Source organism: Scyliorhinus torazame, chromosome 25 (genome assembly GCF_047496885.1).
Source record: "Scyliorhinus torazame isolate Kashiwa2021f chromosome 25, sScyTor2.1, whole genome shotgun sequence".
Lineage (NCBI taxonomy): Eukaryota > Metazoa > Chordata > Chondrichthyes > Carcharhiniformes > Scyliorhinidae > Scyliorhinus > Scyliorhinus torazame.
The window spans coordinates 41,850,698-41,983,141 of NC_092731.1; the positions used below are offsets into that span (position 1 = coordinate 41,850,698).

Consider the following 132,444-nt stretch of genomic DNA (forward strand, 5'->3'; position numbering starts at 1 on the left):
ACTGTTTTGACTGAAAAAGAACGAGCAGGTTGTTTTGCAGACCGGTGGAGTCCAGCATTTGGGGTAATTGAACATTTTCGGTTTTCTTGCATATACAGTGTGTTAAAATGTTGCCATATGTTATCTTCAAGATTCAAACAAATGGAATGTCTAACTTCTTTGAAAAAAGAGAAGTTTTTCTATTCATTGTTTGATTGTTTTCCCTGTGGGATTTCACCCGAGAGAGCCATGGCCAAGTATAAGTTTTGGGTGAAGCAGGTTGAGGGGATATTGGGCCCGGACCTCAGCTGTAATTCCAACCTTTGTTTAAGGTCATACATCCTGTTATCTCTCGATTTCTATTATAGATCTCTGCGCCCACTTTTATAATGCAAACAACTTTTGTGAATTTGTTCCAGCCAGTGTCATTAATAATTACCAATTGACACGAATATCAAAACAATGTTTGAAAGTTAAATAAAACAAGATGCTGTAAATCCTCAGCAGATCAGGCAGCATCTGAGGGGGGGGGGGAGACAGTCAACATTTCAGGTTGATGACCATTTACCAGAACTGGGAAAGGTTAGAGATGTAATAGGTTTGAAGCAAGTACAGAGGCAGGGAGAGGCGAGGGAGAAAAGAACAAATGGGTATCTCTGAAAGGGAGGAGTGCAGGAGAGAGTCAATGGCAGAAGGGAGGCTTGGGCAGGTCAAATGGAGTTGGGAACACAATTAGGTGTAAATTGAGAGAGGTGGATACTCAGCGAGACCTTGGTGTCCTCGTGCATCAGTCGCTGAAAGTAAGCACGCAGGTACAGCCGGCAGTAAAGAAGGCAAATGGTGTGTTGGCCTTCCTGGCGAGAGGGTTTGAGAATAGGAATAGGGATATTTTACCACAATTGTATCGGCATTGGTGAGGTCACACCTGGAGTATTGTGGGCAGTTTTGGTGACCTTATCTGAGGAAGGATGTTCTTGCTATGGAGGGAGGACAGCGAAGGTTTACCCGGCTGATTCCCGGGATGGCGGGACTGTCAAACGAGGAGAGACTAAATTGGTTAAGATTTTACTCATTCGAGTTTAGAAGAGTGAGAGGGGATCTCAAAGAAACTTATAAAATTCTAACAGGATTAGAGAGGGTGGATTCAGAAAGAATGTTCCCGATGGTGGGGGAGTCCAGAACAGGGGGCTGTAGTTTGAGGATGAGGGGAAAATATTTTCAAACTGAGGTGAGGAGAAATGTCTTCACCCAGAGAGCGGTGAATCTGTGGAATTCACTCCCACAGAAAGTAGTCGCGGCAAAAACATTGTGTAATTTCAAGGAGGAATTCGATATCGCTCTTGGGGCTAAAGGGATCAAGGGGTGTGGGGGGGGGGGGGGCGGATCAGGGTACTGAACGTGATGATCAGCCATGATCATAATGAATGGTGGAGCAGGCTCGAAGGGCCGAATGGCCTCCTCCTGCTTCTATTTTCTCTGTCTGTTTCTAATGTGCGGCGGTTGTTGAATGTGGCGCTGACCCTGCGGCCAGGCCGGGACCGGAGATAATTGTATCATTGGTCACGGAGAAGGTGTTTGACCGGGTGGAGTGGGGGCACCTTTTCGCGGAGTTGGAGAAGTATGGGTTTGGACCTGGGTTTGTGTCGTGGGTGCGGCCCCGTTTTCTAGTATTTGCACCAACACCAGGAGCTTGAGGTCTTTTCGGTTACATCGGGTACGAGGCTAACAGGAAGATCGGGCAATACGGCCACACTCTGTGGGGTCCTTATCCTTTTTCAGAGGCAGCGAGATAGACCCTGGCTCCAACGTCTCTGAGAGGGTGTCCCGTGCCAAAGAGTCCCTAAACATGCCCAGCAACAGCGACCGAACTGATCCGAAAACTTCTTTTAAAATTCCATTGGAAACCCGTCCGGTCCCGGTGCCTTCCCTGCCTGCATGTGTTTCAACGCGATCTGACTCTCCTCCAGGCCCAGTGGTGCCTCCAGTTCCACCCACAATTCCTCCCCCACCTTGGAAAACTCCAAACCCACCCAGGAACTCTGCTATCCCTCGTACGTCCTGCGGAGGCTCTGACCTACACAGGCTCACATAAAATAAACACTCCATTCACCTTATCCGGGGCTGAGTCCAGCCTCCCCTCCAAATCCCTAACCTGAACTATCTCCCTGGCCGCATCCTGCCACGTTAATTGGTGAGCCAAGAGAGGGCTGGCCTTCTCCCCATACTCTACACGGCCCCATTCACCCGCCTCAATTACCGCAAAGCCCTGTCCGTGGACAGCAAGTCAAACTGCTTTTGCAGATTTTTCCTGCACGCCAAAAACTCCGGGGTCGTGACCCTCACTCACCTACGACCCACCCCGAGAACCTCATCCACCTGTTTCTGTAGCTCCTCCCTCGTCTCCCTGTCCACATGTGCCTTAAACAGTCTGATCTCTCCCCTGATCACCACCTTCAGCCCCTCCCACAAATTCGAGGGAGAGACCTCCTCATTATCATTATGTTCCACAGACTCCCGTATGGCCCTCGGAATCCTCACACAGAACCCCAAGTCCGACAGCACCCTACGTCTAACCTCCACCCCCCCTACGACCCTCCCGACCGACATCAAACACCAGGTCCACCCAATGTGGGGCCTGATGTGAAATAACCCCCGCCGAGTACTCAGCCTTCCTCACCCCAGCGAGAAGAGTCCGACTCAGCATAAAATAATCAGGCCCGGATACACCTTGGGCTGGATTCTCCGATTCTGAGGCTCTGTCCCCACGGCAACGTGGCAACGGCAGAAAGAATGGTGTAAAACAGCCACCGACCCTGCGTTTGGCTGGGGGCCGGCATTCCGGCAGCACAGAGCACCCGGCTCGATCTGCCGATACGGCCCGGAGAATTGCTGGGTCTGTGGCCGCGCTTACGCAGGGCGGCGGCTGCAACCGCCCCGCCGTGCTACATGGCGGAGGCCGCTCGCGGACCCGGCCCACAAAATAGTGCCCCCACTGTGGCCGGCTTGCGCGCCCCGGACCACTCCCCCCACCTGATGAAGTCCCCCCCTGCCCGCGGATCGGCCCTCCCCTGACTGTGACGCCGCTGGACTGAGTCCGCAGCCGCCACGCTGCGTTCCCGACGGATGAGGCAACATCGACCAACAGCGTCGGGAACTCGGCCGGTCGGGGCGGAGCATCGGGGGGTGGGCTTCAGGCAATGTCCTGAGGCTGTCGATAGGCCGCTTTAGGGCGGAGCATCGCGAAAGCTGCGCCGCCCCCGATTCGGTCGGGGACTTTGATTCTCCGGCTGATCGCCGAACCCGATTTTGCCGTCGGCGACGGGAGAATCCAGCCCCTTGTGTACCAAATAAAAAAATGAGAACTCCTTCTCCCCAGGGCGTGTAAACTGCCACAGATCTGCCCCCCCACCGACATTCACCCCACCCTCCATCACCTCCATAAATGCAGACAATACCTTCACCATCCCTGCCGGGTCCAAGGATTTCGGCCTGGAGCGATGCACCTTCGGGTCCAACACACAGTTTAGTTGCCCCCTAAAATCAATTGGTGGGTGTCCATATCCGGCACTGTAACCAGCAGCCGTTTCATAAACGATACATCGTCCCAATTCAGGGCGCTCACATTCACCAGAACCACCGACATCTCCTCTAATGCCCCTGCTACCATCCCGTACCGTCCACCCCGATCAGCTATAACCCTCTCCCCCGGAACCAAACTCTCTTATTAATTAAGATCACCACCTCCCGGGCCCGTCTATCAAAGCCTGAGTGAAATACCTGGCTCGCCCAGGATTTCCGGAGCCTAGAGGGGTCCCGTACCCACATGTGAGTCTTTTGGAAAAACACCACATTGGCTCCCAGACTCTTTAAATGTGCAAAAGCCCTCGTCCTATGTGGTGAGCCATGTATGGCTGTTGTATATATTTTTAAAACAGACCAAGGCAGGCCAGCAGCACGGTTCAATTCCCGTACAAGCCTCCCCGAACAGGCGCCGGAATGTGGCGACTAGGGGATTTTCACAGGAACTTCATTTGAAGCCTATAAGCCAATAAGACATAGGAGCGGAAGTAAGGCCATTCGGCCCATCGAGTCCACTCCACCATTCAATCATGGCTGATTTCTACTCCATTTACCCGCTCTCTCTCCATAGCCCTTAATTCCTCGAGAAATCAAGAATTTATCAACTTCTGTCTTAAAGACACTCAACGTCCCGGCCTCCACCGCCCTCTGTGGCAATGAATTCCACAGACCCACCACTCTCTGGCTGAAGAAATTTCTCCTCATCTCTGTTCTAAAGCGACTCCCTTTTATTCTAAGGCTGTGCCCCCGGGTCCTAGTCTCCCCTGCTAATGGAAACAACTTCCCTACATCCACCCTATCTCAGCCATTCATTATCTTGTAAGTTTCTATTAGATCTCCCCTCAACCTCCTAAACTCCAATGAGTATAATCCCAGGATCCTCAGACGTTCATCGTATGTTAGGCCTACCATTCCTGGGATCATCCGTGTGAATCTCCGCTGGACCCGCTCCAGTGCCAGTATGTCCTTCCTGAGGTGTGGGGCCCAAAATTACTCACAGTATTCTAAATGGGGCCTAACTAATGCTTTATAAAGCTTTAGAAGTACATCCCTGCTTTTATATTCCAAGCCTCTTTAGATAAATGACAACATTGCATTTGCTTTCTTAATTACAGACTCAACCTGCAAGTTTACCTTTAGAGAATCCTGGACTAGGACTCCCAAGTCCCTTTGCACTTCAGCATTATGAATTTTGTCACCGATTAGAAAATAGTCCATGCATCTATTCTATTTTCCAAAGTGCAAGACCTCGCACTTGCCCACGTTGAATTTCATCAGCCATTTCTTGGACCACTCTCCTAAACTGTCTCAATCTTTCTGCAGCCTCCCCACCTCCTCCATACTACCTGCCCCTCCACCTATCTTTGTATCATCGGCAAACTTAGCCAGAATGCCCCCAGTCCCGTCATCTAGATCGTTAATATATAAAGAGAACAGCTGTGGCCCCAACACTGAACCCTGCGGGACACCACTCGTCACCGGTTGCCATTCCGAAAAAGAACCTTTTATCCCAACTCTCTGCCTTCTGCCTGACAGCCAATCGTCAATCCATGTTAGTACCTTGCCTCGAATACCATGGGCCCTTATTTTACTCAGCAGTCTCCCGTGAGGCACCTTATCAAAGGCCTTTTGGAAGTCAAGATAGATAACATCCATTGGCTCTCCTTGGTCTAACCTATTTGTTATCTCTTCAAAGAACTCTAACAGGTTTGTCAGGCACGACCTCCCCTTACTAAATCCATGCTGACTTGTCCTAATCCGACCCTGCACTTCCAAGAATTTAGAAATCTCATCCTTAACAATGGATTCTAGAATCTTGCCAACAGCCAGGGTTAGGCTAATTGGCCTATAATTTTCCATCTTTTTCCTTGTTCCCTTCTTGGACAGGGGGGATACAACAGCGATTTTGCAATCCTCTGGGACTTTCCCTGACTCCAGTGACTTTTGAAAGATCATAACTAACGCCTCCACTATTTCTTCAGCTATCTCCTTTAGACCTCTAGGATGTAGCCCATCTGGGCCCGGAGGTTTATCAATTTTTAGACCTCTTAGTTTCTCTAGCACTTTCTCCTTTGTGATGGCTACCATATTCAACTCTGCCCCCTGACTCTCCTAAATTGTTGGGATATTACTCATGTCTTCTACTGTGAAGACTGACGCAAAGTACTTATTTAGTTCCTCAGCGATTTCCTTGTCTCCCATCACTAGATTACCAGCGTCATTTTGGAGCGGCCCAATGTCTACTTTTGCCGCCCGTTTGTTTTTAATGTATTTAAAGAAACTTTTACTGTCATTCCTAATGTTACTGGCTAACCTACCTTCATAATTGATACTCTCTTTCCTTATTTCTCTCTTTGTTATCCTCTGTTTGTTTTTGTAGCCTTCCCAATCTTCTGACTTCCCACTACTCTTTGCCACATGAAAGGCTTTCTCTTTTGCTTTGATGCATCCCCTAACTTCCTTTGTCAGCCATTGCTGCCTAATCCCCCCTCTGATAACCTTTCTTTTCTTTGGGATGAACCTCTGTACTGTGTCCTCAATTACTCCCAGAAACTCCTGCCATTGCTGTTCTACTGTCTTTCCCACTAGGCTCTGCTCCCAGTCGATTTTCGTCAGTTCCTCCCTCATGCCCCTGTAGTTATCTTTATTTAACTGTAACACTTTTACATCTGATTCTACCTTCTTTCTTTCAAATTGGAGATTGAATTCTACCATATTATGATCACTGCCTCCTAAGTGTTCCCTTACTTTAAGATCTTTAATCAAGTCTGGCTCATTACATAACACTAAGTCCAGAATGGCCTGTCCCCTCGTGGCCTCCATCACAAGCTGTTCCAAAAAGCCCTCCTGTAAACATTCAATGAATTCCCTTTCCTTGGGTCCACTGGCAGCATTAATTACCCAGTCCATCTGCATATTGAAGTCCCCCATGATCACTGTGACCTTGCCTTTCTGATATGCCCTTTCTATTTCGTGGTGCATTTTGTGCCCCTGGTCCTGACCACTGTTAGGAGGTCTGTACATAACTCCCATTATGGTTTTTTTGCCTTTGTGGTTCCTCAACTCTACCCACACAGACTCCACATCATCTGACCCTATGTCGTTTAGTTCTATTGATTTAATTTCATTCCTAATCAACAAGGCAACCCCGCCCCCTCTGCCCACCTCTCTGTCTTTTCGATAGGTTGTGAATCCCTGGATGTTTAAATGCCAGTCCTGAACCCCCTGCAACCATGTCTCTGTGATGCCTACCACATCATACCTGCCAGTCACAATCTGGGCCACAAGCTCATCTACCTTGTTCCGTACACTGCGCGCATTTAAATATAGCACCTTTAATTCTCTATTAACCGTCCCTTTTTGGTGTGGTGGACCTTGGTTTACTGAGCCTTTCCATACACTGTGTCATATTTTGTGGGATTGTGACTATCGTAACCTCTCCTGAGTTCTGTCTTTTCGTTCTTTTTTTGTATTCCTAAGCAGCTACGCTTCCCACTGATTCCTTCACCTCTTGGTTCCCTGACTTTCCCTTCCCCCCAATCTTTAGTTTAAAGTCCTATTGACCACCCTATTTACTCTTTTCGCCAGAACACTGGTCCCAGCTCGGTTCAGGTGGAGACCATCCCAACGGTCCACCCTGTCCCAAAACTGATGCCAGTGTCCCATGAAAAGGAACCCCTCATTCCCACACCACTCTTTCAGCCACGTGTTAACTTCCCTTATTCTTGCCTCCCTATGCCATTTTGCAAGTGGCTCGGGCAGTAATCCGGAGATTATGACCCTTGAGGACCTGTTTTTTAATTTGAATCCTAGCTCTTTATAATCTCGAAACAGGTCCTCTTTCCTAGACGTGCCTATGTTGTTGGTACCGACATGGACCACAACAACTGGATCGTCCCCCTCCCTCTCCAGTATCCTTTCAAGCCGGTCAGAGATGTCACGCACCCTAGCACCGGGCAGGCAACATACCATGCAGGACTCTTTATCCTGTTCACAAAGGATACTATCTATCACCCTGATAATAGAATCCCCTACAACTACAACTTGCCTATTTACTCCCTCCCCTTGAATGGCCTACTGAACCATGGTGCCTTGGTCAGCTGACTCATCCTTCCTGCAGCCCTGTTCGCCATCCACACAGGGAGCAAGTGCCTCATACCTGTTGGACAGAGTCAAGGGCTGAGGCTCCTGAGTTCCTGACTGCTGGTTCCCTTTACCTGCCTGACCTTGTCCTAACCCTGCTGTCCCTGGCCACTGGCAGGATTTAAACTACTTACTCTGACAGGTGTGACTGCCTCCTGAAACACAGTGTCCAGGTAAGTCTCCCCCTCCCGGATGTGCCTCAGTGTTTGAAGCTCAGACTCCAGCTCATCAACTCTGAGCCGGAGTTCTTCGAGCAGCCAACACTTACTGCAGATGTGGTCGCTGCAGCTCGCAATGGGATCTGCCAGCTCCCACATCAAGCAGCTCAAGCACATCACCTGACCAGCCATCACTAATTAATTAATTAGTTTAATTTAAGTTTATGGTGGGGGCAGCTTCAGCCAATCAGACACTAATCTACACTGCACTTTTAACTGAAAAACAGCACAATTAGATTAACCACTTACCTTTCCTGGTTACCTCACTGCACCAAACTACCAAATTCTCACTTTCTGTATCTCTCTCACTCAGTCTGGGTCTCCTTGACCTGCGCAATGCTTATAATATAATAATGCTAATAATAATAATATAATATGGCACTTACCTCACACCAATGGATCTTATTATTAGGTTAGAGGAGGAGGAGGGCGGGTGGGAGACACTACACATGTAGTGTCTCGGGTTTCCTCTCCACCAGAATTTATTGGTTGGGGGGAGGGGGGGGGGGGGGGGGGAGGGAACCTTCCCAGAAGTCCACGGGTCGAACTTTCGGTTCCCGCCTTATATTTTTTAAAAAATAAAACAGAAAAGAAGAACAGAAACGGGACCAGGTAAGTGTTTTTAAAGTAAAAACTTACCTCCCAGAAGTCCCTTGCGCACCGCTCCCGCCGAAATCCGTGGAACACATACAGGTCAACAACACTTGAAATAGTCCAACACTATTTTATTGAGTCATTAACAGTTTAACGTACTCTCACTGTGGGTTAACACGATACTAGCTTTAACTAAAGACATTTGCCTTGTCCTAACCAGTCGATGGACTCAGCATATGGTGAATGTCTGTGCTGCGGGCTGTGAGCTCTGTCCTACTAGGAAGCTGCAGCTCGAATGAGCGGGAACTCTGATGCCCCCTGTCTTTATAGTGTGTGTGCTCTAACTGGTGATTGGCTGCGGTTTTGTGTGTGTTGATTGGTCCCACTGTGTGTCCATCAGTGTGTGACTGCACCATGATATACTGGTGTATATTATGACATCCCCCACCCCCTCTCCCTCCCGCACCCCCACTCTCCCTCCCGCACCCGCGCTCTCCCTCCCGCACACCCGCTCTCCCTCCCGCACCCCCGCTCTCCCGCAACCCCTCTCTCTCTCTTCCCTCCCGCAACCCCGCGCTCTCTCTTCCCTCCCGCAACCCCGCGCTCTCTCTTCCCTCCCGCAACCCCACGCTCTCTCTTCCCTCCCGCAACCCCGCTCTCTCTCTTCCCTCCCGCAACCCCGCGCTCTCTCTTCCCTCCCGCAACCCCTCTCTCTCCCTTCCCTCCCGCAACCCCGCGCTCTCTCTTCCCTCCCGCAACCCCGCGCTCTCTCCCTCCCGCAACCCCGCGCTCTCTCTTCTCTCTCGCAAACCCGCGCTCTTTCACTTTTGTGAGGGCCACGAAGAATCCAGCACGGGTTTTAAGGATACTAAGCAATAACATTTATTTACAATAACATTTCTACATAACAGTAGCAGTAACTTCCCTTGCTACATACTCCTTCCTGCTGGTTCCTGAACTGACCAGCTTTATTTATACTAGGAGTTTACTAATGGTTTCTCCGCCCCCCTCATTGGGGAAGCTCATACTCCCACAGGATTGTGGGATAGTCATTAGTCCCCAGCCAATGTTAAGTAGGCAGGTTATAACATCCCTCCCCCCCAAAGTCCAAGGAATCCACTGAAGACCCTGGCGAAGGAGGGCGTCGGACTCGTTTGGCCGCAGGCCGGACACCATTTGCACGCGGCGCTGGATCAGGCGGCGTGTAACGAGACGGAGACCGGCGCTTCCGTGATGAACGGCGTAACGGTTGTACATCCACGGCCCGTGAACCCGAGGATTCCCCCTCTGATGCGTCCTGTGTCTCCATCTCGGAGTCTGAGTCTGCTGCCTCCGTCATGTCAGCGTCTCTATCTCCATTCGGATCCGTAACGACCTGTGCAGGCTTCAAGTGAGGCACCAGGGGAAGATTGTGAGGACTACCTTCCCTTGTCTCTGATCTCTGCGGCTGTTGAAATGAGCTCCGGGGGCGGGGAATCTTTTGAGGGGATGATCTTCTGGACCAAACGTGGTCTACATGTTTTCGCTGGAGACGACCCTGGGCTTGCACCTGGTAAGATATAGGGCCCGTTTGGCAAAAGATTACACCAGGAACCCATTGGGTACCACCAGCAAAATTCCGAACGAGCACTGGGTCACCGGGCGCAAACTGCCGAATCGGCCGATGCCGAGAAAATCCCTGTCCCTGCCGTTCCTGTGTGCGGCGTACTTTTGCGCCAATGTCCGGGAAAACCATACTAAGGCGGGTGCGAAGTCTCCGGCCCATTAGGAGTTCTGCGGGAGCTACCCCAGTCACTGCATGGGGGGTGGTCCTGTACGTAAACAAAAAGCGAGCCAGTCTCGTGTCCATTGACCCGGGAGACTGCTTCTTTAGGCCTCTTTTGAATGTCTGCACTGCGCGCTCTGCCAACCCATTTGAAGCTGGGTGGTAAGGGGCAGTGCGGATATGGCGGATGCTGTTCATCTTCGTGAACCTCGCAAACCCCTCACTCATGAATGGAGTGCCGTTATCCGTGACCAGCACCTCGGGGAGGCCATGCGTACGAAACGATAAACGCATCTTTTCAATTGTTGCGCAGGACGTTGTCCCCTGCATCTTATGCACCTCTAGCCATTTAGACTGGGCGTCAATTAGTAGAAGGAACATGGATCCTTGAAAAGGGCCTGCGAAATCTGCATGCAAGCGTGCCCAAGGCCGCCCTGGCCATTCCCAGTGATGTAGGGGCGCGGCCGGCGGAAGCTTCTGATGCTCCTGGCAAATGGAGCAGTTTTGGGCCACATTCTCAATGTCGGTGTCGAGGCCTGGCCACCAGACATAACTCCGGGCCAACATTTTCATTTTGGTCACGCCTGGATGCCCATTGTGCAAGTCTGTTAGTATCAGCTCCTGGCCTTTTTCCGGGACAATCACACGCGTCCCCCACAAGAGGATGCCGTCTTCCACGCTGAATTCTGACAGCTTGGAGGAAAATGCCCGCAACTCACCTGGGAGCTGTCTATGCTGCCCACCATACAGGACTATGTGCCGAACCTTTGACAGGACTGGCTCCGTCTGGGTCCACTCACGGATCTGTGATGCCGTGACAGGCAAGGTGTCCATAAAATTTAGGGTTGCAACCACCTCACCGGTCGTGGGGGTCGACATGGGGCCGGTCGATAAAGGCAATCGGCTCAGTGCGTCGGCATTTGCTATCTGCGTACCTGGTTTGTGCTCCAGAGAATACTCGTATGCAGCAAGCAACAAAGCCCAGCGCTGGATCCGTGCGGAAGCAATGGGCGGTATTGGCTTATCCTCCCTGAAAAGTCCTAGCAGAGGCTTATGATCAGTCACGATAGTGAAATGGCGGCCGTACACGTACTGGTGGAAGCGTTTCACCGCAAAAACCACTGCCAGGCCCTCCTTCTCGATCTGCGCGTACTTTTTCTCCGCTGCAGTCAATGTGCGGGAGGCGAAAGCTATCGGTCGCTCGGCCCCGTTCTCCATCTTGTGGGACAGGACGGCCCCAATACCATACGGGGATGCATCACATGTGACGAGCAAAGGCTTTCCAGGATCATAGTGGGTTAGTAACCCAGACAACGACAATTGTTGCTTTACCCGCCGGAAAGCGGTTTCTTGCAGCTGACCCCAAACCCAGGTGTGATTTTTCTTTAGCAGAAGGTGCAAAGGGGCCAGCGTAGTTGCCAGATTGGGGAGGAACTTCCCGTAATAGTTTACAAGACCGAGAAAAGAACGAAGATGCGAAGTGTCAGTCGGGGCAGGGGCATGTTGAATTGCACGCACCTTCTCTGCGACAGGGTGCAGACCTTCACGGTCCACCCGATAACCTAGGTAGACTACTTCCTTTACCTGAAATACGCACTTTGTGTGACGTAAACGGACTCCAGCCTCCGAAAGGCGTCTAAGGACAGCCTCCAGATTTTCCAAATGTTCCTGCTCCGACGTCCATGTAATCAAAACGTCATCTAAGTAGACAGCCACACGTGGTAAACCTCTCAAAATGCCCTCCATAACACGTTGAAAAATTGCGCAGGCAGAGGATACTCCAAAGGGCAACCGTGTATATTCATACAGGCCCCGGTGTGTATTAATCGTTACATATGGTCGGGAGGCAGGGTCCAGCTCCAACTGCAGGTAGGCGTGACTCATATCTAATTTTGTGAACGAGAGTCCACCTGCAAGTTTCGCGTAGAGATCCTCTATGCGAGGCATTGGATATCGGTCGAGTCGGAAAACCGTATTCACTGTAAGTTTATAATCGCCACACAAGCGAACTGTAGCATCTGGCTTCATTACAGGTACAATTGGTGCTGCCCAGTCAGCAAAACGGACGGGCCTGATAATACCCAAACTCTCCAAACGAGTGAGCTCCCCTTCTACCTTCTCGAGCAAGGCGTAAGGCACTGGGTGCGCCCGGAAATAGCGCGGTGTGGCTCCTGGTTCGACTTGGATATGGGCTATGGCCCCTTCTATTTTCCCCAAACCAGGCTGGAATACATCTGGGTATCGTCCTAGCACCTCAGTCAACCCTTCAGAAACTGTTTGGAGGATGTGCTGCCATTGCAACCGCAAATGGCGCAACCAGTCCCGACCCAACAGGCTGGGCCCATGGCCGCGCACCACGATAAGTGGGAAACGCCCCTCCTGGCGTCCATAAACAACAAGGGTCATTGTAGTTCCTGCAATGTCCAGTGGTTCCCCCGTGTAGGTGGCCAACCTGGCCTGTGAGTCGGTTAATGTAAGGGTCTGTATACCTTGCTTGATGCGGTCGAATGTCCTCTGGGCGATCACGGAGACCGCTGCGCCAGTGTCCAACTCCATCTCAAGCGGGTGGCCATTGACCCGTACTGTCACCTTAATGGGGGCCACACGGGGAGCTGCCACACAATGCAGCTGCAGGCAGTCGTCCTCCGTCTCCACGTCCTCAGGAATAGTCGCCGCAGGTTCATCCACATGGAAGGTACGGCCCCTGGGCTGGACCCAGTTACGGCCCCTGGGCTGGTCCCAGTTACGGCCTCTGGGCTGGTCACAATTTCGGTCGGAATGACGGCCGCCCCCAGGACCGCCGTCCGCGACGGGGTCAGCGCCTACAAGTCTGACACGGACTTGGCTCCTCATCCATTGGCTCTGGAGAAGGCTCCCTTCGGGGAGGAATGTCCGACGGCAACTGACGTCGGTCCGGACGTTGCCTCGCCCAAGGTACCGCAGGAGTGCGGGGGGACGTTTTCGGACGCAAGGGGTTGCGCCCCAAGGCATGCACTTCCATTCCCTGTAGCTCCTGTACTCCTCATTCTGCGCACTCTCGGGACAATACTATTTGAATGGCCTGTTGAAAAGTCAATGTTGGCTCCGCTAACAACTTTCTCTGGGTGGCCGCATTGTTAATACCGCAAACCAAACGGTCGCGTAACATTTCTGACAAGGTCTCACCATCGTCACAGTACTCCGCAATCCTGCGTAGCCTGGATAGAAAATCGGTAAGGGATTCTCCAGGGGTCCTCTCAGCGGTATTAAACCGGTAACGCTGGACTATTGTGGACGGGGTTGGGTTAAAATCTTGCCCCACTATATTCACAAGTTCATCAAACGTTTTGGTGTCCGGCGCAGCTGGGTACGTAAGGCTCCTAATCACCCCAAACGTATGCGGGCCGCAGGCGGTGAGCAATATGACCACCTGGCACTCATTTTTGGTGATATTGTTTGCCCGGAAATAGTAACGCATCCGTTGTGTGTACTGGTTCCAGCTTTCCAGCGCAGCATCAAAAACATCCAAACGTCCGTACAGAGGCATGGTGTAATAGACAACAACTTCCAACCTGTATCCAACAAAAATCCAGGGAGGTGGCTTCAGCAGTGTAGACAGCTATTCACTTTAACCCTCGTCGCCAGTTTTGTGAGGGCCACGAAGAATCCAGCATGAGTTTTAAAGATACAAAGTAATAACATTTATTTACAATAACATATACACATAACAGTAGCAGTAACTTCCCTTGCTACATACTCCTTCCTGCTGGTTCCTGAACTGGCCAGCTTTATTTGTACAGGGAGTTTACTAATGGTTTCTCCACCCCCCTGATTGGGGAAGCTCATACTCCCACAGGATTGTGGGATAGTCATTAGTCCCCAGCCAATGGTAAGTAGGCAGGTTATAACACTCACCCACCCCCACCCTCTCCCCCACCCCCACGCTCTCCCCCCACCGCCAACGCTCTCCCCCCACCCCCACTCTCTCTCCCCCACATCCACTCTCTCTCCCCTGCCCCCACTCTCTCTCCCCCGCCCCACTCTCTCTCCCCCGCTCACTCTCCCCCGCCCCCACTCTCTCTCCCCACCCCCACTCTCTCTCCCCCCACCCCCACTCTCTCTCTCCGCGCCCCCACTCTCTCTCCCCCACCCCCACTCTCTCTCCCCCCGCCCCCACTCTCTCTCCCCCGCCCCCACTCTCTCTCCCCCCGCCCCCACTCTCTCTCCCCCGCCCCCACTCTCTCTCCCCCCGCCCCCACTCTCTCTCCTCCTGCCCCCACTCTCTCTCCCCGCCCCCACTCTCTCCCCCCGCCCCCACTCTCTGCCCCACCCCCTCTCTCTGCCCCACCCCCTCTCTCTGCCCCACCCCCTCTCTCTGCCCCACCCCCTCTCTCTCTCCCCCACCCCCACTCTCTCGCTCTCTCTCTCTTGCTCTCGCTTTCTCTCTCGCTCTCTCTCCCCCACTCCCCTCTCTCTCTCTCGTTCTCTGTCGCACTCTCCTCTGTGTGTCTCTCTATCTCTCTGTCTCTCTCCCACTCCTCTCTGTCTCTTTCTTCCGCTCTCTGTCTCTCACTCGCTCCCCCCTTCCCTCTCTCTCTCTCTCTTCCCCACTCCTCTCTGTCTCTCTCTCTCTCTCTCTCTCTGCCTCTGTCTTTGGCTCTTTCTCACTCTCTCTGTCTCTTTCTCCCTCTCTCTGTCTCTTTCTCCCTCTCTCTGTCTCTCTCCCCCTCTCTCTGTCTCTCTCTCTCTCTCTCTGCCTCGCTCTCTATCCCCCACTCCTCTCTGTCTCTCTCTCCCACTCTCTCACTCTCTCTCTCTGTCTCTCTCTCTCTCTCTCTCTCTTTCTCTCTCCCTCTCTCTCTGTCTCTCTCTCTGTCTCTCTCCCTCTCTCTCTCTCTCTCTCTCTCTGTCTCTCTCTCTCTCCCTCTCTTTCTCTCTCTGTCTCTCCCTCTCTCTGTCTCTCGCTCTCTCCTCCACTCCTCTCTGTCTCTCTCTCCCTCTCTCTGTCTTCGTCTCTCTGACTCTCTCTCCCTCTCTCTGTCTCTCCCTCTCTTCCCCCCCCCCCACTCCCCGCTCTCTGACTCTCTCTCCCTCTCTCTGTCTCTCAATCTCTCCCCCCCCCACTCCCCGCTCTCCCTCTCTCTGTCCCACACTCCCCAGTGTCTCTCTCTCTCTCTCTCCCATTCCCCTGTCTCTCTCTCTCTTACTCTGTCTTTCTGTCCCTCTCTCTCCCCCCCACTCCCCTTTCCCTCTCTCTCTCTCCCCCCATTCCCCTTTCCCTCTCTCCCCCCACTCCCCTTTCTCTCTCTCTCCCCCCACTCCCCTATCTCTCTCTCTCCCCCCACTCCCCTTTCTCTCTCTCTCCCCCACTCCCCTTTCTCTCTCTCTCCTCCCACTCCCCTTTCTCTCTCTCTCCCCCACTCCCCTTTCTCTCTCTCTCTCCCCCACTCCCCTTTCTCTCTCTCCCCCACACTCCCCTTTCTCTCTCTCTCTCCCCCACTCCCCTTTCTCTCTCTCCCCCACACTCCCCTTTCTCTCTCTCTCCCCCGCACTCCCCTTTCTCTCTCTCTCCCCCCACTCCCCTTTCTCTCTCTCTCTCCCAACCGGAGACCCAACCGGGTGCCATGGAGGAGAGATAGGTGACCCGACACCCCGGCCTGAGAAGGAGGCTGCCAGCCATTCACCGTGCCTGGTCGCAGGTGGCAGAGGCCGTCAGCCCCGTGGGCAACACCATCTGGACCAGCCAGCAATGGCATAGGAAACTGTACGACCTCCTCAGGGTGGCCAGGGTGAGAAGGCAGCGCTGTGCTCCTGGTACCAACCCCCGTCCCTCCTACGCTCCCACCCGGAGGGCGGCATTACCCCCACCCTGCACCACATACCGGCAGCCATCCCGGCTGGCAGGAGCGGGGAAAGACCGGAGGGAACTGCCGGTCCTGCAGCCCCACATCGGGGCAGAGAAGTGGGCACCGGGCGCAGTCAGAAGGCCTCGGGTGTGGCCAGCGGGCCCTGGGTGTGTAGAGCGGGCCCTGGCTGTGGTCAGCGGGCCCTGGGTGTGGAGAGCGGGCCCTGGGTGTGGAGAGCGGGCCCTGGGTGTGGAGAGCGGTCCCTGGGTGTGGAGAGCGGGCCCTGGGTGTGGAGAGCGGGCCCTGGGTGTGGAGAGCGGGCCCTGGGTGTGGAGAGCGGGCCCTGGGTGTGGAGAGCGGGCCCTGGGTGTGGAGAGCGGGCCCTGGGTGTGGAGAGCGGGCCCTGGGTGTGGCCAGCAGGCCCTGGCTGTGGTCAGCTGGCCCTGTGTGTGGAGAGCGGGCCCTGGGTGTGGTCAGCGGGTGCTGGGTGTGGAGAGCGGGCCCTGGGTGTGGTCAGCGGGCCCTGGTTGTGGAGAGCGGGCCCTGGGAGTGGTCAGCGGGCACTGGGTGTGGCGAGCGGGCCCTGGGTGTGGTCAGCGGGCCCTGGCTGTGGGGAGTGGGCCCTGGGTGTGGTCAGCGGGCGCTGGGTGTGGCCAGCGGGCCCTGGGTGAGGTCAGCGGGCCCTGGGTGTGGAGAGCGGGCCCTGGGTGTGGTCAGCGGGCCCTGGGTGTGGAGAGCGGGCCCTGGGTGTGGTCAGCGGGCGCTGGGTGTGGTCAGCAGGCCCTGGGTGTGGGGAGCGGGCCCTGGGTGTGGTCAGCGGGCCCTGGGTGTGGTCAGCGGGCCCTGGGTGTGGCGAGCGGGCCCTGGGTGTGGTCAGCGGGCCCTGGGTGTGGCGAGCGGGCCCTGGGTGTGGCGAGCGGGCCCTGGGTGTGGCGAGCGGGCCCTGGGTGTGGTCAGCGGGCCCTGGCTGTGGTCAGCGGGCCCTGGCTGTGATCAGCGGGCCCTGGCTGTGGTCAGCGGGACCTGGCTGTGGTCAGTGGGCCCTGGGTGTGGTCAGCAGGCCCTGGGTGTGGTGAGCGGGCCCTGGGTGTGGTCAGCGGGCCCGGGTTGTGGTCAGCGGGCCCTGGGTGTGGTCAACGGGCCCTGGGTGTGGTAAGCGGGCCCTGGGTGTGGTGAGCGGGCCCTGGGTGTGGTGAGCGGGCCCTGGGTGTGGTAAGCGGGCCCTGGGTGTGCTAAGCGGGCCCTGGGTGTGGTGAGTGGGCCCTGGGTGTGGCGAGCGTGCCCTGGGTGTGGTGAGCGGGCCCGGGGTGTGGTCAGCGGGCCCTGGGTGTGGTCAGCGGGCCCTGGGTGTGGTCAGCGGGCCCTGGCTGTAGTGAGTGGCCCCTGGGTGTGGTCAGCAGGCCTCGGGTGTGGTGAGTGGGCCCTGGGTGAGGTCAGCAGGCCGTTGTGTGGCCAGCGGGCCCTGGGTGTGGCGAGAGAGCCCTGGGTGTTGTCAGATGGCCCTGGCTGTGGTGAGTGGGCCCTGGGTGTGTAGAGCGGGCCCTGAGTGTGGCAAGAAGGCCCTGGGTGTGGTTAGAGGGCCCGAGGAAAGGGCAGTTACCGGAGCGGACATCGGCATTGGGTTAGTAAGTGAGATCCCGCTGAGTTGAGGTTTCCAGTTACGCGTGATTCCCCCCCGCCCCAACACTCCCCATCACCTTGACCCACACACACCACCCGCACCCCACACCACCCTCACCCCCATACCACCTTCACCCTCACACCACCCTCACACCACCCTCCCCCTCCCCCCTCACCCTTACACCACCCTCACCCCCTCACCCTCACACCACCCTCACCCTCACACCACCCTCACCCTCACACCACCCTCCCCCTCCCCCCTCACCCGAACACCACCCTCACCCCCTCACCCTCACACCACCCTCACCCCCTCACCACTCTCACCCCCGCACCACCCTCACTCTCACCCCCACCCTCACCCCCTCACCCTCACCCCCACCCTCACCCCACACCACCCTCACCCCCTCACCCTCACCCCACACCACCCTCACCCCCTCACCCTCACCCCACACCACCCTCACCCCCCCACCCTCACACCACCCTCACCCCACACACCCCCTCACCACCCTCACCCCCACACCACCCTCACCCCCACACCCCCTCACCACCCTCACCCCCACACCACCCTCACCCCCACACCACCCTCACCCCCTCACCACCCTCACCCCCTCACCACCCTCACCCCCACACCACCCTCACCCCCACACCCCCTCACCACCCTCACCCCCACACCACCCTCACCCCCACACCACCCTCACCCTCACACCCACACCACAGGGTGCTGACTAGCCCCAAACCTCCGAACACAGGGTGCTGACTAGCACTAAACCTCCAAACACAGGGTGCTGACTAGCACTAAACCTCCGAACACAGGGTGCTGACTATCACCAAACCTCCGGACACAGAGTGCTGACTAGCACCAAACCTCCGAACACAGGGTGCTGACTAGCACTAAACCTCCAAACACAGGGTGCTGACTAGCACTAAACCTCCGAACACAGGGTGCTGACTAGCACCAAACCTCCGAACACAAGGTGCTGACTAGCACCAAACCTCCGAACAGAGGGTGTTGACTAGCACCAAACCTCTGAACACAGGGTGCTGACTAGCACTAAACCTCCAAACACAGGGTGCTGACTAGCACCAAACCTCCGATCACGGGGTGCAGACTAGCACCAAACCTCCGAACACAGAGTGCTGACTAGCACCAAACCTCCGAACACAAGGTGCTGACTAGCACTAAACCTCCAAACACAGGGCGCTGACTAGCACTAAACCTCCAAACACAGGGTGCTGACTAGCACCAAACCTCCGATCACGGGGTGCTGACTAGCACCAAACCTCCGAACACAGAGTGCTGACAAGCACCAAACCTCCGAACACAAGGTGCTGACTAGCACCAAACCTCCGAACAGAGGGTGTTGACTAGCACCAAACCTCTGAACACAGGGTGCTGACTAGCACTAAACCTCCGAACACAAAGTGCTGACTAGCACTAAACCTCCGAACACAGAGTGCTGACTAGCACCAAACCTCCGTACACAGGGTGCTGACTAGCACCAAACCTCCGAACACAGGGTGCTGACTATCACCAAACCTCCGGACACAGAATGCTGACTAGCACCAAACCTCCGAACACAGGGTGCTGACTAGCACCAAACCTCCGAACAGAGGGTGTTGACTAGCACTAAACCTCCGAACACAGGGTGCTGACTAGCACCAAACCTCCGAACACAGAGCGCTGACTAGCACTAAACCTCTGAACACAGGGTGCTGACTAGCACTAAACCTCCGAACACAGGGCGTTGACTAGCACTAAACCTCCGAACACAGAGCGCTGACTAGCACTAAACCTCTGAACACAGGGTGCTGACTAGCACCAAACCTCTGAACACAAGGTGCTGACTAGCACTAAACCTCCGAACACAGGGTGCTAACTAGCACCAAACCTCCGAACGCAGGGTGCTGACTAGCACCAAACCGCCGAACACAGGGCGCTGACTCGCACCAAACCTCCGAACACAGGGTGCTGACTAGCACCAAACCGCCGAACACAGGGCGCTGACTAGCACCAAACCGCCGAACACAGGGTGCTGACTAGCACCAAACCTCCGAACGCTGGGTGCTGACTAGCGCCAAACCTCCGAACACAGGGTGCTGACTAGCACCAAACCTCCGATCACGGGGTGCTGACTAGCACCAAACCTCCGATCACGGGGTGCTGACTAGCACCAAACCTCCGAACACAGAGTGCTGACTAGCACCAAACCTCCGAACACAAGGTGCTGACTAGCACCAAACCTCCGAACAGAGGGTGTTGACTAGCACCAAACCTCCGAACAGAGGGTGTTGACTAGCACCAAACCTCCGAACAGAGGGTGTTGACTAGCACCAAACCTCTGAACACAGGGTGCTGACTAGCACTAAACCTCCGAACACAGAGTGCTGACTAGCACTAAACCTCCGAACACAGGGCGTTGACTAGCACTAAACCTCCGAACACAGAGCGCTGACTAGCACTAAACCTCTGAACACAGGGTGCTGACTAGCACCAAACCTCTGAACACAAGGTGCTGACTAGCACTAAACCTCCGAACACAGGGTGCTAACTAGCACCAAACCTCCGAACGCAGGGTGTTGACTAGCACCAAACCGCCGAACACAGGGCGCTGACTCGCACCAAACCTCCGAACACAGGGTGCTGACTAGCACCAAACCGCCGAACACAGGGCGCTGACTAGCACCAAACCGCCGAACACAGGGTGCTGACTAGCACCAAACCTCCGAACGCTGGGTGCTGACTAGCGCCAAACCTCCGAACACAGGGTGCTGACTAGCACCAAACTCCGATCACGGGGTGCTGACTAGCACCAAACCTCCGATCACGGGGTGCTGACTAGCACCAAACCTCCGAACACAGAGTGCTGACTAGCACCAAACCTCCGAACACAAGGTGCTGACTAGCACCAAACCTCCGAACAGAGGGTGTTGACTAGCACCAAACCTCCGAACAGAGGGTGTTGACTAGCACCAAACCTCCGAACAGAGGGTGTTGACTAGCACCAAACCTCTGAACACAGGGTGCTGACTAGCACTAAACCTCCGAACACAGAGTGCTGACTAGCACCAAACCTCCGTACACAGGGTGCTGACTATCACCAAACCTCCGGACCCAGAATGCTGACTAGCACCAAACCTCCGAACAGAGGGTGTTGACTAGCACCAAACCTCCGAACACAGGGTGCTGACTAGCACCAAACCTCCGAACACAGAGCGCTGACTAGCACTAAACCTCTGAACACAGGGTGCTGACTAGCACCAAACCTCTGAACACAAGGTGCTGACTAGCACTAAACCTCCGAACACAGGGTGCTGACTAGCACAAAACCTCCGAACACAGGGCGTTGACTAGCACTAAACCTCCGAACACAGGGTGCTAACTAGCACCAAACCTCCGAACGCAGGGTGCTGACTAGCACTAAACCTCCGAACACAGGGTGCCAACTAGCACCAAACCGCCGAACACAGGGTGCTGACTAGCACTAAACTTCCGAATACAGGGCGCTGACTAGCACCAAACCTCCGAACACAGGGTGCTGACTAGCACCAAACCTCCGAACACAGGGTGCTGACTAGCACCAAACCTCCGAACACAGGGCGCTGACTAGCACCAAACCTCCGAACACAGGGCGCTGACTAGCACCAAACCTCCGAACACAGCGTGCTGACTAGCACCAAACCTCCGAACACAGCGTGCTGACTAGCACTAAACCTCCGGACACAGAATGCTGACTAGCACCAAACCTCCGAACAGAGGGTGTTGACTAGCACCAAACCTCCGAACACAGGGTGCTGACTAGCACCAAACCTCCGAACACAGAGCGCTGACTAGCACTAAACCTCTGTACACAGGGTGCTGACTAGCACCAAACCTCTGAACACAAGGTGCTGACTAGCACTAAACCTCCGAACACAGGGTGCTGACTAGCACAAAACCTCCGAACACAGGGCGTTGACTAGCACTAAACCTCCGAACACAGGGTGCTAACTAGCACCAAACCTCCGAACGCAGGGTGCTGACTAGCACTAAACCTCCGAACACAGGGTGCTGACTAGCACTAAACCTCCGAATACAGGGCGCTGACTAGCACCAAACCGCCGAACACAGGGTGCTGACTAGCACCAAACTACCGAACACAGGGTGCTGACTAGCACCAAACCTCCGATCACAGGGCGCTGACTAGCACCAAACCTCCGAACACAGGGCGCTGACTAGCACTAAACCTCCGAACACAGGGCGTTGACTAGCACCAAACCTCCGAACACAGGGCGCTGACTAGCACCAAACATCTGAACACAGGGTGCTGACTAGCACCAAACCTCTGAACACAGGGCGCTGACTAGCACCAAACATCTGAACACAGGGTGCTGACTAGCGCCAAACCTCCGAACACAGTGTGCTGACTAGCGCCAAACCTCCGAACACAGGGTGCTGACTAGCACCAAACCTCTGAACACAGGGTGCTGACTAGCACCAAACCTCTGAACACAGGGTGCTGACTAGCGCCAAACCTCCGAACACAGTGTGCTGACTAGCACCAAACCGCCGAACACAGGGTGCTGACTAGCACTAAACCTCCGAACACAGAGTGCTGACTAGCACCAAACCTCCGAACACAGGGTGCTGACTAGCACTAAACCTCCGAACACAGGGTACTGACTAGCGCCAAACCTCCGAACACAGAGTGCTGACTAGCACCAAACCTCCGAACGCTGGGTGCTGACTAGCACCAAACATCCGAACACAGGGTGCTGACTAGCACCAAACCTCTGAACACAGGGCGTTGACTAGCGCCAAACCGCCGAACACAGGGTGCTGACTAGCACTAAACCTCCGAACAAAGGGTGCTGACTAGCACCAAACATCCGAACACAGGGTGCTGACTAGCACCAAACCTCCGAACACAGGGTGCTGACTAGCACCAAACCTCCGAACGCTGGGTGCTGACTAGCACTAAACCTCCGAATGCTGGGTGCTGACTAGCACCAAACCTCTGAACACAGGGCGTTGACTAGCACCAAAACTCCGAACACAGGGTGCTGACTAGCACTAAACCTCCGAACACAGGGTGCTGACTAGCACTAAACCTCCGAATGCTGGGTGCTGACTAGCACCAAACCTCTGAACACAGGGCGTTGACTAGCACCAAACCTCTGAACACAGTGTGCTGACTAGCGCCAAACCGCCGAACACAGGGTGCTGACTAGCACTAAACCTCCGAACAAAGGGTGCTGACTAGCACCAAACCTCCGAACACAGGGTGCTGACTAGCACTAAACATCCGAACACAGGTTGCTGACTAGCACTAAACCTCCAAACACAGGGTGCTGACTAGCACCAAACCTCCGAACACAGGGTGCTGACTAGCACCAAACCTCCGAACACAGGGTGCTGACTAGCACTAAACATCCGAACACAGGGTGCTGACTAGCACCAAACCACCGAACACAGGGTGCTGACTAGAACTAAACCTCCGAATGCAGGGTGCTGACTAGCGCCAAACCTCCGAACACAGGGTGCTGACTAGCACTAAACCTCTGAACACAGGGCGTTGACTAGCACAAAACCTCCGAACACAGGGCGCTGACTAGCACTAAACCTCCGAACACAGGGTGCTGACTAGCACTAAACCTCCAAACACAGGGTGCTGACTAGCACCAAACCTCCAAACACAGGGTGCTGACTAGCACCAAACCTCTGAACACAAGGTGCTGACTAGCGCCAAACCTCCGAACACAGGGTGCTGACTAGCACTAAACCTGCGAACACAGGGTGCTGACTAGCGCCAAACCTCCGAACACAGTGTGCTGACTAGCGCCAAACCTCCGAACACAGGGTGCTGACTAGCACTAAACCTCCGAACACAGGGTGCTGACTAGCACCAAACCTCCGAACGCTGGGTGCTGACTAGCACCAAACATCCGAACACAGGGTGCTGACTAGCACTAAACCTCCGAACACAGGGTGCTGACTAGCACCAAACCTCTGAACACAGGGCATTGACTAGCGCCAAACCGCCGAACACAGGGTGCTGACTAGCACTAAACCTCCGAACACAGGGTGCTGACTAGCACTAAACATCCGAACACAGGGTGCTGACTAGCGCCAAACCGCCGAACACAGGGTGCTGACTAGCACTAAACCTCCGAACGCTGGGTGCTGACTAGCACTAAACCTCCGAATGCTGGGTGCTGACTGGCACCAAACCTCTGAACACAGGGCGTTGACTAGCACCAAAACTCCGAACACAGGGTGCTGACTAGCACTAAACCTCCGAACACAGGGTGCTGACTAGCACTAAACCTCCGAATGCTGGGTGCTGACTAGCACCAAACCTCTGAACACAGGGCGTTGACTAGCACCAAACCTCTGAACACAGGGTGCTGACTAGCGCCAAACCGCCGAACACAGGGTGCTGACTAGCACTAAACTTCCGAACAAAGGGTGCTGACTAGCACCAAACCTCCGAACACAGGGTGCTGACTAGCACTAAACATCCGAACACAGGTTGCTGACTAGCACTAAACCTCCAAACACAGGGTGCTGACTAGCACCAAACCTCCGAACACAGGGTGCTGACTAGCACCAAACCTCCGAACACAGGGTGCTGACTAGCACTAAACATCCGAACACAGGGTGCTGACTAGCACCAAACCACCGAACACAGGGTGCTGACTAGCACTAAACCTCCGAACGCAGGGTGCTGACTAGCGCCAAACCTCCGAACACAGGGTGCTGACTAGCACTAAACCTCTGAACACAGGGCGTTGACTAGCACAAAACCTCCGAACACAGGGCGCTGACTAGCACTAAACCTCCGAACACAGGGTGCTGACTAGCACTAAACCTCCAAACACAGGGTGCTGACTAGCACCAAACCTCCAAACACAGGGTGCTGACTAGCACCAAACCTCTGAACACAAGGTGCTGACTAGCGCCAATCCTCCGAACACAGGGTGCTGACTAGCACTAAACCTGCGAACACAGGGTGCTGACTAGCGCCAAACCTCCGAACACAGTGTGCTGACTAGCGCCAAACCTCCGAACACAGGGTGCTGACTAACACTAAACCTCCGAACACAGGGTGCTGACTAGCACCAAACCTCCGAACGCTGGGTGCTGACTAGCACCAAACATCCGAACACAGGGTGCTGACTAGCACTAAACCTCCGAACACAGGGTGCTGACTAGCACCAAACCTCTGAACACAGGGCATTGACTAGCGCCAAACCGCCGAACACAGGGTGCTGACTAGCACTAAACCTCCGAACACAGGGTGCTGACTAGCACTAAACATCCGAACACAGGGTGCTGACTAGCACTAAACCTCCGAACACAGGGCGCTGACTAGCACCAAACCTCCGAACACAGGGTGCTGACTAGCACCAAACCTCCGAACACAGGGTGCTGACTAGCACTAAACCTCCGAACACAGTGTGCCGACTAGCACCAAACATCCGAACACAGGGTGCTGACTAGCACCAATCCTCCGAACACAGGGTGCTGACTTGCGCCAAACCTCCGAACACAGGGCGCTGACTAGCACCAAACCTCCGAACACAGGGTGCTGACTAGCACCAAACATCTGAACACAGGGTGCTGACTCGCAGCAAACCTCCGAACACAGCGTGCTGACTAGCACCAAACCTCTGAACACAAGGTGCTGACTAGCACTAAACCTGCGAACACAGGGTGCTGACTAGCGCCAAACCTCCGAACACAGTGTGCTGACTAGCGCCAAACCTCCGAACACAGGGTGCTGACTAGCACCAAACCTCCGATCACGGGGTGCTGACTAGCACCAAACCTCCGAACACAGAGTGCTGACTAGCACCAAACCTCCGAACACAAGGTGCTGACTAGCACCAAACCTCCGAACAGAGGGTGTTGACTAGCACCAAACCTCCGAACAGAGGGTGTTGACTAGCACCAAACCTCCGAACAGAGGGTGTTGACTAGCACCAAACCTCTGAACACAGGGTGCTGACTAGCACTAAACCTCCGAACACAGAGTGCTGACTAGCACCAAACCTCCGAACACAGAGTGCTGACTAGCACCAAACCTCCGTACACAGGGTGCTGACTATCACCAAACCTCCGGACACAGAATGCTGACTAGCACCAAACCTCCGAACAGAGGGTGTTGACTAGCACCAAACCTCCGAACACAGGGTGCTGACTAGCACCAAACCTCCGAACACAGAGCGCTGACTAGCACTAAACCTCTGAACACAGGGTGCTGACTAGCACCAAACCTCTGAACACAAGGTGCTGACTAGCACTAAACCTCCGAACACAGGGTGCTGACTAGCACAAAACCTCCGAACACAGGGCGTTGACTAGCACTAAACCTCCGAACACAGGGTGCTAACTAGCACCAAACCTCCAAACGCAGGGTGCTGACTAGCACTAAACCTCCGAACACAGGGTGCTAACTAGCACCAAACCGCCGAACACAGGGTGCTGACTAGCACTAAACCTCCGAATACAGGGCGCTGACTAGCACCAAACCTCCGAACACAGGGTGCTGACTAGCACCAAACCTCTGAACACAGGGTGCTGACTAGCACCAAACCTCCGAACACAGGGCGCTGACTAGCACCAAACCTCCGAACACAGGGCGCTGACTAGCACCAAACCTCCGAACACAGCGTGCTGACTAGCACCAAACCTCCGAACACAGCGTGCTGACTAGCACTAAACCTCCTGACACAGAATGCTGACTAGCACCAAACCTCCGAACAGAGGGTGTTGACTAGCACCAAACCTCCGAACACAGGGTGCTGACTAGCACCAAACCTCCGAACACAGAGCGCTGACTAGCACTAAACCTCTGTACACAGGGTGCTGACTAGCACCAAACCTCTGATCACAAGGTGCTGACTAGCACTAAACCTCCGAACACAGGGTGCTGACTAGCACAAAACCTCCGAACACAGGGCGTTGACTAGCACTAAACCTCCGAACACAGGGTGCTAACTAGCACCAAACCTCCGAACGCAGGGTGCTGACTAGCACTCAACCTCCGAACACAGGGTGCTGACTAGCACTAAACCTCCGAATACAGGGCGCTGACTAGCACCAAACCGCCGAACACAGGGTGCTGACTAGCACCAAACTTCCGAACACAGGGTGCTGACTAGCACCAAACCTCCGAACACAGGGCGCTGACTAGCACCAAACCTCCGAACACAGGGCGCTGACTAGCACTAAACCTCCGAACACAGGGCGTTGACTAGCACCAAACCTCCGAACACAGGGCGCTGACTAGCACCAAACATCTGAACACAGGGTGCTGACTAGCACCAAACCTCTGAACACAGGGCGTTGACTAGCACCAAACATCTGAACACAGGGTGCTGACTAGCGCCAAACCTCCGAACACAGTGTGCTGACTAGCGCCAAACCTCCGAACACAGGGTGCTGACTAGCACAAAACCTCTGAACACAGGGTGCTGACTAGCACCAAACCTCTGAACACAGGGTGCTGACTAGCGCCAAACCTCCGAACACAGTGTGCTGACTAGCGCCAAACCTCCGAACACAGGGTGCTGACTAGCACTAAACCTCCGAACACAGAGTGCTGACTAGCACCAAACCTCCGAACACAGGGTGCTGACTAGCACTAAACCTCCGAACACAGGGTACTGACTAGCGCCAAACCTCCGAACACAGAGTGCTGACTAGCACCAAACCTCCGAACGCTGGGTGCTGACTAGCACCAAACATCCGAACACAGGGTGCTGACTAGCACCAAACCTCTGAACACAGGGCGTTGACTAGCGCCAAACCGCCGAACACAGGGTGCTGACTAGCACTAAACCTCCGAACAAAGGGTGCTGACTAGCACCAAACATCCGAACACAGGGTGCTGACTAGCACCAAACCTCCGAACACAGGGTGCTGACTAGCACCAAACCTCCGAACGCTGGGTGCTGACTAGCACTAAACCTCCGAATGCTGGGTGCTGACTAGCACCAAACCTCTGAACACAGGGCGTTGACTAGCACCAAAACTCCGAACACAGGGTGCTGACTAGCACTAAACCTCCGAACACAGGGTGCTGACTAGCACTAAACCTCCGAATGCTGGGTGCTGACTAGCACCAAACCTCTGAACACAGGGCGTTGACTAGCACCAAACCTCTGAACACAGGGTGCTGACTAGCGCCAAACCGCCGAACACAGGGTGCTGACTAGCACTAAACCTCCGAACAAAGGGTGCTGACTAGCACCAAACCTCCGAACACAGGGTGCTGACTAGCACTAAACATCCGAACACAGGTTGCTGACTAGCACTAAACCTCCAAACACAGGGTGCTGACTTGCACCAAACCTCCGAACACAGGGTGCTGACTAGCACCAAACCTCCGAACACAGGGTGCTGACTAGCACTAAACATCCGAACACAGGGTGCTGACTAGCACCAAACCACCGAACACAGGGTGCTGACTAGCACTAAACCTCCGAATGCAGGGTGCTGACTAGCGCCAAACCTCCGAACAAAGGGTGCTGACTAGCACTAAACCTCTGAACACAGGGCGTTGACTAGCACAAAACCTCCGAACACAGGGCGCTGACTAGCACTAAACCTCCGAACACAGGGTGCTGACTAGCACTAAACCTCCAAACACAGGGTGCTGACTAGCACCAAACCTCCAAACACAGGGTGCTGACTAGCACCAAACCTCTGAACACAAGGTGCTGACTAGCGCCAAACCTCCGAACACAGGGTGCTGACTAGCACTAAACCTGCGAACACAGGGTGCTGACTAGCGCCAAACCTCCGAACACAGTGTGCTGACTAGCGCCAAACCTCCGAACACAGGGTGCTGACTAGCACTAAACCTCCGAACACAGGGTGCTGACTAGCACCAAACCTCCGAACGCTGGGTGCTGACTAGCACCAAACATCCGAACACAGGGTGCTGACTAGCACTAAACCTCCGAACACAGGGTGCTGACTAGCACCAAACCTCTGAACACAGGGCATTGACTAGCGCCAAACCGCCGAACACAGGGTGCTGACTAGCACTAAACCTCCGAACACAGGGTGCTGACTAGCACTAAACATCCGAACACAGGGTGCTGACTAGCGCCAAACCGCCGAACACAGGGTGCTGACTAGCACTAAACCTCCGAACGCTGGGTGCTGACTAGCACTAAACCTCCGAATGCTGGGTGCTGACTAGCACCAAACCTCTGAACACAGGGCGTTGACTAGCACCAAAACTCCGAACACAGGGTGCTGACTAGCACTAAACCTCCGAACATAGGGTGCTGACTAGCACTAAACCTCCGAATGCTGGGTGCTGACTAGCACCAAACCTCTGAACACAGGGCGTTGACTAGCACCAAACCTCTGAACACAGGGTGCTGACTAGCGCCAAACCGCCGAACACAGGGTGCTGACTAGCACTAAACCTCCGAACAAAGGGTGCTGACTAGCACCAAACCTCCGAACACAGGGTGCTGACTAGCACTAAACATCCGAACACAGGTTGCTGACTAGCACTAAACCTCCAAACACAGGGTGCTGACTAGCACCAAACCTCCGAACACAGGGTGCTGACTAGCACCAAACCTCCGAACACAGGGTGCTGACTAGCACTAAACATCCGAACACAGGGTGCTGACTAGCACCAAACCACCGAACACAGGGTGCTGACTAGCACTAAACCTCCGAACGCAGGGTGCTGACTAGCGCCAAACCTCCGAACACAGGGTGCTGACTAGCACTAAACCTCTGAACACAGGGCGTTGACTAGCACAAAACCTCCGAACACAGGGCGCTGACTAGCACTAAACCTCCGAACACAGGGTGCTGACTAGCACTAAACCTCCAAACACAGGGTGCTGACTAGCACCAAACCTCCAAACACAGGGTGCTGACTAGCACCAAACCTCTGAACACAAGGTGCTGACTAGCGCCAATCCTCCGAACACAGGGTGCTGACTAGCACTAAACCTGCGAACACAGGGTGCTGACTAGCGCCAAACCTCCGAACACAGTGTGCTGACTAGCGCCAAACCTCCGAACACAGGGTGCTGACTAGCACTAAACCTCCGAACACAGGGTGCTGACTAGCACCAAACCTCCGAACGCTGGGTGCTGACTAGCACCAAACATCCGAACACAGGGTGCTGACTAGCACTAAACCTCCGAACACAGGGTGCTGACTAGCACCAAACCTCTGAACACAGGGCATTGACTAGCGCCAAACCGCCGAACACAGGGTGCTGACTAGCACTAAACCTCCGAACACAGGGTGCTGACTAGCACTAAACATCCGAACACAGGGTGCTGACTAGCACTAAACCTCCGAACACAGGGCGCTGACTAGCACCAAACCTCCGAACACAGGGTGCTGACTAGCACCAAACCTCCGAACACAGGGTGCTGACTAGCACTAAACCTCCGAACACAGTGTGCCGACTAGCACCAAACATCCGAACACAGGGTGCTGACTAGCACCAATCCTCCGAACACAGGGTGCTGACTTGCGCCAAACCTCCGAACACAGGGCGCTGACTAGCACCAAACCTCCGAACACAGGGTGCTGACTAGCACCAAACATCTGAACACAGGGTGCTGACTCGCAGCAAACCTCCGAACACAGCGTGCTGACTAGCACCAAACCTCTGAACACAAGGTGCTGACTAGCGCCAAACCTCCGAACACAGGGTGCTGACTAGCACTAAACCTGCGAACACAGGGTGCTGACTAGCGCCAAACCTCCGAACACAGTGTGCTGACTAGCACCAAACATCCGAACACAGGGTGCTGACTAGCACTAAACCTCCGAACACAGGGTGCTGACTAGCACCAAACCTCTGAACACAGGGCATTGACTAGCGCCAAACCGCCGAACACAGGGTGCTGACTAGCACTAAACCTCCGAACACAGGGTGCTGACTAGCACTAAACATCCGAACACAGGGTGCTGACTAGCGCCAAACCGCCGAACACAGGGTGCTGACTAGCACTAAACCTCCGAACAAAGGGTGCTGACTAGCACCAAACATCCGAACACAGGGTGCTGACTAGCACCAAACCTCCGAACACAGGGTGCTGACTAGCACCAAACCTCCGAACGCTGGGTGCTGACTAGCACTAAACCTCCGAATGCTGGGTGCTGACTAGCACCAAACCTCTGAACACAGGGCGTTGACTAGCACCAAAACTCCGAACACAGGGTGCTGACTAGCACTAAACCTCCGAACACAGGGTGCTGACTAGCACTAAACCTCCGAATGCTGGGTGCTGACTAGCACCAAACCTCTGAACACAGGGCGTTGACTAGCACCAAACCTCTGAACACAGGGTGCTGACTAGCGCCAAACCGCCGAACACAGGGTGCTGACTAGCACTAAACCTCCGAACAAAGGGTGCTGACTAGCACCAAACCTCCGAACACAGGGTGCTGACTAGCACTAAACATCCGAACACAGGTTGCTGACTAGCACTAAACCTCCAAACACAGGGTGCTGACTAGCACCAAACCTCCGAACACAGGGTGCTGACTAGCACCAAACCTCCGAACACAGGGTGCTGACTAGCACTAAACATCCGAACACAGGGTGCTGACTAGCACCAAACCACCGAACACAGGGTGCTGACTAGCACTAAACCTCCGAACGCAGGGTGCTGACTAGCGCCAAACCTCCGAACACAGGGTGCTGACTAGCACTAAACCTCTGAACACAGGGCGTTGACTAGCACAAAACCTCCGAACACAGGGCGCTGACTAGCACTAAACCTCCGAACACAGGGTGCTGACTAGCACTAAACATCCGAACACAGGGTGCTGACTAGCACTAAACCTCCGAACACAGGGCGCTGACTAGCACCAAACCTCCGAACACAGGGTGATGACTAGCACCAAACCTCCGAACACAGGGTGCTGACTAGCACTAAACATCCGAACACAGGGTGCTGACTAGCACTAAACCTCCGAACACAGTGTGCCGACTAGCACCAAACATCCGAACACAGGGTGCTGACTAGCACCAATCCTCCGAACACAGGGTGCTGACTTGCGCCAAACCTCCGAACACAGGGCGCTGACTAGCACCAAACCTCCGAACACAGGGTGCTGACTAGCACCAAACATCTGAACACAGGGTGCTGACTCGCAGCAAACCTCCGAACACAGCGTGCTGACTAGCACCAAACCTCCGAACACAGGGTGCTGACTAGCACCAAACATCTGAACACAGCGTGCTGACCAACACTAAACCAGAGGCTGCCAAACCTCATCTCAAACACACTTTATATACCCATTGGCAGTACAAGAAGAGGAATGAGGAGAAGTCTGGGAGAGCTAACTCATCCCACCACCAAACCAGAGACTAAAGAAACAGCGAGAAGCAGGGGGGGGCGGGGTCACAAGAAGGGAAAACGTTTGCGGGTGACACTAAAAGAGATGGTATTGTAGACAGTGAGGAAGGTTATCAAAAATTGCACAGGATCTTGATCAGCTGGGGAAGTGGGCCGAGAAGTGGCGAATGGAGTGCAATGCAGATAAGGGTGAGGTGTTGCATTCTGGAAAGTCAAATCAAGGTAGGACTTTCATGTTGAATGGTAGGACCGTAGGGAGTATCGTGGAACGGAGGGCCTTAGTTAGGCCTCATCTCATTTGGAATATTGTGGACAATTCTGGTCGCCACACTACCAGAAGGATGTGGATGCTGTGGAGAGGGTACAGAAGTGGTTTAGTAGGATGTTGCCTGAGATAAACTCGGCCTGTTCTCACTGCAAAGACGGAGGTTGTGAGGCCACCTGATAGAGGTCGACAAGATTGAGTGGCATGGACAGAGTGGACAGTCAGACGCTCTTTCCTCGGGTAGGAGACTCAATGGGGACATAGGTTTGAAGCGCGTGGGGGAAAGTTTAGAACAGATGTGTGAGGCAAGTTTTTTACACAGAGGGTGATAGAGGGAACGTGCTGCCTGGGGAGGGGGTGGGAGCAGGTATGAGAGCGGCATTTAAGGGACAACTAGACAATACATGAATAGGGTGGGGATGGAAGGATACGGACTCCATCAGTGCGTACGGTTTTAGTTTAGGCAGGTACCATGGTCAGCGTAGGCATGGAGGACTGAAGGGCCTGTTCCTGTGCTGCATTGTTCTTTGTTCTTCATGCATAGTTCTCTGAAGGTGGAGTCACAGGTCGATGGGGCAGTGAAGAAGGCTTTTGGCCTGCTGGCCTTCATCAGTCAGGGCATTGAGTCTCGAAGTTGGAAAGTTATGTTGCAGTTGTACAGGATGTGGGTGAGGTCGCACCGGAGTATCGTGTTCAGTTTTGGTCGCTTTGCTGTCGGAAAGATGTTATTAAACTGGAGAGAGGGCAGAAGAGATTCACAAGAATTTTGCCAGGACTCAAAGGACTGAGTTACAGGGAGAGATTGGACAGGCTGTAGGAGAATGAGGGCTGATCTTATAGAGGTGGGTAAGATCATGCGAGGCATGGAGAGGGTGGATGCACTCAGCTTTTTTCCCAGGGTTGGGAAATCGAGAACTAGAGGGCAGAGGTTTAAGTTAAGAGGGGAAAGAATTAATGGGAGCCTGAGCACAACGTTTTTACACAGGGGATGGTACGTATGCAGAATGAGCTGCCGGAGGAGGTGGTTGAGGCAGGGACACTGACAACATTAATAAGGCAGCTGGACAGATACATGGATAGGAATGTACTCGGGGACATAGGTTTAAAGTGTGTGGGGAAAAGTTTGGAACAGATGTGCGAGGCAAGTTTTTTACACAGAGGGTGATAGAGGGAACTGCTGCCTGGGGAGGGGGTGGGAGCCGGTACGAGAGCGGCATTTAAGGGACAACTAGACACTATATGAATCGGGTGGGAATGGAAGGATACGGACTCCATATACAGAGGGATATGGGCCAAATGCAGGCAAATGGGGTTGGCTTCGATGGAATGGATCAGTATGGAGCCAAGGGTCTATCTCCGTGCCTGTCTCCATTACTGCCTAAAAGGAAGGAGCTGATGAAGGAGCTCTGAGATACGGACAGGTCCCCACTCGGCCCCCGGAAGGACCCCGTAGCGTAGATGGTCAGTGAAACCGTCACCTTGCCGTCCACCAGAAGCAGGTATCCTCCCCCATATCCCCAAGGTGCCAGGTTTCCCTTCATCTGGCAGATATGCCGTACGGTCCGGTCCCGCTGCTCCGCCGGAGTCTCCAGTGGCACGCCCAGTCCGGCAGGGCCTTGAATGACAGGCGCTGCCGGTACACACAAGCCCTCATGCGGCTCCTCCTTTGCACCTTCTCCTCCTCCACCTCGTCCTCAGCCTGTTGGGCGGCCGACTCTCCATCCTCACTGGCTGCCTGCTCTTTCTCTGGGGCAGGATCCGCTGCTGCAGGCTCCTCCTCCACGAGCAGCTCCAGCTCGTACCACGGGGCACCCGCCACTGCTCGGAGGAAGGCCACCATTGCTGGTTAATTCCATATCCATTGTCTGCAGGGGGTGAAAGGCCGACATGTCAGCACGGTGTGAACCCCCTTGCTCAACCAGGTCCAACAGGCGAGACAATGCCCCGGTTGGCACTGTGGACTCTGCCTCTGCAATGTGCCCCCCCCCCGGGGCCCCGTTGGAGCCAGTCCCTGCTGCCAGGCATACAGTCACCTGGATCTACCTTTGCCAACGGTGCACTCCACAGCGCATATCCAACGCCCATTGTGGGGCCGCTGTGGGTGTTGCCCTTGGGTGGGCTGTGTTGCTCTGCAAGTGTGTGCCAGCCAGTTCGGTGTTTGATATGGTGGTGGGTGGGGGTTGGGGTGCTGGGGTGGTGGGTGGGGGATGGGGTGCTGGGTAGGGGCACAAACATAGTCGGTGTCACTCTGAAAAGTCAGGGCCCAAGGTGGGTGGTCAGTGGGGTGCGTAGCAAGGTGGCTGCGTTACAGCCGTGGCAATGGCGGTCCGTGATTGGGCACCGCCCCTGTGCCATGGGGGTCAGCCCGGCCCCACGGCCTGTCACCTCCCCGGCCCTTGCATGGCCCCCCCTACCCCAGCCAGCCCGGCCAGTGTGGGCACCGCCAGGCCGCAGTCGCACCTCTCCGTGTCCGACCTCCTCGCTCTCCCTCAGCAGTCACAGCGCCTGTTTCCCGTGTGGAGTGGACCACATTCACGCCACTGTCAAGGTGGCAGAGAATTGCGATTTGGCGTGAACCCAGCGCCCACAACGATTCTCCGGCCAATCATGTTTCCCGACCCCGGTGTTGGCTAACGGAAAATCCCACCAATAATTTCCGATCTTGGCAGCGTGATTGGCAGCAACAGACACCCCAAGATCATTGAACAGATTGACCCCCAAATACTGCCGAATGTTGGAGACACGGCCAGATGTTGGCAAGTTCATTAATCTCACATCACTTTTGAAGAGGAAGTGTTTCTTTCTCTGATTCCTCTAATGTTTACTTTAATTGTGTCTTACCAATTAAAGCTTGAAGGTTAGAGCTGGGGGGGGGGGGGGGGGGGGGTGAATTTTCCCGCTGTTCCCATCGGTGGGATTTCTGGTCCCACTGACAGTGGCCTCCCCACCGTGGGGGGGTGGGAGGGTGTGAACAAGGGGAAACCCCATTGGCTGCGATTGGACTGGGAGATCCTGCCTCTGGCCAATGGCCTTTGCCGCCACAAAACAGGCTGCGGGGTGGTGAGGAACGTCCTGCCCCGTGTTTGTCAGCTCGTCACAGTTACACAGATCACCGTGCGGACCGACAAGACCTTTATCAGGACTGAGTTATCCCCCAATCCACATCAACTCATAAACAACAACAGCTGGCAATGGGAAACTGGTCTCCATCAGCTTTCGATTTGTGGTTGCCATCTGCTCGGTCGGGATGATTAAACTGGGTGTGAATGTTGTTGTGAAACTGGGAATCTCCACGCTGTCAGAATCCGGGATTGGGAGTGACTGAGATTAGATCGAATTACACAATGCAGAACACACCATACAGGGGGCACCATCACGTCTGCACCATCTGCCTCACTGTTGGGTGAACTTTGTCCGGGTCCAATCCATTTGCCTTATAAACAGACAGAGGCTGTCACGGACTGTTCAACACTGAGGAACAAGCAATCTGAGTGAACCTGCTCCAGCTCACACGGCAACACCTCCTGAGGCTCCGGTAAGCAATCAGGTATGAATTAGATGCTGAGAAGGTTGTCACTGTTTTTAAACATTTGCACAGGTTTTTGTAACTCCGGTCCAGAGCTCATTAAGAGCTGTGCCTGTGAGGAGACTGGAGATGGATCTGGAGGATTTACTCAGCAAGTCACAAACCAAACATGGTTTAATCATTGGTGTGGGGGAGGGAAGGAGCGTGCTTGTGGATTGAACCAAGAAACATGAACATGTTGGGGTCAAAGGATAATAAGAACTAGGAGCAGGAGTAGGCCATCTGGCCCCTCGAGCCTGCTCCGCCATTCAATGAGATCATGGCTGATCTTTTGTGGACTCAGCTCCACTTTCCTGCCCGAACACCAGAACCCTTAATCCCTTTTTTCTTCAAAAAACTATCTATTGTTATCTTAAAACATTTAATGAAGGAGCCCCTACTGCTTCACTGGGCAAGGAATTCCATAGATTCATAAGCCTTTGGGTGAAGAAGTTCCTCCTAAACTCAGTCCTAAATCTACACAATGCAGAACATACCATACAGGGGGCACCATCACGTCTGCACCATCTGCCTCACTGTTGGGTGAACTTTGTCCGGGTCCAATCCATTTGCCTTATAAACAGACAGAGGCTGTCACGGACTGTTCAACACTGAGGAACAAGTATGTGGATGAAGGTAAAGCAGTGGATGTAGTGTACATGGATTTTAGTAAGGCATTTGATAAAGTTCCCCATGGTAGGCTTCTGCACAAAGTAAGGAGGCATGGGATAGTGGGAAATTTGGCCAGTTGGATAACGAACTGGCTAACCGATAGAAGTCAGAGAGTGGTGGTGGATGGCAAACATTCAGCCTGGATCCCAGTTACCAGTGGTGTACCGCAGGGATCAGTTCTGGGTCCTCTGCTGTTTGTGATTTTCATTAATGACTTGGATGAGGGGGTTGAAGGGTGGGTCAGTAAATTTGCAGACGATAAGAAGATTGGTGGAGTTGTGGATAGTAAGGAGGGCTGTTGTCGGCTGCAAAGAGACATAGATAGGATGCAGAGCTGGGCTGAGAAGTGACAGATGGAGTTTAACCCTGAAAAGTGTGAGGTTGTCCATTTTGGAAGGACAAATATGAATGCGGAATACAGGGTTAACGGTAGAGTTCTTGGCATTGTGGAGGAGCAGAGAGACCTTGGGGTCTATGTTCATACATCTTTGAAAGTTGCCACTCAAGTGGATAGAGCTGTGAAGAAGGCCTATGGTGTGCTCGCGTTCATTAACAGAGGGATTGAATTTAAGAGCCGTGAGGTGATGATGCAGCTGTACAAAACTTTGGTAAGGCCACATTTGGAGTACTGTGTACAGTTCTGGTCGCCTCATTTTAGGAAGGATGTGGAAGCTCTGGAAAAGGTGCAAAGAAGATTTACCAGGATGTTGCCTGGAATGGAGAGTAGGTCTTACGAGGAAAGGTTGAGAGTGCTAGGCCTTTTCTCATTAGAGCATAGAAGGATGAGGGGCGACTTGATAGGGGTTTATAAGATGATCAGGGGAATAGATAGAGTAGACAGTCAGAGACTTTTTCCCCAGGTGGAACACACCATTACAAGGGGACATAAATTTAAGGTGAAAGGTGGAAGATATAGGAGGGATATCAGAGGTAGGTTCTTTACCCAGAGAGTAGTGTGGGCATGGAATGCACTGCCTGTGGAAGTAGTTGAGTCGGAAACATTAGGGACCTTCAAGCAGCTGTTGGATAGGTACATGGATTATGGGAAAATGATATAGTGTAGATTTATTTGTTCTTAAGGGCAGCACGGTAGCATTGTGGATAGCACAATTGCTTCACAGATCCATGGTCCCAGGTTCGATTCCGGCTTGGGTCATTGTCTGTGCGGAGTCTGCACGTCCTCCCCGTGTCTACGTGGGTTTCCTCCGGGTGCTCCGGTTTCCTCCCACAGTCCAAAGATGTGCGGGTTAGGTGAATTGGCTAATGATAAATTGCCCTTAATGTCCAAATTGCCCTTGGTGTTGGGTGGAGGTGTTGAGTTTGGGTAGGGTGCTCTTTCCAAGAGCTGGTGCAGACTCAAAGGGCCGAATGGCCTCCTTCTGCACTGTAAATTCAATGATAATCTATGATTAATCTAGGACAAAGGTTCGGCACAACATCGTGGGCCGAAGGGCCTGTTCTGTGCTGTATTTTCTATGTTCTATGTTCTATGTACTTCCCCGTATTTGGAGGCTATGCCCCCTAGTTTTGCTTTCACCCGCCAGTGGAAACAACCTGCCCACATCTATCCTATCTATTCCCTTCATAATTTTATATGTTTCTATACGATCCCCCCTCATCCTTCTAAATTCCAATGAGTACAGTCCCAGTCTACTCAGCCTCTCCTCGTAATCCAACCCCTTCAGCTCTGGGATTAACCTAGTGAATCTCCTCTGCACACCCTCCAGTGCCAGTACGTCCTTTCTCAAGTAAGGAGACCAAAACTGAACACAATACTCCAGGTGTGGCCTCATTAACACCTTTTCCAATTGGAGCATAACCTCCCTAGTCTGAAACTCCATCCCTCTAACAATGAAGGACAAAATTCCATTCGCCTTCTTAATCACCTGTTGCACCTGTAAAACAACTTTTTGCGACTCATGCACTAGTACACCCAGGTCTCTTTGCACAGCAGCATGTTCTAATATTTTATCATTTAAATAATAATCCCTTTTGCTGTTATTGCTACAAAAATGGATAACCTCACATTGGTCAACATTGTATTCCATCTGCCAGACCCTAGCCCATTCACTTAACCTATCCAAATCCCTCTGCAGACTTCCGGTATCCTCTGCACTTTTTGCTTTACCACTTATCTTAGTGTCATCTGCAAACTTGGACACATTGCCCTTGGTCCCCAACTCCAAATCATTTATGGAAATTGTGAACAATTGTGGGCCCAACACTGATCCCTGAGGGACACCACTAGCTACTGATTGCCAACCAGAGAAACACCCATTAATCTCCCCTCTTTGCTTTCTATTCATTAACCAATCCTCTATCCATGCTACTACTTTCCCCTTAATGCCATGCATCTTTATCTTATGCAGCAATCTTTTATGTGGCACCTTGTCAAAGGTTTTCTGGAAATCCAGATATACCACATCCATTGGGTCGCCGTTATAGAACATAGAACAGTACAGCACAGAACAGGCCCTTCGGCCCTCGATGTTGTGCCGAGCATTGTCCGAATCCAAGATCAAGCTATCCCACTCCCTGTCATTCTGGTGTGCTCCATGTGCCTACCCAATAACCGCTTGAAAGTTCCTAAAGTTCCTACTTCACGGCTCTATCCACTTGAGTGGCAACCTTCAGAGATCTGTGGACATGAACCCCAAGATCTCTCTGTTCCTCCACATTGCTCAGAACCCTGCCATTGACCCTGTAATCCGCATTCAAATGTTTTCTACTTTGAATGAATCACCTCGCACTTATCAGGGTTAAATGCGATCTGCCATTTTCGGCCCAGATCTGCATCCTATCAATATCTCTTTGCAGCCTACAACAGCCCTCCACCTCATCCACTACTCCACAAATTTTGGTGTCATCAGCAAATTTACTGACCCACCCTTCAGCTCCCTCCTCCAAGTCATTGATAAAAATCACAAATGGTGAGGACCCAGCACTGATCCCCGTGGTACACCGCTGGTAACTGGTCTCCAGTCTGAAAATTTTCCATCCACCATCACCCTCTGTCTTCTATGTGATAGCCAGTTACTTATCCAATTGGCCAAATTTCCCTCTATCCCACACCTCCTTACTTTCTTCATGAGCCGACCATGGGGAACCTTATCAAACACCTTACTAAAATCCATGTATACAACATCAACTGCTCTACCTTCATCTATGTACTTAGTTACCTCCTCAAAGAATTCATCGACCGCACTGGTCATGTCCTCAAAAAATTCCACTAAATTCGCGAGGTACGACCTGCCCTTTATGAACCCATGCTGCGTCTGCCCAATGGGACAATTTCCATCCAGCTGTCTCGCTATTCCCGTGCCCGTTTCACGCCGTCGGGTTTCACAAGGCGTGAACACTTTGTCTCCATTTTGGAGAACAGCCCCCAATGTCTACTTTCCCACTCCCAGTGAGAGAGACTTCACTCACTATAGACAGATACACTCAATGTTTAGTATCCCACTCCCAGAGAGAGACTTCACTCACTATAGATAGATAAACTCAATGTTTAGTATCCCACTCCCAGAGAGAGACTTCACTCACTATAGATAGATAAACTCAATGTTTACTATCCCACTCCCAGAGAGAGACTTCACTCACTATACATAGATAAACTCAATGTTTAGTATCCCACTCCCAGAGAGAGACTTCACTCACTATAGATAGATAAACTCAATGTTTAGTATCCCACTCCCAGAGAGAGACTTCACTCACTATAGATAGATAAACTCAATGTCTACTATCCCACTCCCAGAGAGAGACTTCACTGACTATAGATAGATAAACTCAATGTTTAGTATCCCACTCCCAGAGAGAGAGACTTCACTCACTATAGAGAGATAAACTCAATGTCTACTATCCCACTCCCAGAGAGAGACTTCACTCACTATAGATAGATAAACTCAATGTCTACTGACTATGATTTAGTGGCCATTACTGAAATATGGTTGAATGATGGTCACGACTGGGTGTTAAATATCCGAGGGTATCAAACCTTTTGGAAGGACAGAGTGGATGGTGAGGTAGCTCTGTTATTTAAGGATGACATCCGGGCAACAGTAAGGGATGACATCGGTGCTATGGAGGATAAGGTTGAATCCATTTGGGTGGAAATCAGGAATAGTAAGGCGAAAAAGTCACTGATAGAAGTAAACTATAGGCCACCAAATAGTAACATTATGGTGGGGCAGGCAATAAACAAAGAAATAACTGATGCATGTAGAAATGGTACAGCAGTTATCATGGGGGATTTTAATCTACATGTTGATTGGTTTAACCAGGTCGGTCAAGGCAGCCTTGAGGAGGAGTTTATAGAATGTATCCGCGATAGTTTCCTAGAACAGTATGTAATGGAACATACGAGGAAACAAGCGGTCCTAGATCTGGTCCTGTGTAATGAGACAGGATTGATTCAGGATCTCATAGTTAGGGATCCTCTCGGAAGGAGCGATCACAATATGGTGGAATTTAAAATACAGATGGAGGATGAGAAGGTAAAATCAAGCACTAGTGTTTTGTGCTGAAACAAAGGAGATTACAATGGGATGAGAGAAGAACTAGCTAAGGTAGACTGGGAGCAAAGACTTTATGGTGAAACAGTTGAGGAACAGTGGAGAACATTCCAAGTGATTTTTCACAGTGCTCAGCAAAGGTTTATACCAACAAAAAGGAAGGACGGTAAAAAGAGGGAAAATCGACCGTGGATATCTAAGGAAATAAGGGAGAGTATCAAATTGAAGGAAAAAAACATACACAGTAGCAAAGATTAGTGGGACGTTAGAGGACTGGGAAATCTATAGGGGCAACAGAAAGCTACTAAAAAAGCTATAAAGAAGAGTAAGATAGATTATGAGAGTAAACTTGCTCAGAATATAAAAACAGATAGTAAATGTTTCTACAAATACATAAAACAAAAAAGAGCGGCTAAGGTAAATATTGGTCCTTTAGAGGATGAGAGGGGAGATTTAATAATGGGAGATGAGGAAATGGCTGAGGAACTGAACAGGCTTTTTGGGTCGTTCTTCACAGTGGAAGACACAAATAACATGCCAGTGACTGATGGAAATGAGGCTATGACAGGTGAGGACCTTGAGAGGATTGTTATCACCAAGGAGGTAGTGATGGGCAAACTAATGGGGCTAAAGGTCGACAAGTCTCCTGGACCTGATGGAGTGTATCCCAGAGTGCTAAAAGAGATGGCTAGGGAAATTGCAAATGCACGAGTGATAATTTACCAAAATTCACTAGACTCTGGGGTGGTCCCGGCAGATTGGAAAATAGCAAACGTGACACCACTGTTTAAAAAAGGAGGAAGACAGAAAGCGGGTAATAATAGGCCAGTGAGCTTAACTTCAGTAGTAGGGAAGATGCTGGAATCTATCATCAAGGAAGAAATAGCGAGGCATCTGGATGGAAATTGTCCCATTGGACAGACGCAGCATGGGTTCATAAAGGGCAGGTCGTGCCTAACTAATTTAGTGGAATTTTTTGAGGACATTAACAGTGCGGTAGATAACGGGGAGCCAATGGATGTGGTATATCTGGATTTCCAGAAAGCCTTTGACAAGGTGCCACACAAAAGGTTGTTGCATAAGATAAAGATGCATGGCATTAAGGGGAAAGTAGGAGCATGGATAGAGGAATGGTTAATTAATAGAAAGCAAAGAGTGGGGATTAATGGGTGTTTCTCTGGTTGGCAATCAGTAGCTAGTGGTGTCCCTCGGGGATCAGTGTTGGGCCCACAACTGTTCACAATTTACATCGATGATTTGGAGTTGGGGACCAAGGGCAATGTGTCCAAGTTTGCAGACGACACTAAGATGAGTGGGAAAGCAAAACGTGCAGAGGATACTGGAAGTCTGCAGAGGGATTTGGATAGGCTAAGTGAATGGGCTAGGGTCTGGCAGATGAAATACAATGTTGACAAATGTGAGGTTATCCATTTTGTTAGGAATAACAGCAAAAGGGATTATTATTTAAATGATAAAATATTAAAACATGCTGCTGTGCAGAGAGACCTGGGTGTGCTAGTGCATGAGTCGCAAAAAGTTGCTTTTCAGGTGCAACAGGTGATTAAGAAGGCAAATGGAATTTTGTCCTTCATTGCTAGAGGGATGGAGTTTAAGACTAGGGAGGTTCTGCTGAAATTGTATAAGGTGTTAGTGAGGCCACACCTGGGGTATTGTGTTCAGTTTTGGTCTCCTTACGTGAGAAAGGACGTACTGGCACTGGAGGGTGTGCAGAGGAAATTCACTAGGTTAATCCCAGAGCTAAAGGGGTTGGATTACGAGGAGAAGTTGAGTAGACTGGGACTGTATTCGTTGGAATTTAGAAGGATGAGGGGGGATCTTATAGAAACATATAAGATTATGAAGGGAATAGATAGGATAGATGCGGGCAGGTTGTTCCCACTGGCGGGTGAAAGCAGAACTAGGGGGCATAGCCTCAAAATAAGGGGAAGTAGACTTAGGACTGAGTTTAGGAGGAACTTCTTCACCCAAAGGGTTGTGAATCTATGGAATTCCTTGCCCAGTGAAGCAGTAGAGGCTCCTTCATTAAATGTTTTTAAGATAAAGATAGATAGTTTTTTGAAGAATAAAGGGATTAAGGGTTATGGTGTTCGGGCCGGAAAGTGGAGCTGAGTCCACAACAGATCAGCCATGATCTCATTGAATGGTGGAGCAGGCTCGAGGGGCCAGATGGCCTACTCCTGCTCCTAGTTCTTATATTCTTTTGTCTTATCCCACTCCCAGAGAGAAACTTCACTCACTATAGAGAGATAAACTCAATGTCTACTATCCCACTCCCTGAGAGAGACTTCACTCACTGTAGATAGATAAACTCAACGTCTACTATCCCACTCCCAGAGAGAGACTTCACTCAGTATAGATAGATAAACTCAATGTTGACTATCCCACTCCCAGAGAGAGACTTCACTGACTATAGATAGATAAACTCAATGTCTACTATCCCATTCCCAGAGAGAGACATCACTCACTATAGATAATAAACTTAATGTCTACTATCCCACTCCCAGAGAGAGACCTCACTCACTATAGATAGATAAACTCAATGTCTACTATCCCACTCCCAGAGCAAGAGACTTCATTCACTCTAGATAGAAAACTCAATGCCTACTATCCCATTCCCAGAGAGAGACCTCACTCACTATAGATAGATAAACTCAATGTCTACTATCCCACTCCCAGAGAGACTTCACTCACTATAGATAGATAAACTCAATGTCTACTATCCCACTCCCAGTGAGAGAGACTTCACTCACTATAGACAGATAAACTCAATGTTTCCTATCCCACTCCCAGAGAGAGACCTCACTCACTATAGATAGATAAACTCAATGTCTACTATCCCACTCCCAGAGCAAGAGACTTCATTCACTCTAGATAGAAAACTCAATGCCTACTATCCCATTCCCAGAGAGAGACCTCACTCACTATAGATAGATAAACTCAATGTCTACTATCCCACTCCCAGAGAGACTTCACTCACTATAGATAGATAAACTCAATGTCTACTATCCCACTCCCAGTGAGAGAGACTTCACTCACTATAGACAGATAAACTCAATGTTTCCTATCCCACTCCCAGAGAGAGACTTCACTCTCTATAGGTAAACAAACTCAACGTCTACTATCCCACTCCCAGAGAGAGACTTCACTCTCTATAGGTAAACAAACTCAATGTCCACTATCTCACTCACATTCTCTATCATTTTCCCATCTCTGTAATTTTCTCTAATGTGGATTGTCCATTTTCAATTACAGAATATCACTGAGAGAGATGAAGACGTTATTGTTGATTCTGGGCTATCTGAGTAAGTAACCTTCATTCAGGACACCGAATACAATTGTGATCATTCAGCATCATCCCCGGAAAATAGATGGAGTAGAGAGGAAGAGACTTTTTCCCCTTGGTGGAGGGATCAATGACCATGGGGCAGAGATTTCAGGTGAGGGGCAGGAGGTTCAGAGGGGATGAGAGTGAAACCTTTTCACCCAGAGTGCGGTGGGAGTTTGGACCCCGCTGCCTGAAAGGGAGGTGGAGGCAGAGACCCTCATAACATTTAAGAAGTGTTTCGATGTGCGCTTGTGATCCCCGGGCAGACACGGCTAGGGGTCAAGTGCCGGGAAATGGGATTAGAATAGTCAGCTGGTTGTTTTTGACCGGCCCAGACCTGATGGGCTGAAGGGCCCTTTCTGTGCAATGTGAATCTCTCACCCCAACAGCTCCTGATATTCGGATCAAAGATCTGATCAAAGAACTGCAGTTTTATCCGAGAAAGTGATTTTTGGAGAGGTTTTATTGAAGGGTGTGTATTTAGGAAGGAGTTCGGGAACGAGAGGAAGATGAAGTTACTGAGAGCTCTCGGGAAGACATTCCCCGGCTTGGAATGTTGGGATGAGGTTGTGGCCTCCACTGATTGGGTGGAGGGAATGGGTGTTGTGATGGGGGCGGAGGGATGGAGTTTGAGGATGAGGGACATTAATTGTGGGTGGAGGGATGGAGTTTGAGGATGAGGGACACGGATTGTGGGCAGAGGGATGGAGTTTGAGGATCAGTGACATGGATTGTGGGCGGAGGGATGGAGTTTGAGGATGAGGGACATGGATTGTGGGCGGAGGGACAGAGTTTGAGGATGAGGGACATGGATTGTGGGCGGAGGGATGGAGTTTGAGGATGTGGGACATGGATTGGGGGCGGGGGGGATGGAGTTTGAGGATGAGGGACATGGATTGGGGGCGGGGGGGATGGAGTTTGAGGATCAGGGACATGGATTGTGGGTGGAGGGATGGAGTTTGAGGATCAGGGACATGGATTGGGGGCGGGGGGGATGCAGTTTGAGGATGAGGGACATGGATTGTGGGTGGAGGGATGGTGTTTGAGAATGAGGGACATGGATTGTGGGCGGAAGGATGGAGTTTGAGGATGAGGGACATGGATTGTGGGTGGAGGGATGGAGTTTGAGGATGAGGGACATGGATTGTGGGCGCAGGGATGGAGTTTGAGGATGAGGGACATGGATTGTGGGTGGAGGGATGGAGTTTGAGGATGAGGGACATGGATTGTGGGCGGAAGGATGGAGTTTGAGGATCAGGGACATGGATTGTGGGTGGAGGGATGGAGTTTGAGGATGAGGGACATGGATTGTGGGCACAGGGATGGAGTTTGAGGATGAGGGACATGGATTGGGGACGGAGGGATGGAGTTTGTGGAAGAGGGACATGGATTGTGGGCGGAGGGATGGAGTTTGAGGATGAGGGACATGGATTGTGGGTGGAGGGATGGAGTTTGAGGATGAGGGACATGGATTGTGGGCGGAGGGATGGAGTTTGAGGATGAGGGACATGGATTGTGGGCGGGGGGATGGAGTTTGAGGATCAGGGACATGGATTGAGGCGGTGGGATGGACTTTGAAGATCAGGGACATGGATTGTGGGCGGAGGGATGGAGTTTGAGGATCAGGGACATGGATTGGGAGCGGAGTGAACATCAGAACATAAGAACTATGAGCAGGAGTAGGCCATCTGGCCCCTCGAGCCTGCTCCACCATTCAATGAGATCATGGCTGATCTTTTGTGGACTCTGCTCCACTTCCCGGCCCGAACACCATAACCCTTATTCCCTTTATTCTTCAAAAAACTATCTATCTTTCTCTTAAAAACATTTAATGAAGGAGCCGCTACTGCTTCACTGGGTAAGGAATTTCGTAGATTCACAACCCTTTGGGTGAAGAGGTTTCTCCTAAACTCAGTCCTAAATCTACTTCCCTTTATTTTGAGGCTATGCCCCCTAGTTCTGCTTTCACCCGCCAGTGGAAACAACCTGCCCGCATCTATCCTGTCTATTCCCTTCATATTTAGATATGTTTCTATAAGATCCCCCCTCATCCTTCTAAATTCCAACGAATACAGTCCCAGTCTACTCAACCTCTCCTCGTAATCCAACCCCTTCAGCTCTGGGATTAACCTAGTGGAAATCCAGATATACCACATCCATTGGCTCCCCGTTATCTACCGCACTGTTAATGTCCTCTAAAAATTCCACTAAATTAGTTAGGCGCGACCTGCCCTTTATGAACCCATGCTGCGTCTGCCCAATGGGACAATTTCCATCCAGATGCCTCGCTATTTCTTCCTTGATGATAGATTCCAGCATCTTCCCTACTACCGAAGTTAAGCTCACTGGCCTATAATTACCCGCTTTCTGCCTACCTCCTTTTTTAAACAGTGGTGTCACGTTTGCTAATTTCCAATCCGCCGGGACCACCCCAGAGTCTAGTGAATTTTGGTAAATTATCACTAGTGCATTTGCAATTTCCCTAGCCATCTCTTTTAGCACTCTGGGATGCATTCCATCAGGTCCAGGAGACTTGTCGACCTTTAGCCCTATTAGTTTGCCCATCACTACCTCCTTGGTGATAACAATCCTCTCAAGGTCCTCACCTGTCATAGTCTCATTTCCATCAGTCACTGGCATGTTATTTGTGTCTTCCACTGTGAAGACCGACCCAAAAAACCTGTTCAGTTCCTCAGCCATTTCCTCATCTCCCATTATTAAATCTCCCCTCTCATCCTCTGAAGGACCAATATTTACCTTAGCCACTCTTTTTTGTTTTATGTATTTGTAGAAACTTTTACTATCTGTTTTTATATTCTGAGCAAGTTTACTCTCATAATCTATCTTACTCTTCTTTATAGCTTTTTTAGTAGCTTTCTGTTGCCCCCTAAAGATTTCCCAGTCCTCTAGTCTCCCACTGATCTTTGCTACTTTGTATGTTTTTTCCTTCAATTTGATACTCTCCCTTATTTCCTGAGAGATCCACGGTCGATTTTCCCTCTTTTTACCGTCCTTCCTTTTTGTTGGTATAAACCTTTGCTGAGCACTGTGAAAAATCACTTGGAAGGTTCTCCACTGTTCCTCAACTGTTTCACCATAAAGTCTTTGCTCCCAGTCTACCTTAGCTAGTTCTTCTTTCATCCCATTGTAATCTCCTTTATTTAAGCACAAAACACTCGTGCTTGATTTTACCTTCTCACCCTCCATCTGTATTTTAAATTCCACCATATTGTGATCGCACCTTCCGAGAGGATCCCTAACTATGAGATCCTGAATCAATCCTGTCTCATTACACAGGACCAGATCTAGGACCGCTTGTTCCCTTGTCGGTTCCATTACATTGTGTCCTAGGAAACTATCGCGGATACATTCTATAAACTGCTCCTCAAGGTTGCCTTGACCGACCTGGTTAAACCAATCGACATGTAGATTAAAATCCCCCATGATATCTGCTGTACCATTTCTACATGCATCAGTTATTTCTTTGTTTATTGCCTGCCCCACCATAATGTTACTATTTGGTGGCCTATAGATTACTCCTATCAGTGACTTTTTCGCCTTACTATTCCTGATTTCCACCCAAATGGATTCAACCTTATCCTCCATAGCACCGATGTCATCCCTTACTGTTGCCCGGATGTCATCCTTAAATAACAGAGCTACACCACCTCCCTTACCATCCACTCTGTCCTTCCGAATAGTCTGATACCCTTGGATATTTAACTCCCAGTCGTGACCATCCTTTAACCATGTTTCAGTAATGGCCACTAAATCATAGTCATTCACGATGATTTGCGCCCTCAACTCATTTACCTTATTCCGAATACTACGAGCATTCAGGTAAAGTACACTTATGTTGGCTTTTTTACCTCTGTTCTGAATCTTAACACCTCGATCAGTAACCTCTCCTAAGTTATATTTCCTCTTAACCTTTCTCCTAATTTTCCTTGTCGTTGAACCCATATCTTCATGTAACAACCTGCTGCGTCGCTTACCATTAATGTTTTCACTTCCCGTTTTATTTCTTTTAGTATTCCTGGTCCTATTCACTGAGCTCCCCTCAGTCACTGTATCTTGTACTGTCGCCCTTTTTGATTTTTGACTCTGGCTTCTCTGCCTTACACTTTCCCCCTTACTGCCTTTTGTTTCTGTCCCTGTTTTACTACCTTCCAACTTCCTGCATCAGTTCCCATTCCCCTGCCACATTAGTTTAAACTGTGATGGAGCTGAAGGAACAGGGTGGAGTGATGGAGTTTGAGGAACAGGGACATGGATTATGGGCGGAGGAATGGAGTTTGAGGATGAGGAACATGGATTGTGGGCGGAGGGATGGAGTTAGAGGATCAGGGACATGGATTGTGGGCGGAGGGATGGAGTTTGAGGATGAGGGACATGGATTGTGGGTGGAGGGATGGAGTTTGAGGATGAGGGACATGGATTGTTGGTGGAGGGATGGAGTTTGAGGATGAGGGACATGGATTGTGGGCGGAGGGATGGAGGTTGAGGATCAGGGACATGGATTGTGGGCGGTGGGATGGAATTTGAGGATCAGGGACATGGATTGTGGGCGGAGGGATGGAGTTTGAGGATGAGGGACATGGATTGTGGGTGGAGGGATGGAGTTTGAGGATGAGGGACATGGATTGTGGGTGGAGGGATGGAGTTTGAGGATGAGGGACATGGATTGTGGGCGGAGGGATGGAGGTTGAGGATCAGGGACATGGATTGTGGGCGGTGGGATGGAATTTGAGGATCAGGGACATGGATTGTGGGCAGAGGGATGGAGTTTGAGGATGAGGGACATGGATTGGGAGCGGAGGGATGGAGTTTGAGGATCAGGGACATGGATTGTAGGGCCAGTGGAGATTGGGATATAACGGGTGGTCTGAGAGGATTTGAGTTTGAAGATGGCCGGGGGAGTTTACACAATGACCTCAGTCAGAGAGTTTGCCGGGGGGGTGCTGACAGCTTGTTTACCTGAGGGACAACGTTGAAAGAACTGCTGCTCTTTATTTGTCTCTCTTCAGGCTATCTGCTTCTGCGGGGACAAAGAGAGGGAATTATGATCTGCTCACCTGATTGGTCGGGGGGAGGGGTGGGGCTGTTCTTTAACTGGTGGCATTTGTGGGCAACACTGTGAGACATAAAGGGGTTGTGCTGCTCGGTGCCAGGGGGTTCTGAGGAACATGCTTGAAGGTGCGATGTGGGGATTTGGGGAGGGTCTGAGGTGTCAGCCAGTGGATTGGGGAGGAGGGGTTTCAGAACTGGTGCCAGGAGAGAGGTGGTCACTTACCCTTGCAGCTCGTTAGAGGCTGTTCATCTTCATTCGACATTGGATGGTGGTCCTCCTGCTCATGCTGCCCACACTGACAGCCTTTGCCACCGCCTCTCAGGCTGACCCTGCTGCTGGTCCTCCCACCCCCTCTGGGGACCAGCGTGCCCTCCTCTCATCCGCAGTGAGAGAACCCTTGTCAGGTCAGCATCGCCAGAGCGAGGAGTAGGTCTGTGCGCTGCCCTGCTTGTGTGTTGACTGGGAGTGAGTGGTGAGGGAGCGTCTAAAAATAGCGCCCCCTTGTTGGCAGCGAGACACTGCGGCGCGGGGCGGGGGAATCAGACGGCGAGACAGCCAGTGATGTTGAGATTCTCACCGTGATCTCACCAACCTGGCCGCCACGAAACGCACACCAAACTCACCCAAAAGCGGAATTTAACTTTTGTCCTCTGAATGGGCCGCCAAACTCTGGTTCTCTCCCCACAGATGCTGCCAGACCCACTGAGTTTTCCCAGCATTCTCTGTTTTTAATTCAAAATTCTCCCTAACTTTGAGTAAATGCAATGAGCCAATCTCAGCACTTCCTGCAGAAATAATCTCCCAGACTAACCACACTGTGAGAAAAACAATGTCTCCTCCTCCCCATCTTCAAATGAACATGGCTCAGTTTCAAATTGTGCTCCTTGTTCGAGTCTCCCTCACCAGTGGAAACATCCTCCTGGTGCTCACCCAATCCAACCCCCTCAGAATCTGTTGGTTTCAATGAGATCCGCTCTGACTGAGGAGAATCCGAGTGGATTTCTCAATGATGTGTTCAATCCGGAACATTAGTCAGAACAATGGGGCAGGGATTGAATACAGGGAAAGGGAGGATGTGGACTTTACTGAGTATAACATGGGGAATATCGGGAGAATCCCAGGAGAATGGAGGTCAGGATCCTGGAAAGGATTGGAGAACCTTGGGTGAGATATTCAGTGGAACAAGGATTGTGTTGTTGCAATTTTCAGGCTGACAGAATGAGTGTTTAAAAATACAAAGTGCGACGTGTCAAAGAACCCAACTCACCTCAATCTTTAGCATGGAGATCGGGAACGCCAAGTCTCACCAAACCTTGAAATATCCGCAAGGACACAGGATGTGAGCAGTTCATTCTCCGGTTTGAGGAGAAGACCAATGGTGTAAAATGTCATCAGGTGACAAACTACTGGGCGCCACAGACAGCAAGTGACCCAGGGAGAGATCAAGGAAGGGGGGCAGGGAGAAGTCCGAAGAAGAGGAACAGAAATTCAAGCTCCAAGTTGGAGAAAGGATACGGGGAAGAGACTTAAATACAATATGTTTCCGTGAGACTGATTTACTGTCAGTGTGACTAATGTCTAAGTGGGTTGTTGAGAAATCCGTGGAATCTGCTTTGGTCACACCAGTCATTTATTGAGTATGAAGGCTTGTCTGATAACATTTGCATGAATATTGATTCACAGGTACCTCTTACTTAGCATGAATGCTCGAGTGTGAGAAATATTTGGAAATTGTTTTAACTTTCTGACTTTCTATAATGGTATTGTTCCCTCTCTGGATTCAACCAGCAGTGTGGGCTATTGCCAATGATTGCAAAATACCTTAGTAGCATTTGCATTACTTGACTCTTGTACAGTAAAACTTTGGTTTTCAATGTGATTCTTTTAGTGAATTACTGGGAGTTCCAATTTATCTTTAAAAGCTAACAGCTTCCCTTTTGATGCTAACATTCTGTTGGTGGGAAACTTTGCCCTCTGTGTGATGAATGTAGAAATTGTTATATATTATATGTTATATCCTGTTTCAGTAATGTTATTAAAAACTCTGCAAATATACATACAGGCAACATGTCTATTAAGTCTGTAATTAAAGCGACGTAAAAGGTGAGGTATTCATTAATTCCAATCACTTACTTGGATACAGTTGAAGGGCTAATGGAATAATATTGTGATTCATGGAGATTCCCTGGATTGTAGATAATTTATGAGGGAGTGCATTTTTTCTTGGCTAAGCAGGTCATGGAACTGAGTGGGATAGAAGTGATGGAATGAATAGGAGGAGCCAGGTATGCCTGTAGTTTTGTAGTCTGTTGTAGGATTTTAAGTTGAACTGCAGTTTTGCCAAATGCTGTTAGGTTGAGCAGACGTTTACTGGATCTGTCCTTGAAAGCATCTCTCTCAATGTCTCCACACAGATAAGCAAGTAAACCTGCTTCATTAACTTAATTCATAAGTGGCATTTGATCTGTATTGGGTTGTTGAATTGGAGTTAGTAGCAGGTATAGATAGTAAGTTAAAGTTTTTCCTTTTGTTGAAGAACAGTTTAACAGATGGATGTAAAGTTATATCTTTGATGTTAATGTGGTGAATTCTGTGTTTTAATTCAACTTTTTTTAACATAAAAGATACCTATTGACTTAATTGAGGCATACAAGATGATCAGAGGATTGGATAGGGTGGACAGTGAGAGCCTTTTTCCTCGGATGGTGATGTCTAGCACGAGGGGACATAGCTTTAAATTGAGGGGAGATAGATACAGGACAGATGTCAGAGGTAGGTTCTTTACTCAGAGAGTAGTAAGGGTGTGGAATGCCCTGCCTGCTACAGTAGTGGACTCGCCAACACTAAGGGCATTCAAATGGTCATTGGATAGACATATGGACGATAAGGGAATAGATGGGCTTTAGAGTGGTTTCACAGCTCGGCGCAACATCGAGGGCCGAAGGGCCTGTACTGCGCTGTAATGTTCTATGTTCTATGTATTGGTCAGAGTGACCACTCCTGGGGTGAAGTGTCCTTTCCTCACAGTTTTACACGCTGAAAATTGTTTGGGTGTCTTGTCTGGTATCTCAACACCTGCGATGTCCACAGTTTGTGTTGAGCTGCAGATACAGTGTTGGGTTCTACATGCTCCATCCCCAGGGTCACAGATCCCCAGAGACGGAGCTGGGAGATGAGGAGTAAACTGGCTTGGAGAAGGAGCAGAGATTCCAGCTTCCAGTTCAGGGATTGATAGCAGACAGTGGTTGAAACTAAGGTTGTTGCAATGCAGATGAGCCAGTGTGTAATATTTCCTCATCTTTATTTTAACAATAAACATCTTACTGTCATTCAGCTGCCGTCTCCATATCTGTTGACCCGTGCGTGAATCATGAAGTTCTGGACCAGCCATGGAGGAGCGTAAAGTGTTTGAATCAAAACTGTTCCGCTGATTGGCAATGTGACAGAAATCTTGTCGCGGGATGGTACAGATTCAACAGGTAAGATCCAGGGGAAAACAAGATTAAACTCATCAGAGGAACTGCAGAGAAAGTGGGATCGTTATTCAGAGCAATGGGGCAGGGAGGGAATACTGGGAAAGGGAAGATGTGGCTTCTACAGAGTGAAACATGGGGAATAATGGGAGATTCCCAGGGAAATTGAACAGAGATAGAGGGCGGATCTTTCCCAGATGCAGTGGAGTTGTAGCGTGAGGGCCTGTACCTGCTCCCAGGGAGCAGACGACCGAGCCGTGGCACTGACCCACCAGAGGAAGCGGTGACAGCTCTGCTCAGTGCCAATAGCCTGCAGAGGAGGACAGGCACCTAGTGTCGGAAAAGGGTGAGTGACCATTTGCGTTCTGCCAGTATACGTCACTCCTCCCATCACTCGCACACTCACAGGGAGCTCACTCACTGCCAGCACCACTCCCTCTCCCACACACATCTGCATCTCAAAGAACAATACAGCACAGGAACAGGCCCTTCTGCCCTCCAAGCCTGCCTCGACCATGGTACCTGGCAAAACTAAAACCACCTGCACTTACGGAGTTCGTATCCTTCCATTGCCACCCTCTTTATATAATTGTGTAGATGCTCCTTAAATGCCGCTATCGTACCTGCTCCCACCACCTCCCCAGGCCGCGCGTTTCATATATTTACTACCCTCTGTGTAAAAAACGTACCTCGCACATCTGTTCTAAACTTTTCCCACAAACTTTAAACCCATGTCCCCTAGTACTTGACGCGCCTACCCTGGGAAAGAGCATCTGACTATCCACTCATAATCTTGCAGACCTCTATCAGGTCGCCTCTCAACCTCCATTGTTCCAGTAAAGAAAAACCGAGTTTATCTAACCTCTCCTCATAGCTAACACCCTCCACACCAGGCAACATCCTAGCAAACCACTTCTGCACCCTCTCCAAAGCATCCACATCCTTCTGGTAGTGTGGCGACCAGAATTGTACACAATATCCCAAATGAGGCCTTACTAAGGTCCTGCACAGTTGGAACATGACTTGCTAATTTTCATATTAGCAGAGCTAGCTGGAAGAAGACAAAGGGTGGTGGTTGATGGGAAATGTTCAGTCTGGAGTCCAGTTACTCGAGGTGTACCACAAGGATCTGTTTTGGGGCCACTGCTGTTTGTCATTTTTATAAATGACCTGGAGGAGGGCGTAGAAGGATGGGTGAGTAAATTTGCAGATGACACTAAAGTCGGTGGAGTTGTAGACAGTGCGGAAGGATGCTAGAAGTTACAGAGGGACATAGATAAGCTGCAGAGCTGGGCTGAGAGGTGGCAAATGGAGTTTAATGCAGAAAAGTGTGAGGTGATTCATTTTGGAAGGAATAACAGGAAGACAGAGGCTAATGGTAAGATTCTTGGTAGTGTGGATGAGCAGAGAGATCTCGGTGTCCATGCACATAGATCCCTGAAAGTTGCCACCCAGGTTGAGAGGGTTGTGAAGAAGGCGTACAGTGTGTTAGCTTTTATTGGTAGAGGGATTGCGTTTTGGAGCCATGAGGTCATGTTGCAGCTGTACAAAACTCTGGTGCGGCCGCATTTGGAGTATTGCGTACAATTCTGGTCGCCACATTATAGGAAGGATGTGGAAGCATTGGAAAGGGTGCAGAGGAGATTTACCAGAATGTTGCCTGGTATGGAGGGAAGATCTTATGAGGGAAGGCTGAGGGACTTGAGGCTGTTTTCGTTAGAGAGAAGAAGGTTAAGAGATGACTTAACTGAGACATACAAGATGATCAGAGGATTAGATAGGATGGACAATGAGAGCCTTTTTCCTCAGATGGTGATGTCTAGCACGAGGGGACATAGCTTTAAATTGAGGGGAGATAGATATGGGACAGATGTCAGAGGTAGGTTCTTTACTCAGAGAGTAGTAAGGGTGTGGAATGCCCTGCCTGCAACAGTAGTGGCCTCGCGAACACTAAGGGCATTCAAATGGTCATTGGATCGACATATGGATGATAAGGGAATAGTGTAGATGGGCTTTAGAGTGGGTTCACAGCTCGGCGCAACATCGAGGGCCGAAGGGCCTGTACTGCGCTGTAATGTTCTATGTTCTATATTCAATGTCCGGACCGATGATGGCCAGCATGCCGTAAGCCTTCTTGACCCCCCTAACCACATGTGTTGCCACTTTCAGTGATCGGTGGACATGGGCGCCCAGATCTCTCTGCCTGTCAATACAGGAGCGCACACTCCGTGGTGAGGGCCACACACTCCGTGGTGAAGGACACACACTCCGTGATGAGGGACACACACTCCGTGGTGAAGGACACACACTCCGTGGTGAAGGACACACACTCCGTGGTGAAGGACACACACTCCGTGGTGAGGGACACACACTCCGTGGTGAGGGACACACACTCCGTGGTGAGGGACACACATTCCATGGTGAGGGACACACACTCCGTGGTGAGGGACACACGTTCCATGGTGAGGGACACACACACTCCGTGGTGAGGGACACACTCAGTGGTGAAGGACACACAATCCGTGGTGAAGGACACACACTCCGTGGTGAGGGACGCACTCTCCGTGGTGAGACACACACACTCTGTGGTGAGGGACACACTCTCCGTGGTGAGGGACACACACTCCGTGGTGAGGGACACACACACTCCGTGGTGAGGGACACACACTCCGTGGTGAAGGACACACACTCCGTGGTGAGGGACACACACTCCGTGGTGAGGGACACACACTCCGTGGTGAGGGACACACATTCCATGGTGAGGGACACACACTCCGTGGTGAGGGACACACACACTCCGTGGTGAGGGACACACACTCCGTGGTGAGGGACACACATTCCATGGTGAGGGACACACATTCCATGGTGAGGGACACACACTCCGTGGTGAGGGACACACACTCCGTGGTGAGGGACACACTCTCCGTGGTGAGGGACACACTCTCCGTGGTGAGGGACACACATTCCATGGTGAGGGACACACACTCCGTGGTGAGGGACACACACTCCGTGGTGAGGGACACGCACTCTCTGTGGTGAGACACACACACTCCGTGGTGAGGGACACACGTTCCATGGTGAGGGACACAGTCCATGGTGAGGGACACACACTCCGTGGTGAGGGACACACACACTCCGTGGTGAGGGACACACATTCCACGGTGAAGGACACACACTCCGTGGTGAAGGACACACACTCCGTGGTGAAGGACACACACTCCGTGGTGAGGGACACACACTCCGTGGTGAGGGACACACATTCCATGGTGAGGGACACACACTCCGTGGTGAGGGACACACATTCCATGGTGAGGGACACACACTCCGTGGTGAGGGACACACACACTCCGTGGTGAGGGACACACACTCCGTGGTGAGGGACACACATTCCACGGTGAAGGACACACATTCCACGGTGAAGGACACACACTCCGTGGTGAAGGACACACACTCCGTGGTGAAGGACACACACTCCGTGGCGAGGGACACACACTCCGTGGTGAGGGACACACACTCCGTGGTGAGGGACACACACACTGGTGAAGGACACACACTCCGTGGTGAGGGACACACACACTGTGGTGAGGGACACTCACTCCGTGGTGAAGGACACACACTCCGTGGTGAGGGACGCACACTCTGGTGAAGGACACACACTCCGTGGTGAGGGACACTCACTCCGTGGTGAGGGACGCACACACTGTGGTGAGGGACACACACTTCGTGGTGAGGGACACACACTCCGTGGTGAAGGACACACACTCGGTGGTGAAGGACGCACACTCGGTGGTGAAGGACGCACACTCGGTGGCGAAGGACACACACTCCGTGGCGAAGGACGCACACTCGGTGGCGAAGGACACACACTCAGTGGTGAAGGACACACACTCAGTGGTGAAGGACGCACACTCCATGGTGAGGGACACACACTCCGTGGTGAGGGACACACACTCCGTGGTGAAGCATGCCGTTGTGCAGGAATGTTTTGGGATCCACGAGTGTCGATGCTCGAGGACAGCGCGGATCGTTGAGTTCATTCCAACTGCTCCCCTGTCACAAGGAGGTAGCCAGGGGCTGTCGGGCCCCCACAAGGTGGAGGATCAGCTTGTGCACAGCCCAGGCCCTTCCACCCAGGTGACTCTGGGAGTGTCCCGCCCATCCGAATTCCCTCTTGCTGTGATCCCCTTCAGCTCCAGATCCAGAGGCCGATGAGGATGGCATTGTCACACAGCAGGATCGCGAAAACAGGCTGGTGGCAGCAAGTCCTGGCCCTCTCGTGGAGGTCCCTCAAGCTCATCACAGACAACAGGGCATGGTACTAAGAACCAAGAAAAGTATAGCACAGGAACGGTCCCTTCGGCCCTCCGAGCCTTTGCTGATCCTGATGCCCTAACTTAAAAAATAAACGTTCTGCCCTTACTCGGTCCGGATCCCTCGATTTCCTCCCTATTCATGGACCCATCCAGATGCCTCTTAAATGTTGCTAATGTGCTGCTTCCCCACATCCTCTGGCAGCGCGTTCCAGCCACCCACCACTGTCTGTGTGGAAACCTTACCCCGCACATCTCCCTTAAACTTTCCCCCTCTCACCTTGAAACTGTGCCCCCTTGTAATTGACACTCCCACTCTGTCTGTGCCTCTCGTAATCTTGTAGACCTCTAACACACTCCGTGGTGTCTCCCCTCAGCGTCCGTCTTTCCAGTGAAAACAATCCCAGTTTATTCAAACTCTCCCCATAGCCAACACCCTCGAGACCAGGCAACACCCTGGTGAATCTTCTTTGCACTCTCTCCAAAGCTTCCGCTTCCTTCTTATAACGAGGTGATCAGAACTGCACGCAATACTCCAAATGCGGCCTAACCAAGGTTTCCCACAGCTGCAACATGATTTCCCCACTCCTGCACTCAATGTTCTGCCTGACGAAGGCAAGCATGTCATCTGCTTTCTCAATCACCTTGGCCACCTGTGTTGCCACTTTTATTGAACTGTGGACCGGCACGTCCAGAACCCTCTGCATGTTAATGTTCCGAAGGATTCTGCCATTTACACCAAAATGCATCACCTCGCATTTGTCTGAATTAAACTCCATCTGCCATTTCTGTGCCCAAGTCTCCGATCCACCTAAAACCTGTTGTATCCTCTGACAATCCTCGGCACTCTCAGCAACTCCACCAATCTTCACGTCATCCGCAAACTTACTAATCAGACCACCCACATTTTCATCCAGATCATTTATATGTACTACAAACAACAGCGATCCCAGCACTGATCCCTGCGGAACACCACTAGCTACAGATCTTCGTTCTAAAAAACACCCTTCCACCGCTACTCTCTGTCTCCTGTTGCCAATCCAGTTCTGTGTCCATCTCGCCAGACCACTCCAAATCCCTTGGAAGTTTATTTTTTGTATCAGTCTGCCATGTGGGGCCTTGTCAATTGTTTTACTAAAGTTCATCGAGCTGCATTCACAACCCTTCCCTCATCAATTTTCTTTTTCACCTCTTCAAAAACTCAATCAAATTCGTGAGACATGACTTTCCCCGTACAAAACCATGCTGCCTGTCACTAACTAGTTCATTTTCCTCCAAATGTGCATATATCCCGCTCCTCGGTATCATCTCCAAAAGCCTCCCCACCACTGATGTCAGGCTCTGCGGCCTATAATTTGCTGGATTATCCCTGCTTCCTTTCTTTGACAAGGGAGTAACATTGGCTTTTCTCCAGTCCTCTGGAGCCTCATCTGTGGTCAAAGAGGATGCAAAGATGTCTGTTAAGGCCCAACTATTTCTTCCCTTGCCTCCTGCAGAAATCTGGGATAGATCCCATCCAGCCCTGGGGATTTGTCTACCGAAACGCAATTTAGGAATCTCTGCATACTGTCTCCAACTCCGCTGTGGACCCTGGGGATGCAGCAAGACATATCAGCAGGGTTAGAAAGGTCAAGAACAGCGTGGACATGGGTGTTGGTTATTGTAGATAACACACACCTCTGGAAATCAACTCTCACTTACTGCACCCTCGCGATGGCTCCTTGTAATCCCTGTCGTCCTGTAATGCCAGCCAGACTGACTGGGTTCTCTGTCCAGAGCCTCCTCCATTCTCTCTGCAAGGTTCCTGCACAGTGGTAATGTCCCCTCACAGTGACTGAACACATCAGTCAAGCCTGTTCCTCGGACGTCTCGCCCAATGTTCAGGCCGACGGTCACACATCCCTGTCACTGTCAATCTGGCCTCTCTGAAAATGGCGCCCTGCTCTTTGCAGCCAAAAAATGTTCACCTCAGCCTCCGGTGACATCGAACCTCAAGGTCACAGGTCAATACGGAGGACGTTCGATCAGGAGAGGTGAAACCCTTCACACGAGAACGCCAGAAAAGGACCATTGGTCATTGAGAGTGAGAGAGCAGCCATTAGCCAATCAGGAGTCTTTGAAGGTATCTGCACTGTCCCCACTGCCAATCATCATCATCCTCTTGGAATGTCGTGTCTATGGGCTCGTTTCCTCTCCATAACACGAGCTTCACTGTCAGACAGAGAGCAATGCTCCTGGAGGGGAGGTGAGGGTGGTGGGATGTACCCAGTAGTTCATCTCATCACCATCCATCAATCGGCGGCTATGAGTGCGTCCCAAACTTCTCTGCCCCATCTGGCCATCGACTTCATGGCTGACCACCTCACCTTCCAGGACCTCCTTTTCTTCGTCCACCACACCATCTTCCTCATCCGAGGAAATGTGCTGCTCCTCTGTCTCCTCCTCAGGCAGTTCCTCGCTCCTTTGGGGTGCCAGGGTGTGCAGAGTATGATCAGGTGAGCAGCGCCCTCTGCAGACTGTACTGCAGTCCTTCACCAGACCAGTCCAGGCTCCACAACCTCACCTTCAGCATCCCTCTGGTCTGCTCCACCAAAGTGTGAGTTCTCACATAAGTATCGTTGCATCTGATCTCTGCTGCACTCTGTGACCTCCGCACTGACACCATCAGCCACGCCCTCAGTGGGTATCCCCTGTCTCAGAGGAGCCAGTCCTGTAGCCACTGTGGACCCTCAAACATGCCAGAGATGGAAGAGTGGCTGCGGATGTCTGATTCGTGCAGACTCCCAGGGAACAGACACACGCCTGGAGGATTCACTTGGTGTGGTGGCAGACGAGCGGAACATTGAGGGAGTGAAAGTCCTGGTGATTCCCAAACTGCATTTTTGATGCATGGGGATCTGCTACATCAATGCAGTCGATGGCATCCTGCATCTGTGGCAAGCCAGAAATCTGGGCAAATCCAACAGCTCTTGCCTGGTCCTGGTTGAAATGCAGGTAGTTGGGTTTCCTCGGGAAGATGTGACCATCATCTCCTGCATGCACTGTGTGCGGAAACTTGTGAGATGCTGCAAAAATCACACCTGGAGCACTGGACGGTGCAAGTGGCATAATAGGTAAGGATGGCTGTGATTTCCAACGCCACCGGCACTGCATGCTCTCCAAGCCCTGGTGGCACAAACTCCTGTAGAAGGGGCATTAGCGAGACACCATGTCGTGTGCGGGCTCCACACTGACAGTGACCCGGAGCTGGGATCGAACCTGGGATCTCGGTGCCGTAAGGCAGCAATGCTAATCACAGCCATTGTGCTGCCCTATGTAGTTAGAGTTTTGATAGGATAAATGGAGAGGCTCTCTACTCTAGGGAGCTGGTTAGACAGTCATCAATTCAAAAGAGGTCAGGAGCTATTTCTTCATGCAAGGTTCTTGGAACAGAAAATGTTTTGCTACCAAGTAGTGGAGCAGGGGCCATTGCAATTTTAGGGGAATGAGTGAATAACGATTGAAATAAAGGAATTTGAATGTTTATTGGAGAAGTGGGATTAGCTTTGGGTCACTAAAAATGTAAATGGATTAACAGCTCCTGCTTTGATCCTATGGGCCAGCTGCAGGGGGCACGATTGTTTTGCCCGGTTGACTATTTCCCTCATTGCTAGCTTTGGTAACAGAGCATGTGCAAAGCTTTTGCCCCGAGGAGCCTGCTTTCCTTTTGATGCAAAGGACCTGCAACATTCCGCGTCACCAGTAGGACTTTGTGTCATGGGGGCTGGCGACATGTCTCTGCACCTTTGGTCAACTCTTGCCGCCCCCATAGTTTTTAAAAGCTGCTGCTTAGCTGGGCGTTCCATTGTTCAGCCAAGCAAATTGCCAGTCAAGCTCCAGTTAAGTTTTTAGATGCCTGTAGCCTGTTCAATTTGCGATTGAATTCTTTGAGAGGAGATTCCTTCTCTATTGGGACTTCTTAATTAGCTTTCTGAATATCCATGTATCATTGTGGGATCCTTCTTCATAAGTCATTTACTTTGGAAGATTTAAAAAACAATTGGATCAGCTTTAGGTCTCTAGTGTTTGAGGAACTATCCTGAATGTGCCAGACTGTACCTAAATTAGAGGGATACCTAATTTATGCCTGTGTGCCATCTAAATGGAGCAGGTTTAGCACAGTGAGCTAAACAGCTGGCTTGTAATGCAGAACAAGGCCAGCAGCAATCTAAATTGTTGAGGCAGAGACAAAGACAGCTTTATTAACCAAGGGGGACAGGCACAATACATTTACAGCATCTCGCCCAGTTTCTATCCCTAAGCTAGTCGGAAATACTCAGCAGGTCGGTAGCACCTATGGAGAGGGAAACTGTTATTATTTTGACTATGTCTCTTCAGAATATAGGAAGAAAAAAATAGATGAGCACAAATTAGAAATGCTTTTTAAATAAAGAAGGAATAAAATGCATAGAGTAGGGAAATCAAGTTAATCACTTGAGAAGGATTGATAAAAGAATAAATAAAAGAACAAGGTATTATCTTTGGGGAAAAGACTCCAGGGGAAGGGAGTGATGCTGTAGGAACGAACAAAATGGGTTGTGATGCTTGGTGTTGGAAATTAACTTGGGGGAATTAGATAGAATGTTATGGAGATACAGATTTTAATGGCACGAACAAATGTACTTGTGGGCAGGAGTGGAAAATAAACATTAGGTTATAGTATTTTTAGGAGTACATAAGTCCATTTGGTAATGGAGAGAAAGGATGTTTTGGAGAGAACAGGCTGATTCTTGTGTTTCATCATCAAAGGGAGATTCGCTTTAGTGAGTTGTACCACCGACCCCCCCCCCCGGCGGCGCGCTCGCGTGCACACAGCGAATTGTGCTATCAAATGTGCAGCGAAGGATGCGGGGGTTCTTATTGAAACATATAAGATTATGAAGGGAATAGATAGGATAGATGCGGGCAGGTTGTTTCCACTGGTCGGGGAAAGCAGAACTAGGGGGCATAGCCTCAAAATAAGGGGAAATAGATTTAGGATGGAGTGCAGGAGGAACTTCTTCACCCAAAGGGTTGTGAATCTCTGGAATTCCTTGCCCAGTGAAGCAGTTGAGGCTCCTTCTTTAAACGTTTTTAAGAAAAAGATAGATCCCTTTCTAAAGAATAAAGGGATTCGGGGATATGGTGTACGGGCCGGAGAGTGGAGCTGAGTCCACAAAGATCAGCCATGATCTCGTTAAATGGCGGAGCAGGCTCGAGGGGCCAGATGGCCTACTCCTGCTCCTAGTTCTTATGTTCTTATGTTCTTATGTCCCGGGACAGGCAGAGTCTTCAGCAGCACTGGCTGTCATTCATCTACAGGATGGCCAGGCTCCATCTGTACACTCCGGCCAATGGAAGTCCCCTCTGAGAGGCCGCTCTCTGGGCATCTGTCCTGTGACAGGCCCTTCCTCCTCAGCGTTCTGATCCTGCCTCTGGATGCACCAGAAGGCCAGTTCCACAGGCTGCACCTTCCCATTGTGCTCGTCACTGCAAAAGTAAACACTTGATGTATATCTTTTTTCTCCCAGGAAACAATATTTGCCCAAACACATTTGGTAGCCATGTCTCGATGCCAAATGACTCGTATGCTGGCCTCCAAACTGAGTACCTGCAGCTCAAAGGTTCCCAAGGCCCCTTCGCCAGTTCACCTCCTCGCCCCAAGGCCCCTTCGCCAGTTCACCTCCTCGTCCCAAGGCCCCTTCGCCAGTTCACCTCCTCGCCCCAAGGCCCCTTCGCCAGTTCACCTCCTCGCCCCAAGGCACCATGTCATTGAACCCGGCAATAATGGGAGATTTCCAGGAAAATGGAGCAAAGGCACAGAATAAAGGGACTTCCTGGGATGAGGGAGATATATGTAAACATAGAAAGATTCACGATGCAGAACGAGGCCATTCGATCCATTGTTTCTATTCTGGTTGAAAAGGCAGAGCGCCCCCTTCTGGCTCAGTCAGACTGTGCAGTTCACACTGCCCTGTGGGTGAAAAGATTCATCCTCATCCCCCCCCCATCAATCTTCCAAAAATTACTTCCAATCTTTGCTCCTGGTTATTGATTGCTCTGCTGATATAAACTGGTTCTTCCTAATCCACTCGTTCCAGATTCCTCCCCATTTTATACATCACAATTAAATCTCCCCTCAGCCTCCTCTGTTCAAAGGTAAACAACTCCAGCCAATCTCCCCTCCCGATTACAATTTCCCATTCTTGGCAATATCCTCATTAATCATCTCACTCCGTTCTCAAGTCTGATCACATTCAAGTCCGATACCTCGGGAATGTCCCTGTCCTGTGGTGACCAGAACTGTACACCGTCCTCGAGCTCAGGTCTAACAATTGTTTTATACAATTCGAGAAACACCTCCTTCCTCTTCCACTCAAGGCCTTGACCAATAAGGGAAAGTGTCCGAAACACCATCTTGACCACCTTATTTCTCTGCCTGCTATCATCAGGAATCAGTGATATAAACTCTGAGATCCCTCTGCACTACCACACATCTCAATATCCACCCCTCATTGTGTGGTCGGTCCCCTTGCAGTGATTGTCCTCCCAAAACCCATTTCCTCACACTTCCTCACATGGAGTTCCGCTGCTCACATATCCACCCACCTGACCAGCCCATTGATAACTTGCTGCAGTTTACAGCTTTCCGCCTCACTCTCAACCACAGGAACAAGTTTCACCTCTCCTGCAGACATTTAATCATGTCCACAATTCCATGTCATTGACATATACCACAGGAATAAAGGAACCCAGTCCGATACCTCGGGAATGTCACTGGAAACAACCTTCCAATCTCAGTAACACTACCCAGAACCCTTTGCTCTGGCAGAGAGCCAATTGGGATCCAGCTCACCACTATGGCTGGATCTCATCAGGTTCCAATTCCCTGATCTGTCCGTCTTGTTGGATCTTGTCAAAACTCTTGGTCAACCCCATGCAGACTGCATCATGCACATTACCCTCATCAACTCTCCACGTTACTTCCTCAATGTAATTAAATTAGTCAAACTCGCCTTGCCCTGAACAAATCTGTCCTGACTCTCTTTGATTAATTTATGTCTTTTTAAACCATGATTTATGTAATATCATACAATTATTTCCCGTAATTTACCCACAACAGACATCAGGCGGAGTGGTCTGTCCTTCGTGCTCCTGTCTCTTCATCCTGGTTTTATCAATGTGATTAGTCCTCCAGATCTCCGGATCCACACCTATAGCCACGGTCGATGGGTGAAGCTGCTTTGAGTCTTTGTTACATCTTCCCTTGTTCTCCTCAGCAGCCTCGGGTACATTTTGTCTCTTTCAGGGGATATGTCCACTTTCCAGGGTGCTAAACATGGTAATAGTTCCTCCCTGGCTGAGTTTATCTCATTGCACATTTCACACACGTCCTCCTGAATACAATGTGAAATGGAAACAGAACAGGCTGGAAATACTCAGCAGCTCAGTCAGCTTCTGTGGAGAGAATCAGAGTTAATGTTTGGTGTTGTGATAACTCCCCTGTCCTGACGAAGGGTCATCACAAACAGAAATGTTAATTCTCTTTCTCTCCACACAGGCTGCCTGACCAGCTGAGTAATTCCAGCTTCATTGTATTTTGCTTTCCCCAGTACAGCGACTGACTGTGTGATTGTTCTTTCAGTCCTGGTGGATCGATCATTCCTGAGACTGTTGTCCCAATCAATCACTGCTCCACACACGCCTCAGGCTGGTTAAACGGTAATTTCAGACTCTATTGCATCAGATTTGCATTGACTGTCCAACAGTATTAACACTGGATACACTTTTCACTCTTTCTCTCCCTCATTTCAGGTGTTCATCCCACTCCGGGTGACGGGGAGGTGAGGAGGAGAGTTTGTTTTCACTGGAGTGGAAATACCTGTCAATGGACTCAGGAAATAAAGATCAAACGCTGCAGCGATTACTTTGTTTATTACTTGTCGACGGCACCCGCCTGCAGCCTCGCTTACTGCACAGGTACATTGGGGGTTTTAAATGGAGTAAACGGGTAATTCTGGGATGTCCCAGGTCAGCAGCAGCAATGACAAAGTTACATCAGACCTTCCTGCTGTAAGGGACTGAAACCCAAAGTGTAATTTCCAGCGACAGGAACTGAATCAGACACTGTTACAGCTCCTTTGTAACCCTTTCCCAACTCAGTCACCTTGCTGCAGTCGGAGGGGAAACGCTCGAATCAATTCCAAAGGATGTGAGAAATGGACACTTGGAGAATGAGGATCTGACTGGACACAGTCGACATGGGTTAATGTGGGGGAAGATGTTTGATGAACATGTTGGACGTTTTTTGGGATGTTACTGACAGAATTGATAAAAGGGATGTCGAGTTCCTGTATTTTCAGAAGGCTTCGGATAAAGTTACCAACAGGAGTTTGGTCAACCAGCGAAAGCAATGGAACAGGAGGCAAGGTGTTGGCAAAGAATAACGATTGGTTAATAAGCAGAAACCAGAGAGTGGGAATAAAGGGGTGACTCTCACATTGACAGCCTCTGACGAGTGGGGTCCACAAGGCTCAGCTCTCTGGACCGCCCCAGCTGTTATTGATCAATGATTTGGACGTGGGGACCAAATGTAATCTTTCCAAGATTGTGAAAGGAGCAACGTGAGTGGGAATGTGAGCTGTGAGGAAGATACAAAGAGTCTTCACGGGGATTTGGACAGATTTAGTGAGTGGACAAGAACATGGGAGATGGAAGAGAACATCGAAAATGTGAGGTCATCACTTTGGTGGGAGGGACAGATGTGCAGATTATTTCTCAAATGGTGAGAGATTAGAAAGTGTAAACGTACAAAGGGAGCTGGGAGTCCTCATCAATAAGTCACTGAGACCCAGCATGCATTTACAACGAGCAGTTAGGAAGTGAATTGTAAAGGGGAGAGACCGGGAGGGAGAGGCCGGGAAGGGGGGGAGGGGGGGGGAGGGAGAGACCGGGAGGGGGGGGAGGGAGAGACCGCGGGGGTGGGGGGGGGGGGGGTGGGGGGGACACAGGGAGGGAGAGCGAGGGGCGACACAGGGAAGGAGGGACAAACAAGGCTAGAAAGGGAATCGGGCGACAAAGTGCCACAACCAAGGGCTCGAAACAAGGAATCGCTGCATGCACCCACCCAATACGGTCTCTGGGCAAAGGGAGACCCCAGAGTGCAGGGGACTACCCGTGTGGCGGACGCTCAGTGGGCGGCCATGTTGGGTGCCCCCTGGACAAAGGGAAACCCTGGAGCGCAGGGACCCGACCGCATGGAGAGAGCAGTGACAACGGCCATCCTGGACGGCCCCCTAACAAAGGGAAACCCCGGAGGGCAGGGGCGCAACCACCAGGTAAGTATGGTTAATCCCAGAGGTGCGATGGGGCAGAAGCCCCCCAGCAGGATAGTCACCTGGAACGTAAGATGACTCAACGGCCCAGTGAAGAGATCCAGAGTCCTCACCCATCTAAGAAATATGAGGGTCGACATAGTCTTCCTCCAAGAGACACACCTGAGAGAGCAGGACCGACTGCGGGTAAGAAAGGGCGACAGACCTACCATTCCTGCTATGGAACAAGGGCCAGGGGGGTAGCGATATTGATCGGCAAGTGGACGATGTTTAGGGCGACAAAGACAGTTACGGACCAGGGGGACGGTATGCCATGGTCAGCGGGGCCCTGGATGGGGCACCGGTAGTGCTAGTTAACGTGTACGCACCCAACTGGGACGACACGAGCTTCATCAAGAAGACCATGGCAGAAATCCCTGACATAGCGACGCATCGACTAATCATGGGGGGGACTTCAACTGTGTACAGGACCCAAAGAGAGACAGATCAAACCCCAAAACGGGGAAACCCTCAAGCATGGCAAGGGAACTCAGTCACTTTCTGGAGCAGTTGGGAGCGGTGGACCCCTGGAGGTTCGCCCACCTGGGGGAGAAGGAATTCTCCTTCTCCCCAATACCCAATGTATACACCAGAAATGACTTCTTTGTGGTAGGGAAAACGGTGCTTCCGGGGATAGACAAGGTGGGATACTCCGCAATTGTGATATCAGACCACGCTCCACACTACATGGACGTGAGGCTGGAGACGGGCAGGGCCCAACGCCCCACATGGAGGTTGGACTTAGCCCGACTTGCGGACAAGGCCTTCAACGAAAGGTTATCACGGGCCATTGCAGAGTACACAGAGAACAACCAGGACGGGGAGGTCTCACCCTCCACGTTCTGGGAAGCACCAATGGCCGTACTAAGAGGGGAAATCATCGCTTTCAAAGCGCAAAGAGATAGGGAGGAACGGATGGCGAAGCAGCAGCTGGTGGACTCCATACTGGAGGTAGACTGTAAATACTCCGAGGCCCCGACCGTAGAGCTCCTGGCGGAGAGGAAAGAGCTACAAAGGAACTTTGACCCGCTCTCCACCAGGAAAGCAGTGCACCAACTCCGCCAGGCACGTGGGACCCTATACGAACACGGAGACAAAGCCAGCTGCCTGTTGGCACACCAGCTGAGAAAGCAGGCAGCCACCAGAGAAATTGCACAAATCAAGGATACCAGAGGCATGCTAGAAACAGAACCAGAAAAGATCAACAAAACCTTCAAGACCTTCTACCAAGGGCTGTACACCTCAGAGCCCCCAATGGGGGAGTCCGGGATGAACCGGTTCCTTGATGGACTGGACATTTCTGTCGTGGGGGAGGGAAAAAACAGGGCTTCGAAGCACCACTAGCACTGGGAGAGATCATGGACAGCATTAGCTCCATGCAGGCGGGGAAGGCGTCGGGACCCGACGGGTTCCCGGTGGACTTCTACAAACAATTTGCGACAGCACTGGCCCCGCACCTGCGGGAGATGTTCACAGACTTGCTAGCGAGGGGCACACTGCCGCCCACGCTAGCACAGGCCTCAATCTCGCTGATACCTAAGAAAGACAAAGACCCAACAGAATGTGGGTCATACAGACCCATCTCACTGCTGAATGCAGACGCCAAAATACTGGCCAAAATCCGAGCCAAAAGGTTAGAAGACTGAGTACCTGAGGTGGTCGCAGAGGACCAGACGGGCTTTGTCAAAGGTAGACAGCTTACCTCGAACATCAGGCACCTGCTGAATGTGATAATGACCCCCTCCGGGGAGAGAACACCAGAGGTGATCGTCTGCCTAGATGCAGAAAAGGCCTTCGACAGAGTCGAATGGAAATACCTCAGAGAGGTACTGGAGCGGTTCGGGCTTGGAACAGAATTCACCTCCTGGGTAAAGCTCCTATACAACGCTCCCATGGTGAGCGTACGGACCAACAAACCAACTCCCGATACTTCCAGCTGCACAGGGCCACCAGACAAGGATGCCCACTGTCCCCGCTGCTGTTCGCTCTCGCGATCGAGCCACTAGCAATCGCGCTCAGAGCAGCAAAAAGCTGGAGGGGGTTCTGAAGGGGCGGCAGAGAGCATAGTCTCACTCTATGCAGATGACCTGCTCCTCTACATTTCGGATCCGCAGAGCAGCAGGGACAGAATCATCGCGCTCCTGAAAGAGCTTGGCGCCTTCTCGGGCTACAAACTCAACATGAGTAAAAGCGAGATCTTCCCGGTACACCCACAAGTAGGTGGGGCAGCCCTAACGGGACTGCCGTTTAAACAAGCCCGACTCAAATTCCTACCTGGGGATCCAAATAGCCCACGACTGGAAAGGGATCCACAAATGGAACCTCACCAGTCTGACAGAGGAAGTAAAAAAGGACCTGCAAAGATGGAACAGACTCCCACTCTCCCTCGCGGGGAGAGTCCAGACGATCAACATGAACGTGCTGCCCAGGTACCGCTTCCTATTCAGATCCATCCCGATCTACATCCCCAAGGCCTTTTTCAAAGCACTAGACAAACTAATCATGGCGTTCGTATGGGGGGGGGGGGGGGGGGGAGAATGCTGGGATCCCAAAGAAGGTCTTACAAAAAACAAAATCCAGGGGGGGGGCTTGCCCTCCCAAACCTACAACTTTACCACTGGGCGGCGACGGCCGAGCGAATAAGGGGATGGATCAAGGAGCCAGAAGCCGAATGGGGACGCGCGGAAGAGGCCTCCTGCAGGGGGACCTCCCTCCGGGCCCTCGCCATGGTGGCGCTCCCATCCCCACCCAAAAACACTCTAGCAGCCCGGTGGTAATAGACACCCTCCAGTCCTGGAACAACTACAGCAACAATTTGGCCTGACCAGAATGTCGAGTAAAGCTCCCATCTGCAACAACCATAGGTTCCCGCCAGCACTGACTGACGCCACCTTCAAAAGGTGGGGACAGGACAGAAGGACACTGACAGTCAGGGACCTATACACGGACGGCAGGATCGTAACACTGGGCGAACTGACAGAGAAATTCCAGCTGGCCAGGGGGAACGAGCTAAAAAACTAAAAAACTTCCTACGAAAGGAGACAGGGACATACCCACAACCCCACGACAGACACTACTGGAAGAGTTACTGAACGCAAGCATACTAGATAAAGGAAACTGTGGTGACATGTATGACCGACTGGTAGAAGGGGCTGACACCGTACTGGACGCAACAAGAATGAAGTGGGAGGAGGACCTGGGATCGAGATAGGGCGGGGACTCTGGAGCGAAGCACTGCATAGGGTCAACTCCACCTCCACATGCGCAAGGCTTAGCCTGACGCAACTAAAAGTGGTACATAGAGCCCACTTAACAAGAACCCGTATGTGTAGGTTCTTCCCAGAGGTGGAGGACAGATGTGAGCGGTGCCAAGGAGGCCCAGCCAACCTCGCCCACGTGTTCTGGTCCTGCCCCAGACTTGCGGGGTACTGGGCAGCCTTCTTCGAGGCAATGTCCAAGGTGGTGGGGGTGAGGGTGGAGCCATGCCCGAAAGTGGCGGTCTTCGGGGTTTCAGACCAGCCAGATCTATTCCTGGGGAGGAGGGCGGATGCCCTTGCCTTTGCCTCCCCGATCGCCCGCCGTGGAATCGTGTTCGGCTGGCGGTCAGCAGCACCGCCCAAAGCTGCAGACTGGCTGGCGGTCAGCAGCACCGCCCAAAGCTGCGGACTGGCTGGCGGTCAGCAGCACCACCCAAAGCTGCAGACTGGCTGGCGGTCAGCAGCACCACCCAAAGCTGCAGACTGGCTGGCGGTCAGCAGCACCACCCAAAGCTGCGGACTGGCTGGCGGTCAGCAGCACCACCCAAAGCTGCAGACTGGCTGGCGGTCAGCAGCACCACCCAAAGCTGCGGACTGGCTGGCGGTCAGCAGCACCGCCCAAAGCTGCAGACTGGCTGGCGGTCAGCAGCCCCCCCAAAGCTGCAGACTGGCTGGCGGTCAGCACCACCCAAAGCTGCAGACTGGCTGGCGGTCAGCAGCACCCAAAGCTGCAGACTGGCTGGCGGTCAGCAGCCCCCCCCAAAGCTGCAGACTGGCTGGCGGTCAGCAGCACCCAAAGCTGCAGACTGGCTGGCGGTCAGCACCACCCAAAGCTGCAGACTCGCTGGCGGTCAGCACCGCCCAAAGCTGCAGACTGGCTGTCCGACCTCTCGGAATCTCCCCAAATGGAGAAAATCAAATTCGCCGTCCGAGGGTCAGACGACGGCTTCCACAGAACATGGGAGCCATTCACCCAATTGTTCCGGGACCTGTTTGTGGCCAACGAACAAGCAGAAGAATAGCCAGGTAGCCAAGAAACAGGGGAGAGGAGCCAAAGCATGAGAGGGAGAGATAGACCCGGGGGGGGGGGGGGGGGGGGGGGGGGGGGGGGGGGGCACGAGCGGGGAGAGGGAGAGATAGACCGGGAGAAGGGTGGGGATAGACCGGAAAGAGGGAGAGATAGACCGGGAGAGGGGGGGGGGGGGGGGGGAAGAGACAGGGAACAATAGAGGAGAGCCAGGGAGGGGGGAGGCAAGGAGACATTAACAAATTTAACGTCCAAAGGAACAGAGAAAACGGGGAAGACGGGAGGGCCGCAGAAGCGGAATGAGATGACAACGGCAGCGAACTCCGTCTGGGAGAAGCAAGGGACGACAACATTATGAACAGATGCCTACTTATGTGTGTAAATAATTTTGCCAAGTGTACAGAGCTGCTGCTGTTGAGCGGGGGCATAATACCGTCCGGTGGCTTCTCAGGGAAAATTAAAACGTCAGCAGCAGCGACCCAGAGGGGAGTGGGGGTGAGGGCTCCGTTGGGAGGGTGTGGGAAGACTGAGGCGCGTGGGGTCACGTCTAGTCAATTGCTGTTGTATATTCTCTGATTGCACTATGTTAATGTTCACTCTATTTTGCTGTGTTAGGATTATTACTATTTATTATGAAAAACATTGCAAAACTTTAATTAAAAATATTTGTTTTTAAAAGGAAGTGAATGGTATGTTAGGCTTTGTCAGCAGAGAATTGGAGTCCAGGAGCAGCAAAATCTTGCTGCAAATTGATAGAACTCTGATTAGACCAAACCCCGAGTGGTTTGTGTCGATGTGGTTCCTTATAGAATCACAGAATCACCGAGTGCAGAAGAGGCCCTTCGGCCCATCGAGTCTGCACCGATGCATGAAAAGCACCTGACCTGCCCACCTCATCCCATTGGCCAGCACTTGTCCCACAGCCTCGAATGTTACAATGTGCCAAGAACTCAGCCAGGTACTTTTTACAGGATGTGAGGCAACCGCCTCCACCACCCTCCCAGCCAGTGTGTTCCAGACCGTCACCACCCTCCCAGCCAGTGTGTTCCAGACCGTCACCACCCTCCCAGCCAGTGTGTTCCAGACCGTCACCACCCTCCCAGCCAGTGTGTTCCAGACCATCACCACCCTCCCAGCCAGTGTGTTCCAGACCGTCACCACCCTCTGGGTAAAAACTGTTTTCCTCAAATCCCCTTCTTACCCGAGGAAGGATATTATTCCCATTGCTGGAGTTTACCGAAGGTTCACCAGACTTGTTCGTGGGGTGTCTGGTCTGTCTTACAAAGAGAGTTTGAAGAACCCAGACATGTATTCTCTCAGGATGATATAGACGGGCTGGTTAGAGGGCCAGAACAGCGGCAAGTGGAATTTACCCTGAAACGTGTGAGGTGATGCATTTTGGGAGGAGGAACAAGACAAGGGAATGTACAGTGAACGGCAGGAAAGGAGGAAGCACAGAGGACCCGCGGGATCTTCGGGTTCATGTCCACAGATCCCTGAAGGCAGCGGGACAGGTAGATAAGGTGGTTAAGAAGCATATAGGATACGTGCCATGGCATAGAATATAAAAGCAGAGAGGTAATGATGGAGCTGTATAAAACACTGCTTAGACCCTGGCTGGGAAACTGTGTACGGTTCTGGGTCACCACACTATAGGTAGGATGTGATTACATTGGAGAGGGTGCAGAGGAGATTCACCAGGATGTTCCTGGGTTGGAGTGTTCCAGCTCTAATAATAATAATCTTCATTGTCACAAGTAGGCTTACATTAACACTGCAATGACGTTACTGTGAAAATCCCCTGGTCGCCACATTCCGGCGCCTGTTCGGGGACACAGAGGGAGAATTCAGAATGTCCAAATTACTAACAGCACATCTTTCAGGACTTGTGGGAGGAACCCGGAGCACCCGGAGGAAACCCACACAGCCATGGGGAGAATGTGCAGACTCTGCACAGACAGTGACCCAGCCGGGAATCGAACCTGGGACCCTGGAGCTGTGAAACAACAGTGCTAACCACTGTGCTACCACGCTCCCCTGGTTAGGCTGCGGTTTTCCATGGAGCAGAGAAGGCCGAGGGGGACCGGAGTGAGGTGTACACAATTTGAGGGACATGTAAAGGGTGGACAGGAAGAAACCTTTCTCCTCAGTTGAGGGGCCAATAATCAGGGGGCACAGATTTCAGACCAGCGGCAGGAGACATGGAGGGGATTTGCGGAAAAGCTTTTTCACCCAGAGGGAGGTGGGAATCTGGAACTCGCTGCCTGAAAGGGGGGTGGAGGAGGGACCCTCACAACATTTAAGTAGCGTTTAGCACTTGAAATGCCAAAGCAAACAAGACAACAGACCAAGTGCTGGGAAATGGGATTGGAATAGACGGGTGTTTGACGGCCAGCATTGACCCGATGGGCTGAAGGGCCTCTTTCTGTGTTGTGAAACTCTCTGACCCGATGAACTCTCACTGAAACCTAAAACATACTTAATGCAGAGACAGGCTCGATGTGGCTCAGGGTGGGCGTGGCTCAGGGTGGATGTGGCTCAGGGTGGGTGTGGCTCAGGGTGGGCGTGGCTCAGGGTGGGTGTGGCTCAGGGTGGGCGTGGCTCAGGGTGGATGTGGCTCAGGGTGGGTGTGGCTCAGGGTGGGTGTGGCTCAGGGTGGGTGTGACTCAGGGTGGGTTTGGCTCAGGGTGGGCGTGGCTCAGGGTGGGCGTGGCTCAGGGTGGGTGTGGCTCAGGGTGGGTGTGGCTCAGGGTGGGCGTGGCTGAGCTGTTTTCCCGGGTTTGGGAGTCTGGAACCATGAGGCACAAATTCAAAATACGGGGAAGCCAGTTCGGGCCGAGAGGGAGGGAAACTTTAAAAAATGATAAACTGACAGAGTTGTGACTGTTTGGGATTCTCTACCGTTTTGGATGCTGTTGGGGGGGATGACCTACCGGGGGAAGGCCCCAGCGGCCAGGTCTCTGGCACTGAGTCTGGCTCTGGGGCTCAGAAGGGAAGGGGAGAGAATAGAAAAGCAATAGTAGTAGGAGATTCAATGGTTAGGGGAATAGATAGGAGATTCTGTGGTCGCGAGCGAGACTCCCGGAAGGTATGTTGCCTCCTGGGTGCCAGGGCCAGGGATGTCTCGGATCGTGTCTTCAGGATCCTTAAGGGGGAGGGGAGCAGCCAGAAGTCGTGGTGCACATTGGTACCAACGACATAGGTAGGAAAAGGGGTGTGGAGGTAATAAACAAATTTAGGGAGTTAGGCTGGAAGTTAAAAGCCAGGACAGACAGAGTTGTCATCTCTGGTTTGTTGCCGGTGCCACGTGATAGCGAGGCTAGGAATGGGGAGAGAATGCAGCTGAACACGTGGCTGCAGGAATGGTGTAGGAGGGAGGGCTTCAGGTATTTGGATAATTGGAGCACATTCTGGGGAAGGTGGGACCTGTACAAGCAGGACGGGTTGCATCTGAACCAGAGGGGCACCAATATCCTGGGAGGGAGGTTTTCTAGTACTCTTCGGGAGGGTATAAACTAATTTGGCAGGGGAATGGGAACCGGATTTGTAGTCCAGCAACTAAGGTAGCCGATATTCAGGACGCCAAAGCATGTAGTGAGGCAGTGGGGAAGGGAACACTGACAAAGGAGAGTACTTGCAGGCACGGAGATGGGTTGAAGTGTGTATACTTCAACGCAAGAAGCGTCAGGAATAAGGTGGGTGAACTTAAGGCATGGATCGGTACTTGGGACTACGATGTGGTGGCCATCACGGAAACTTGGATAGAAGAGGGGCAGAAATGGTTGTTGGAGGTCCCTGGTTAAAGATGTTTCAATAAGATTAGGGAGGGTGGTAAAAGAGGTGGGGGGGGGGTGGCATTATCAATTAGAGATAGTATAACAGCTGCAGAAAGGCAGTTCGAGGAGTATCACCCTATTGAGGTAGCATGGGTTGAAGTCAGAAATAGGAAAGGAGCAGTCACCTTGTTAGGAGTTTTCTATAGGCCCCCCAATAGTAGCAGAGATGTGGAGGAACAGATTGGGAAACAGATTTTGGAAAGGTGCAGAAGTCACAGTGTAGAAGTCATGTGCGCCTTTAACTTCCCAAATATTGAGTGGAAACTCTTGAGATCAAATAGTTTGGATGGGGTGGTGTTTGTGCAGTGTGTCCAGGAAGCTTTTCTAACACAGTATGTAGATTGTCCGTCCAGAGGAGGGGCAATGTTGGATTTAGTACTTGGTAATGAACCAGGGCAAGTGACAGATTTGTTAGTGGCGGAGCATTTTGGAGATAGTGACCACAATTCTGTGACTTTCACTTTAGTAATGGAGAGGGATAGGTACGTGCCACAGGGCAAGGTTTACAATTGGGGGAAGGGTAAATACGATGTTGTCAGACAAGAATTGAAGTGCATAAGTTGGGAACATAGGCTGTCAGGGAAGGACGCAAGTGAAATGTGGAACTTGTTCAAGGAACAGGTACTACGTGTCCTTGATATATCTGTCCCTGTCAGGCAGGGAAGAGATGGTCGAGTGAGGGAACCATGGTTGACAAGAGAGGTTGAATGTCTTGTTCAGAGGAAAAAGGAGACTTATGTAAGGCTGAGGAAACAAGGTTCAGACAGGGCGTTGGAGCTATACAAGATAGCCAGGAGGGAACTGAAGAAAAGGATTAGGAGAGCTAAGAGAGGGCATGATCAATGTTTGGCGGGGAGGATCAAGTAAAACCCCAAGGCCTTTTACACATATGTGAGAAATATGAGAATGACTAGAGCGAGGGTAGGTCCGATCAAGGACAGTAGCGGGAGATTGTGTATTGAGTCTGAAGAGATAGGAGAGGTCTTGAATGAGTACTTTTCTTCTGTATTTACAAATAAGAGGGGCCATATTGTTGGAGAGGACAGTGTGAAACAGACTGGTAAGCTCGAGGAAATACTTGTTAGGAAGGAAGATGTGTTGGGCATTTTGAAAAACGTGAGGATAGACAAGTCCCCCGGGCCTGACGGGATATATCCAAGGACTCTATGGGAAGCAAGAGATGAGATTGCAGAGCCGTTGGCAATGATCTTTTCGTCCTCACTGTCAACAGGGGTAGTACCAGGGGATTGGAGAGTGGCGAATGTCGTGCCCCTGTTCAAAAAAGGGACTAGGGATAACCCTGGGAATTACAGGCCAGTTAGTTTTACTTCGGTGGTAGGCAAAGTAATGGAAAGGGTACTGAAGGATAAGATTTCTGAGCATCTGGAAAGACACTGCTTGATTAGGGATAGTCAGCACGGATTTGTGAGGGGCAGGTCTTGCCTTACAAGTCTTATTGAATTCTTTGAGGAGGTGACCAAGCATGTGGGTGAAGGTAAAGCAGTGGATGTAGTGTACATGGATTTTAGTAAGGCATTTGATAAGGTTCCCCATGGTAGGCTTCTGCAGAAAGTAAGGAGGCATGGGATAGTGGAACATTTAGCCAGTTGGATAACGAACTGGCTAACCGATAGAAGTCAGAGAGTGGTGGTGGATGGCAAATATTCAGCCTGGATCCCAGTTACCATTGGCGTACCGCAGGGATCAGTTCTGGGTCCTCTGCTGTTTGTGATTTTCATTCATGACTTAGATGAGGGAGTTGAAGGGTGGGTCAGTAAATTTGCAGACGATACGAAGATTGGTGGAGTTGTGGATAGTGAGGAGGGCTGTTGTCGGCTGCAAAGAGACATAGATAGGATGCAGAGCTGGGCTGAGAAGTGGCAGATGGAGTTTAGCCCTGAAAAGTGTGAGGTTGTCCATTTTGGAAGGACAAATATGAATGCGGAATATAGGGTTAACGGTAGAGTTCTTGGCAATGTGGAGGAGCAGAGAGATCTTGGGGTCTATGTTCATACATATTTGAAAGTTGCCACTCAAGTGGATAGAGCTGTGAAGAAGGCCTATGGTGTGCTAGCGTTCATTCACAGAGGGATTGAATTTAAGAGCCGTGAGGTGATGATGCAGCTGTACAAAACTTTGGTAAGGCCACATTTCGAGTACTGTGTACAGTTCTGGTCGCCTCATTTTAGGAAGGATGTGGAAGCTTTGGAAAAGGCGCAAAGGAGATTTACCAGGATGTTGCCTGGAATGGAGAGTAGGTCTTATGAGGAAAGGTTGAGGGTGCTAGGCCTTTTATCGTGAGAACGGAGAAGGATGAGGGGTGACTTGATAGAGGTTTATAAGATGATCAGGGGAATAGATAGAGTAGACAGTCAGAGACTTTTTCCCCGGGGGGAACAAACCATTACAAGGGGACATAAATTTAAGGTGAATGGTGGAAGATATAGGGGGGATGTCAGAGGTAGGTTCTTTACCCAGAGAGTAGTGGGGGCATGGAATGCACTGCCTGTGGAAGTAGTTGAGTCGGAAACATTAGGGACCTTCAAGCGGCTATTGGATAGGTACATGGATTACGGTAAAATGATATAGTGTAGATTTATTTGTTCTTCAGGGCAGCACGGTAGCATTGTGGATAGCACAATTGCTTCACAGCTCCAGGGTCCCAGGTTCGATTCCGGCTTGGGTCACTGTCTGTGCGGAGTCTGCACGTCCTCCCCGTGTCTGCGTGGGTTTCTTCCGGATGCTCCGGTTTCCTCCCACAGTCCAAAGATGTGCAGGTTAGGTGGATTGGCCATGATAAATTGCCCTTCGTGTCCAAAATTGCCCTTGGTGTTGGGTGGAGGTGTTGACTTTGGGTAGGGTGCTCTTTCCAAGAGCCGGTGCAGACTCGATGGGCCGAATGGCCTCCTTCTGCACTGTAAATTCAATGATAATCTATGATTAATCTAGGACAAAGGTTCGGTACATCATCGTGGGCCGAAGGGCCTGTTCTGTGCTGTATTTTTCTATGTTCTACCCCAGAGGCCAGCTGATTCGGGTTGAGGTTTGGTGTGTGGGATCGGGGGGATTGGTGGTGGGGTGGGTGGGGGTTGGAGAGAGGGGTGTTGGGTCAGTGAATGAAATGAAAAAATGAAAATCGCTTATTGTCACAAGTAGGCTTCAATGAAGTTACTGTGAACAGCCCCTAGTCGCCACATTCCGGCGCCTGTTCGGGGAGGCTGGTACGGGAATTGAACCGTGCTGCTGGCCTGCCTTGGTCTGCTTTCAAAGCCAGCAATTTAGCCCAGTGAGCTAAACCAGCCCCTGAGGGACTGTGGAAGGGGAAGAGAATCTCGTGTGGGTGGGGGTCGGATTTGGGGGATACCATGGGGGTTGCTTACTGGTGGGTGGAGGGGTTTGTTATGGGGTCAGGAGTATGTGGACTGTCCGTGTGGGGACCAGTCTGGGTAGGAGTCACATTTGTATGATTGTGGAGGCTGTTCCGCCTCCTCTCTCTCATTTGCTGAATTATTGCTTTGATGTTGTGATTTTGTCCTCACTCAGTCTCCCTCTCTTTGTGTCCCTTATTTCCAGCTGATGCTGTAGTTCCAACTCCGCCACCCAGGCCACAGACCACTCCGCCACCCAGGCCACAGACCACTCTGCCGCTCAGACCACAGACCACTCTGCCGCTCAGACCACAGACCACTCTGCCGCCCAGGCCACAGACCACTCGGTCACACATTGCATCTTCAAATGCTGCATCATCATCATCAGGTACCAGCATTTGAACTGAAACTTCACCCGGAAAACTCCCGCAGCAATCATCAAATCCCCAACTGAGGGAGTGGCTTTTATTCCTTTGCAAGGAGTGAGTGAGGGGAGTGGGATGGAGTGAGTGAGGGGCGTTGGAGATGGAGGCAAAGGCTCCCCGAGAGGCCAGACTGATCTGATCCGATCCGTTCCGCTTCACTTCCTGAAATGCTTCCAGGTTGGGGTTATATTCTGTGGGGAGTTCCTCCAATTAGGATGGAGCTCTGCCTCCTAGTCACCTGAGCATTTCACACTGGTGAATCTCAGGCCTGTCACATGCAGGCTGTTTATCTCTGAGCTGCTGCTGTTTCTGGCTGTACCTCCGCTCCCGGACCTGGTCTGTTATTCTGTATGTCGGCTGCCTTTCCGGACTTTGAAGCCTGGACTACAGCAAGGGAGAGCAGTGCCACGAGCGGTTGGATGGAGTGCAGGGGAGAGAGAGGATAGAGTTTGTCTGCCAGCAGTTGTCACGCCTGGGACCTATACTTGTTACTGGCTGCCTTTTGGCTTACTGTCTGGGAGTGGAGCACGGGGCGGTTTTGATTGGCCCACTGTCAGGCTGAAAGTGGAGGAGAACGGACTCACTTTTGGAGTGGATGGTGTCTGGAGAATGGATGCTGGAACTGTGAGAGCAGCAGTGCGGTGGCCCAATTGAATATCAGCACTGCTGTACGAATGTTGGTTTTGTTTTATCGTTGGGGGATTACTTGGGTATTATTGTATTTTTATTCTGTATTGTTACTTTGGGCTTAGCAGCTGGGTGCTCGCCAGTTGCGGCACTCCGGCTTCTGTGCACCTGGGATGGAGGGGTCCTTCCTGGTGTGAGTCAGGGGGAGGCGTGTTCTCTCTCTCTCCTCACTGTGCTCTGCCTGTCCTTTCCCGGTGGACTGTGCTGCGTGCGGACTCCTCTACACCAATGTGGGGCTGTTGCTGGAGTCGGGGGGGGGGGGGTGGGTTACGTGCACTGGCTTGAGTTCTGGCAGCTTTGCCTTGTACCAAATTGTTTGTTAGTTATCTCATGGTATTTTGTCTTGTTTTTGTACAGGAAGTTCTCTCTCCCTGTCTCTATCTCTCTCTCTAGGTGTACAGGTCCACAGGTCACTGAAAGGGGCAACACAGGTGGAGAAGGTAGTCAAGAAGCCATACGGCATGCTTGCCTTCATTGGCCGGGGCATTGAGTATAAGAATTGGCAAGTCATGTTGCAGCTGTATAGAACCTTAGTTAGGCCACACTTGGAGTATAGTGTTCAATTCTGGTCGCCACACTACCAGAAGGATGTGGAGGCTTTAGAGAGGGTGCAGAAGAGATTTACCAGAATGTTGCCTGGTATGGAGGGCATTAGCTATGAGGAGCGGTTGAATAAACTCGGTTTGTTCTCACTGGAACGACGGAGGTTGAGGGGTGACCTGATAGAGGTCTACAAAATTATGAGGGGTACAGACAGAGTGGATAGTCAGAGTCGTTTCCTCAGGGAGAGGGGTTAATTACTAGGGCGCATAGGTTTAAGGTGCGAGGGGCAAGGTTTAAAGGAGATGTACGAGGCAAGTTTTTTACACAGAGGGTAGTGGGTGCCTGGAACTCGCTGCCGGAGGAGGTGGTGGAAGCAGGGACGACAGGGACATTTAAGGGGAATCTTGACAAATACATGAATAGAATGGGAATAGAGGGATACGGACCCCGGAAGTGTAGAAGATTTCAGTTTAGACGGGCAGCATGATCGGCACGGGCTTGGAGGGCCGAAGGGCCTGTTCCTGTGCTGTACATTTCTTTGTTCTTTGTTCTTTGGTTGTTCTTTGTTCTCTCTATCTTGCTGTCTCTCTCTCTCACACATTCTCTCTATCTTGCTGTCTCTCTCTCACACACATTCTCTCTATCTTGCTGTCTCTCTCTCACACACACATTCTCTCTATCTTGCTGTCTCTCTCTCACACACATTCTCTCTATCTTGCTGTCTCTCTCTCACACACACATTCTCTCTATCTTGCTGTCTCTCTCACACACACATTCTCTCTATCTTGCTGTCTCTCTCACACACACATTCTCTCTATCTTGCTATCTCTCTCTCACACACGCACACATTCTCTCTATGTTGCTGTCTCTCTCTCTCACACATTCTCTCTATCTTGCTGTCTCTCTCACACACACATTCTCTCTATCTTGCTCTCTCTCTCACACACACACGCATTCTCTCTATCTTGCTGTCTCTCACACACACAAATTCTCTCTATCTTGCTGTCTCTCTCTCACACACAATCTCTGTATCTTGCTGTCTCTCTCTCTCTCACACACATTCTCTCTATCTTGCTATCTCTCTCTCTCACACACATTCTCTCCATCTTGCTGCCTCTCTCTAACACACATTATCTCTATCTTGCTGTCTCTCTCTCACACATTCTCTCTATCTCTCTATCTCTCTCTCACACACACATTCTCTCTATCTTGCTGTCTCTCTCACACACACACATTCTCTCTATCTTGCTGTCTCTCTCTCTCACACACATTCTCTCTATCTTGCTATCTCTCTCTCTCACACACTTTCTCTCTATCTTGCTGTCTCTCTCTCACACATTCTCTCTATCTTGCTGTCTCTCTCTCTCACACATTCTCTCTATCTTGCTGTCTGTCTCTCACACACACATTCTCTCTATCTTGCTGTCTCTCTCTCACACTCACATTCTCCCTATCTTGCTGTCTCTCTCTCTCACACGCATTCTCTCTATCTTGCTGTCTCTCTCACACACACACTTTCTCTCTATCTTGCTGTCTCTCTCTCACACATTCTCTCTATCTTGCTGTCTCTCTCTCTCTCACACACATTCTCTCTATCTTGCTCTCTCTCTCACACACACATTCTCTCTATCTTGCTGTCTCTCTCTCTCTCACACACATTCTCTCTATCTTGCTCTCTCTCTCACACACACATTCTCTCTATCTTGCTGTCTCTCTCTCTCACACACACATTCTCTCGATCTTGCTGTCTCTCTCTCACACACATTCTCTCTATCTTGCTGTCTCTCTCTCACACACACTTTCTCTCTATCTTGCTGTCTCTCTCTCTCACACACTGTGGTAGTATGCATTAGGGGTCATGTGGGACTGTGAAACCGTGATGCTATTAGCTGACAGATCCCGGGTCCTGGTTGGCTGTTGATCCCTTGCTCCGCCCTGAAGGCGGAGTATAAGAACCTGGGCTTCTCCCCGCAGCTCCAGTCTGTTGCTGAACTGCGGGGAACAAGTCACGCTTAATAAAGCCTCATCGACTTCATCTCTATTCGTCTCTCTCGTAAGTCATTGTGCGCTACAATTTATTAAGCGTGCTTAAAGGACTATGGAGCTCAGGATCGCCCCAGAATGCCTGAGGATCAGCCCCCACGCAGTGAACGCGGCAGCAGTTTTTAAACACTGGCAGGCTTGTTTCGAAGGCTACCTCCGAACGGCCCCCGGCCGGATCACAGAAGACCAGAAACTACAGGTCCTGCACTCAAGGGTAAGCCCGGAAATTTACCCTCTCATAGAAGACGCAGAGGATTTCCCGACGGCGCTCGCAGCACTAAAGAGCGTCTACGTTCGCCCAGTGAACCAGGTCTACGCACGCTACCAACTCGCAACGAGACGGCAAAGTCCCGGAGAATCGCTAGAGGAGTTCTACGCCGCGCTGCTAATTTTGGGACGGGGCTGCGGCTGCCCGCCGGTAAACGCGACTGAACACACGGACATGTTAATTCGCGATGCGTTTGTGGCAGGTATGAACTCTCCCCAAATCCGCCAAAGACTTTTAGAAAAAGAGTCGCTAGGACTCTCAGAGGCACGGGCCGTTGCAGCTTCCCTAGATGTGGCCTAGCAAAACGCCCGCGCCTGCGGCCCCGACCGCCCGGCAGTCCCTTAGGCTCCGTGGACCCCCGTCGCGACAAACCTCCTCCCCCCCCCTCCCTCACAGGCTTGCGCGGTTAAGACACCAGATCATCCCGGGGGGGCCCGCTGCTATTTCTGCGGGCAGGCGAAACACCCCCGGCAGCGCTGCCCGGCCCGTGCAGCGACTTGCAAGAGATGCGGGGAAAAGGGCCATTTCGCGGCTGTGTGCCGGTCCCGGGGGGTCGCCGCTGTCCCCGGAGAAGAAAGAGTCCAGCGCATCCCATACGCTCCCCAACCCCCCCAGCGCCCCATGTGCGACCCGCGGGCGCCGCCATTTTGGGTCCCGGCCACCACGAGGGGAGGATGGGCGCCACCATCTTGTGACCCCCCAACCACGTGCGATCCATGGGGGCGGCCATTTTGTCCACCCCCGACCACGTGCGATCTGTGGGGGCGGCCATTTTGTCCACCCCCAACCACGTGCGATCCATGGGGGCGGCCATTTTGTCCACCCCCGGCCGCGTGCGATTCATGGACGCCGCCATCTTGGTTGACAACAATGGACCCCAGCATCGACGGCTCCACGGGGTCCGAAGAAGACGCTGAGACACTACGACCACATCTGGCCTAGGTGACGCTGGATCAAGCACGGCCCCGGACGCTCCAGACGACGACAACAACGGTGCTGATCAACGGACACGAGACACCTTCCCTGATCGACTCCGGGAGCACCGAAAGCTTCATCCACCCCGACACGGTAAGACGCTGTTTTTTGACCATCCGTCCCAGTACGCAAAAGATTTCCCTGGCTGCAGGATCCCACTCCGTAGAGATCAAAGGGTTCTGCATAGTGACCCTAACGGTGCAAGGAAGGGAGTTTAAAAACTACAGGCTCTACGTCCTTCCCCAACTCTGCGCGCCCACATTACTGGGATTAGATTTCCAGTGCAACCTGCAGAGCCTAACTTTCCAATTCGGCGGCCCAATACCCCCACTCACTATCTGCGGCCTTGCAACCCTCAAAGTTGAACCACCATCCTTGTTTGCAAACCTCACCCCGGATTGCAAACCCGTCGCCACTAGGAGCAGACGGTACAGCGCCCAGGACCGGACATTTATCCGGTCCGAAGTCCAGCGGTTGCTGAAGGAAGGCATAATCCAGGCCAGCAATAGTCCCTGGAGAGCACAGGTGGTAGTAGTAAAGACCGGGGAGAAGCAAAGGATGGTCATAGACTATAGCCAGGCCATCAACAGGTACACACAGCTAGATGCGTACCCTCTCCCCCGCATATCCGACATGGTAAATCGGATTGCCCAATATAAGGTCTTCTCCATCGTTGACCTCAAGTCCGCCTATCACCAGCTCCCCATCCGCCCAAGTGACCGCAAGTACACAGCCTTCGAGGCAGATGGGCGACTATACCACTTCCTCAGGGTCCCATTTGGCGTCACAAACGGGGTCTCGGTCTTCCAACGGGAGATGGACCGAATGGTTGATCAACACGGGTTACAGGCCACGTTCCCGTATCTAGACAACGTAACCATCTGCGGCCACGATCAGCAGGACCACGACGCCAACCTCCAAAAATTCCTCCAGACCGCAAACGCCTTGAACCTCACATACAACGAGGACAAGTGCATGTTTAGCACAAACCGGCTGGCCATCCTGGGATACGTAGTGCGCAATGGGATAATAGGCCCAGACCCCGAACGCATGCGCCCCCTTATGGAATTTCCCCTTCCCCACTGCTCCAAAGCCCTGAAACGATGCCTGGGGTTTTTTTCATATTACGCCCAGTGGGTTCCCCAGTATGCAGACAAGGCCCGCCCACTAATACAGACCACGACCTTCCCCCTGTCGACAGAGGCTCGCCAGGCCTTCAGCCGCATCAAAGCGGATATCGCAAAGGCCATGATGCGCGCCATCGACGAGTTCCTCCCCTTCCAGGTCGAGAGCGACGCCTCCGATGTAGCTCTAGCGGCCACCCTTAACCAAGCGGGCAGACCCGTGGCCTTCTTCTCCCGAACCCTCCACGCCTCAGAAATTCGCCACTCCTCAGTGGAAAAGGAAGCCCAAGCCATAGTGGAAGCTGTGCGACATTGGAGGCATTACCTGGCCGGCAGGAGATTCACTCTCCTCACTGACCAACGGTCGGTAGCCTTCATGTTCGATAATGCACAGCGGGGCAAAATCAAAAACGACAAGATCTTAAGGTGGAGGATCGAGCTCTCCACCTTCAACTACGAGATCCTGTAGCGTCCCGGAAAGCTGAACGAGCCGTCCGATGCCCTATCCCGCGGCACATGTGCCAACGCACAAATAGACCGTCTCCAAACCCTCCACGAGGACCTCTGCCACCCGGGGGTCACTCGGTTCTACCATTTTATAAAGTCCCGCAACCTCCCCTACTCCGTGGAGGAGGTCCGTACAGTCACAAGGAACTGCCACATCTGCGCAGAGTGCAAACCGCACTTTTTCAGGCCAGATAGAGCGCACCTGATCAAGGCTTCCCGCCCCTTTGAACGCCTCAGTCTGGATTTCAAAGGGCCCCTCCCCTCCACCGATCGAAACACATACTTCCTGAACGTGGTGGACGAGTACTCCCGTTTCCCTTTCGCCATCCCCTGCCCCGACATGACAGCGGCCACAGTTATTAAAGCCCTTAGCACCATCTTCACACTGTTCGGTTGCCCCGCATATATCCATAGCGACAGGGGGTCCTCCTTCATGAGTGACGAGCTGCGCCAGTTCCTGCTCAGCAAGGGCATAGCCTCGAGCAGGACGACCAGCTACAACCCCCGGAGGAACGGGCAAGTAGAGAGGGAGAACGGCACGGTCTGGAAGACCGCCCTACTGGCCCTACGGTCCAGGGATCTTCCAGTTTCACGGTGGCAGGAGGTCCTCCCGGACGCTCTCCACTCCATCCGGTCGCTGCTGTGTACCACCACAGTGTACCACCAAACGCCTCATGAGCACCTCCTTGTCTTCCCCAGGAAGTCCTCCTCCGGAACGTCGCTGCCGACCTGGCTGGCGGCCCCAGGATCCATCTTGCTCCGGAAACATGTGCGGGCGCACAAGTCGGATCCGTTGGTCGAGAGGGTTCATCTCCTCCACGCGAACCCGCAGGACGCCTACGTGGCGTACCCCAACGGCCGACAGAACACCGTCTCCCTGCGAGACCAGGTGCCCGCCGGCAACAAGCACCCCCCCCCCCCGACAACCATCACCCCCTCCCTGCCACCGGCGCACCCCGCGACCGCCCCCTTCCCGGGAGGATCGGTCCTCCTCCCATGTCCGACCAGGAGTGAAACAGAAGCAGACACCGAAAAGCTCCCGGAGACGACAACGCGGGAACAAGCACCTGCACCACCACCGGGACCGAGGCGATCGAAAAGGAAGACAAGACCGCCCGCTCGACTCGTGGCATCGGTGTAACACAAGAATGTTGTGGACTTTAACGAGAATGTTCTTTTTCCTCTTACGAATATTGTAAATAGTTCACAAACCCTGTACATAGCCCAATGTAGGGCAAAGTGTAGAGCATTGAAAGGACATGCCAAAAATGTTCTCCTCCCAGGACCAGCCTTGTAAACCCCTACCACCATGTGAAGCACCACCCCGCCGGGTTCATTTTTAACAAGGGGTGAATGTGGTAGAATGCATTAGGGGTTATGTGGGACTGTGAAGCCGTGATGCTATTGGCTGACAGATCCTGGGTTCTGGTTGGCTGTTGATCCGTAGCTCCGCCCTGAAGGCGGAGTATAAGAACCTGGGCTTCTCCCCGCAGCTCCAGTCTGTTGCTGAACTGCGGGGAACAAGTCACGCTTAATAAAGCCTCATCGACTTCATCACTATTCGTCTCTCGCGTAAGTCATTGTGCGCTACACACACATTCTCTCTATCTTGCTGTCTGTCTCTCACACACACATTCTCTCTCTCTTGCTGTCTCTCTCTCACACACACACATTCTCTCTATCTTGCTGTCTCTCACTGACACACACACATTCTCTCTATCTTGCTGTCTCTCTCTCACACTCACATTCTCTCTATCTTGCTGTCTCTCTATCTCACACACATTCTCTCTATCTTGCTGTCTCTCTATCTCACACACATTCTCTCTATCTTGCTGTCTCTCAGACACACATTCTCTCTATCTTGCTCTCTCTCTCACACACACACATTCTCTCTATCTTGCTGTCTCTCTTACACGCATTCTCTCTATCTTGCTGTCTCTCTCTCACACACATTCTCTCTATCTTGCTGTCTCTCCCTCTCACACACATTCTCTCTATCCTGCTGTCTCTCTCACACACACACACATTCTCTCTATCTTGCTGTCTCTCTCTCTCACACACATTCTCTCTATCTTGCTGTCTCTCTCACACGCATTCTCTCTATCTTGTTGTCTCTCCCTCTCACACACATTCTCTCTATCTTGCTGTCTCTCCCTCTCACACACATTCTCTCTATCCTGCTGTCTCTCTCACACACACACACATTCTCTCTATCTTGCTCTCTCTCTCTGACACACACACATTCTCTCTATCTTGCTGTCTCTATCTCTCACACACATTCTCTCTATCTTGCTGTCTCTCTCACACAAACACATTCTCTCTATCTTGCTGTCTCTCTCTGACACTCACATTCTCTCTATCTTGCTGTCTCTCTCTCACACACATTCTCTCTATCTTGCTGTCTCTCTCTCACACACATTCTCTCTATCTTGCTGTCTCTCTCTCACACATTGTCTCTATCTTGCTCTCTCTCTCACACACATTCTCTCTATCTTGCTGTCTCTCTCACACGCATTCTCTCTATCTTGCTGTCTCTCACACACATTCTCTCTATCTTGCTGTCTCTCTCACACACACACACACATTCTCTCTATCTTGCTCTCTCTCTCACTCACACACATTCTCTCTATCTTGCTGTCTCACTCACACACACACATTTTCTCTATCTTGCTGTCTCTCTCACACGCATTCGCTCTATCTTGCTGTCTCTCTCACACACATTCTCTCTATCTTGCTGTCTCTCTCTCACACAAACATTCTCTCTATCTTGCTGTCTCTCTCTCACAAACATTCTCTCTATCTTGCTGTCTCTCTCACACACACATTCTCTCTATCTTGCTGTCTCTCTCACACACACACACATTCTCTCTATCTTGCTGTCTCTCTCACAAGCATTCGCTCTATCTTGCTGTCTCTCTCTCACACACATTCTCTCTATCTTGCTGTCTCTCTCACACACATTCTCTCTATCTTGCTGTCTCTCGCTCTCACACACATTCTCTCTGTCTTGCTCTCTCTCTCTCACACACATTCTCTCTACCTTGCTGTCTCTCTCTCACACACACTTTCTCTCTATCTTGCTGTCTCTCTCTCACACATTCTCTCTATCTTGCTGTCTCTCGCTCTCACACACATTCTCTCTGTCTTGCTCTCTCTCTCTCACAAACACACATTCTCTCTATCTTGCTGTCTCTCTCACACACATTCTCTCTATCATGCTGTCTCTCTCTCACACACATTCTCACTATCTTGCTGTCTCTCTCACACACACACATTCTCTCTATCTTGCTGTCTCTCTCACACACATTCTCTCTATCTTGCTGTCTCTCTCACACACACTTTCTCTCTATCTTGCTGTCTCTCTCTCACAAACATTCTCTCTATCTTGCTGTCTCTCTCTCACAAACATTCTCTCTATCTTGCTGTCTCTCTCACACACACATTCTCTCTATCTTGCTGTCTCTCTCACACACACATTCTCTCTATCTTGCTGTCTCTCTCTCACAAACATTCTCTCTATCTTGCTGTCTCTCTCACACACACATTCTCTCTATCTTGCTGTCTCTCTCACACACACACATTCTCTCTATCTTGCTCTCTCACACACACACACATTCTCTCTATCTTGCTGTCTCTCTCACAAGCATTCGCTCTATCTTGCTGTCTCTCTCTCACACACATTCTCTCTATCTTGCTGTCTCTCTCTCACACACACACACATTCTCTCTACCTTGCTGTCTCTCTCTCACACACACTTTCTCTCTATCTTGCTGTCTCTCTCTCTCTCTCACACATTCTCTCTACCTTGCTGTCTCTCTCTCACACACACATTCTCTCTATCTTGCTGTCTCTCTCTCACACACACATTCTCTCTACCTTGCTGTCTCTCTCTCACACACATTCTCTCTATCTTGCTGTCTCTCTCTCACACACACACACATTCTCTCTACCTTGCTGTCTCTCTCTCACACACACTTTCTCTCTATCTTGCTGTCTCTCTCACACACACACACATTCTCTCTACCTTGCTGTCTCTCTCTCACACTCTCATTCTCTCTATCTTGCTGTCTCTCTCACACACACACACATTCTCTCTTTCTTGCTGTCTCTCTCTCTCACACACACACACATTCTCTCTAACTTGCTCTCTCTCTCACACACACACACATTCTCTCTATCTTGCTGTCTCTCTCACACACATTCTCTCTATCATGCTGTCTCTCTCTCACACCCATTCTCACTATCTTGCTGTCTCTCTCTCACACTCTCATTCTCTCTATCTTGCTGTCTCTCTCTCACACACATTCTATCTATCTTGCTGTCTCTCTCTCACACACATTCTCTCTATCTTGCTGCCTCTCTCTCACACATTCTCTCTATCTTGCTCTCTCTCTCACATACACACACTCTCTCTATCTTGCTGTCTCTCTTTCACACACATTCTCTCTATCTTGCTGTCTCTCTCTCACACACATTCTATCTATCTTGCTGTCTCTCTCTCACACACATTCTCTCTATCTTGCTGCCTCTCTCTCACACATTCTCTCTATCTTGCTCTCTCTCTCACATACACACACTCTCTCTATCTTGCTGTCTCTCTTTCACACGCATTGTCTCTATCTTGCTGTCTCTCTTTCACACGCATTCTCTCTATCTTGCTGTCTCTCTCTCACACACATTCTCTCTATCTTGCTGTCTTTCTCTCTCACACACATTGTCTCTATCTTGCTGCCTCGCTCTCACACACATTCTCTCTATCTTGCTGTCTTTCTCTCTCACACACATTGTCTCTATCTTGCTGTCTCTCTCTCACACGCATTCGCTCTATCTTGCTGTCTCTCTCACACACACATTCTCTCTATCTTGCTGTCTCTCTCTCACAAACATTCTCTCTATCTTGCTGTCTCTCTCTCACAAACATTCTCTCTATCTTGCTGTCTCTCTCACACACACATTCTCTCTCTCTTGCTCTCTCTCTCACACACACACACATTCTCTCTATCTTGCTGTCTCTCTCACACACACATTCTCTCTATCTTGCTGTCTCTCTCTCACACATTCTCTCTATCTTGCTGTCTCTCTCTCACACACACACATTCTCTCTATCTTGCTGTCTCTCTCTCACACACTCTCTCTATCTTGCTGTCTCTCGCTCTCACACACATTCACTCTATCTTGCTCTCTCACACACACATTCTCTCTAACTTGCTCTCTCTCTCACACACACACACATTCTCTCTATCTTGCTGTCTCTCTCTCACACACACACATTCTCTCTATCTTGCTGTCTCTCTCTCACACACTCTCTCTATCTTGCTGTCTCTCGCTCTCACACACATTCACTCTATCTTGCTCTCTCACACACACATTCTCTCTATCTTGCTGTCTCTCTCTCACACTCTCATTCTCTCTATCTTGCTGTCTCTCTCTCTCACACACATTCTCTCTATCTTGCTGTCTCTCTCTCACACACATTCTCTCTACCTTGCTGACTCTCTCTCACACATTACCTCTATCTTGCTGTCTCTCACACACAAATTCTCTCTATCTTGCTGTCTCTCTCACACGCATTCTCTCTATCTTGCTGTCTCTCTCACACACACGCATTCTCGCTATCTTGCTGTCTCTCTCTCACATACATTCTATCTTGCTGTCGCTCTCTCACACACATTGTCTCTATCTTGCTGCCTCGCTCCCACACACATTCTCTCTATCTGGCTGTCTCTCTCTCTCACACCCATTCTCACTATCTTGCTGTCTCTCTCTCACACACACATTCTCTCTATCTTGCTGTCTCTCTCTCACACACATTCTATCTATCTTGCTGTCTCTCTCTCACACACATTCTCTCTATCTTGCTGCCTCTCTCTCACACTCTCATTCTCTCTATCTTGCTGTCTCTCTCTCACACGCATTCGCTCTATCTTGCTGTCTCTCTCACACACACATTCTCTCTATCTTGCTGTCTCTCTCTCACAAACATTCTCTCTATCTTGCTGTCTCTCTCTCACAAACATTCTCTCTATCTTGCTGTCTCTCTCACACACACATTCTCTCTCTCTTGCTCTCTCTCTCACACACACACACATTCTCTCTATCTTACTGTCTCTCTCACACACACATTCTCTCTATCTTGCTGTCTCTCTCTCACACATTCTCTCTATCTTGCTGTCTCTCTCTCACACACACACATTCTCTCTATCTTGCTGTCTCTCTCTCACACACTCTCTCTATCTTGCTGTCTCTCGCTCTCACACACATTCACTCTATCTTGCTCTCTCACACACACATTCTCTCTAACTTGCTCTCTCTCTCACACACACACACATTCTCTCTATCTTGCTGTCTCTCTCTCACACACACACATTCTCTCTATCTTGCTGTCTCTCTCTCACACACTCTCTCTATCTTGCTGTCTCTCGCTCTCACACACATTCACTCTATCTTGCTCTCTCACACACACATTCTCTCTATCTTGCTGTCTCTCTCTCACACTCTCATTCTCTCTATCTTGCTGTCTCTCTCTCTCACACACATTCTCTCTATCTTGCTGTCTCTCTCTCACACACATTCTCTCTACCTTGCTGACTCTCTCTCACACATTACCTCTATCTTGCTGTCTCTCACACACAAATTCTCTCTATCTTGCTGTCTCTCTCACACGCATTCTCTCTATCTTGCTGTCTCTCTCACACACACGCATTCTCGCTATCTTGCTGTCTCTCTCTCACATACATTCTATCTTGCTGTCGCTCTCTCACACACATTGTCTCTATCTTGCTGCCTCGCTCCCACACACATTCTCTCTATCTGGCTGTCTCTCTCTCTCACACCCATTCTCACTATCTTGCTGTCTCTCTCTCACACACACATTCTCTCTATCTTGCTGTCTCTCTCTCACACACATTCTATCTATCTTGCTGTCTCTCTCTCACACACATTCTCTCTATCTTGCTGCCTCTCTCTCACACATTCTCTCTATCTGGCTGTCTCTCTCTCACACACATTCTCTCTATCTTGCTGCCTCTCTCTCACACATTCTCTCTATCTTGCTGTCTCCCACACACACATTCTCTCTATCTTGCTGTCTCTCTCTCACACACACATTCTCTCTATCTTGCTCTCTCTCTCTCACACACACACATTTTCTCTATCTTGCTCTCTCTCTCTCACACACACGCATTCTCTCTATCTTGCTGTCTCTCTCTCACACACATTCTCTCTATCTTGCTGTCTTTCTCTCTCACACACATTGTCTCTATCTTGCTGTCTCTCTCACACGCATTCGCTCTATCTTGCTGTCTCTCTCACACACACATTCTCTCTATCTTGCTGTCTCTCTCTCACAAACATTCTCTCTATCTTGCTGTCTCTCTCTCACAAACATTCTCTCTATCTTGCTGTCTCTCACACACGCATTCGCTCTATCTTGCTGTCTCTCTCACACACACATTCTCTCTATCTTGCTGTCTCTCTCTCTCACACATTCTCTCTATCTTGCTGTCTCTCTCTCACACATTCTCTCTATCTTGCTGTCTCTATCTCACACACACACATTCTCTCTATCTTGCTGTCTCTCTCTCACACACTCTCTCTATCTTGCTGTCTCTCGCTCTCACACACATTCACTCTATCTTGCTCTCTCACACACACATTCTCTCTAACTTGCTCTCTCTCTCACACACACACACATTCTCTCTATCTTGCTGTCTCTCTGACACGCATTTTCTCTATCTTGCTGTCTCTCTCTCACACACATTCTCTCTGTCTTGCTGTAAGTCTCTCACACACAAATTCTCTCTATCTTGCTGTCTCTCTCTCACACACATTCTCTCTATCTTGCTGTCTCTCTCTCACACTCTCATTCTCTCTATCTTGCTGTCTCTCTCTCTCACACACATTCTCTCTACCTTGCTGCCTCTCTCTCACACATTATCTCTATCTTGCTGTCTCTCACACACAAATTCTCTCTATCTTGCTGCCTCTCTCTCACACATTCTCTCTATCTTGCTGTCTCTCTCACATACACACACACTCTCTATCTTGCTGTCTCTCTCACACGCATTCTCTCTATCTTGCTGTCTCTCTCACACACACATTCTCTCTATCTTGCTCTCTCTCTCACACACACGCATTCTCGCTATCTTGCTGTCTCTCTCTCACATACATTCTATCTTGCTGTCGCTCTCTCACACACATTCTCTCTATCTTGCTGTCTTTCTCTCTCACACACATTGTCTCTATCTTGCTGCTTCGCTCCCACACACATTCTCTCTATCTTGCTGTCTCTCTCTCTCACACACATTCTCTCCATCTTGCTGTCTCTCTCTCACACACATTCTCTCTATCTTGCTGCCTCTCTCTCACACATTCTCTCTATCTTGCTGTCTCTCTCTCACACACACACACATTCTCTCTATCTTGCTGTCTCTCTCTCACACACACACACACATTCTCTCTATCTTGCTGTCTCTCTCTCACACACACACACATTCTCTCTATCTTGCTGTCTCTCTCACACACACATGCTCCAAACAGACATGTTGGACTTTAACCTGATGATGTCCGACTTCTTGCTGTGCACACACATTCTGAGCTGTGATTAGTGTGTTTAACATTCTCATGCTGTGATTGTTGTCTTTAGGAGTTAACGGCAAAGAGTTTAAACTGGTGATCAAATTAATGGGAGACTTTGATCTTGCATCGATTCAGAAAATCATTCTGGAGGTGAGAAACTGATTTGCGATTAAATATTGACACCAACACCTGCCTCTCACTGTCTGAATTCAGAGATCAGGAGTCTCCACGTCACATACAGCAGCTCCACTCCCCCTCTGCTCACCCTCATATTACCCAGGCAGCCCTCCTATCCCATGGAACAGGTTTGATGGGCTGAGTGGTCTCCTCCTGTTGTGTTGGTGTCGGAGCCTCGACAGTGTAACTAAAGCAGGGGCTTTGTCACAGTCAGTCCCATTGGGCTGATCTCCTCACACAACACGGGGCAGAATGAGATGTGAAGCAGTCCCACATTGCACTGCTGACCCCGGGGTCACCCCCTCTCCCTCTGTCATTCTCTGTCTCTGCATCTTTCCCTCACTCTCTCTCTCCTCTCTGTCTATCTCTGCTGCTGCATCATTCTCTGTCTGTCCTCTGTCTCTCTCTCTCACACACTCCCTCTCTCACCTTCTCTCTCTCTCTCTCTCTCTCAATCTCTTGCTTTGTCTCCATCTGCCCATCTTTTACTTTCTGTTATGCATCAGAGTAACAGCATTGGCTGGTGTAATATAACAACCGAATCCCTCGAATCGCGACAGTGCCGAGGGAGGCCATTCAGCCCATCACGTCTGCACCGAGCCTCGGGATGAGCTCCCTATCCCGGCCCACTCCCCTGCCCTCTCCCCGTAGCCCCATAACCCCATCTAACCTGCACATCTTTGGACTGTGGGAGGACACCGCAGTACCCGGAGGAATCCCAAGCAGACACGGGGAGAACGTGCAAACTCCACACAGTCACCCGAGGCTGGAATTGAACCCGGGTCCCTGGTGCTGTGAGGCGGCAGTGCTAACCACTGTGCCGCCGTGCCACCCACGTGTTAATGTCACGTGTTACGCAATGACAGAATCGGAGCGCTCTGTGGGCTTTTGTGGAGTTCACCAGTGTGCCCTGTCTGAGCAGCATTTTGTAAATAAACCCCTTGCACCGTGTGTCACCTCTGATTCTCTCGCTTTGGGGCTACAACAAAGATTATAACACCTTCTCTCTCTCTCTCTCTCTCTGCTCCTGTCTGCCCCACTCTCTCTCTCCTTCCTTCTTTCCACTCCAGTCTCTCTCTCTCTGCCTGATTCTGTCTCCCACTTTCTCTGTTACTCTCGCAGCCTCTCCCACACTGTCTGTCCCTGAATCCATTTCTCCCTCGGATCTTTCCATTCCAAATATTGGCAGCAATTTGCCCCGTTCCTTGCAGCCTGTGCCGTTCCAGCCAGTGATTGGCAGTGAAGGTGGCTTTTTGTCCCCAAACACTACCCCACATTCCCCCCACCCTCACTGCAATATTAATCATTTCTCCTGTCTGTGATGTAGCTGAAGCTGTCGCTCAGGAATCGATTCCCGGATCTGGACCTTCATTTGAGTGTCGGAGACGATTAGCTCTGGGCTGTGGCTGCTCCAGAAGATTGAGGGTGATGAATTGTACCAGTGAGCACCTAGTGACCTGTGTGTTCACAGCTTGGCTCAGTAATAGCTTTCCAATGTTCAGCAGCGAGCAAAGGGTTAATCGCTCGCTGTGTTAATGTTACATCGTGATTGATTCTTCTTCATATTGGGGAATGTGGGAGCTTTTAGTTTTTGCTTTGTGGAATAGGGAATTATAACGTCCATGTGGAACTCCTGACCACTGGGCTGTGGGACAGAGACTGACCCCAAATGACCCTTTTTAACCTTCTGCTGAATGAGAGGATTTTATAAAGATCTGTGTCCAGTTGCTGAATTCAGAGATTTGTCAGCAGCGAGAATGGGTGTCCAGACAACAGTGAATCCCAGCACAATCTCTGGGTAGATATCATCCTTTCCCTCAGGGTTCCTCGACAATGGTGTTGTTGGGACAGAATAAAATCCAGGATTCTTGTTTCCTTCACAGGAACACATTCTGTTGATCAAAGTGAAATATTTGATAACTGATCCCAGGAGCTCAATGAAACAAGGGAGGGGATCAGCTTTTCCGATATGTGGTGGGTCCAATCAGATCCTCCTTATCTGGAGGAGCGATATTCCTGATGGAGCAGAGAGCAATGTGTTCCCACCGTCACTCATGTCAACCAATAGACCCGGTGGAAATGTCCTGTTGGTCACAACTGTGCAGCGTGAAGCTGGAACCTGCTCGTGTGAGGGAGCCATGATCAGGACTAATATCCGGGAAAACTCCTGCAGACACTGAACTCTCAGCCAGTCAGGCAGCGGCTGTGGAGAAAACCCCAGTTTCCTGTTTGAGCGCAATGCTTTGGCTCCTGACCCTGAAACAGTAACTGGGATTCTCTCCACAGTTACTGCCTGACCGCCTCAGCATTTACAGCTCACTGGTTTGTCTCTTGTTTCTATTACACAATCAGGTCTGTGAGCTTCCCATTAATGGACTTTCACAGCCACAAACCTGTGGTCAGAAAGGTCTCGAATGAAGCAGTCGACTGTCCCGAGGATTGGGATTGTGGGGAGTTTGTTTCACTGAATATTAAGCTGAGAAGTGTAAGATGTTCGAATCCCTCACCATCACATGTGGGCTGATCGGTTAAGCGGGTGTTTCAATGTTATTGCATGAAGTGTGTGCTCAATAAATCTATAAATGCTTGACCACAAGGTGTGAAAGGTGTTTCTGTTGGAGAAATGTACAGATGATCTGATTGGGAGTGAAAACCATCCTGGTCCAGATTGAAACTCATTCTGACGCTGAGACTGACATTTGGCTTGTTCCTCCCAGTGGGATCTTTCTGTGCCTCTGTCCTCCAGCTGCTTCATCTTCCTCTCTCTGCTTCAGCCTGGCATTTTCCCAGGGTCTCTGACAATGAAAGCTCGCAATTTTGAAGAACTAAAGGGATAGGAGCAGGAGGAGACCATTCGGCCCGTCAAGACTGTTCGGCCATTCAAAACCATCATGGCCGACCTTGGGCTTCACCTCCACTTTCCCGGGCCACTCCCAACAAAGAACAAAGAAAAGGCCCTCCAAGCCCGTGCCGACCATGCTGCCCACCTGGCCTAAAACCTTCTACACTTCCTGGGTCCGTATCCCTCTATTCCCATCCTATTCATCATGTATTTGTCAAGATGCCCCTGAAACGTCACTATCGTCCCTGCTTCCACCACCTCCTCCGGCAGCGAGTTCCAGGCACCCACTACCCTCTGTGTAGAAACTTCCCGCACACATCCCTTAATTTTGAGACCAACAATCTGTCTCTCCCCAGCCTGAAATGTCTTCAATGCTGGAGCTTCCACCACTCTCTGGAGTGGAGATCTTCAAAGATTCATAACACTTTGACAATAAATTTCTCCTCATCTCAGCCCGAAATGATCTGAGAATCTGTACTGACCCTCTGAACGAGGACCTTACCTATGCGCAATCCCCCATTCTGTCCCTGTAACCCCACTTAACCTGTTGGTCACTATAGCAGAATTTAGGCTGGCTAACCCAACTAACTGCACATCTATGGGCTGTGGGAGGAACCAGAGCACCCGGAGGAAACCCACGCAGACACGGGGAGAACGTGCAAACTCCACACACAAGGTTGGAGTGGATCCCAGGCCCCTGGCGCTGTGATGGTGGGGTGGGGGGTACAGATGGTTTGGAGTAGGGTAGCAGAACGGCTCGGTGATGCTGTATGCTCTGGAATAGTGATCTGGTTTGGTATCTGATCCAATGCTTCATGTGGTCCAGTCTGGTGGAGGGTCACTAACCTTGTCCCTCCCTCGGCATCGCTTACTCTGAGTGAGCTGAGGAAAGTTGCCAGGTGATGACCATCTCCAATAATGTAACCATATATTCGATATACCATTGCTCAAACCTTCACTATCGACATCCAGTGAACTACCATTGACCAGAAACAGGACTGGGCTCGTCAGATAAACACTGTGACAGCAAGATCAAGTCAAAGACTGAGAATTGAGGCAATTAACTAATTTCCTAACTTTCCCAAAAGACAGTGTGGTGAAGTACTCTCCACCTGCCTGGAGACACCATCCAGGAGAAAAGTCCTCTTGATCTGCACCTGATCCACCAAATGAAACATCTTTCCCTCCACCACTGACACAATGGCAGCGTATGGTCCATCGACAAGATGCACTGCAGCAAGTCACCAAGATACATTCAACCGAAAGTCAAAAACTGGGATTGAACCCGAATCCCGGGCGCTGTGAGGCAGCAGTGCTAACCACGGTGCCACCGTGCCGCTCCAATATTTTTTCAATCAGGTCCTCCCTCAGCCTTCTGTGTTCCCTCGAAAACAACCCCAGCCTAACCAGCCTCTCGACAGCTGAAACGCTCCAGCCTAGACAACATCCTGGTAAGTCTCCTCTGCTCCCTCTCCAGAGCAATCACTTCCTTTATACAGTGTGGGAGCCAGAACTGCACACACTGCTCCAGCTGGTGTCTGACTATTGTTTTATACGGCTCCATCATATCCTCCCTGTTCTTGTACTCTATACTCGGTTAATAAAGGCACGAGTCCCATCGGCCCTCTGAACCACATTGTCTACTTGTCCTGCTGTCTTCACAGATCTGTGACCCTGCACAGCAATGTCACTCTGATCCTCTGATCCTGAGACTGTGTCCCGTGGTTTAGATTCCGAGACCAATGGAAACAATTTGTCAAAGCCTCTCGGAATCTTGTATGTTGCATTCTCTGAGCTTGGGAGAATATCGGCAGTTTTACTCTCCTAATCTCAGGATCAATCTATCCATCTTCACTGTTCCACCTCCAATACAGGTAAATCCTGGTGTAAATATGGAGACTGAGGCAGGAACGTTTCCAGAATTTGGCTGAGTGCAATGGTGAGATGCAAATGCAGCATTTATCCCACTGACGGTGATGATGGGAAAAGCCGTGTTTATCCCACTCACGGTGATGGTGGGAAAAGCCGTGTTTATCCCACTGACGGTGATGATGGGAAAAGCCGTGTTTATCCCACTCACGGTGATGGTGGGAAAAGCCGTGTTTATCCCACTGACGGTGATGGTGGGAAAAGCCGTGTTTATCCCACTGACGGTGATGGTGGGAAAAGCCGTGTTTATCCCACTGACGGTGATGGTGGGAAAAGCCGTGTTTATCCCACTGACAGTGATGATGGGAAAAGCCGTGTTTATCCCACTGACGGTGATGATGGGAAAATCCGTGTTTATCCCACTGACGGTGATGATGGGAAAATCCGTGTTTATCCCACTGACGGTGATGGTGGGAAAAGCCGTGTTTATCCCACTGACGGTGATGGTGGGAAAAGCCGTGTTTATCCCACTCACGGTGATGGTGGGAAAAGCCGTGTTTATCCCACTGACGGTGATGGTGGGAAAAGCCGTGTTTATCCCACTGACGGTGATGGTGGGAAAAGCCGTGTTTATCCCACTGACGGTGATGGTGGGAAAAGCCGTGTTTATCCCACTGACGGTGATGGTGGGAAAAGCCGTGTTTATCCCACTGACGGCGATGATGGGAAAAGCCGTGTTTATCCCACTGACGGTGATGGTGGGAAAAGCCGTGTTTATCCCACTCACGGCGATGGTGGGAAAAGCCGTGTTTATCCCACTGACGGTGATGGTGGGAAAAGCCGTGTTTATCCCACTGACGGTGATGCTGGGAAAAGCCGTGTTTATCCCGCTCACGGTGATGGTGGGAAAAGCCGTGTTTATCCCACTGACGGTGATGGTGGGAAAAGCCGTGTTTATCCCACTGACGGTGATGCTGGGAAAAGCCGTGTTTATCCCACTGACGGCGATGATGGGAAAAGCCGTGTTTATCCCACTGACGGTGATGGTGGGAAAAGCCGTGTTTATCCCACTGACGGCGATGCTGGGAAAAGCCGTGTTTATCCCACTGACGGCGATGCTGGGAAAAGCCGTGTTTATCCCACTGACGGTGATGGTGGGAAAAGCCGTGTTTATCCCACTGACGGCGATGCTGGGAAAAGCCGTGTTTATCCCACTGACGGTGATGGTGGGAAAAGCCGTGTTTACCCCACTGACGGTGATGGTGGGAAAAGCCGTGTTTATCCCACTCACGGCGATGGTGGGAAAAGCCGTGTTTATCCCACTGACGGTGATGGTGGGAAAAGCCGTGTTTATCCCACTGACGGCGATGATGGGAAAAGCCGTGTTTATCCCACTCACGGTGATGGTGGGAAAAGCCGTGTTTATCCCACTGACGGTGATGGTGGGAAAAGCCGTGTTTATCCCACTCACGGTGATGGTGGGAAAAGCCGTGTTTATCCCACTGACGGTGATGGTGGGAAAAGCCGTGTTTATCCCACTGACGGTGATGATGGGAAAAGCCGTGTTTATCCCACTGACGGCGATGATGGGAAAAGCCGTGTTTATCCCACTGACGGTGATGGTGGGAAAAGCCGTGTTTATCCCACTGACGGTGATGGTGGGAAAAGCCGTGTTTATCCCACTGACGGTGATGATGGGAAAAGCCGTGTTTATCCCAGTGACGGTGATGGTGGGAAAAGCCGTGTTTATCCCACTCACGGTGATGGTGGGAAAAGCCGTGTTTATCCCACTCACGGTGATGATGGGAAAAGCCGTGTTTATCCCACTCACGGTGATGATGGGAAAAGCCGTGTTTATCCCGAGTCGGAGCATTTTCATTAACTAAGTGTTAAGCTGCCTCTGACGTGAGTGATTTCACTTCTTGTTTTCGGCTCAGCTGACACAAAGACTCATGGAGACAGCACTCCAGTGCAATCACCTCCTTCCTATCATGTGGCAACCAGAATGGCACACAGTGCTCCCGCTGTAGCCTCACCAAAGTTCGATGCAACTCCAACATGACTTCCATGCTTTTGTAATCTATGCTACGATTGATAAAGACAAGTGATCCATGTGCCTTTTTCACCACCCTGTTAACCTGCCCCACTGCCTTCAGATATCTCGGGCCCAGGTATTTCAGAATCACAGCTAATTCATATAAGCTGCCCTGCATGAATGTGTGAAGTCCCATTGGTACATGCATCCTGGGTGCTGTAATAATAAAAACCTGTATAACTCCTCCCCTTATGTCTCTCCTAATATATACACAGTGTCCTGACACACATGGTGACATTAGTAAACATGCGATCATTGATGTCCGTGTCAGCGATGTCCGGCTCCTTCTTTGTCGGCGATGAGGTTGATGTCAGTGGTTGCAACCAGAGATGGAATGGGGCCCAAAGCGAGCTAGCAATAGAATTCTGCTGTATAAACAGTCTTCCAGCTCCTGGGCATTGGACTGCGGTGTGAGGATTGTGGAGGACTATCTTTCCCATCAATGTAATGGATCCTGACACGTTTATCGCCCGTGAGGCGCACGCTAAGGCCCCACACATCGGTGCTGCCTCTTGCAACAGAATCCATTTGTGCCGAGTAATAGCCCACTGCCCTGAATCTGTCTCCATGTCTTTGGGCTACTACAGCATCTGGAATCCCATTATCCACAGTGATGTCACCCAGCCTCGGGGCGGGGCTTAGTGAGGTCACCCAGCCACAGGGCGGAACTTAGTGAGGTCACCCAGCCTCAGGGCGGAACTTAGTGAGGTCACCCAGCCCCAGGGCGGGACTCTGTGAGGTCACCCAGCCCCAGGGTGGGGCTTAGTGAGGTCACCCAGCCCCGGGGCGGGGCTTAGTGTGGTCACCCAGCCCCAGGGCGGGGCTTAGTGAGGTCACCCAGCCCCAGGGCGGGGCTTAGTGAGGTCACCCAGCCTCGGGGCGTGTCTTAGTGAGGTCACCCAGCCTCGGGGCGTGGCTTAGTGAGGTCACCCAGCCTCGGGGCATGGCTTAGTGAGGTCACCCAGCCTCGGGGCATGGCTTAGTGAGGTCACCCAGCCTCAGGGTGGGGCTTAGTGAGGTCACCCAGCCTCAGGGCATGGCTTAGTGAGGTCACTCAGGCCCAGGGTGGGGCTCAGTGAGGTCAGCCAGCCTCAGGGCGTGGCTTAGTGAGGTCACCCAGTCCCAGGGTGGGGCTTAGTGAGGTCACTCAGGCCCAGGGTGGGGCTTAGTGAGGTCACTCAGGCCCAGGGTGGGGCTTAGTGAGGTCAGCCAGCCTCAGGGCGTGGCTTAGTGAGGTCACCCAGCCCCAGGGTGGGGCTTAGTGAGGTCACTCAGCCTCAGGGCGTGGCTTAGTGAGGTCACTCAGGCCCAGGGTGGGGCTTAGTGAGGTCAGCCAGCCTCAGAGCGTGGCTTAGTGAGGTCACCCAGCCCCAGGGTGGGGCTTAGTGAGGTCACTCAGCCTCAGGGCGTGGCTTAGTGAGGTCACCCAGCCCCAGGGTGGGGCTTAGTGAGGTCACCCAGCCTCAGGGCATGGCTTAGTGAGGTCAAGCAGCCCCACGTCGGTACCTGGGAATCGTACATCCTTTCCTTTGCCCCGATTGGACCCATCTAAGGGGATTATGTCGGGTTATAGAAGCTGCCTTTGCATCAATGACAGCTCCCAATTGTTCCAGTAAGTCTATTCCCAGGATGCTCCGTTCCCCTGGTGATTTGGACCTGCTCCGTGTGGTCACCTATTCCTAACGTTGTAGCTGCACTTAGTGCCCCTGTTCCTGTTCCTCCCATTACTCCCTGTAACTGTACGGTATGGTGGTGTCTGTAATGGTTAATCTGTTGTGGATCTGGCTGCCGCAGTTCACATTGTGCAATGCCGACCCCCTGACATTGCTGCCACGTGCACCCAGGGGTCTCTTCTGGGGTTCCGAGGGTCACTGGCTGTCATTTCTGTCCCAATAACCTCGGCACCTCAGTCGTGGTTATATGGATCACTGGCTGGTGTGGTATCGATGCAGGGCCATTGGGAAGAGGGTCTGGTCGGGTCTTGGCAGCTTTGGGCCCTGTTCCCCCCCACCCTCAGGAGGGGCTGCTTTTGACCAGCAATCCTGTCTTCCATGTGATATGGGCCAGGGATTAGAAACTCCAAAGTGCATTCTGCAGTTCACCTGACCGATAACCGTTATGTTGAATTTGGCTTGGATGAGCACAAAAGCCTTCACTTCAGGTGTGATTCATCAGAGTCCGAGGCACTTCAATCCCAGCAACGTTAATTCTGAGAATGTAATTAACATATATATAAACTAATGCAGCAGGGGCATGGGAACCTGGATTGTAGTTTTAGGGTAAGGGAGAATGAGAGTATAGAGGTCAGGAGCTCAAATTTAACGTCGCAGGAGGGGGCCAGTGTTCAGGTAGGTGGTTTGAAGTGTGTCTACTTCAATGCCAGGAGTATACGAAATAAGGTAGGGGAACTGGCAGCATGGGTTGGTACCTGGGACTTCGATGTTGCGGCCATTTCGGAGACATGGATAGAGCAGGGACAGGAATGGATGTTGCAGGTTCCGGGGTTTAGGTGTTTTAGTAAGCTCAGAGAAGGAGGCAAAAGAGGGGGAGGTGTGGCGCTGCTAGTCAAGAGCAGTATTACGGTGGCGGAGAGGATGCTAGATGGGGACTCATCTTCCGAGGTAGTATGGGCTGAGGTTAGAAACAGGAAAGGAGAGGTCACCCTGTTGGGAGTTTTCTATAGGCCTCCAAATAGTTCTAGGGATGTAGAGGAAAGGATGGCGAGGATGATCCTGGATAAGAGCGAAAGTAATAGGGTAGTTATTATGGGAGACTTTAACTTTCCAAATATTGACTGGAAAAGATATAGTTTGAGTACATTAGATGGGTCGTTTTTTGTACAGTGTGTGCAGGAGGGTTTCCTGACACAGTTTGTTGACAGGCCAACAAGAGGCGAGGCCACATTGGATTTGGTTTTGGGTAATGAACCAGGCCAGGCGTTGGATTTGGAGGTAGGTGAGCACTTTGGGGACAGTGACCACAATTCGGTGACGTTTACGTTAAGGATGGAAAGGGATAAGTATACACCGCAGGGCAAGAGTTATAGCTGGGGGAAGGGAAATTATGATGCCATTAGACGTGACTTGGGGGGGATAAGGTGGAGAAGTAGGCTGCAAGTGTTGGACACACTGGATAAGTGGAGCTTGTTCAAGGATCAGCTACTGCGTGTTCTTGATAAGTATGTACCGGTCAGGCGGGGAGGAAGGTGCCGAGCGAGGGAACCGTGGTTTCCCAAGGAAGTGGAATCTCTTGTTAAGAGGAAGAAGGAGGCCTATGTGAAGATGAGGTGTGAAGTTTCGGTTGGGGCGATGGATAGTTACAAGGTAGCGAGGAAGGAACTAAAGAGAGAGCTAAGACGAGCAAGGAGGGGACATGAGAAGTATTTGGCAGGAAGGATCAAGGAAAACCCAAAAGCTTTCTATAGGTATGTCAGGAATAAGCGAATGACTAGGGACAGAGTAGGACCAGTCAAGGACAGGGATGGGAAGTTGTGTGTAGAGTCTGAAGAGATAGGCGAGATACTAAATGAATATTTTTTGTCAGTATTCACTCAGGAAAAAGATAATGTTGTGGAGGAGAATGCTGAGCTCCAGGTAAATAGATTAGATGGCATTGAGGTACGTAGGGAAGAGGTGTTGGCAATTCTGGACAGGCTGAAAATAGATAAGTCCCCGGGACCTGATGGGATTTATCCGAGGATTCTCTGGGTTGCCAGGGAAGAGATTATTGGACCATTGGCTTTGATTTTTATGTCATCATTGGATACAGGAATAGTGCCAGAGGACTGGAGGATAGCAAATGTGGTCCCTTTGTTCAAAAAGGGGAGCAGAGACAACCCCGGCAACTATAGACCGGTGAGCCTCACGTCTGTAGTGGGTAAAGTCTTGGAGGGGATTATAAGAGACAAGATTTATAATCATCTAGATAGGAATAATATGATCAGGGATAGTCAGCATGGCTTTGTGAAGGGTAGGTCATGCCTCACAAACCTTATCGAGTTCTTTGAGAAGGTGACTGAACAGGTAGACGAGGGGAGAGCAGTTGATGTGGTGTATATGGATTTCAGCAAAGCGTTTGATAAGGTTCCCCACGGTAGGCTATTGCAGAAAATACGGAGGCTGGGGATTGAGGGTGATTTAGAGATGTGGATCAGAAATTGGCTAGCTGAAAGAAGACAGAGGGTGGTGGTTGATGGGAAATGTTCAGAATGGAGTTCTGTCACAAGTGGAGTACCACAAGGATCTGTTCTGGGGCCGTTGCTGTTTGTCATTTTTATCAATGACCGAGAGGAAGGCGCAGAAGGGTGGGTGAGTAAATTTGCAGACGATACTAAAGTCGGTGGTGTTGTCGATAGTGTGGAAGGAAGTAGCAGGTTACAGAGGGATATAGATAAGCTGCAGTGCTGGGCTGAGAGGTGGCAAATGGAGTTTAATGTAGAGAAGTGTGAGGTGATTCACTTTGGAAGGAAAAACAGGAATGTGGAATATTTGGCTAATGGTAAAGTTCTTGGAAGTGTGGATGAGCAGAGGGATCTAGGTGTCCATGTACATAGATCCCTGAAAGTTGCCACCCAGGTTGATAGGGTTGTGAAGAAGGCCTATGGAGTGTTGGCCTTTATTGGTAGAGGGATTGAGTTCCGGAGTCATGAGGTCATGTTGCAGCTGTACAGAACTCTGGTACGGCCGCATTTGGAGTATTGCATACAGTTCTGGTCACCGCATTATAGGAAGGACGTGGAGGCTTTGGAACGGGTGCAGAGGAGATTTACCAGGATGTTGCCTGGTATGGAGGGAAAATCTTATGAAGAAAGGCTGATGGACTTGAGGTTGTTTTCGTTGGAGAGAAGAAGGTTAAGAGGAGACTTAATAGAGGCATACAAAATGATCAAGGGGTTAGATAGGGTGGACAGTGAGAGCCTTCTCCCGCGGATGGAAATGGCTAGCACGAGGGGACATAGCCTTAAACAGAGGGGTAATAGATATAGGACAGAGGTCAGGGGTAGGTTCTTTACGCAAAGAGTAGTGAGGCCGTGGAATGCCCTACCTGCAACAGTAGTGAACTCGCCAACATTGAGGGCATTTAAAAGTTTATTGGATAAACATATGGATGATAATGGTATCGTGTCGGTTAGATGGCTTTTGTTTCGGTGCAACATCGTGGGCCGAAGGGCCTGTACTGCGCTGTATCGTTCTATGTTCTATGTTCTATATATAGATATAAACACAGCAATCATTTTTTATCAATTAAAAACATAACAACATCACAGCAGCTGCAGTGATCTCCAAGGACAGCACTTAATGAATTCCCCATTAACTGTTCCAATTCAATAACAAAATCCAATTAACCAAAATCCCTTTCAAGTGCGTGGCCCAGCATACTATATTCTCACTTGAAATGGGCAGCACGGTAGCGTTGTGGATAGCACAACTGCTTCACAGCTCCAGGGTCCCAGCTTTGATTCCGGTTTATCTTACAGCAGGCAACGAGCAGCACAGACCTGACCGGAAAAGGAAGGACACATCGAAACGGGGCACGGTGAGAGAGAGACCGCGACACAGAGAGAGAAACAGAGAGAGAGAACATCCTCCAGTCCCAAGAGGGGGCACATTTCCACCCAAAACAGTTCCTGTAAACAAACCACCAGCTGCAAAGTCAGCACACGGCCACCTCATCCCCACACCCCTCCACAATCGTAGCCCCACATCGAACAGGCAGCATAGACCACGAGAAAAGGACACACCGATAAGGGGCATGGCGGGGTGAGAGAGGGGGAGAGAGGAGGAGATTGGGGGGAGAGGGGAGGGGAGAGGGGAGGAGAGGGGAGGAGAGGGGGGGAGAGGGGGGGAGGGGGTGAGAGGGGGGGAGAGGGGGAGAGCGAGGGCAAGGGCGAGGGGGAGGGCGAGGGCGAGGGGGAGGGCGAGGGGAGGACGAGGGCGAGGGCAAGGGGAGGGCGAGGGGAGGGCGAGGGGAGGGCAAGGGGGAGGGCGAGGGGGAGGGAGGAGGGGGAGGGGGGAGGGCGAGGGGGAGGGCGTGGGGGAGGGCGAGGGGGAGGGCGTGGGGGAGGGCGATGGGGAGGGCGAGGGCGAGGGCGAGGGGGAGGGCGAGGGGGAGGGCGAGGGTGAGGGTGAGGGCGAGGGCGAGGGCGAGGGGGAGGGCGAGGGGAGGGCGAGGGGAGGGCGAGGGGAGGGCGAGGGGGAGGGCGAGGGGGAGGGCGAGGGGGAAGGGGAGGGGGAGGGGGAGGGGGAGGGTGTGGGGGAGGGGGAGGGCGAGCGGGAGGGCGAGGGGGAGGGCGAGGGGGAGGTCGAGGGTGAGGGGGAGGGGGAGGGCGAGGGCGAGGGGGAGGGGGAGGGCAAGGGGGAGGGCGAGGGGGAGGGCGAGGGGGAGGGCAAGGGGGAGGGCAAGGGGGAGGGCAAGGCAGAGAGGGCGAGGCAGAGAGGGCGAGGCAGAGAGAGCGAGGCAGAGAGAGCGAGGCAGAGAGAGCGAGGCAGAGAGAGCGAGGCAGAGAGAGCGAGGCAGAGAGGGAGAGAGATACATCAGAACATAACATAAGAACATAAGAACTAGGAGCAGCAGTAGGCCATCTGGCCCCTCGAGCCTGCTCCGCCATTCAATGAGATCATGGCTGATCTTTTGTGGACTCAGCTCCACTTTCCGGCCCGAACACCATAAGAATAATCCCTTTATTCTTCAAAAAACTATCTATCTTTATCTTGAAAATACCTCATCAAGGAGCCTCAACTGCTTCACTGGGCAAGGAATTCCATAGATTCACAACCCTTTGAGTGAAGAAGTTCCTCCTAAACTCAGTCCGAAATCTACTTCCCCTTATTTTGAGGCTATGCCCCCTAGTTCTACTTTCACCCGCCAGTGGAAACAACCTGCCCGCATCTATCCGATCGATTCCCTTCATAATTAGATATGTTTCTATAAGATTCCCCCACATCCTTCTAAATTCTAATGAGTACAGTCCCAGTCTACTCAACCTCTCCTCGTAATCCAACCCCTTCAGCTCTGGGATTAACCTAGTGAATCTCCTCTGCACAACATCCACTGCCAGTATGTCCTTTCTCAGGTAAGGAGACCAAAACTGTACACAATACTCCAGGTGTGGCCTCACTAACACCTTATACAGTTGCAGCATAACACCCCTAGTCTTAAACTCCATCCCTCTAGCAATGAAGGACAAAACTCCATTCACCTTCTTAATCACCTGTTGCTCCTGTGAACCAACTTTTTGTGACACATGCACTAGCACACCCAGGTCTCTCTGCACAGCAGCATGTTTTAATATTTTATCATTTAAATAATAATCCCTTTTGCTGTTATACCAAAATGGATAACCTCACATTTGTCAACATTATATTCCATCTGCCAGACTCTAGCCCAGTCACTTAACTATCCAAATCCCTCTGCAGACTTCCAGTATCCTCTGCACTTTTTGCTTTACCACTCATCTTCGTGTCGTTTGCAAACTTGGACACATTGCCCTTGGTCCCCAACTCCAAATCATCTATGTAAATTGTGAACAATTGTGGGCCCATCACTGATCCCTGAGGGACACCACTAGCTACTGATTGCCTACCAGTGAAACACCCATTAATCCCCACTCTTTGCTTTCTATTAATTAACCAATCCTCTATCCATGCTACTACTTTACCCTTAACGAAATGCATCTTTATCTTATGCAGCAACCTTTTGTGTGGCACCTTGTCAAAGGCTTTCTGGAAACCCAGATATACCACATCCATTGGCTCCCCGTTATCTACCGCACTGGTAATGTCCTCAAAAAATTCCACTAAATTAGTTAGGCACGACCTGCCCTTTATGAACCCATGCTGCGTCTGCCCAATCGGACAATTTCCATCCAGATGCCTCGCTATTTCTTCCTTGATGATAGATGCGCATCTTCCCTACTACCGAAGTTAAGCTCACTGGCCTATAATTTCAGGTTTTCTATCTACCTCCTTTTCTAAACAGTGGTGTCACGTTTGCTAATTTCCTATCCGCCGGGACCACCCCAGAGTCTAGTGAATTTTGGTAAATTATCACTAGTGCATTTGCAATTTTCCTAGCCATCTCTTTTAGCACTCTGGGATGCATTCCATCAGGGCCAGGAGACTTGTCTACCTTTAGCCCCATTCGCTTGCCCATGACTACCTCCTTGGTGATAACAATCCTCTCAAGGTCCTCACCTGTCATAGCCTCATTTCCATCAGTAACTGGCATGTTATTTGTGTCTCCCACTGTGAAGACCGACCCAAAAAACCTGTTCAGTTCCTCAGCCATTTCCTCATCTCCCATTACTAAATCTCCCTTCTCATCCTCTAAAGGACCAATATTTACCTTAGCCACTCTTTTTTGTTTCATATATTTGTAGAAACTTTTGCTGTCTGTTTTTATATTCTGGGCAAGTTTACTGTAGAAGGAACTTTAGTTGTCGAATTAGTTGCCTTAATACCCTGTACTCCTTCTTAACTGGCTGCTTGACTATATTTCATGGCAATAGGCGTTTGGCAAAGCATGATGGATATATTACCTTTATTTCAGTCAAGAAGTTCTGCATGTAACAGGCAGAAGGTCAGACTATGTAAACAAGTGCACAGCTGCACATTTTACTGAGAGTAGACGATTATTATTGTCCTTAGGCTGGGAATTCAAGGCCTGTTGTTTAAAATCTGCTCGCTTGTCTGTGTCTGGGCTTACCAAAGGAATGCCTCGTTTTTCCATAATATTGCTTATTAAACCATATAAAGTACTGCTATTCTCTTGTAAAGTGGGGACAATTAGAAGGACGGTGGTCACTCTAACTGCCTCCACGAACTTCGTGTTATAATAAAAGAACTTTGCGAAACATAGAACATAGAACATAGAACAATACAGCGCAGTACAGGCCCTTCGGCCCACGATGTTGCACCGAAACAAAAGCCATCTAACCTACACTATGCCATTTTCATCCATATGTTTATCCAATAAACTTTTAAATGCCCTCAATGTTGGCGAGTTCACTACTGTAGCAGGTAAGGTATTCCACGGCCTCACTACTCTTTGCGTAAAGAACCTACCTCTGACCTCTGTCCTATATCTATTACCCCTCAGTTTAAAGCTATGTCCCCTCGTGCCAGCCATATCCATCCGCGGGAGAAGGCTCTCACTGTCCACCCTATCCAACCCCCTGATCATTTTGTATGCCTCTATTAAGTCTCCTCTTAACCTTCTTCTCTCCAACGAAAACAACCTCAAGTCCATCAGCCTTGCCTCATAAGATTTTCCCTCCATACCAGGCAACATCCTGGTAAATCTCCTCTGCACCCGCTCCAAAGCCTCTACGTCCTTCCTATAATGCGGTGACCAGAACTGTACGCAATACTCCAAATGCGGCCGAACCAGAGTTCTGTACAGCTGCAACATGACCTCCCGACTCCGGAACTTAAACCCTCTACCAATAAAGGCCAACACTCCATAGGCCTTCTTCACAACCCTATCAACCTGGGTGGCAACTTTCAGGGATCTATGTACATGGACACCTAGATCCCTCTGCTCATCAACACTTTCAAGAACTTTACCATTAGCCAAATATTCCGCATTCCTGTTATTCCTTCCAAAGTGAATCACCTCACACTTCTCTACATTAAACTCCATTTGCCACCTCTCAGCCCAGCTCTGCAGCTTATCTATATCCCTCCGTAACCTGCTACATCCTTCCACACTATCGACAACACCACCGACTTTAGTATCGTCTGCAAATTTACTCACCCACCCTTCTGCGCCTTCCTCTAGGTCATTGATAAAAATGACAAACAGCAACGGCCCCAGAACAGATCCTTGTGGTACTCCACTTGTGACAGAACTCCATTCTGAACATTTCCCATCAACCACCACCCTCTGTCTTCTTTCAGCTAGCCAATTTCTGATCCACATCTCTAAATCACCCTCAATCCCCAGCCTCCGTATTTTTTGCAATAGCCTACCGTGGGGAACCTTATCAAACACTTTGCTGAAATCCATATACACCACATCAACTGCTCTACCCTCGTCTACCTGTTCAGTCACCTTCTCAAAGAACTCAATAAGGTTTGTGAGGCATGACCTACCCTTCACAAAGCCATGCTGACTACCCCTGATCATATTATTCCTATCTAGATGATTATAAATCTTGTCTCTTATAATCCCCTCCAAGACTTTACCCACTACAGACGTGAGGCTCATCGGTCTATAGTTGCCGGGGTTGTCTCTGCTCCCCTTTTTGAACAAAGGGACCACATTTGCTGTCCTCCAGTCCTCTGGCACTATTCCTGTAGCCAATGATGACATAAAAATCAAAGCCAAAGGTCCAGCAAACTCTTCCCTGGCCTCCCAGAGAATCCGAGGATAAATCTCATCAGGTCCCGGGGACTTATCTATTTTCAGCCAGTCCAGAATTGCCAACACCTCTTCCCTACGTACCTCAATGCCATCTATTCTATTAGCCTGGGGTTCAGCATCCTCCTCCACAACATTATCTTTTTCTTGAGTGAATACTGACGAAAAATATTCATTTAGTATCTCGCCTATCTCTTCAGACTCCACACACAATTTCCCATCCCTGTCCTTGACTGGTCCTACTCTTTCCCTAGTCATTCGCTTATTCCTGACATACCTATAGAAAGCTTTTGGGTTTTCCTTGATCCTTCCTGCCAAATACTTCTCATGTCCCCTCCTTGCTCGTCTTAGCTCTCTCTTTAGTTCCTTCCTCGCTACCTTGTAACTATCCATCGCCCCAACCGAAACTTCACACCTCATCTTCACATAGGCCTCCTTCTTCCTCTTAACAAGAGATTCCACTTCCTTGGGAAACCACGGTTCCCTCGCTCAACGCCTTCCTCCCTGTCTGACCGGTACATACTTATCAAGAACACGCAGTAGCTGATCCTTGAACAAGCCCCACTTATCCAGTGTGCCCAACACTTGCAGCCTACTTCTCCACCTTATCCCCCCCAAGTCACGTCTAATGGCATCATAATTGCCCTTCCCCCAGCTATAACTCTTGCCCTGCGGTGTATACTTATCCCTTTCCATCATTAACGTAAACGTCACCGAATTGTGGTCACTGTCCCCAAAGTGCTCTCCTACCTCCAAATCCAACACCTGGCCTGGTTCATTACCCAAAACCAAATCCAACGTGGCCTCGCCTCTTGTTGGCCTGTCAACATATTGTTTCAGGAAACCCTCCTGCACACACTGTACAAAAAACGACCCATCTATTGTACTCGAACTATATCTTTTCCAGTCAATATTTGGAAAGTTAAAGTCTCCCATAATAACTACCCTGTTACTTTCGCTCATATCCAGAATCATCTTCGCCATCCTTTCCTCTACATCCCTAGAACTATTAGGAGGCCTATAAAAAACTCCCAACAGGGTGACCTCTCCTTTCCTGTTTCTAACTTCACCCATACTACCTCGGAAGAAGAGTCCCCATCTAGCATCCTCTCCGCCACCGTAATACTGCTCTTGACTAGCAGCGCCACACCTCCCCCTCTTTTGCCTCCTTCTCTGAGCTTACTAAAACACCTAAACCCCGGAACCTGCAACATCCATTCCTGTCCCTGCTCTATCCATGTCTCCGAAATGGCCACAACATCGAAGTCCCAGGTACCAACCCATGCTGCCAGTTCCCCTACCTTGTTTTGTATACTCCTGGCATTGAAGTAGACACACTTCAAACCACCTACCTGAACACTGGCCCCCTCCTGCGACGTCAAATCTGTGCTCCTGACCTCTATACTCTCATTCTCCCTTACCCTAAAACTACAATCCAGGTTCCCATGCCCCTGCTGCATTAGTTTAAACCCCCCCAAAGAGCACTAACAAATCTCCCCCCCAGGATATTTGTGCCCCTCAGGTTCAGATGTAGACCATCCTGTCTGTAGAGGTCCCACCTTCCCCAGAAAGAGCCCCAGTTATCCAGAAATCTGAATCCCTCCCGCCTGCACCATCCCTGTCGCCACGTGTTTAAATGCTCTCTCTCCCTATTCCTCATCTCACTATCACGTGGCACGGGCAACAACCCAGAGATAACAACTCTGTTTGTTCTAGTTCTGAGCTTCCATCCTAGCTCCCTGAAAGCCTGCCTGACATCCTTGTCCCCTTTCCTACCTATGTCGTTAGTGCCAATGTGGACCACGACTTGGGGCTGCTCCCCCTCCCCCCTAAGGACCCGGAAAACACGATCCGAGACATCACGTACCCTTGCACCTGGGAGGCAACATACCAAACGTGAGTCTCTCACGCTCCCACAAAATCTCCTATCTGTGCCCCTGACTATAGAGTCCCCAATTACTAATGCTCTGCTCCTCTCCCCCCTCCCCTTCTGAGCAACAGGGACAGACTCCGTGCCAGAGGCCCGTACCCCATGGCTTACCTCAAAGTTTTGGCTAGTTTTTTCCGTGACATTTACTCTCATAATCTATCTTGCTCTTCTTTAAATCTTTTTTCGTAGCTTTCTGTTGCCCCCTAAAGATTTCCAAATCCTCTAGTCTCCCACGAATTTTTGCCATTTTGTATGCTTTTTCCTTCAATTTTATACTCTCCCTTATTTCCTTAGATTAGCACAGGGCTAAAATCGCTGGATTTGAAAGCAGACCAAGGCAGGCCAGCAGCACGGTTCGATTCCCGTAACAGCCTCCCCGAACAGGCGCAGGAATGTGGCGACTAGGGGCTTTTCACAGTAACTTCATTGAAGCCTACTTGTGACAATAAGCGATTTTCATTTCATTCATTTTATTTCATATCCACGGTCAATTTTCCCTTTTCTACCTCCATCCTTTTTGTTGGTTTAAACCTTCTGAGCACTGTGAAAAATCACTTGGCAGATTCTCCACTGTTCCTCAACTGTTTCACCATAAAGTCTTTGCTCCCAGTCTACCTTAGCTAGTTCTTCTCTCATCCCATTGTAATCTCCTTTGTTTAAGCACAAAACACTAGTGTTTGATTTTATCTTCTCACCCTCCATCTGTATTTTTAATTCCACCATATTGTGATTGCTCCTTCCGAGAGGATCCCTAACTATGAGATCCTGAATCAATCCTGTCTCATTACACAGGACCAGATCTAGGACCGCTTGTTCCCTCGTAGGTTCCATTACATACTGTTCTAGGAAACTATCGCGGATACATTCTATAAACTCCTCCTCAAGGCTGCCTTGACCGACCTGGTTAAACCAATCGACATGGAGATTAAAATCCCCCATGATAACTCCTGTACCATTTCTACATGCATCTGTTATTTCTTTGTTTATTGCCTGCCCCACCATAACGTTACTATTTGGTGGCCTATAGATTACTCCTATCAGTGACTTTTTCGCCTTCCTATTCCTGATTTCCACCCACATGGATTCAACCTTATCCTCCATAGCACCGATGTCATCCCTCACAACTGCCCGGATGTCATCCTTTAAAAACAGAGCTACACCACCTCCCTTACCATCCACTCTGTCCTTCCGAATAGTTTGATACGCTTGGATATTTAACTCCCAGTTGTGACCATCCTTTAACCATGTTTCAGTAATGGCCACTAAATCATAGTCATTCACGATGATTTGCACCATCAACTCATTTGACTTACTCCGAACCCATCAGTTACTTCTCCTAAGTTATTTTTCCTTTTACCGTTTCTCCTAATTTTCCTTTTCGCTGAATCCATACCTTCCTGTAACAACCTGCTGCTTCGTTTTCCATTTGTCTTTTTACTTCCTGTTTTATTCCTTTGTTTCTGTCACCGTTTCACTTCCCTCCGACTTCCTGCATCGGTTCCCATCGCCCTGCCACATTAGTTTAAACCCTCCCAAACAGCTCTACTTCCACTCCTGCCCAGGTGCAGACCGTCCGATTTATATTGGTCCCACCTCCCCAGGATCGGTTCCAATGCCCCAGGAATTTGAATCCCTCCCTCTTGCACCATCTCTCAAGCCACACATTCATCCTATCTATCCTGACTTTCCTACTCTGACTAGCTTGTGCAATGGTAGCAATCCTGAGATTATTAAGTTTGAGTTCCTACTTTGTGGTTTAACTCCTAACTCCCAGAATTCAACTTGTAGGCCCTCATCCCATTTTTTACATATATCCTTGGTGCCTATGTGCACCACGACAGCTGGCTGGTCACCCCCCCCCCCTTCCCCTCAGAATGTCCTGCAGCCGCTCTGAGACATCCTTGACCCTTGCACCAGGGAGGAAACATACCATCCTGGAGTCTCGATTGCGTCCGCAGAACCGCCTGTCTATTCCCCTTACAATTGAGTCCCCTATCACTATAGCCCTGCCATTCCTCTTCCTGCCCAGCTGTGCAGCAGAGCCAGCCACGGTGCCATGAACCTGGCTGCTGCTGCCTTCCCCTGGTGAGCCATCTCCGTCAACAGCATCCAAAGCGGTATGTCTGTTTTGCTGGGAGATAGCCGCAGGGAACACCTGCACTGCCTTCCTACTCTTGCTCTGTCTTCTGGTCACCCATTTTCTATCTCCCTTAGTTATTCTCCCCTATGGTGTGACCAACTCGCTAAACGTGCAATGCACGACGTCCTCAGCATCGTGGATGCTCCAAAGTGAGTCCATCCGCAGCTCCAGAGCCATCAAGCGGCCTAACAGGAGCTGCAACTGGACACACTTCTTGCACGTGAAGGAGCCACGGTCAGTGGACGTGTCCCTGAGCTCCCACATCGCACATGAGGAGCATGACATGGGTCTGGGATCTCCTGCCATGTCTTACCAGGGATAAGAAGCAACCCCCCACCCAGCTTTGAATTCCCACCTCGCTTCAAATTCCCAAACTCACGCTTCGATGTGCCTCACTCCTGGCTGTGCCTGCTCTGGCTCACTGGGAGAACTCACTGGGAGTGAGTTACAAATTGCTCTTTTACATTAACGGCGTTCAGGAGGTATATTGACAAATACATGGATACGATGGGTAGAGAGGGATACGACACAAGAAAGTGCTGAGGGTTTTGGCCAAGGTGGATATCATGACTGGTAGAGACGTGTTGGGCCGAAGGGCCTGTTCCTGTCACGGGGAGACTGCCCCTGTCGCGGGGAGACTGTACCTGTCATGGGGAGACTGTCCCTGTCGCGGGGAGACTGTACCTGTCATGGGGAGACTGTCCCTGTCGCGGGGAGACTGTCCCTGTCGCGGGGAGACTGCCCCTGTCGCGGGGAGACTGTCCCTGTCGCGGGGAGACTGCCCCTGTCGCGGGGGGGGGGGGGACGACGAAGGGCCTGTTCCTGTCACGGGGTGACTGTCCCTGTCACGGGGAGACTGTCCCTGTCGCGGGGTGACTGACCCTGTCGCGGAGAGACTGCCCCTGTCGCGGGGAGACTGCCCCTGTCGCGGGGGGGGGGGGGACGACGAAGGGCCTGTTCCTGTCACGGGGAGACTGTCCCAGTCACGGGGAGACTGCCCCTGTCGCGGGGAGTTGGGCCGAAGGGCCTGTTCCTGTCACGGGGAGACTGTCCCAGTCACGGAGAGACTGCCCCTGTCGCGGGGAGTTGGGCCGAAGGGCCTGTTCAAAGAACAAAGAACAAAGAAATGTACAGCACAGGAACAGGCCCTTCGGCCCTCCAAGCCCGTGCCGACCATGCTGCCCCACTAAACTACAATCTTCTACACTTCCTGGGTCCGTATCCTTCTATTCCCATCCTATTCATATATTTGTCAAGATGCCCCTTAAATGTCACTATCGTCCCTGCTTCCACTACCTCCTCCGGTAGCGAGTTCCAGGCACCCACTACCCTCTGCGTAAAAAACTTGCCTCGTACATTTACTCTAAACCTTGCCCCTCTCACCTTAAACCTATGCCCCCTAGTAATTGACCCCTCTACCCTGGGTAAAAGCCTCTGACTATCCACTCTGTCTATGCCCCTCATAATTTTATATACCTCTATCAGGTCTCCCCTCAACCTCCTTCGTTCCAGTGAGAACAAACCGAGTTTATTCAATCGCTCCTCATAGCGAATGCCCTCCATACCAGGCAACATTCTGGTAAATCTCTTCTGCACCCTCTCTAAAGCCTCCACATCCTTCTGGTAGTGTGGCGACCAGAATTGAACACTATACTCCAAGTATAGCCGAAGTAAGGTTCTATACAGCTGCAACATGACTTGCCAATTCTTATACTCAATGCCCCGGCCAATGAAGGCAAGCATGCCGTATGCCTTCTTGACTACCTTCTCCACCTGTGTTGCCCCTTTCAATGACCTGTGGACCTGTACTCCTAGATCTCTTTGACTTTCAATACTCTTGAGGGTTCTACCATTCACTGTATATTCCCTACCTGCATTAGACCTTCCAAAATGCATTACCTCACATTTGTCCGGATTAAACTCCATCTGCCATCTCTCCGCCCAAGTCTCCAGACAATCTAAATCCTGCTATATCCTCCGACAGTCCTCATCGCTATCCACAATTCCACCAACCTTTGTGTCGTCTGCAAACTTACTAATCAGACCAGTTACATTTTCCTCCAAATCATTTATATATACTACAAAGAGCAAAGGTCCCAGCACTGATCCCTGTGGAACACCACTGGTCACAGCCCTCCAATTAGAAAAGCATCCCTCCATTGCTACTCTCTGCCTTCTATGGCCTAGCCAGTTCTGTATCCACCTTGCCAGCTCACCCCTGATCCCATGTGACTTCACCTTTTGTACAAGTCTACCATGAGGGACCTTGTCAAAGGCCTTACTGAAGTCCATATAGACAACATCTACTGCCCTACCTGCATCAATCATCTTAGTGACCTCCTCGAAAAACTCTATCAAGTTAGTGAGACACGACCTCCCCTTCACAAAACCGTGCTGCCTCTCACTAATACGTCCATTTGCTTCCAGATGGGAGTAGATCCTGTCGCGAAGAATTCTCTCCAGTAATTTCCCTACCACTGAAGTAAGGCTCACCGACCTGTAGTTCCCGGGATTATCCTTGCTACCCTTCTTAAACAGAGGAACAACATTGGCTATTCTCCAGTCCTCCGGGACATCCCCTGAAGACAGCGAGGATCCAAAGATTTCTGTCAAGGCCTCAGCAATTTCCTCTCCAGCCTCCTTCAGTATTCTGGGGTAGATCCCATCAGGCCCTGGGGACTTATCTACCTTAATATTTTTTAAGACACCCAACACCTCGTCTTTTTGGATCACAATGTGACCCAGGCTATCTACACCCCCTTCTCCAGACTCAACATCTACCAATTCCTTCTCTTTGGTGAATACTGATGCAAAGTATTCATTTAGTACCTCGCCCATTTCCTCTGGCTCCACACATAGATTCCCTTGCCTATCCTTCAGTGGGCCAACCCTTTCCCTGGCTACCCTCTTGCTTTTTATGTACGTGTAAAAAGCCTTGGGATTTTCCTTAACCCTATTTGCCAATGACTTTTCATGACCCCTTCTAGCCCTCCTGACTCCTTGCTTAAGTTCCTTCCTACTTTTCTTATATGCCACACAGGCTTCGTCTGTTCCCAGCCTTTTAGCCCTGACAAATGCCTCCTTTTTCTTTTTGACGAGGCCTACAATATCACTCGTCATCCAAGGTTCCCGAAAATTGCCGTATTTATCTTTCTTCCTCACAGGAACATGCCTGTCCTGTATTCCTTTCAACTGACACTTGAAAGCCTCCCACATGTCAGATGTTGATTTGCCCTCAAACATCCGCCCCCAATCTATGTTCTTCAGTTCCCGCCTAATATTGTTATAATTAGCCTTCCCCCAATTTAGCACATTCATCCTCGGACCACTCTTATCCTTGTCCACCAGTACTTTAAAACTTACTGAATTGTGGTCACTGTTACCGAAATGCTCCCCTACTGAAACATCTACCACCTGGCCGGGCTCATTCCCCAATACCAGGTCCAGTACCGCCCCTTCCCTAGTTGGACTGTCTACATATTGTTTTAAGAAGCCCTCCTGGATGCTCCTTACAAACTCCGCCCCGTCTAAGCCCCTGGCACTAAGTGAGTCCCAGTCAATATTGGGGAAGTTGAAGTCTACCATCACCACAACCCTGTTGTTTTTACTCTTTTCCAAAATCTGTCTACCTATCTGCTCCTCTATCTCCCGCTGGCTGTTGGGAGGCCTGTAGTCTACCCCCAACATTGTGACTGCACCCTTCTTATTCCTGATCTCTACCCATATAGTCTCACTGCCCTCTGAGGTGTCCTCTCGCAGTACAGCTGTGATATTCTCCCGAACAAGTAGCGCAACTCCACCTCCCCTTTTACATCCCCCTCTATCCCGCCTGAAACATCTAAATCCTGGAACGTTTATCTGCCAATCCTGCCCTTCCCTCAACCAGGTCTCTGAAATGGCCACAACATCATAGTTCCAAGTACTAATCCAAGTTCATCTGCCTTACCCGCAGTGCTCCTTGCATTAAAACATATGCACTTCAGGCCACCAGACCCGCTGTGTTCAGCAACTTCTCCCCGTCTGCTCTGCCTCAGAGCCACACTGTCCCTATTCCCTAGTTCTCCCTCAATGCTCTCACCTTCTGACCTATTGCTCCCGTGCCCACCCCCCTGCCATACTAGTTTAAACACTCCCTGCGACACAGGGAGACTGCCCCTGTCGCGGGGAGACTGCCCCTGTCGCGGGGAGACTGCCCCCGTTGCGGGGAGACTGCCCCCGTCGCGGGGAGACTGCCCCCGTCGTGGGGAGACTGCCCCCGTCGCGGGGAGACTGACCCCGTCGCGGGGAGACTGCCCGTGTCGCAGGGAGACGGCCCGTGTCGTGGGGAGTTGGGCCGAAGGGCCTGTTCCTGTCACGGGGAGACTGCCCCTGTCGCGGGGAGACTGTACCTGTCATGGGGAGACTGTCCCTGTCGCGGGGAGACTGTACCTGTCATGGGGAGACTGTCCCTGTCGCGGGGAGACTGTCCCTGTCGCGGGGAGACTGCCCCTGTCGCGGGGAGACTGTCCCTGTCGCGGGGAGACTGCCCCTGTCGCGGGGGGGGGGGGGACGACGAAGGGCCTGTTCCTGTCACGGGGTGACTGTCCCTGTCACGGGGAGACTGTCCCTGTCGCGGGGTGACTGACCCTGTCGCGGAGAGACTGCCCCTGTCGCGGGGAGACTGCCCCTGTCGCGGGGGGGGGGGGGACGACGAAGGGCCTGTTCCTGTCACGGGGAGACTGTCCCAGTCACGGGGAGACTGCCCCTGTCGCGGGGAGTTGGGCCGAAGGGCCTGTTCCTGTCACGGGGAGACTGTCCCAGTCACGGAGAGACTGCCCCTGTCGCGGGGAGTTGGGCCGAAGGGCCTGTTCAAAGAACAAAGAACAAAGAAATGTACAGCACAGGAACAGGCCCTTCGGCCCTCCAAGCCCGTGCCGACCATGCTGCCCCACTAAACTACAATCTTCTACACTTCCTGGGTCCGTATCCTTCTATTCCCATCCTATTCATATATTTGTCAAGATGCCCCTTAAATGTCACTATCGTCCCTGCTTCCACTACCTCCTCCGGTAGCGAGTTCCAGGCACCCACTACCCTCTGCGTAAAAAACTTGCCTCGTACATTTACTCTAAACCTTGCCCCTCTCACCTTAAACCTATGCCCCCTAGTAATTGACCCCTCTACCCTGGGTAAAAGCCTCTGACTATCCACTCTGTCTATGCCCCTCATAATTTTATATACCTCTATCAGGTCTCCCCTCAACCTCCTTCGTTCCAGTGAGAACAAACCGAGTTTATTCAATCGCTCCTCATAGCGAATGCCCTCCATACCAGGCAACATTCTGGTAAATCTCTTCTGCACCCTCTCTAAAGCCTCCACATCCTTCTGGTAGTGTGGCGACCAGAATTGAACACTATACTCCAAGTATAGCCGAAGTAAGGTTCTATACAGCTGCAACATGACTTGCCAATTCTTATACTCAATGCCCCGGCCAATGAAGGCAAGCATGCCGTATGCCTTCTTGACTACCTTCTCCACCTGTGTTGCCCCTTTCAATGACCTGTGGACCTGTACTCCTAGATCTCTTTGACTTTCAATACTCTTGAGGGTTCTACCATTCACTGTATATTCCCTACCTGCATTAGACCTTCCAAAATGCATTACCTCACATTTGTCCGGATTAAACTCCATCTGCCATCTCTCCGCCCAAGTCTCCAGACAATCTAAATCCTGCTATATCCTCCGACAGTCCTCATCGCTATCCACAATTCCACCAACCTTTGTGTCGTCTGCAAACTTACTAATCAGACCAGTTACATTTTCCTCCAAATCATTTATATATACTACAAAGAGCAAAGGTCCCAGCACTGATCCCTGTGGAACACCACTGGTCACAGCCCTCCAATTAGAAAAGCATCCCTCCATTGCTACTCTCTGCCTTCTATGGCCTAGCCAGTTCTGTATCCACCTTGCCAGCTCACCCCTGATCCCATGTGAAATTCACCTTTTGTACAAGTCTACCATGAGGGACCTTGTCAAAGGCCTTACTGAAGTCCATATAGACAACATCTACTGCCCTACCTGCATCAATCATCTTAGTGACCTCCTCGAAAAACTCTATCAAGTTAGTGAGACACGACCTCCCCTTCACAAAACCGTGCTGCCTCTCACTAATACGTCCATTTGCTTCCAGATGGGAGTAGATCCTGTCGCGAAGAATTCTCTCCAGTAATTTCCCTACCACTGAAGTAAGGCTCACCGACCTGTAGTTCCCGGGATTATCCTTGCTACCCTTCTTAAACAGAGGAACAACATTGGCTATTCTCCAGTCCTCCGGGACATCCCCTGAAGACAGCGAGGATCCAAAGATTTCTGTCAAGGCCTCAGCAATTTCCTCTCCAGCCTCCTTCAGTATTCTGGGGTAGATCCCATCAGGCCCTGGGGACTTATCTACCTTAATATTTTTTAAGACACCCAACACCTCGTCTTTTTGGATCACAATGTGACCCAGGCTATCTACACCCCCTTCTCCAGACTCAACATCTACCAATTCCTTCTCTTTGGTGAATACTGATGCAAAGTATTCATTTAGTACCTCGCCCATTTCCTCTGGCTCCACACATAGATTCCCTTGCCTATCCTTCAGTGGGCCAACCCTTTCCCTGGCTACCCTCTTGCTTTTTATGTACGTGTAAAAAGCCTTGGGATTTTCCTTAACCCTATTTGCCAATGACTTTTCATGACCCCTTCTAGCCCTCCTGACTCCTTGCTTAAGTTCCTTCCTACTTTTCTTATATGCCACACAGGCTTCGTCTGTTCCCAGCCTTTTAGCCCTGACAAATGCCTCCTTTTTCTTTTTGACGAGGCCTACAATATCACTCGTCATCCAAGGTTCCCGAAAATTGCCGTATTTATCTTTCTTCCTCACAGGAACATGCCTGTCCTGTATTCCTTTCAACTGACACTTGAAAGCCTCCCACATGTCAGATGTTGATTTGCCCTCAAACATCCGCCCCCAATCTATGTTCTTCAGTTCCCGCCTAATATTGTTATAATTAGCCTTCCCCCAATTTAGCACATTCATCCTCGGACCACTCTTATCCTTGTCCACCAGTACTTTAAAACTTACTGAATTGTGGTCACTGTTACCGAAATGCTCCCCTACTGAAACATCTACCACCTGGCCGGGCTCATTCCCCAATACCAGGTCCAGTACCGCCCCTTCCCTAGTTGGACTGTCTACATATTGTTTTAAGAAGCCCTCCTGGATGCTCCTTACAAACTCCGCCCCGTCTAAGCCCCTGGCACTAAGTGAGTCCCAGTCAATATTGGGGAAGTTGAAGTCTACCATCACCACAACCCTGTTGTTTTTACTCTTTTCCAAAATCTGTCTACCTATCTGCTCCTCTATCTCCCGCTGGCTGTTGGGAGGCCTGTAGTCTACCCCCAACATTGTGACTGCACCCTTCTTATTCCTGATCTCTACCCATATAGTCTCACTGCCCTCTGAGGTGTCCTCTCGCAGTACAGCTGTGATATTCTCCCGAACAAGTAGCGCAACTCCACCTCCCCTTTTACATCCCCCTCTATCCCGCCTGAAACATCTAAATCCTGGAACGTTTATCTGCCAATCCTGCCCTTCCCTCAACCAGGTCTCTGAAATGGCCACAACATCATAGTTCCAAGTACTAATCCAAGTTCATCTGCCTTACCCGCAGTGCTCCTTGCATTAAAACATATGCACTTCAGGCCACCAGACCCGCTGTGTTCAGCAACTTCTCCCCGTCTGCTCTGCCTCAGAGCCACACTGTCCCTATTCCCTAGTTCTCCCTCAATGCTCTCACCTTCTGACCTATTGCTCCCGTGCCCACCCCCCTGCCATACTAGTTTAAACACTCCCTGCGACACAGGGAGACTGCCCCTGTCGCGGGGAGACTGCCCCTGTCGCGGGGAGACTGCCCCCGTTGCGGGGAGACTGCCCCCGTCGCGGGGAGACTGCCCCCGTCGTGGGGAGACTGCCCCCGTCGCGGGGAGACTGACCCCGTCGCGGGGAGACTGCCCGTGTCGCAGGGAGACGGCCTGTGTCGTGGGGAGTTGGGCCGAAGGGCCTGTTCCTGTCGCGGGGAGACTGCCCCTGTCGCGGGGAGACTGCCCCTGTCGCGGGGAGACTGCCCCTGTCGCGGGGAGACTGCCCCTGTCGCGGGGAGACTGCCCCTGTCACGGGGAGACTGCCCCTGTCACGGGGAGATGGGCCGAAGGGCCTGTTCCTGTCACGGGGAGACTGCCCCTGTCGCGGGGAGACTGCCCCTGTCACGGGGAGATGGGCCGAAGGGCCTGTTCCTGTCACGGGGAGACGGCCCCTGTCGCGGGGAGACGGCCCCTGTCGCGGGGAGACTGCCCCTGTCGCGGGGAGTTGGGCCGAAGGGCCTGCCCCTGTCGCGGGGAGACTGCCCCTGTCGCGGGGAGACTGCCCCTGTCGCGGGGAGTTGGGCCGAAGGGCCTGTTCCTGTGCGGTATTGTTCTTTCTTCTAAAATGGTGAAGATCACTTTTGGTGGAAAACAGCTTTGCTGCAAAATTAATATCCTGCAAATAAAATATAAAATGTTCCCGCACCAACCCTCCCGTTTGCTGGGGGCGGGGGGCGTGAATAAGGGGAAAACCCATTGGCTGCGATTGGACTGGGAGATCCTGCCTCTGGCCAATGGCCTTTGCCGCCACAAAACAGGCTGCGGGGTGGTGAGGAACGTCCTGCCCCGTGTTTGTCAGCTCGTCACAGTTACACAGATCACCGTGCGGACCGACAAGACCTTTATCAGGACTGAGTTATCCCCCAATCCACATCAACTCATAAACAACAACAGCTGGCAATGGGAAACTGGTCTCCATCAGCTTTCGATTTGTGGTTGCCATCTGCTCGGTCGGGATGATTAAACTGGGTGTGAATATTGTTGTGAAACTGGGAAAGCTGCACTCCACGTTGTCAGAAACCGGGGCTGGGGCTGACCGAGACGGGACCAGCACAGTAGCACAGTTGTTAGTATAGTTGGTTCACAGCTCCAGGGTCCCAGGTTCGATTCCCCGCTGGGTCACTGTCTGTGCGGAGTCTGCCCGTTCTCCCCGTGTGGGTTTGCTCCGGGTGCTCCAGTTTCCTCCCACAGTCCAAAGATGTGCAGGTTAGGTGGATTGGCCGTGATAAATTGCCCTTAAGTGTCGAAAAAAGGTTAGGTGGGGTTACTACATTACGGCGATAGGGTGAAGGCGTGGGCTTAAGTGGGGTGCTCTGTCCGGGGCCGGTACAGACTCGATGGGCCGATCGGCTTCCTTCTGCACTGTAAATTCTATGAAATTAAACAACTCAGAACACACCATCCTCACAGGAGACACGATCATTGGGAAAGGGAGAGACTGGAGGGGAGGGAGAAAGTCTGAGAGGCGAGAGACCAGAGAGTGTGGAGACCAGAGACAGCAGGAAGGGGGAGAGGGGGAGAGAAACACAGGGGAGTGGGGGAGAGAGAGAGAAAGGGGAGTGGGGAAGAGAGAGACACAGGGGAGTGGGGGAGAGAGAGAGAAAGGGGAGTGGGGAAGAGAGAGAGAGAAAGGGGAGTGCGGGGGAGAGAGAGAGAGAAAGGGGAGTGCGGGGGAGAGAGAGACACAGGGGAGTGGGAGAGAGAGAGAGAAAGGGGAGTGGGGAAGAGAGAGAGGGACAAAGGGGAGTGGGGGGAGAGAGAACATAGAACATAGAAAATACAGCACACATCAGGCCCTTGGGCCCACGATGTTGTGCCGAACCTTTGCCCTAGATTAATCATAGATTATCATTGAATTTACAGTGCAGAAGGAGGCCATTCGGCCCCCTGAGTCTGCACCCGCTCTTGGAAAGAGCACCCCACCCAAACTCAACACCTCCACCCAACACTAAGGGCAATTTTGGACACTAAGGGCAATTTATCATGGCCAATCCACCTAACCTGCACATCTTTGGACTGTGGGAGGAAACCGGAGCACCCGGAGGAAACCCACGCAGACACGGGGAGGATGTGCAAACTCCGCACAGACAGTGACCCAAGCCGGAATCGAACCTGGGACCCTGGAGCTGTGAAGCATTGTGCTATCCACAATGCTACCGTGCTGCCCTTAAGAACAAATAAATCTACACTATATCATTTTACCGTAATCCATGTACCTATCCAATAGCTGCTTGAAGGTCCCTAATGTTTCCGACTCAACTCCTTCCACAGGCAGTGCATTCCATGCCCCCACTACTCTCTGGGTAAAGAACCTACCTCTGATATCCCTCCTATATCTGTCATGATATTCAAACACACACATCATGATAGACACACCAACAGACAAATCAGAACACACAACACCACAACCAATGACAGAAAGATATAAAAGCACAGACACAACCCCTGGTGGTCAGTAAGAGCTGCAGAGGGGAACCAGGACACAGCTATTGCCAAGGACACTCAGGGAGACAGCACGTGCAGAGTATCCAGAACGAACTGTATTATAAGAGTTATAATAAAATAGAGTTGTACCACATACAACTGTGTTGGCTCATCTGTGCACCAGAGCACCCAACACCACATGGTACAGGAGTGGATCGATACCTGCCGGCATACCTCAGTGTACAGAGACAACCAGCAGTGCCCAGGCATGATGTACGAGCTCCCGGTTCCGCAGGCGCTCCAGTGCGACGGCGACCTCCACGAAAACTGGCGGCGATTCCGGCAAATGTTCGAGTTGTTCCTGGCGGCAGCTGAACTCCAAGACCTGGATGATAAGGAAAAAATTGAATTTCTCCTCACCGTCGCCGGTGCAAGGGCAAGAGCAATGTTCAGAAGGTTCAGGTTCTTCAGGAGGCAGCAAAGGCACGATTACCAGGCAGTCATGGGCAAATTCGCCAAGTACTGTGAAGAATACGCAATCCAATGGGGACTTAAAGGTAAGAAAAGCTGCAGTACTCACCTCGTGGCTGGGATCCCGGAGCCCGAGGTCCCGGGCCTGAGAAAAGGCTGGGTCGAGGTCGGCGGCCATCTTGCTAAAGGTATAACGCTAGCACAGTTGCGCGAGAAGTGCGCAGAACCGGAAGTTTCGTATGCGCATGCGCAATATGGTGCGCATGCGCAGTTAAGAAAACGGCCATCGCTAAAGGAACAGCGATCTGAGCATGTGCAGTCGCTTCCTACGTGCTACATACCGAGCGTCAGGATGTCAGAGGCCCAAGACTGGATCAATTTAAAAAGGAAATGTCCCAAATCCAATTTAAAAGGGAAACGTCCCAAATCAAAAAAACAAAAATCTGTTAAAGCTGTAAAACAACCTTCCTTCACCTGGAATGACAGCACAGTGCCGCAAATTGACCCAGGAGATGAATTTAACCTCCGAAGAACCCTCCGACAAGCAGTTACCTACGCACAAGCCGATGATTCCGACCTTGAATACTTCGATGACGATTTTTACAGTGTTTCCGGACCTCGCGAGCCCAATGATAGCTCCGTGGTCCTATATGACTATGACTCGGACGAACCTTTCGTGTTGCACATTGGCGGCCCCCATATTGAATCCGACGCAGATGCGGATTCATTTTTCGGATTTGAGGATCTTCAACCCAGCAGATATGACGTTCCAACTTATCAGTACCGGATGATGCTGCAGCCTGACATTACCAGACAGGGAGCGGTGCAAGCACACGGAGAGTGCCCTGCTGCCACACAGAGCGTGGTCCACGTCCCGCTCAACGTTCCCGACTCTATGAAAGAAGACATGCAAGACTCCAGAGTGCAGTCCTCGCATGAACCAGAAGTGACTCCAGTGTCACAAGCTTCCACAGCAAGCTCGTGGACAGCCTCCACGATAGAAGCAACGCAAGACTCCAGAGCGCAGTCCTTGCACGAACAAGAAGTGACTCCAGTGTCACAAGTCTCCACAGAGAGCTTGTGGACAGCCTCCACGATAGAAGCAACGCAAGACTCCAGAGCGCAGTCCTTGCACGAACAAGAAGTGACTCCAGTGTCACAAGCCTCCACAGAGAGCTCGTGGACGGACTCCACGATGGAAGGAACGCAAGACTCCAGAGCGCAGTCCTTGCAGGAACAAGACCATGAGGGTCTAGCAACCTCTCCTGACCAACCAGCGGCAGACGATGCAAGTCTGCCATGCTCCCGTGAACAGCAAGAAGGCTATAACAGCCTACCATGCTCCACTACACAGCAGCATGACCATGACGGTCTCTCATGCTACAATAAAGGGCACAGCGCTGAAGACTGTTCAAGCCCAACTGAAGACAAGCCAAAGGAATCGCCTCGTCCAAGCCCGAAGAAAAAAGGTTTATGCGCTGACCTTCAGGATCATTGTAGCCGAACAGAGATTAATAATGCAGCACGGCCACAGAAGGATGCTGAGGATTTGCTAACGAAATTAATTGTATGTTTAACTTGCAAGGAGCAGACTGAGAATTGCCAGTGTTTTAGTACGGATCGAAAAAATGGACAAGACATTGATCCTCAGGTAATGGAAATAACACAACCTGAATCATATCTACAGCAGGGACAAATGTCTCCCTTCAACACAATACCGCAAAATCCCAACTTCGGAGACCAGCAGTTAGTCAGTAATGACTCTTCAAACCTGGAGGGGAACATTAATTGCATTGAACCTATACACACTCCACTGATTATTGAGCAGAACATTGGAGCAAGAATCCTGAGGACACCGACATCGAGTAGCCAGATAACGAATTTAAAACCCACAGCAGTTTCAAGTGAACCAAGTGTGCTTTCCACTAATGATGAAGATGCAGATAAGGTCGACCCGATTATCCATTGTACCACACTAACCCCAGTGCTTAAGCAGTTATGTATGGGGAGTATAATGTGGGCAATTGAGAACAGTAAAAGAGAGACTGTGACCATGCCAGTCCCAGCAAAATCAGACCCAGAGACCATGAAGGCATGTACATCAAACAAAGTTACATATGAGGTACCTGAGAAGAAAAGTGAAACGGAATGTTCTTTGGAAAATGGTACAATGTCGATAGAAACAGTGGATACTATATTCGAGACCATACATATGGGAGAATTTGGGGGTAATAAACAAGGTTCTGCAATGTCTGGGGGAAGATTTAAAGTTCCAAAGAAGAAAAGCCCAAATGAAGGACAATGGCAAGACAATGACAGTCCACCGACATGGTGTGCACCACCAGATGAAAACTCTGACAATTTACCCAACCCTAGTGAACAGCAAGCTGCTAATGACGATCTATCCACGGGATGTGAGACGAGTGACGACAGCATCCCACTTCCCATGCAAAAGGTGCAAGGTGACAGACCTCGCCTAGTGCGTACCGAGGCACTCAACGATCACGGTGGGACCACTGACGACTGCGGTGGCGGCGCACCGCTTCCACCCTCGATGGCTCGAGCCTCTCCACTGGTTGGTGCATTCCTGCATGTTCCGACTCCAGAAGTGCAGCTTCAGGGAATCTCGGCTGCCTCCAGTGAACCTGTTGGGACTCCGGATGAGGGGCATCGACGGAAGGCAGACCGGACTCCAGATGGGGAGCAGCCAAGCGCCGACTCTGATCTGCGCATGCCAGACCTTGCTCCGGACGGGTGGTGTCGCGGCCTCGGTGATGGCACGCTCAGGGTGACGGCAGATGCCACGGCGACAGGGAATGGATCGCGTGGCAGTCCCACTGGGTCGGCAGTGGCAACCAGCACCGGCGGTCCAAGATGGACACACCAACTCGCGCCATCGCCAGACGTTGATGCGAGCAACAATTCTCTATCCAAGGCGACATGCTTCGACGTTTCTCTGCGGAGTCGCCCTTCCGGCACAGCAGGTGGCCGGAACCAGCGTACACGGTCTTGGCCAACTTCCACATCTGGCACAGTCATCGCCTTGCATGATATTAGTGATGGTGCTACTTCGATGGCAACGACCCATCGGCTACAAGATGCCGTCCACCACAAACATAAAAAGAAAACAGACTCCACCTTGTTCCTGGCATGCAGGGCGGATGGATTGGTGCGTAGGCGCAATCAGCGGGCTCTGTGCCGCCTTCCACGCTCGCAACTGCACCGTACGCACACGCCGGATCCTCCACTGGTTCCCAAGGATGACTTCGTGGAGATGCCACGGATCATGCCCCTTCCATCGCCACCAGAACCAAACCACAGCCAGGGCACCACTAACAAAGATGTTGAATGTTATATTTGCAAGAATGAAAAAAACCAAGCACTGCATGAAGTACAACAAATGGTAAAGTAGAGACTTCGGCAACAGCATCACCTCCAACAGTCCAAGGTGAACCAGTGTGACCCCAAATCTCCACAGCTGAACCGGCTTGAGGACCAGCCCATTCTTGAGGCGGTCACCCACTAGACTGGACTTATAACGCTGTTAATACGTTCAAAAAGTCAAACACTTCTGTATTATAACCTGTTGTTGTTTATTGTTCCAGATATCGTCTGACCGGACCAATGTTCAAGTTTTTTTTTCTCTCGCATCCAAGTTTTGTTATGGTACAACCTTGTTAGTGTGACGCACCCGACATCGCCCCATGTAAATAGTTACGTCATAAACACACGCTGTACACAACACAAACGCACACTCTTAGATGCACTCACGACACAATTATATTTATAACCACGTAGGCACTTGTCTTTGTAAAAAAGGGGGATGTCATGATATTCAAACACACACATCATGATAGACACACCAACAGACAAATCAGAACACACAACACCACAACCAATGACAGAAAGATATAAAAGCACAGACACAACCCCTGGTGGTCAGTAAGAGCTGCAGAGGGGAACCAGGACACAGCTATTGCCAAGGACACTCAGGGAGACAGCACGTGCAGAGTATCCAGAACGAACTGTATTATAAGAGTTATAATAAAATAGAGTTGTACCACATACAACTGTGTTGGCTCATCTGTGCACCAGAGCACCCAACACCACAATATCTTCCACCATTCACCTTAAATTTATGTCCCCTTGTAATGGTTTGTTCCACCCGGGGAAAAAGTCTCTGACTGTCTACTCTGTTTATTCCCCTGATCATCTTATAAACCTCTATCAAGTCGCCCCTCATCCTTCTCCGTTCTAATGAGAAAAGGCCTAGCACCCTCAACCTTTCCTCGTAAGACCTACTCTCCATTCCAGGTAACATCCTGGTAAATCTTCTTTGCACCTTTTCCAAAGCTTCCACATCCTTCCTAAAATGAGGTGACCAGAACTGTACACAGTACTCCAAATGTGGCCTTACCAAAGTTTTGTACAGCTGCATCATCACCTCTGAGCTCTTAAATTCAATTCCTCTGTTAATGAACGCGAGCACACCATAGGCCTTCTTCACAGCTCTATCCACTTGAGTGGCAACTTTCAAAGATGTATGAACGTAGACCCCAAGATCTCTCTGCTCCTCCACATTGCCAAGAACTCTACCAGTAACCCTGTATTCCGCATTCATATTTGTCCTTCCAAAATGGACAACCTCACACTTTTCAGGGTTAAACTCCATCTGCCACTTCTCAGCCCAGCTCTGCATCCTATCTATGTCTCTTTGCAGCCGACAACAGCCCTCCTTACTATCCACAACTCCACCAATCTTCGTATCATCTGCAAATTTACTGACCCACCCTTCAACTCCCTCATCCAAGTCATTAATGAAAATCACAAACAGCAGAGGACCCAGAACGGATCCCTGCGGTACGCCACTGGTAACTGGGATCCAGGCTGAATATTTGCCATCCACCACCACGCTCTGACTTCTATCGGTTAGCCAGTTTGTTATCCAACTGGCCAAATTTCCCACTATCCCATGCCTCCTTACTTTCTGCAGAAGCCTACCATGGGGAACCTTATCAAATGCCTTACTAAAATCCATGTACACTACATCCACTGCTTTACCTTCATCCACATGCTTGGTCACCTCCTCAAAGAATTCAATAAGATTTGTAAGGCAAGACCTACTCCTCACAAATCCGTGCTGACTATCCCTAATCAAGCAGTGTCTTTCCAGATGCTCAGAAATCCTATACTTCAGTACCCTTTCCATTACTTTGCCTACCACCGAAGTAAGACTAACTGGCCTGTAATTCCCAGGGTTTTCCCTAGTCCCTTTTTTGAACAGGGGCACGACATTCGCCACTCTCCAATCCCCTGGTACCACCCCTGTTGACAGTGAGGACGAAAAGATCATTGCCAACGGCTCTGCAATTTCATCTCTTGCTTCCCATAGAATCCTTGGATATATCCCGTCAGGCCCGGGGGACTTGTCTATCCTCAAAATGCCCAACATATCTTCCTTCCTAACAAGTATTTCCTCGAGCTTACCAGTCTGTTTCACACTGTCCTCTCCAACAATATCGCCCCTCTCATTTGTAAATACAGAAGAAAAGTACTCGTTCAAGACCTCTCCTATCTCTTCAGACTCAATACACAATCTCCCGCTACTGTCCTTGATCGGACCTACCCTCGCTCTAGTCATTCTCATATTTCTCACATATGTGTAAAAGGCCTTGGGGTTTTCCTTCATCCTACCCGCCAAAGATTGTTCATGCCCTCTCTTAGCTCTCCTAATCCCTTTCTTCAGTTCCCTCCTGGCTATCTTGTATCCCTCCCATGCCCTGTCTGAACCTTGTTTCCTCAGCCTTACATAAGTCTCCTTTTTCCTCTTAACAAGACATTCAACCTCTCTTGTCAACTATGGTTCCCTCACTCGACCATCTCTTCCCTGCCTGACAGGGACATACATATCAAGGACACGTAGTACCTGTTCCTTGAACAAGTTCCACATTTCACTTGTGTCCTTCCCTGACAGCCTATGTTCCCAACTTATGCACTTCAATTCTTGTCTGACAACATCGTATTTACCCGTATCTCCAAAATGCTCCCCCACTAACAAACCTATCACTTGCCCTGGCTCATTACCAAGTACTAAATCCAATATTGCCCCTCCTCTGGTCGGACAATCTACATAGTGTGTTAGAAAAGCTTCCTGGACACACTGCACAAACACCACCCCATCCAAACTATTTGATCTAAAGAGTTTCCACTCAATATTTGGGAAGTTAAAGTCACCCATGACTACTACCCTGTGACTTCTGCACCTTTCCAAAATCTGTTTCCCAATCTGTTCCTCCACATCTCTGCTACTATTGGGGGGCCTATAGAAAACTCCTAACAAGGTGACTGCTCCTTTCCTATTTCTGACTTCAACCCATACTACCTCATTAGGGTGATACTCCTCGAACTGCCTTTCTGCAGCTGTTATACTATCTCTAATTAACAATGCCACCCCCCCCCCCCCACCTCTTTTACCCCCCCTCCCTAATCTTATTGAAACATCTATAACCAGTCCTGCATGTACAGGTCTCACCTTCCCCAGAATGCGCTCCAATTATCCAAATACCTGAAGCCCTCCCTCCTACACCATTCCTGCAGCCACGTGTTCAACTGCCCTCTCTCCCTATTCTTAGCCTCGCTATCACGTGGCACCGGCAACAAACCAGAGATGTCAACTCTGTCTGTCCTGGCTTTTAACTTCCAGCCTAACTCCCTAAACTTGTTTATTACCTCCACACCCCTTTTCATACCTATGTCGTTGGTACCAATGTGCACCACGACTTCTGGCTGCTGGCCCTCCCCCTTAAGGATCCTGAAGACACGATCCGAGACATCCTTGGCCCTGGCACCCGGGAGGCAACATACCTTCTGGGAGTCTCGCTCGC

The 132,444-nt window shown here is 51.0% G+C and overlaps 1 protein-coding gene across 3 annotated transcripts; it reads left to right on the forward strand.

Moving 5' to 3' along the window:
• Nucleotides 1-35,806: 35,806 nt before the first annotated feature.
• Nucleotides 35,807-96,079, forward strand: LOC140402559 (uromodulin-like). Of its 3 annotated transcripts, none has more exons than XM_072490410.1 (8): nucleotides 35,807-35,864; nucleotides 44,351-44,400; nucleotides 52,829-52,973; nucleotides 64,941-65,017; nucleotides 65,111-65,275; nucleotides 78,363-78,545; nucleotides 93,374-93,456; nucleotides 94,811-96,079. In XM_072490410.1, exons 2-8 carry the CDS (start codon nucleotides 44,367-44,369, stop codon nucleotides 94,874-94,876), a joined length of 753 nt encoding a protein of 250 aa, XP_072346511.1. In that variant the 5' UTR covers nucleotides 35,807-35,864; nucleotides 44,351-44,366; the 3' UTR covers nucleotides 94,877-96,079. The 3 variants fall into 3 exon arrangements, with proteins under 3 accessions (XP_072346511.1, XP_072346510.1, XP_072346512.1); XM_072490409.1 differs by having other exon boundaries at nucleotides 35,814-35,876; XM_072490411.1 differs by lacking the exon at nucleotides 78,363-78,545 and having other exon boundaries at nucleotides 35,814-35,876.
• Nucleotides 96,080-132,444: the final 36,365 nt, after the last annotated feature.

Excerpts from the sequence above, each read along its gene's own strand:
- LOC140402559 (XM_072490410.1), top strand. The coding sequence starts at position 44,367 with ATGAAGACGTTATTGTTGATTCTGGGCTATCTGA. Across the intron at positions 78,546-93,373 it reads TGCTGCATCATCATCATCAG|GAGTTAACGGCAAAGAGTTT; the intron begins GTACCAGCATTT and ends TGTTGTCTTTAG. Across the intron at positions 93,457-94,810 it reads TTCAGAAAATCATTCTGGAG|CTGAAGCTGTCGCTCAGGAA; the intron begins GTGAGAAACTGA and ends TCTGTGATGTAG.